Source organism: Pteropus medius, unplaced genomic scaffold (assembly GCF_902729225.1).
Source record: "Pteropus medius unplaced genomic scaffold, Ma_sr-lr_union100, whole genome shotgun sequence".
NCBI classification, from domain to species: Eukaryota; Metazoa; Chordata; class Mammalia; order Chiroptera; family Pteropodidae; genus Pteropus; species Pteropus medius.
The window spans coordinates 4435759-4540646 of NW_024347791.1; the positions used below are offsets into that span (position 1 = coordinate 4435759).

At 40.4% G+C, this 104888-nt stretch overlaps 4 protein-coding genes and 1 pseudogene across 6 annotated transcripts; 3 read left to right on the forward strand and 2 right to left on the reverse strand.

The window, feature by feature from the left end:
* Nucleotides 1-392: 392 nt before the first annotated feature.
* FBXO7 (F-box protein 7) lies at nt 393-20258 on the reverse strand. 3 transcript variants are annotated; one of them, XM_039877856.1, is made up of 9 exons: nt 19931-20258; nt 16011-16305; nt 11717-11944; nt 10271-10412; nt 8061-8144; nt 4864-4959; nt 2920-3096; nt 2004-2041; nt 393-1060 (listed from the first exon to the last, which is right to left on the reverse strand). In XM_039877856.1, exons 1-9 carry the CDS (start codon nt 20050-20052, stop codon nt 671-673), a joined length of 1572 nt encoding a protein of 523 aa, XP_039733790.1. In that variant the 5' UTR covers nt 20053-20258; the 3' UTR covers nt 393-670. The 3 variants fall into 3 exon arrangements, with proteins under 3 accessions (XP_039733790.1, XP_039733792.1, XP_039733791.1); XM_039877858.1 differs by lacking the exon at nt 19931-20258 and adding an exon at nt 19699-19841 and having other exon boundaries at nt 16011-16153; XM_039877857.1 differs by lacking the exon at nt 19931-20258 and adding an exon at nt 19654-19750 and having other exon boundaries at nt 16011-16153.
* Nucleotides 20259-38693: 18435 nt separating this feature from the next.
* BPIFC (BPI fold containing family C) lies at nt 38694-66757 on the forward strand. Its single transcript, XM_039878278.1, has 15 exons — nt 38694-38957; nt 40707-40827; nt 44519-44647; nt 45833-45988; nt 46109-46172; nt 48229-48289; nt 51320-51411; nt 52730-52906; nt 54036-54089; nt 54894-55064; nt 55718-55785; nt 62588-62630; nt 64205-64268; nt 65025-65101; nt 66199-66757. The coding sequence occupies exons 1-15, from the start codon at nt 38834-38836 to the stop codon at nt 66319-66321; spliced, it is 1524 nt and encodes a 507-aa protein (XP_039734212.1). The 5' UTR covers nt 38694-38833; the 3' UTR covers nt 66322-66757.
* On the forward strand, nt 56048-56166 carry LOC120615294 (uncharacterized; annotated as a pseudogene).
* A 1335-nt stretch (nt 66758-68092) lies between the features above and the next one.
* Nucleotides 68093-89925, forward strand: RTCB (RNA 2',3'-cyclic phosphate and 5'-OH ligase). Its single transcript, XM_039877859.1, has 12 exons — nt 68093-68286; nt 71148-71226; nt 72304-72371; nt 73512-73611; nt 75640-75796; nt 76665-76821; nt 77815-77974; nt 79278-79453; nt 79953-80141; nt 80822-80932; nt 83116-83235; nt 86632-89925. Exons 1-12 carry the CDS (start codon nt 68194-68196, stop codon nt 86737-86739), a joined length of 1518 nt encoding a protein of 505 aa, XP_039733793.1. The 5' UTR covers nt 68093-68193; the 3' UTR covers nt 86740-89925.
* An 8860-nt stretch (nt 89926-98785) lies between these two features.
* Nucleotides 98786-101022, reverse strand: ASCL4 (achaete-scute family bHLH transcription factor 4). The gene has a single exon (XM_039877860.1). It carries the CDS (start codon nt 100452-100454, stop codon nt 99960-99962), a length of 495 nt encoding a protein of 164 aa, XP_039733794.1. The 5' UTR covers nt 100455-101022; the 3' UTR covers nt 98786-99959.
* Between the last annotated feature and the right edge of the window lie 3866 nt (nt 101023-104888).

Below are 104888 nucleotides of genomic sequence, written 5' to 3' on the forward strand. Positions count from 1 at the left end.
CAGAACATAAGGGGAAAAAATCCACTCCAGAAGAAGCCAGAAACAACAGTCCATATAACGCAGTGGTCAGTGCTGCTTGAGCCCAGAAGTTTCACCACGGAAGCTGAGAGAACACTACAGGGAGAGGGAGGGGGTGGCCTGAGCTAGTGGGTCCAAAGCACACACCCCACATTCAGTTCGACTGAACTAGCTCTTTTACTCATTTTATAAATCAGGCTTCTGCAAACTATTTCACTTGAAGAATGGGTGCCATTAAAAAATAAAAATAATCCCCTGGAACAATCGGATGAGACTGAATAGGTTCTCTGATCATTCTGAAATGTCCAAGTAATGTAAAGCTGTTCTGAATATTTATTATATAGCTTTCTGTAATAAAAGTCAAGACTGGCATGTAATTTACACTTAATTTTTTTTAATCTGGTGCAGAACATTATCAGTGAACAACCTTCATTCTAGAGAATTCAGAGAGGGGAAGTCAGTAGCCAACCTTATCATGTAGGACCCTTTGGGTCATACCAACCCCTGGAGCTTTAAATCTCTACAGAAAGGCTTCCGTGAGTACATTTTCACCACCACAATCAGAGAACACTGGAGATGAGCACCCCAAGATGATATCTGTAGTTTTAAAACACAAAAGCAAATAAGCTCCAGAAGTGAGATCACAAATCAATCACATGAATGGGAGGCGGCTGTCAGTTGGCCGACCCCTGCTGGGCCTTAAGGGGAATCTGTCATTTGGACCACCACGCCCTGGCAGGATGGGGTTAGGTCCTGGAAGTGGGCCAATTGGATCAAAACGTGGTCTGAGTGGAGGGAACTGGCCGGGTGCCTCCCCAGGCCCAGGAAAGAGTGAACTGATTGGGTCTCCAACATAGGGAAGTGTTAGTCTTTCATCATATTCACCACCGATAATTCCTGGAGGAAGGAGGGAGCTGGGAGGAAAAGGCCTGGGATGCAAGGGGTTGGGATAGAAGGGAATGGGGTGGGGTGACGACGGCAGGAACATCCCATGCCGCCCTTTCTGAGCTTCTTTTCTTTGTTTGTGCCTCTTCCTGTACAGCTATAAAAAAACACAAGAACAGGATCTGATAAGTGACTGAGATGTCACCCCAAAGTTCTGATTCGCTTTCATTGTATAGATCTATACTTTCCTCCCGCCCCCAGCCCCCCAACCCCCCACTATCAAGGCAGACAGACCAGTGCACGGAAGAGAACTTGCACCAGTTTCTTTGTGCATGACTAAGGTCGTTCCTCTGAGCACAATACTGAACGAAGTCTACCCTTTAACTACACTGCGACTGAGCAATCACGCCGACTGGGAGTAACGGCAAACCCAAAGGAGGGATAACTGAGCGACTGCAACCCAGAGCGCTCACGCTGATGTGCGACTTTCCGTTGGCCTTTTTTAAAAGGGGAAAACGGAAACATCCGTTGAAAACATCATGCCACGACATATAAAGTATTGGGGTGGGGGTGTCACTTAAATTCATTTTCTCACTTCAATTATGTCCCAATGGATCTCAATTTAAACAAAAAATAATGCCTATTTTAGAAGATGGAACATGTTTTATACATATTTGAAGACTCATTGAATTTTACTCTCTAGTCCTATTCCCACCAATGTCTTTTATAGTAGGCATCTGCAAGTAAAATACATCATGTATTCTTTTCATAATGTACTATTCTAACTAGCTGAACAGCTGAAGACTCCTCTGGCACAAAAACAACACACTTAAAAATTTTGGCAACAGAAGAAGGAAGAATGTTTCATATGAAGGTGAAAAACAATCATTGTGTTAAGATTTTTTTTCCTGTGTAATTACAAGAAAATAAGGACTGACTCCAAAGTTGAAAACATTTTCATTTACTGAAAATTAGCAATAAATTTAATGAAAACAGACTTCCATCACATCATAATAAAAGGGAAAATATGCCCATAATGTATTAATTCGCTACTTATTTCTGTGCTATGAACATTAGCCTTGATATTTAAAAACACCTACTTCTTTCCAATCTGTGTCTCGAACTCTGACAGAACCATCTATGAAGGAAAAACAAAAAAATAAAGATTTAAAAATGCTTCATTCATCCAGTATTCAACAGCAGGTTTGCTTTTGTCCTAAGAAAACTGAAGCTTCTTCACTGAGTACAAAAGGAACATGAATCATTTGTTTAACATACACTGTTATCATTTGTACTTGCAACTAACTCAGACCCCCCTGGATGGCTGAGGGCAGTCATCAGTGTCTGTGCTACGTGGTTATGCAATGCAGCGACTCTCTCAGGGATACAGAGGGCTACATGGCTGCTCTCTCCTTGTACTAACTGTCCCATGCTCTAGCTTCTCCCCTCAATTTCATCTAGGTGTGTCAGTTGTTTCTAACCCCAAGTCTCATGTCACACTAAGCTGGGTTACAACCTTTGAATGTCATTACTGGAGGTCAAGCTGACTTGACCACTGTCATCACTGCTGCCACGATAACCATGTCACCCTAAACATGGCCATACAAAAAATACAGCTTCCACAGCAACATGCTGCAGGGGAGGACTCTCTCAATGTAACGTGTACACTGATCACAACCATGGAAGTAGTTAGAAAAGTAGCGATTTCTAAGTCAGGCTCTGAGGATGGTCTATAGAGAGAAGAAACCTGCCTCACTTCCATCTTTCTATCCTGGAAGCCTGGAAGTCTACTCTGTCAAGGGGCTGTGTGTTGCAGAGAACTCAAAAATGAACAAGGAGTGCCTTCGGCACATGGCAAAGGTTTATGAAGCTTAGAATCTCTTTACAACAAGGCTACTGATTAGGATTATCTGCAACTCTTTAAAAAAAAGCCTACAATTAAAAGTTTTTGGCAAGCTGAGTAATTAAGACCTCAATAAGAAAGCCCTTTTCTTATTAACATATTAAGAAAATCACCTCGAAAATCCCGCAGATATAAACACCTCCACAGAAGCTGGTCATTTGATGCAATAAAGAGGTCGTGACAAACTGCAGACAAAGACAGGACAGAACGGACATCCAAAAGCCGGAAGATCCGTAGTTTCAGCTCCAGTGGAAGGACTACCAACCCAAACACATCCGGTAGGTTCAGAGCTAAAAGGAAAACGAAAAGAGGTAGCACTGAGTAAAGAACATCGGCTTTCCCCACAGATCAAAAGTTTCCAACTTGTTCCTTTCTAGAGAGGTAACAAATCAGATGATAGTCTCGATTACCCAAGCATACATCATCTACGACAAACTTAACCACAGGTCAACTATATTACCACTACTAGCTCTAAGCCCCTTACTCCCTTTATGTTTTAGTAGAGAGACAAATACTTTTTAATACAAACCAAATAAATAACTGAGAATTTCTTATACTAGCCAATGGCTTCTTTTGTTTCGAGCAATATTCAATGTAATAAAAATTTTTCTACTCAACTACAGAAAATGGATGATTCATAGCTTTTATAACTGACTCATAATACTGCCACTTATTAGCTGTGTCTTTGGACAAGTTATTTAAATTCAACTCAATTTCCTTATCTGAAAAATGAGTTAATAATATTACCTACCTCACTAAGTTGAAAATTAAGTGTGTTAATACATAGAGTGCTGAGAACAATGTTTGACACACAATACTCAGTGTTAGCAATTACTATTAAGCAGGCTAAAGAAAGGGAAGTAGATAAATTCAGAAACAATACCAAGAATAGTAATATATTCCAAAGTCAAGTAAAAATTATTCTTTACTAGCTCCACTGAATACATGATACTATTCTCCACGAGCAAAGATAATCAAAATCTAATAATGAGTTTTAGAATTCATATTGTTCTCTTCCCTCACTACAAACTAAAGAAGACTACAGTAATAACAGCCTGGGCACCATGCAACTTGAGACCTAGAATATTATTCCTCTACACACAGACAGCAAATAAAAGCCACGTATCCATTTGTATGTGTCTGAAATTACTTACCAGCTAAAGGATGGTGGTAGATTATGATTCTCAATCATTTTCTACCCTATAATTAAACTTCACCCCACTACCGTCAGGCTTGGCCCATTTTGACTTGTTTTGTCCAATGAAATTGAGTGAAAACGGCACATCATTTCCGAGCAAAAGCTTTAAGAACCAACACATGGTTGGGCCACTGGCCCTCAGGTCCCCCTGCCACAGAAAAGCATGTCCTGGATAAAAACAACTCCTTCAGCCAAAGCTAACCCACACGCAACATGTACATGAGTGAGAAATAAATGTTCGCTTTAAGTAACTGTGATTTTTAAGTATTTTTACTGCAATACAAAAAAGAGAAAGCTGACTAACACAAAGATCTTGAATGAATTATAAACCTCAATGAATTAGTTTCATCATCTATAAAATGAGAATAAAATCCACTTCAAAGTGATTAGCATTAAATAAGATTGCATGTGGAAACATCCAAAGTACCTAACGTAGAATCCCAATAAATATTGTTTAAAAAAAAAGACCAAATTTACAAGCTATACATCATTTACTTATGTATTTACTGAACACCTACTACGGGCCAGACCTTGTGCTAGGCCAGAGAATACAAAAGTGAATAAAAATATTCCCTGCTTTCAAGGTATTCATAACCTTAACTGGAGAGAAATCACTATCGACAAATATTATGATACACTGAAAAAGGTGTTATAATAAAGATATGTATAAAATGCTGTGGAAATACAAAGAGGAAGTGAATAACATTTAAGGAATTAATATTTAAACTTAGACTTGAAGAGCAGAATTTCACTAAGAGAAAAGAGAGAAGAGTCATATGTCAGTCAGAGTCACAAGCAGAGTACGTAAATTTATAATTCTTTCTAGCCACACGACCTGTGATAATTTATCATCTCTCACCTTGCCGGGTAAAAGCCAGAAGAGGATACACCAGCTGGTCTTTGAAGAGGCGAGAGAGCTTCTGAAGATCTTTGTATATCTTGGCTACATTTTCCGCTAGAATATTTTTTAAAATGCAAAATCAAAACACAAAATCAAGTGGAGAAATTTGAAATGGTGTCCTCTACTTCTGCCAAACCAAATCAAAGTGGTAAATTTTCACAGATAATTCCTACATAGACACGAACCAAAGTCTCTAGTAAAAGAGGTATAGTGTGACTCTGAGAACTATATCTTAGACATAAAGCTAAAAATCCCATAGCAAATTAATAGAGCTGTCCCTAACGTACATAGCTCCTAGGTTACAATTATAGGAGAAAACACTGTGGTGTGAGATTCGCACACACAACCAAGTTTACTGAGCATCTACACATCTGGGCACCAGGGCACAGTGAAGAACTGCTCTTGTGGAGCTTAGATCCTAGTAGAATAGTGTTTATCACACAATGACTACGTAACAGCAACTGTGCCAAGCATTTCTCAAGCTTCCTTCAGAATCGGTTCTCTCTTCAAGATCAATACTATTACTCCTACTTTGCAAACAGAAAAGGTTTAAAGAGCCCATCCAAGGCCTGATAGTGACAGACCTGGGTACAAACCTAAGTCTGACTTCAAAGCACTCATGTTAGCCACTACATTGTTGATCTAAGTGTGTGGTCCATGGATCACCACAACTGACATCACCTGAAAAATGTTTAGAAATACTGAATCTCAGGACTAACCACAGGCCTACTCAGCCAGAATCTGCATTTTAATAAGATTCCCAGGTGATTCACATGTACATTACAGCATAGGAAGCACTGTCAAATTGTACCCGAAGTGGGAAATTCAGTTTTATTATGTATTTACCAAGTACATAACCTTGAACCCTCTGATCGCACCTGTTTGCTCACCTGTTTAAAGGAGACATCACCACTGCACCAAAGAGTGGTTAAAATTTAAAGTGCCCAGCATATATCCATAGACAATCAGTTTATGCTCACTCCCTCCCCACTCTGCCTCTATGCATTTCGCTATAACAAAACTCATTATAACTTGATTAATAATGAATAAGATGTGCAGCTAAAGTCTAAATCTTTGTTGCATGAACTACAATCTTGAGTTGAAATCAGATTTCAAGATATTTAAAAATCAATTTGGTTAATGGCCTTATTTCAAGTGTAAAAATTGATTTAAAAATTTTTTTTCCTTCAGTGACCTATTATAAAATATAAAAGTAAATAGAAACTTACAAATAAATGGATAAATAACAGTACCTAGTACATACTAGGTACTATAATTAAATTAAAATGATCTGTCAAATGAACAGCATATTCCTACCCATCATAAAAAGTGCTATATTAAAAATATTCAATATAGTCCATAAACTTGTACTATAACTGTATTAACTTTCTTCCTCTCATTTTTACTTTCCACAGAAAGCAGATAAAGAATATGAATCTAAGCTACATTCCTATAAAAGTTGTTTTAAAAAATATGCTTAGGAGTCAAGTCTATTCTAATCTTAAATTCTATCATTAACTCTGTGACCTTGAAGTAATTTAATTTCCTCTAGACCTATTTCCTGATCTATAAAATGGACACGACAACCTCTACTGTTACAGAGTGTACACTATTCCTACTCCCACAGCAAGGCCCTCCCTAATGTGCAGATGAATGTAGTGCTGTAGCCAAGGAATCTCAAGATGTTCTGGTCCTAAAGACCATCTTTGCAGATTTATCAGTAGAGGTCAGGCATTCTCAACAGGGGCAATATTACCCCCAACAGGGCAAAATTGGTTCTTGGAGAGCAAAAAAAAAAAATCCTAGTTATTACATTGGTTTGTGCCTCTCTAAAGGGCCAGAGTATACAATTAAGTATACAGTATGTCAATAGTATTAAATTTTCATGTGGAGAACGATTAAGGAGGAAAAATGTGTATGAAGGCTCGTTAAGAGGACTGATAATGAAAAAAAGGTTAAGAAACACTGGTCTAGCATGCCATTAATTGTTCAGAGATCATTATAAAAATGTATAGTTGCCCCTTGAACAACACAAATTTGAACTGCACATGTCCACTTATATGCAGATTTTTGTCAACAAATACACAATTGGCTCTCTGTACCCCTTGAATTCGACCAAAAGCAGATCCAAAATACTGTTTTTGATCCGCAGGTGGGAATCTGTGAATGCGAGAGCAGACTGTACACATTGTTCTACATGATTTTATAAAAGGGACTTGAGCGTCAGTGGATTTTGGTAACCATAGGGGGTCCTGGAACCAATCCCCCGGATACTGAGGGACAACTGTAGTTAAGTTTGGGGAGAGTCAAAAGTATGCATGGTTTTTTGACTGCGTCGGGGGTCCATGCCCCCCAATCCCTCTGTTGTTCAAAGGTCAGCTGTATTCTGATGTCTCCTTTTCCTTTGTTTTATTTCATGTCAGTCTCTCAAGGCTTGATCTCCCCTGGGAACTAACAAGTCTCCAGGTCTTCAAAGCAAAGATCTAGATCTAGGTGGTGCTCCCTTAAAAGACACTGCTTTAAATGCCATCTCCCCACCAGACCACATCATTCTCCATCTGGATTTTAAAACTCTCTGAAGTTTACTATGAAGATGAAATGGAATAACATCTGTAAAAGTACAAAAAAAACTTAAAGATGTCAGTTCCCTCTCCACCTCATCTATTCTCCTTTGACTGCCTCTCGCCCTTTGGGTTTAACTGAAAAAAATAAAAAGGAAAACTTGTCTTCTTTATTTTTACTAATATAAGAAAAACCATGCCTAGAATGTAAGCTTTTGGTATACTTCCAACGTGCATCAAATAGCAATCAAATTAACAAAGGTGTAAGCAAACATATTCAATAATGAAGCCGCACTGTATGCCTTCCGCAAACCACAGATGCTCTCTATATTGCTTAAATACAATGCTAGAGAAATCCACAAAGATTCTGAAATTATGATGCATCAATAGTGTACAATGAATTGCATACTACTGCCATTACATAATGGCAGTATAAATATAATCCAGCATTCTAAGACCCTAAGAAAAAGAGAAAAGAAACAAACTCTGCAACATTTTCTTGAATTTGCTTTAATCTCATTCAGAAATGTGATTCAGTTCTTAAAAAAAGTGAACCTCTTGGAGCTTCATCCCAACTGTTAAATGTGATATTACCTGGTTCCTCTTTGCAAATAAAAGATTCTGGCAGGAGCTGCAATCTTTTCACACTTCTAATCTCATTGTTGATTTTTAGTGTAGCTGTTAAATAAGCAAAGGAAAGATGATGAAATTTTTTGTCACTTCAATTGCCTGCATTTTTCAGTATGAGATTGTATTTCCTTGCCCCTAATACATGAAAGGCACATTATACAAAACAAACTGCTCTATGCTTATTTCCTTCCCTCACAGCAAGTATAAACCTGCCATTGAATGAATTTAAAATCATTTTAAAAACATCAACTTTAAAAACTATACTAAGCACCATGATATAAAATCCACTAAGTATCACCAAGAGCAGTTTCTTAGGAATTGAAAGATATGCAACAAGGAAACACTTAAACACAATAAAATCATTATTTCTAATGATGTCGCGACAAACCCCATTTATTTTTCATTTAACCCTTGGCAATGAGTCTTCCCTTGTTTATTAAACAAATCCTGCTAGTTTTCACAGCATCATTTCTCTGTAGACCCAAAAGACTAATATTCTTGACATCACCAGAGTTCAATTTCAATCATGTACACAAAGGTGCACTTCATCTCATTCCATGAAAGAACCAGTGATGTGTTTACTGCACATGTGCAGTGAGCTGGATGTCTTTGGTGAAGGGAAGATTTAATGACACACTGCTCCTTTTCAAAGAACCAAGCCCGGAATGGCTGTCTGCCACAAAAGTCTGCATGTAGCTGATTTGCTAAGAAGAGTAAAGGAAAAAATATCGGAAACTAAAAAATCACAGGACATTTAGCAGCCATTCTCTTTGTATCCTGAAACTAGTAAACAGAGGTTATTATACACATGTTGTAAAAGAGCTTTTGTAAGAAACTGAGGCAAAAATTACAACTTTGCATTTACTTTTTGATAACATCAACCTAGCGAGTTATGTGACGTAGCAAAATGGTTAGATGAAAGCAGAACCTGTTGATGCTCAGTGTAAAAGAATGCCCAACCAAAGTTTCATTTGCTAATTGTCATGAATTGTTGAAGAGACATTGCTAGGTCCTCGTGCCATCAGATTGTCACATTTTGACAAATGTGGAATACCGCCAAAGGTGTGAAAGCAGAAATTTTGAGACTTTAACATTTCAAAGAATCCAGTGATTGGAAGGAAATAGCATAAATTACATAATAAGGGACCTAAAACTCTCTTTCATTTCAAAGATCAAGACAGTATTTAAGTCAGTGGCTTTCAAAATAAAAATTTTAGCAGAAAAAATATTTTTCAAACAAAATCTTATAAGGAACCTCAATATATGAAACACACAAACATGTTGCTGCTCGAGGTTTAAATGGAGACAGGGCCTCCTTGCTTTCATCTCGGCAGAAACTAGTAGCTGCGGAACATGAGCTAAAGCACAACCAAGTGTGTGCCTTTGCTATGCAAAAGATGAGCTGAATTGAAAAATGAAAAATGAAAAATACCGTCCTATCTGAAGGACAAACCTCAAAAATCAAAATGGAACAAAAATGAAAGATTCTAGTCACTCAAATGGACCTCCAAAATGGGTGATCATGAAACTGTTCCATAGACCACTGGTATGGACCTGTAGGTGGCATCTGAGCTAAAATGAAATACAAAAATGGGATGTATTGCTATCCCGCTGAAATTTCTTAATATGAAAGAGAACTAGGAAAACAAACTATTCAGAGTGACTTTTGCGGGGTGGGAAGATAAAACACACACTAAGGTCTCACTCAGGACCCTTAGCAGTGTCTCTATGCGCTTTTACATTGTTCAGAGGTGCCAAACAATAAAAAGTGACCCAGCTCAATCTCACCCCTCACCATCTCTCAGTTTGAGACCTTGGTTAAAAAAATAAAAAAAGCCATCCACATCATAAAGAAAGAAAAAATATTCTTCAAAGAGTTCATATGTGATAAACTCACCTCACTCCTATTATCATAATTCCTCTGGAACAAAAATATTACAAGGTTAAGGTAGTCAAAGAGTAATGCTGCCCCAAGAGTACAGGCTGCGGCCTCAACATCAACCCCATATTCTAACCTTTCGAACTCATGTTGTCAGTGGTCTAGGGATTAAACAAAGTTGAGAAAGACTCATAACTATTTCATGATAGCCAATCAATAAAGTGGCTATAAAATACTTGGAGAGAAACATGTAAGTGTTCATAAACTAACAGCCATGACTATGCTATCCAATTACCATTTATGACAATTAGGTTTCCCAAAGGCACACAGGTGAGAGCAGCAGAGCCACCCTCGCAGAGTGGATGCGTGTACTGCAGCTTATACACACCACCCGACTTCCAGTTCTCTGGCATAGACATAGCTTTGGCTTCGGTCCCCTGGGGAATGAAAAGGAAACAAATAATAAAGAAAGGTATTATTCTCAAAAAGATTAAAATCCAGGAAGACCCTAACTTGTCTAGAAATAAGCATTCCATACAGACCCCTTAATAAAATCTATTAAGTCATTAATATTACTATTACTAAAATTTTGATAGAAAAAATGTTACATTATGTGACATTACACTTCCTCAGAATTTTGTTTAAATAAATAAAATAAAATATAGGGACCGATTTCTCTCTTCAAATACTCACTTCTCTGCCTAGCAAAACCCTACCATTATTCAAGATCCTAGCTCAACTATCACTTTCTTTGTGAAGTCTTTTTCAAAAAAAATTGTTTGTCATTCCCTTTTATCACCTAACATTCTGTTCATATTGCTATTGTTACATACTTCTAATACATTATTTATCATAATACAGTGTAATTTTTTTACTTCTTTCCCTCCCACACTGATGGACTCCCTGAGGAAGAGGACTGTCTTTATATCCTAATTCCTGGCTCAGTACATGGCATGCTGCAGGTGTTCGATCATCACTGATTACTCTACATTACTCATAATGTGGTCCACAGTGGCATCACTGTTCTGTGGGAGTATGCAGAATCTCAGGCTCTGCCCTAAATTTATTAAATTAGAATCTGCATTTTAATAAGATTCCCATTCTTGTGCACATTAAAGTTTGAGAAATTCAACTATAAATGTTCTCTGTGAATCTCTGGCAACTTATATATGTATAAGTGTCTCCTAGAATTTAACCAATATAGTATAATTGTCTCTCTCCTACTCCTGGGCTATAAGCAACCTGAGAGCAGAGGCAAAGCATTGTACCTGACATTGGTAGTTACTCATCAAATGGATAACGAATGAATGAAGGTAAGCAACTACAGCATAAGAACAATGTCCATCTTCCTAACCGAATCTTATTTACTGGCAATTCATAGAGCCATTAACATAAAAAAATAACCCAGCGACCCATCTGTCTAGTCAAGCGCAATCCACATCCACTGACCATATTTTATCTACATATTTTCATATATAATCTTTTGCCTTCTTTTTAAACCAGAGCTGTCACTACTTCTATAATATTAACTAAAAACTGACAAAACAAATGTAGGAAAAAAAAAAAGGAAAAGAAGGGAGCACTTACTGACTGCCTACTGTATGCCCATCGCTATGTTCAGTACATCACATTTAACAGGGAAGTCTAGAATATACAACACCCTAGTGAAATTTATTGAGACACCTCCTTTCCCAATGGGAAAGTTAAACCCTAACAAGATGTCTTCTGCTTATAGTCTTACCTGAGGTATGTAGCCCGACTCCAACATGAGAAGATGTAGCGATACTATCAAGGCATCGTTGGGATTAGAACAGTCAGCTGACTGATACAGGGTCTCTAACGAATGGGGCACCTGCCCTTCCACCGATTCACTGCAGAGCATTGGTTCTGAGGGACAGAAACCTGTGCCTCCTTCCACATCCACAACATCTTGAATTGACTCAGCTTCAAAATTCTGACTAGGCCCTGACTGAAAAGGATAACAAAATAATGAATTCATTAAATAGACTTTTACTTTTACATAGTATATTTTGTATCTTAAAGTGAACTGAGATCAGTGCTCAAAGCCAAAGCACATTATTGGGTTCAGAAATGAGACACATTAAAGTGAGCCCTCCTACGTAAACGACCTCGCAATCTCCTCCTCCATCCTGAATTCCTTATCTCCGTTCATTCTGACCGATATACCAAAAACCTGAAAATCTTAGACTTCTCCCTCTACCTTACTAAACTCCACCCCTAATCTGATCATATTTCAAAGTTCCACTGACTCTATCTTCTAAATATCTCTAAAATCTTCCCCTTCCTACTTGCATGGCACTTCGGATTCATTTATCTCCTGACTTCTAGCAACAGCCTCCCCAGGTATTCCTGACTCCACTTTCAGGTCTTCTAATACATCCCACACACTGCTGCCAGAGTTTCTGGACCATTAAGAATCCAATTATATCCTATGTCCCAGCTTAAAACTTGCCAGTATTTCCCTGATGCAGACAGCAGAATTTCCCCAAACTTTGCCTTGGAATGCGAGCCTAGATGTTCTTAGGAAAAAAACAGGTCTACGAGGAAATAAATTTGGAAAATTCTACATGCTACAGCCACCTAACCTTACCCTCCATGTTCACGAAATACATTTTGGCATTATAAAGCTCTAAGAAGTCCAATAATAATACTAAGTGTGCATAACATTTAACCAGGAAACACTATCCTCCTTCAACACTCAACATCCCTGCAACACTTACTTACAATCTCATGAAACAAGTTTTTCATAGAGGACACACTAAGAAATGCAGGCCCACAATAAAATCCAAACTCCTTAGCATACAAGGCCTTCATCACCTGACCCGATTCTGTACCACATCCACCTCCTACCGGTTCCCATCTCTTTCACAGAGGTAACACGAGACTACCACTCTGCCTTGCGCAAGTCTTTATTACCGCACTTCATAACATTGTATTGTAATTTCCTAATTAGACGTCTAAATCCTACCATGAGCACAACTTAGGAAGGAACAGACTCCATGTCACCCAGTTATATAACCCTAGTACAGTACCCGGTACATAGTAGGTACTCAATAAATGTTTGTTGAACAAATGCTAAAGGATAATATCTTAAAATTTCATGTTTTGCTTTCAGAGTTTTCTCATTTGTACCATACAAAAATGCTATAAAATAGGCAAGACAGATGATGTCACCTTTTTATACATGCTGTGACTCAGATTAAATAACAATCAAGGTTACCAGCTAATAAAAATTTGAAATGAACCAAAAATCACCGGACTCACAGGTCAGGGCTTTTAGACATAATACACTGCTTCAATAAGACTAAATTACCTATATTAATTTTGCTCAGAAAGCTTATTTCCTAAGCATGTGCTCAACTCTTAATGCAAAGCACGTGTTTCTCTTTTAAGTTCATATTTCCATTAAAGAAAAGGCAAAGGAAATTAAAATTACATCATCTGAGTCAAAGGGTGGAAGACTGTAAGGGTGCATGAGGTTGTTCTGCCAAAATCTCTGAGTACCTAAGCCTGATGGCTTATGGAAAAGATCCAAATTCACTTGTTAAAACCTAGAGGCCATTAACAATTCACACCACCTAAAAAGGAGGGTCCCTCATATTCTGAACAAATAGAAACTACTTATTAAAACCACTTAACACCTAACTAAATTATAAAGTAAACAGGCTCTGTGCTTCTTACCTCTCGATTGTGCCTAACTCTTGGCCTTTTACTACATACTGACAGTTGTGTCGAAGAGAATACACGTGGAAAAAAATTCTGTTATCTTCCTCTTATGTCATTATTGGTTTAGGTTGTCCTAAACCGATAATGACATAAGAGGAAGATATCAGAATCCCCTGGTGAGTTTATCAAACCTACTCCCGGTCCATGAGAACTGACATTCTCTGAGCCATTCTGATATGAATGTTTATCTTATTCTTCACAAGTGTGGAAATGGAAAAAAAAAAAGTTCAGCACCACGTCTCTGAATGGATCCTTTGTCATATGTCATTTACAAACAACTGAAACAAATGACTAAGATGCAGTGTGGAGCTAATGTTAGGGTCTGATGCTGTGTTATTTCTGTTTTGCATTAAAGATCCAACAGACACTAAATGAATTCCCAATACAATGAAATAAAAAATTTACACTTAACTACAACAGTAAAATTTTCCTATTGTTTCAAGTTTTACCCATCTAATTTCCTTTCCTAATGCTCCATTCTACATTTAATTAGAAGATCCTACTTTTTCAAGTACTTAAAGCATTATTTATGAGATTTCAAGTTAAGTTTCTTCACTAAGATTTTACAGTCACCCTATACAAGTCTTAGAATATAAAATAACATGCTTTTAGAACTTAAATTACTAACTTAAGGCAATATTATTGTCTTGAAATATTCCAAAAGGAAACTAGTAAAGTAAATATCACATGTACTATGAAAAGTTCCATTTATTGGACAATTTTAATAGTACACAGAAGAGAACAGGCCCTTCTATCAGAATCTCTGAATCTATCAGCAAAAAGAGATTCAGAAATGTAATTTAATTACATGGCTAAATATTCTTATTCATTCCCTAGATTACTTCTATGAAACAGAAACACAGAAATATATAATAATTTCTAAAAAACAATCATAATACTTTGAGCTTTATAAAAGCTTTTTTTAACTTGCTTAATCTCTCTGGATACTAGTACTAAAAATCTGGACACAGAAGATTTTCATAATTTACCAACCTGTTAAAAAGTATTTTCTTAATATCTATACTTAATAACACATTAGGCAAAATGAATACTTATGTTTCAAGCCTACAAAAGAAAATTGGAAGTGATAAGTATACAACACACAAAACAATTAACAAGATAGCGCATATATTGGTATTAATAAATTAAGTAAGAAAAGCGATCACTTGTGCCATATAAGAAATCAAAAGGCAGAATAATAAATGAGGTGTTTACAAGGCAATCAAGATAATAAAGAGAAATTAAAGAAAATTATTGGGCTATGGTTGGCAAGGCCTTGGAAGATGGGTAGAGATACAGACAGGAGAGGGAAGAAAAGTAGTGGGTTACAGGTTGGGTGGACAACAAAAGCAAAGGTGTAAGCAGTCACTAGGTAGCGTGTGTATGTGCACATGCAAGCATGTGAATATACTGGCTGGTGGAGGGAAAACGATAAGGAGTCTGATCTGACAGAACATAGTTTACCAGAGGGAAGAACAGAAACTAGCCCTGCAAAGGTTGTGGGGCAACTTCTCAGAAAGCCTTAAACACCAGGTATAAAAGGACAGACATTTTCCTCTGTACCATGACAGGGTTGAACTAGAGATATTTGGTCTTTTTTAATTCAAAAATTTGAGCACAAGTATAACTATGACACAGAGTAACTAAAGAGCAAGGGGACAGCATAACCAAAAACATGCAGGAAGATGAACCTCGAAAGGAGACTGAAGAACAGACACTGAAAGCCTGGAATGGAAAGGAAAAACTGTCAGGGCTTGTTGAAGAACTCGGTATAAGGGGTCAAAACTCACTCCAAGGTTTTAAGCTCAGAAAAACAGTAGTACTATTAACAGGCAAAGAGGGTGGCTGATTTGGGAAGAAGAGAACATCAGTGCACATATTTTCAAATTTATGTTGGAAAATACAATCTGAGGTAATAATTTTTCAAATCCAAGTATAAATTTACTGCGAATCATTTAGAAATAAGAGGACTAGACATAGCCTTAACAAGTAGAGTAGACCAGAGGGGTACAGCTGGGAATGTAAGCTTAAAAGCAACAATAGAAGCTGAGGGATAATTTATCTGAAGGAGTGTTTGAACAAAATAATAAATAGTTAAAACTGGGTTATTCAGAATGCCAGCCCAATATTGATCCAGGCATTTTGCAGTTAAAAAAAAAATTCTTTTTTCTACAAGAATATAATCTGCAATCCACTGATGATAATTACCCTGACTGGTACAGAATTCAATCGAGGTGTTCATTGTGAGTTAACCACTACCCATATCTTATCTTGATATTAATACCCACCATACTGTCATCATTCCAGACATCAGATTGGGCTGCCTCTCCTTGGAATGAATCACTCCACTGTTCTTCTTGTATGCTGGGCTGAATGGAGCTGGCGGCCAAAGAGGGTTGGTCATTATTCTGGAGTGAGGAATGATCTGAATCTGTGGATGAAGGTAAGTTAGGTGCTGGAATGGCATCTTCAAGAATCAAACATATCAAGTCCCCAGAAACAATCCCATATGAAGCCAAGGTCTCTTCATCTCCAGTGAGGGCATCCTTGTTGTTCAATGTAATTGCAAACCGGGTATCAGAACTGCCAAGAAAGACGGATAAGGATGGTAAGAGCTACCTATTACCATTATCCTTAACAATACATTTGGAACATATAAGGTGTATGGTATGACCCTAGAAGAACTACTGAAAACAAAACAAAAATATGAAGGAAGCCAAAGTTTTGGAAAAACTATCAAAATTATTTGTTCTTATCATCGAATGCATAAATTATAGATTTCTAATAGCTAAAATCCTAGGGTGGGGATAGGATACAGTAATTCTCTATCATTAGTCCATATTTTTCTCAATCTTAAGACACATACTTTTTTATTTTGACATCTTTGAAACACAGATGCTTATTAAAATCAATGACATATCACAGCTTATTTAACAGCATTGTTTCCTTTAGTGTTACATATAACAACGTGCCTCAAGAGTGACAGCAACTGAAATTCAATGAAATGTAGTCTTTTAAAAATACAAATTACATCACGTCATTTCTCTCCTGGAAAATCCTTCAATAGCTTCTATATGAACTTGGAATAGAATCTTTAACATGGCCTCCAAAGTCCCACATTTGACCCTGACCCACTTCTACCTCATCCATCTTATACCATCCATCCTCTCACTGGCTGTCCTCTCTACTCACATGAGCTTTCTGTCCTCAAAATAGATCAACTTCACTGCAGCCTTTGGGCCTCTGCATTTACTCTTCCAGATCTTCAAGTGACTGACTCTTTCTCATCGTTCAGGGCTCAACTCAAACGTCACCTCTTCAGAGATGCCTTCCACCCAGGCTCCACCACTCTATCCTATTCTCATGTTTTATTTTTGTTTAACACTACTATTTGAAAATATACTATCTCCCTTCCCCACCCCCACGCTAGAACTTAAGTTTCATAAGATCAGGTATCTTGTCTGTCTAGCTCAAAACTGTATCTGCAGCACTTGGCAAATAAAAGTATTAAATGTTAACTCTAAATGAAAAATAAATTTTTTTTAAAGTTTGTTTTAAACCTAAAAAAAAAAAAAAGGAATATATGCATTTTAAAAATCTACTAACTTTCCACTATGAAAAATAAACCAATTATACTACCTCTCAGAAAAAAAAAGTATTTGTGGAATAAATGCAACCAACATTAGTTGGGACGATCAAGATGAGACTGAAATCAGGGGTACCTATTCAATGTCCTTACAGGGCTGTAAGCTTATGTTGGTTCCAAAATACTAGATCCACGTCCTAAATGAATATTCATAATCACAAAAAGTTAGACTAGTGTATATAAATGACTAAGTACAAATCCCTCCTGATAAGTACAAGTTCACTCTTCTATGATGTCTTTTATATGAAAGACAGCACAAAGTCAAAAACTCATCAGTAAACAAGCTAAGAACTCAAATTATCCTGAAGCAATAAATTCCCATCCTTTCTGCATCACAGATTACCCGACCTTGAATGAATAACCATCATTTCACCATAGTGGTGAAGACTAATTAATAAATCATTGTAGAACATTTTATAAGACCTTTACACTCATCAAGGGTAACTTCATTAACTTTTTTTTGAAAAGTTAAAGGATAAAGTCCATTGAAAATCATTCTGTTTATTCTTTCTTACAATGCTGCATTTTTCAAATGAGCCTGAAATAACTTTTTTCTTTCACATGTAAATACATTTTTTTCTTACCAATCTGAGTGTCTTTGGTTGAGAAATTACTGAAGTTTTAGAAACTACTCCTGCATATTAGAAAATAAGTAGCTTGCTTGTTTTCCAATGCTTTGATAAATGCTGGAATCTGTCAGCTGCCCAGTAAACCACTACCCCAACTCTGGCAGGAAAAAAAAAAAACACCTCAAATGAACTATGTGTTTATGGATCATTTGTCACAGCAAAAGGTTGTTTTATTAATACGATGTTCATTCAAATATCTATTTGTAGAAAAGGTAAAAAACTGCTTAATAAAAATGTTATGCTTCCTTCCTCTATAGAAAAAGAAAAAAGCTATTTCTAAGGTAATATACTGTTTTCCAGGAGAGGCTTTAAAAAATAGTTGTTTTCTGAAATTGTGGGGGTGGGGGAGGGACTTTAAAGTTCATCAGGAAACGCCATCCCAGAAACTCCAGGCCTTTTGAAAAAAAAATATTTTATGGCAACCCCAGATACATTTGCTCGGCAAAGACATTTTAAAAATAATGATATCATATAGACACATTTTAAAACAGACCATTTATTATAAAATGAACATACTTTCAGACGAATGCATTTACTTTCACAAGCTGAAGCTTACACATTCCTTCCAGTTAACCAGCCTTCATTGTAAAAACAAACCTGAAAGAGAAACTAACGGGCTCTTGGATAAACAAAGAGTCATACTGGGTTTCCCATCTTTCAAGACTGTCCAGCCTCATTAAAAAATAATAAAATGTAAACACACACAGATGAAAATCCCTTAAAAAGAGAAGTTAATTTTGAAAAACTGGTGGGGTAAGGACGCCAGCATGCAAAACACGAAGTTTAACACAAGAAATAATAAGTATGCCACTTAACATAACATTTAAAAGGAGTTATGTCAATACCTCGTTTTTTTTTCTTAATTTGGAAAAAAATCAGGCTTACTTTTAACGTAATAATGCCTTAACCTGAAATATGAAAGAGTGAGAATTTCATAATATGGCTTCATTTTACTGAATTCCTTAAAAATAAAATGAAAGTTTGTAAAAGTCTTATAAAAGGAGCTACTTAACGAACAGAAAGGCTTTCTTTTTAAGAGTTCACCTAAAAAATCCTAACGAACATCCTTTTTTAAAAATATTTTCTTAACACAAATTCGAAATTCGCTAGCTCAGTATTTGAAAAGGACCACCCCTACTTTTGTCCCTCTACTCCGATTACTGTCCTCGGAAAATAACCCTCTGTGGAAACAAAGCAGCCTCATCTGCAGTCCCATAAAATGAATAACAGAATTTGATCCTTTGCTTCTCAACGTCACTGACCCCAAACTGCAAGCTCTCCAGAGCTGTCATCATAAAGCCAGACGTTTGCCATTGTTTTAGCAAAAAGTAACATCTCGCCCAGGAAAATAACATGATTCGAACCGTGCCAACAGGGTGTATTTTGTAAAACTCTGCAGTGGCACATGGACCGTAAACACTCAAAAAAGTCTTAAGACCACTGCAGCCTCGCAGCTACGGTACAAGTTACGGGCGGCCTCGGACGGAGGGCCGAGAGCTAACTCCTTCTAGTACTTTCGAACTTTCACACGCAAACAGCTGTCGGCTGGAGTCGGTGAATTTCAAATCCCTGAGACCCTGGAGAGGTTTACCCCAAACCAAACCCATAATTTCCGACCTTAACATTTTAACGGACGGGACAACTTTGCGTGCTAACCTATTCCTGGGTTCTTTTGCTGTAAAAACGGAAGCGACGGCTCACCCTGGAGGGGAACGGAGCCTGAGCCACGCTGGGCCATGTCCTCCGCGAGCCGGGACCGCAGCGTCCGCTCACCGCCGGGCCTCGGCGCGTCACAGAACCAGGGGCGCGCGAACCGCGCCGCGCCGCTCACCGCCCGCCTCACGTGACGTCTGGGCCCGCGCCCCCGGCACGCCTCCCCGAGCCCGAGGCGCTCCACGTCCGCTCCGCCCGGCTCCCCGCCGCGGCCGCTCACCTGTACCCCCAGGTGGGCAGCAGGGCCTGGCTCAGGTGGGCACGCAGCTGCCCCAGCGTCGGCTCCGTGTCCGACATCTCCAGCGGCCAGGTCCTCTTCTGAAGCCGCACCCGCAGCTTCATGGCGATGGCGGCGGCGGTGGCAGGGCCCAAGGGCCGGGCCCCGGAGGCGAGACGCTGACGGCGGCCCCGGAGCGACAGCTACCGGAGCTGGAGGGGTGCTGAGATGTAGCGGTGAGAAGGCCCCGCCACGGCGGCTGCGCTGCCGGCCCCTCTCTTGAGGGCGCCCTCTGGAGCCCGCCCCGCGGCTGGCCGCCTGCGCCGAGCCAGGCCGCTCAGGGACTTGCGATCGATGACTCGGCGCGCAACGGCGCCACCTGGGAGCGCGAGGAGCGCACTGCGCAGGCGCCGAGGCGGCCCCGGGGCGCCGGTGTCGCTGCCCTTCCTCCGCTTCCGTTGTGCCCGCTCCTCGCAGGTGTGTGCCTGGGAGACTTTAACGCTAAAATGGATGCTGCAGACGACGCACCTTACCGCTCCGCCAGGCCAAGGTGTGCCTAGTCCTAACTTCATTTCCTCCGTGGCGCTCAGCTCCAGCGGCACGTGCTCTGAGAAGCCTTGGGCTGAGCCCTGGCTTTGGTAGTTTCCTCCTGTTACAGCAAAATGTAAAACATCTCGTAGTCAGTGATCTATGTCAGAGAGTATATTAGTATCCTGTTGTTGCCTAACAATCACCCCAAAGTTTAACAGCTTAAAACAACAAACATTTATTGCCCCATATGGGCCTGCCTTGGCTGGGTGGTTCTATCTTGGTCTCAGATTACAGTCAAGATGTAGGCCAAGGCTGTAGTTATCTGAAGGCTTGTCTTGGGCTGGAGGATCTACCCCCAAATGGTTCACGCATATGACTGCTGAAAGGAGACGTCAGTTTTTCACTGGATGGACCTGTGCATAAGGCCACTGGAGTGTCCCCATGACACAGCATCTGATAAGTGATCCCAGAGAGACCAAGGCAGAAGCCATAATGTTTTGTAATCCAGCCTCAGCAGTCACATACCATCACTTCTGTCCTATTCTGTTGATCACAAAGCAACCCTTCAGTAATGTGTGAATACCAGTCAGTTGCCAGGGATCATTGGGAGCCATCTGGGAGGCTGGCTACAAAAGAGGGTCTGACAATAATAATGATGATAGCTGAGATGAGGGTGAGAGTATCCCAGGTTAGTCCTTGTATGATAACCATTGTCCAAATCATAAGAGTTGAATAAAGTTTCTTCCAATAGGTGGCAGTACTTGTCCACATCTTGACCTTCATTCATTAAAGAAATAAGTATTGATCACCTTCTTTTTGCTAGGTATTATCCTTGGAACTCAAGGATGGAAAAGACGTGTTTCTACCAGTACAGAGTTTACAGCTGAGTGAATCACCCCTTGTGGTAGTGTAAAAAGTGTCTTGTTTATGAAAGCGATAAGAGGAAATCCTGGGGATTGGACACTGAGGATGGTTGCTGAGCCAGTAAGGTTTTTTAGTAGCAAGCAATATGGGATTGAGGAAAGGTGGCAGGACCAGGGTGGCTCACTGTGGCCAGGGTAAAGGATAGAGTGTGTATATCCTCAAATAAAAAATGGCCTTTGACTAAGCAAATAATTTGGGACACATTCTACAATATATGGGAAGCCATTGGAGAGTTTTAAGCAGGGGCATCTTTACCAGGGTTCTTGGTTCTGAGCAATAGAAACTGACTCTGGGTGACTAAGCAAAAAAGGAGTGTATTAAAATGATACTGCATAGCTCAGGGAATTCTGGGGAGGGCTGGAGAAGTGGCTCCAGGCTAAGCTTCCAAGAATGAAGATCAGAACCATGCTGAAGAACTGGCCCGATGAGGAAATTACCATGACTGGAAATGCTACTGCCACCCCACCCCGCACTGGAGGAAACTGCTGTCACTGCTGTCACCACTGGGGAATGGCTGCCACCTTCAAATGCCACACACTTTCGCAGGGTTCTGCACCAACAAAATGCCAGGTTTCAAAAAAAAAAAAAAAAAAAAGGCTTGTTTCCTCACCTTGCTCACTTCTAAATAAAAGGTTCATAGGGATACATCTGATTGAGGAAGACCAAGTCCCATGCCTGATTCTTGGCTGCAAAGGAGACTGGAATTGGGGTCCAAACTCCTTTCTTGGGGAGATGGGGCTTAAAATATTAGAATTGACCAAAATATAGGAAGGCTGTTCAAAAGAGGGTAGAAAGTCATGAGTCAGGTGTACACTACAAAGAGCATGGGTCAGGTCTGAAACCTGAACTCATTACGGGTTGAGTGGGGGATACTTACCGGATCAAGGTTTCTCAGCCTCAGTACTACTATCATTTGAGGTCTCCTACATCTTTGTTATGGAGAACCATCCTGTACCTTATAGGATGTTTAGCAGCATCCTTGGTCTCTATTCACAATAAAATACCTGTAGAACACCCCTCTCCCAGTCGTGAGAACCAAAGATGTCTCCAAATACTGCCAGATATTCCCTAGAAGGCAAAATTGCCTTGAGAACCACTAGATAAGAGACCAGCTCTATTAGGAAGCTCTTTTGGTAACTGAGAGAAGAAAAGAGTAAGTGGAAAGACAGTGGGAATGGAAAGAATGGGATGGATTAGAATGATGTTATAGAAGTAGAAATAACAACTTGAAAAATGACTATATTTGAAGGCCGTATTAGGATATAACTTCAGCTGCTATAACAGATCTGAATAGTGACCTAAACAAATGTAATTTATTTCTCTCTGAAATAACATTCTTGGAGAAAGCAGGGCAAGGCTAACATAGGTGGCCGTCTTTGGAGACCATCTACCACAGTCTACTTCTTAATACTGTGTAAACCTGGATAAGTTACTATCTATAAAAATGAAAAAGTAACAAAAATATATCGACAGGTATGTTGTAAATATTCAAAAGGTGAGATAACACCTTTTGTTTTAAGCCACTAAGTTTGTGGTAATTTGTTACAACAATAGAAAACTAATCCACTTGAGATCAATGTCAATCCTTTACCCAATAGGATGTAAACACCAGGATAGGAGAAGTAATCCAACCACAGGAGTGCACAAGGGCCTAGAAGAGAGCCAGAGCATTCCCAAGACACTGCTAGGATTTAAGGTGCACTGGAGGACTATCTTCCAAAACTTCAGAGGTTCATGAAAATCTTATACACCCCTTCTCTCAACCACCTCCCTCCTTGAGAATTTTTTTTTTTCTTTTTGCAGGATGTCACCTTAATGTCTGCAAGCAACAGGCATGTAACTTTCAAAGAGTTCAGAAATTTAAATTTCTTTTTTTAACAGACCACTTTGTAAACTACTACAAAGGGATGATGTCAGTCTTTTGTGAGACTCCATTCACAAAAACCCTATAGGCTTTTTTAAAAAAAATAAATGTTTTATTTTAGAACAGTTTTAGATTTATAGAATTAATGTGAAGACATATACCGCATACCAACTTTTCCCTATTATTAACAGATTAATATGGTACATTCGTTACAATTAAGGAACAAATATTGATACATTTTTATCAACTGAAGTCCACATGTCATTCAAATTTCCTCAGCGTTTGCCTAATGTCCTTTTTCTGCTCCAGGATCCCATCCAGATCCACATTACATTGAGTTGTCATGTCTCCTTAGGCTCCTCTCGGTTGTGACAGTTTCTTAGACTTTTCTTGTATTTTAGGACCTTGACAATTTTAAGGATTAGTGGTCGGGTATTTTGTAGAACGTCCCTCAGTTGGGACGTGTCTGATGTTTTCTCATGATCTGGGTGAACTAATGTGCTCCTGGGAGGGGGACCCGTTATGGTAAAGCACCACACTCATCACATCCCGTCAACAGCACATACTGTCGATACGACTTCTCACTGTTGGTGTTAGCCCTGACCACTTGGCTGCTCCACTGTAAAGTTACTCCTTTTTTCTCTTTTTCATACTGTACCTGTTAGGAAAAAGTCACAAAGCACAGCCCACACTTAAAAAGAGGGAGTTATGCTCTACTCCCTCAGGGGTGGGGCATCTACATAAATTATTTTACTTTATTCTGCATAAGAGATTTGTCTAGTCTCTATTCAATCATTTGTTTACATCAGTTTGGACTTATATATATTTTATACTTTGGCTAACAATTGAATACTACTTTATTCTATTGCTCAAACTGTTCCAGCCTTGGCCAGTATGAGAGCTTTCAGTAGGCTACTGTATCCATTTGACATCATCGTGGAGTTTTGTTCATTAGTTTTCTTTTGTTCTGTTTTTGAGTACTTTCTTACTTTCTGGCACTATAAGGTGCTCTAGGGTTATGTTGTATATATCCTGCCCCAACCCTAAAATCATCCATTTTTCCAAGGAATCCTAGTTCCTTTAATTGGAAAATGGTATTAGAAACCAAGATCTGAATGCTAAGTGTGCTCATGGCTATCGGGGTGTTGTTGCTTCTAGGCCTTCTCAGCTGACAGAGCAAGGAGATCTATATGATATATACTATTTCTGTACGTAACCATGTATATATTAAGCTAAGCATGAGTTCATTCTGATGTTTTTGACTCTAATCCACTATCGCACAGATCATTCTGGCCTACCGCCTTGCTAATCTGTAACCTCCCAATCCAACCATGACAAACCTGGCTCCCAGCCATTCACCATCCGTTTGCTTAATTGTTCAGTTCCAGTGAATATATGTGTTGTGGTTTCAGAATTGTTAACCCATATCCCCCGTGGGAAACATCATCATCAAATAGAGTGCAGTGCTTAAACAACGGTTCCTACTGCCTTCAGTCTCACAGACTTTACTCACTCCCAGTGCTGCACAGGTCGGCACCTGATTTTGCCATCCCCATCAGCAAAGTCATTTCATGTTTTTAATACATTTGGACCCCTCGGTCTCCCAAGTGATTTTTTAAATTTACATACGTGAAGGTTTACTCTTTGAGCTGTAAAGTTCTCTGGGTTTTGACAAATGCTTAATGTCTTGTTTCACTGTTATAGTATCATACAGAATTATTTCACCAATCTAAAGAATCCCATGTGCTTCAACCTCCTTCACTACCACCCCTTAACCCTGACTGATCTAGTTACCATCTCTCTAGTTTCGCCTTTTCCAGAATGTGATATAATTGGAATTGTAGAGTGTGTAGCATTTTCCGGTTCATAACTGACTTCCTTCACTTAGCAGTATGCATTTAAGGTTAATTCAGTTCTTTTTGTGGCTCTTTCATTTCTTGTTAATGCTGAATAACACTCCACTGTATGGATGTGTCGATCCACAGTTTATCCATTCACCTATTGAAAGACATCTTGGTTGCTTCCAGTTTTCGGCAATTATGAATAAAGCCGCTATAAACATTTGTGTTTGTTTAGGTTTTTATGTGGACCTAAATTTTCATTCAGTTGGATAAACACCTACGAGCACTACTACTGGGTCGTGTGGTAATGTTAAGTAGCTAGTCGGACAGACATGAGAGACAGGAGAACAAAGGAATAGCAGCCCAGGCTAGAGACCTCCCAGAGAACACCCTAGTTAGAGAATCCCTCCTGCATCCCCAGAGACAAAGGACTGGAAGGCCATAGAGCTGGTTTAAGCCGGCCACAGACCCATGCACAGAAGGTACTACCCTAACCTGCCCACAACCTCAGCCTCATTATACCGTCATTATAATACCATGTTTATGCCTGGAAGTTCATGAATCTAATTATAACAGACTGAATTCTGAGTAAGTGCATGCGCACTGGGCAAAGAGTTATCTAGAAGCCAAGGGTCAATCAAAATGACCTCACATGCCAATCACCTAGGAATGCCTTTATAACCACCCATCACCGCCCAAATATAATTCAGACCTTTCCACTTCTGGGTAGTTACAGCTCTCTTCACTGAAACCCCGTTCCTCTCTTAGAGCATGCTCTGTCTTTCTAAAATATTCTTTCAATAAATCTGTTCTAAACCTCACTGACATGTGATTCTCACTGGTTCAGTGAGGCAGAACGGAGCAAAAGTGCTAATTACTCTTCTGTATATCTATCCCCTCCCTCCCCCGCTGCTGGGGAGACACCGAAGTTCAAATCACCACCAAACTGTAACAGTAAGATTAGGTTTAATTTTGTAGGAAACTGCCAAACTGTTTTCCAAAGTGGCTGTACCATTTTACATTCCCATCAGCAACGAATGAGAGTTTCCTGTTGCTCTGCATCCTCACCATCAGTTTGTGTCGTCAGATCTTTTTTAAATTAAATTTTAGCCATGCTAATAAGTGTGTAGTTGTATCTCATTGTTTTAATCTGCAATACCCTAATGACAGATAATGCCGAACTTCTTTTCATACGCTTATTTGCCATTTATATATTCCTCAATTAGGTATCTGTTCAGATCTCATGCCCATTTTTTAATTGAGTTATCTGTTTTCTTAGGTTGAGTTTCCTTTATTTTTCTGGATAAAAGCCATTTTCTGTACATGACAAAACCTTTCATATTCCAGCTATAAACCACTTTCTTCAATGACTTCTACAGATCGCTTACACTGCACCGCTCCAAAATACCTTCTCCCAAGTCGGTTTGCATGCCTCTGTGTTTTTGCACATACCAGCCCTTCTATCTGGAGTACCTTTCCTTCCCTTCTTCCAAACAGAGTGTGTGTCTCCTTCCTTTTGCTCCAAGAGCACTGGGAACGTACTTTTCAAAGTTATCCATCATATCACAGTGCAGTTATTTGTACATCAGGCTTTCTCCAATCCTAGATTATGAGGTTCTCAGGGGGAAAGGGCAGGTCTTACCTATCCACAACACTCAACCCCCACGTCCAGTGTGAGGACTGGGTAAGCAAGATTTCAAATGATAGATTTATACCTGTCCCCGACTTCTGTTTGAAAAAGTAAGATCCTCATTCTGTGTCTGCCAGGAAGAGTCAGGTTGGCCATAGTGTGGGGTGTTCCCTTACAAATCCAATTCATTTTCTTGAATCTTGAGCTTTTATCTACATAACAACAATTCACACACTTTAGTCTCAGAAAAACCTAGAGAGCTTTTTAAAACACAGATTGCCAACTCCCACCTCCAGAGTTTCAATTTAGCAGGTCTGGAAAGGGGACTTGAGAATTTGCATTTCTAGTGATTTCCCAGTGATGGGAACCACTGGTCTTTAACAGGTGGTCTTGCTATAGTTGTTTTAGGCTTTTTTAACACTTATGAAAAGACTGAAGTAGCTGTGCTTGGTAAGAAACTGAAATGGGCCTCCAAAAATGTTGTGAGTTGAAATTAGAACCATGCAAGTTAGAAAAAGACTCTCCAGAAGTTGTTGAACTGATTAAAATCCCATCCGCGAAGATGTCTGGAACCTCTTGGAAGAAATAAATAAAAATATTCTTGGAAAGCAAACTAGAAGGAAGCATACAGGAGACAGGAATGAAGTTGGGGCGGGGAGGGGGACCATTAGGATTTTCACAGTTTGATCTGTAAATAAGTATTGTTTGAATCTTCTACCAAGAGAATGTATTCACATGTTTATTGGGTAATTAAGAAAAATATTATTAAGACTATTAGAATCTCATCTTCAAAGGGAGTGTCATGTTCTACTGCAAGGGCTAGATACAATACTTTAATATATTTCGTTTCCTTACTTCTCAACTGAGGTCTGTCAAGGGACATTTGCCATAGTCTAGAGACATTTTTGTCACACCTCAGGTAGGAAAGAATGGTGCCACTAAATTCAAGGTAGAGGCCAGGGATGCTGCTACACATCCTACAATGCACAGGACAGCCCTACGTCAAAGACTTATGTGGCCCATAATGTCAGTAGCACAAAGGTAGAGAAATTCCTGTCTGTTTGAATTGGACTCACATCAGTGGTTCTTAGACATTTCAGAGTTGTATCACATCATCTTATTTGCTTGGTTCCATAATATCCTTCATGTCTCATAAAAGTTATATGTATATGCATTAAAAATTTGGCATGAATTTAAGTCTGCTTTGAACTGCAAATAATAAAATGGAAGTCCTTTTTAGATAACTGATAATAAATGCAGGTTAATGGGAAGCGGGTGTGTTATTTTTCAAAACCAGGAGGGAGTCATTGCTTTAAATCATTCCAGAGTGTGGCTGGTGGGTGGGAGGAGCCATGGTCTGAGTCAGTAGTCAGTGTCCACCCAGAAACATCATCACACAGACTTCAGGAACATGTGGCCTGGGACAGAACTGCGGAGAGACGGGGAGATGCCGCCAGGTAGTTGGATGATTCTGCCAGACGTCTCCCCGACCTTCTGGAGTGAACTATAGGGTCACTTACCTCTCTCGAGATCCACACAAACTCCAAGCAGCTTCCTATCTATGGTTAGGAACGAACTAGCAATTACTCACACAGATTCAATTAGCAGCTGGAAGAACCAGATGTGCTGCCTGGCGACAGCACCCTTCTCTCTCCTGACCTTCCACAATCCTGTGGGCTGTTGGTTGCCCTTTAGTGACCTTCCTAAAGAGGAGGCTTAGCATAGTGGTTAAGAGCATGGACTCCCAGAAGCAGAAAACCTGGGTCCTGAATCCTGGCTCTAAACCTTACTAGCTGTTATTCCTAAACTTAGGCAAATTACTTAACTTCTTAATTTCCTCATCTATAAAATGGATATAATATTAGTACCTCATGCAATCTTGGTGGAGATTTAATGAGTTCATATATGGATGTTGCCCAGAGCATAACAAACAATAAATGTTACCTCTCATTTTTCTCTACTCTTATATCCCTCTTCAGGGGTTCCCCTTAACCAGATTTGCCAATACAAATTGTTGTGTGTGGGGTGAAGTGAGGAATGGAAGCTCAAAGTGTTTTTTGGCCTTAAAACTGCCCTATCTGGCTCATTGAAGTTGTCTTTCAAGCTCAAAAAATGTCTGATATTCAGATAACTTCCTTCTATATGGGAATAGCCCAAACATTCTGGAAACCAAGAGCTAGGATGCTCAGTTCCTTAATGCTATATATACCTTGACATCTTTCTGTAATGAACAATTTTTCTACCTAGTTAATTATGATTTTTCTTTTGGAGTTTAAATTAAAAGTGTCCTTTGATCTGCGGAGGCTAATGCTCTGTCGGCCATTAGCAAGTGAAATAATTAATCTTGCATTTTAGATTACTATCGTGGGTAGGCTAGATAAGCAGGAGTTCCCAGCAACTTTTCAGTTAAATCTGAAAACCTAAAATAAATAACAAAACCGGATAGAGTGCTGCTGTCTTTTTGTTGTTGTTTTTAATGATGAATTTGGCAAATTTGCCCTAAAATAATTCCTGGAAGGCTAAAGAGCCGATTTCTAAAGCCCTTTCCAAATTAAATAAAACAGACTAACTGCACTCTCTTCTTCAATCTTAGTTTCCTAAACTCCAGTTATTTGAGTCCATTTTTCTAAAATTATCCCACATCCCACATAAGTTGTACTGTTATTGCTTTTTCCCCACTAATCAACCACTTCTTAAACTATATAAATTTGTTTAAAAGGGGAAGCTATATAAATGCAAAACTTTTATTAATTTCCAAATAGAGGGTAAATGTAAGAAAATAAATACCATGAAAACTAAACTTTGTGTATTTCTTTTTAAAAAGTTGTTTAAAATATCTTAAATTATGAATTTAAAATAAAAATAGAGGACACGCAAGTAAAAATGCATCTAACTTATTGACACTATATGAAAAACTTACTATGAACTAGCTCGTTTAGTTTAATTCTCATAATGACTCTTCAAAGTAAGTGTGATCTCCGCTTTCACAGAAGATGTGATGATGGCCCTGAGCCCCAGAGGAGTGAGTAAATTGCCCAAGGTCCCAGAGTTGGGGTGGGCAGAGCAGGTCCACATGAAGCCAGAGCCCTCAAGGACTGCAAGATGAATCCCATGTCTTACATTCTGTCTTTACGTCATTCATCCAGGCCACTCTTCCTGACAACTCTCCCCAAATCCTGTGCCAAAAGTCCCAGGATATACAAGCATCATTCAGATTTTCACCAAGATATAGTTAGACTTTCAGGTCTTTTGTGACAACAAGAAAAATTAGTATTTGTGTTAGGAAAGATACTGTTATTTTACAGTTTTTGGCTTCCTTCTAAGTTTAGCAGATCCTATGCAGCTGGTAAATGGATATGAGGTAGAGATAGGAGGCCAAAAAGATCTAAATCTTTTTGACGGAGAAAAGGAATGGGGGTGGGAGTAAAGTAGGGGAGCAGAGGAGGAAGAGAGGGCCAAGAAGCTGCTCTGGGGAGGAGAGATAAGAGGAAACCTAGGACTATAGAGAGAGAAAGAGAGAGAGACAGGAAACCGCTTCCGCCCAGGAAGTCTGAGGAAGAGGACAGGTACTTTACGATTTTTTCCCATGTAATATGTGATGTCATTTATCTCCTTCATGTCTGGGTCTGAATTTTTTTCTAATATGCTAAAAATAATCACAATACTATTTCAAGTGTTCATCTGTGTAGCACCCTCCTGGGTGGCACATGCATCGTGAGAAACTGCCTCAGGTGATCTCATCCAGTTCTGTGACTTTAATTCCACGTCTAGGACGATGACTTGGAAATTCAAATTTCCAGCCAACCTCCTCCCAGAACTCCAACTTCCCACCCGACGTAGCCATTTAGATGTCTAGTACCATTATTTCTGCCCTTACTACATCTCAGACCCACCGACCCAACTTTGCTGTTCCCTCCGCCTTTCCTTTCAGTGCTTTGTCTGCCTGGCTTTTAATGCTCAGATCTTGATGCAAATATAGCCTCCTCAGAGAAGCCTTCCTGGATCATCCTAACACAGTAAGCACACCTACCCCAGTTACATCGCTCTACCAGTTATAAGACCACCCTACCAACCACTTCCCCTTATTTCCTTCATAGCACATGTTACAATCTATACCTTTAATTTATTTTTTTGTTTTCTTGTTTATTTTATATCTCCGTCTGCTAGAACATAAACTCCATGTGGACAGAAGTTCTGTCTCTTTTGTCAAAGAGGACCTTGCACATGGTAGGTACCCAATAAATATTTGTTGATTTAATGGATGGATTAATCTGTGCTGACTGACAATAAATGATTCTATGAGAAGAGTGTCTGCAGGCTCATATCACCATTGATATGGCCACATATTAATGAATAAAATTTTTCAGCACTTTACAGTTTTATGAGCACATTCTCACATATTATTACTATAGTCTGAATGTTCATGTCCCCCAAAATTTATATGTTGAAATTTGACCCCGCAAAGCCAATGGTATTAGTAGGTGGGCCCTTATGTCATGAGGATGGAACTGGCATAATGAAATTAGTGCCTTATAAAAGAGTCTCCGAGAGCTTCCTGTCTCCTTCGACCACATAAGGACACAGCAGAAGTCAATAGCTATGAACGTGGAAGAAACAAAATGTGACCATGCTGGCACCTTGATCTTGGACTTCCCAGCCTCCAGAACGGTGAGCAATAAATTTCTCATATTTATAAGCTATGTAGTCTTAGCATGTAAGCTTAGTTTAGTTTAGCTTAGACTGGTCTATAGTATTTTGTTACAGCAGCCACAATGAACTAAAAGTTACCAACATTTTTTTTCACCAGAACCTATCAAGGTAGATACTATTTTTATCCTCATTCTACCCCTAAGAAAATTCAGGTTAAATAGATAAATAAAACTGGAGGTACACTAGATAAGGAAACTGATAAACTGTCAGAAGGGCAGACAATGCCAGGTGAACATTCTGTTTTTTTTTACTAGGCTGACCAATCTTCCTAGTTTTCCTAGGACTGTCTTGGTTTTCATACCAAAAATCCTGCATCCTGGGAAAACCAGGGCAATTGGTCACCCTATCTGACCCAGAAAATTGTAAATAAGACATTAGATACTTCATGCAATCAGATCCCTGACCATCTAAAATGCAGTGACTAAAACATGAGGGATGGGAGTGGGGATAGGGTTTAGAATCTAAAGATATCAAGCTGCATAACACATAGTCCATGAACTCAACCAATTTACTTCAAAAGAATGCTGGGACAGGAAGTCACTACCAACGTTCTGAAAAGGAGCAGACGCTTACAGATGCCATCTGTGGCCTTACCCTGGAAGGTGAAGATGGTAACTGGGTCAGCCTTGTTATCAAGCCTCATGCTTTCAGACTGAATCTGCTGCACTAAAGTCCAAAAGGTATTCTGAGCAGCCAGTAGTGGAGCTATCCATTGCAGGCACCCTGCCCTGGAGAAACTGGTTTATTCCAGAAAGGAAAATTCTTCCTCTTCCAATTCAATACAATTTGACATCTTTTTCAATACATTGGCGGTCTTGACTTAATCATTCTGGTAAAGTAGCCATAGCAATTCTCATGCAGTGTGTGTGTGTGTGTGTGTGTGTGTGTGTGTGTGTTGCAGGAGATAATTATTGCATAGGTGGCATTGTCTGCTCATCTAGGTAGAGACTATAGTGTTCATTCATACCATTGGGTAATTGAAGTGAAGCAATGATGTATCATATTTTGAAAGAGGCATTAAAAAAAAGTCCACCACTAGATGAATCAGACTTAATTACCTTGTCTTTGTGGCAGCTGAGTTCAGGGCTCAAGTGGAGAACACATCGACTTCAAAGGCAGAGGGAATCGAAGGTGCTCCCCAGCTTTGGACGCTTCCTCTGCTTGAGGTAAGAAGCATGAACAAACTTTCAGGTCCCTGCCAGCGCACGCTCACCCGACGAGGATTGCCCTCTCTCTGGAGATGTCCCAGATCTGGTAGGACACCCTGCACAGGCAGCTGTCACATGTCCTGAGTTATTATTGTCTGCCTCTGTTTTTCTATTTTGTTTATTTGTTGTTTATGTCACTCATGCCCACCCAGAAGACTTAAACAGCTCAAAGGAAGAAAAGAGAGTTGGTTGGGACTATGTGTTCAGTTTTGCCAAGTTCAATACTGTGAAGAGGGTTGCTCAAGAGTCTGGTCTCATTTTTGCTCCCATTTCAATGGGGGACCCAGCACAGTGGCAGAAAATTCTAACTTGACTCTTAACCAGTATGGTTAAGATCAAAGAGCTGCTGTTACCTCTATTCGTTGGGGCCAGATTTTGAACCTCATCAGTGGCCAGGACCCTACCACAGAGCAAATGACCCTCTCACTTGCCTGAATTGTTTAACTTATGTTAAGTGTGGAGTTTGGGGAGGAAAGACTTAGTGTAAGTTTTCAAGGCCCTTGTCATTAGGGATGGTGATATAAAACCAGATGTGTAGGCTGACTCCCTTGAAATATTCTCCAGTTCTTCCCATATTCCATACCTGTGGATTTCTTATAGTCTAAGCTTTTGAACCAATCGAACTTAATTTTTCAACCTTTTCCTTTGTTTTAAAGTCTATATTCATTCATTCATAACTCCCTTAATCTAGTTTTTCCAGAGCCCGTCAAAGCTCTCCTCCATGAGTGATAATGGCAAATTGATGTCTCTCAGGAATTTTCTCAATTGTATTAGTTTTCTTATTTCTACTCATCAGAATGTCTCGGGTAAGGGCCATCTAATCTAGAAGTGTTCTTTCCATATATTGGTACGGAAATGTAGTGACTTCAGAGGCTTTGAATCTTGGGAAGAAGCAATTCTTCATTAGCAACCAAACAGGTAACTTGCTGGCAGAGTTTTTAAGTCATTTTGGATCACTTCTCTTACCAGGCAGCTCACCTTGCCCTTACTTGTCAGCTAAATTACTTAACCTTTTAGGAGTCTTCTCCTTGCTTGACAAGGTTCCTTTCCTCGCCTGCCTATAAATTATCATCCTAACCAAACAATGCAACCGAAAGTTACATATAATCCATCCATTTATAGCCTAGTAATTTCATTCACCTATAAAATTTTTAGAGGAAAAATATGTTTTTCTATATGTAATTTTGAGTTTCTGGCTCTCCATCAAAGTAGACTACTTTGGAAACTTTCTTTAACCAAGAAGAGAAAACAGGTTTTGGCTGCTGGGAAGGAATTCACAACTTCATTTATACCCAAGAAAATACAAAGGGATTTGCACTTTGGTGCTTGAAAATTTCCAGATGCTTAGTAATTTTTTTCCGCATAGAAGACAACATCGAGCAACTCCTATTTAAAATTCCCAAATGAAAATGAAAATTCTAGCACTTATCAAGTCATTAAATGGGAAAAAAAATTGTAAACACTAGAATTAGGAGCCAGAAGTACGAGGTTTGATTTCCAGATGCCAACTTACTACTATGGGATCTCAAACAGGTCATTCAGAGTCTCTGAGCCTCTGTGTCCACATGTCCAAAATGGAGGTAACGTCTACCTCAGAGAATCGTCGTGCACTTTGTATTATTTTAGTTGTGATTCCAAGAGCAAGTAATATCTCTGCTTTGGTTTATAGTGCTTTGTCACTGTAGAAATGAAGACCTATTTGTATGCTAGTTTGATTTTCTCATTTTTTAACCTCGTTCTAGAACCTTTCTTAGTTAACCAGGATCTTGTAAGCTAGTCTGTTGGTCAGTTAGCAAATATTTATTGAGGTCCTACTATGTGCCGGGCAGAGATCATTTCTACCTTAATTTGCATACACACACTCTAATAGGTATAAATTTTTTGCTCTACCCTTCTTTCCTGTTGCTTTCCACTGCTGTGAAAATGTTTTCCTCTTTTGAAAAATCCTGCCTTGGCATGACACATCCATTTACAATTATTTGCCTTCAGATAGCAGCATGACTACACATTAGTATGGCCTCATCATTTGTTAAAATGTGGTAATACCTTTTTACCAGTTAGTGAATAGCCACTAACCTGTTGCCCTCTCTCCCAGAGTCTCTGCTATCCCCCTGTATAGGACCCCTTGACCACCCCCCAGGTCAATTAAGGAAGGCCTGGCACAGATCGCAACCGGACCTAGTTCCTGCATCCATTCTGAGTATACAGTGTTGTTAATATCACCCTGCCTCGCAGAATGCGGAAGAGTTCACACTGGCTTATCCCACTCCTTAAATTTCCTCCAACCCTCAGATCACCCATTGCTTGGCCGGAGACCCTCCTCTCCTAGCCAAGTCCCTTTGCCTTGGCTCTCACTCCCATTCCTCTGTGCTTCTCCTAGTGTCCTCTGCACCCTGACCATCCTCAAGTCACCCCTCCATAGCCCCACCCCCATCACCGCTGCCCAGGTTCTTTCTAGATATTGCCCTGTGTAACTCAAACCAACTCCATAGGACTCGAACATCACACTGAATGCATAGGGCCATAGAAGTGTTGAAATATGAAAATACCTAAATATTCATAGTGAATAGTCACTACCCTGAGCCCTCGCCCCACTCCCGGTACTCCAGCCACACTGGCCACTCCTCCTAGACTTCTGTCCTCCCCACGATCCAGTACGTAACCTCCCTGACCTTGCTCCAGGACTATGGCCAACATCTGTTCTGAGAGGAGTGTGTGCTCTCCTAGTGTTTAGATGCTTTAAATCACCTCTGCAAATAACCAAAGTGAGGTAAGAGCTATTCCTACATTTGTGATTCATTGATTCATTCTACCAACACTTATCAATGACTCACTGTGTCCAAGACACTGAACCAAACTCTAGGACCGCCAAATTCAATGAGGTCTGTGCCCTCCTAGTGCTTAAATTCTGGGAGGAGGGACAGACAATAAGCAAGAAAATAAATGTATACACATGAATAAATATATATTTTGACTGAGGGTTCAGAAAGAAATGAGATTAGCTTACAGATGTCAGAAATGGCTTCAGAAAGAAGACGGTGTTTAAATGGACCTTAAAGATGCAGTATTTCTGCAGGTCTAGGTGAAGGGGAATGGCGTAAGCACAGGCAGTGGGCAGGAAACATGGCATGTGTCTAGGAGCCAGGAGTCTGGTTTGTCTGGGCAGTGGGGTATGCAGAGAGGGATCCTGGGAGATCAGAGGAGAAATGTAAGCAGGATGACTGAGCCAGCCTCTACTCACACCTGAAGGTGGACTTATGCAGTACAGAGCAGACAGGTCAAGACCCTTGTTCTCAACCTCACGGCCCTCCAGCAAAACATCCACATGAGCATTCACTAATCTGAGCTTAGGTCCACTGTATGAGCTGCGAAGTTTGTGTACTAGACAAAATGCCAGCCCAGGGGTGAATGGGGCAGCCCTTGCTTTTCCCACCGAGCTGGATCCACTGGTGTGGGCTTCTCCTAAAACACTTTCCGCTGGCTTTACTTCATACCGGGGCCACCTTTTCCCATTTCACACAAAAGCCCAAGGGAGGACACAACAGCCCTGCTCGAACACTTCTTTTCCTGGTCAGGCTGCTCTATTCCTTTTATATAAATCCTCTGGGACACCCCTTTGTCTGCGTCACCCCATTCCCACCTCTATGGCCTTACCCGTAAGCCCACGCAACTCCCTTTATTAAATTTGTTGCTTCTTTTAACCAAGCACCCCACAACCTCCCTTACAATGACTTTTTTTCTTCCATCCAGATTGCTCTTGAACACTAGCCCCTATTTGAAGCCTTCCCTCCCCCATCCCTCCTTCTGCTCCCACCATTTCCTCTTCCTTGACCACCTCCACAAATGCTTCTCTGATTTGTTTCACGTTTGTGTGTTAACTCAGTGGGTATCTATCACCTATGGGTCTTTGGCATGTACGAATGCAGCAATGACAGCTTACCTAGACTGTAAACTCCCAGAACTATAAATAAGATCTGTGAATGTATTATTCACTGAGCTGTCATTAAAAGAAACTCGTGTCACTGTTGCCGTTGGTACCTGTGCTTCATTCATCAAGAAAATGGGGTGGCATTAATTCATCGAGTCCATTAATTCAACAAGTATATATTTAACACTTAATATATGCTGAATGCTAGCAATATAACAGTGAAGAAGATGTGGCCCCTCTCCTTGGAAAAGGTTTTGTTTCATTTAATTAAGATTTTTTGTGTATCTACTATGTGCCAGGCATTGTACTAGACTTTAGAAATATAAAAGTAAGACACAGTGCCGTGATGAAGAAACAGATAAGGAAAGACAATCACAATCCAGGAATGTAAACATTTAGATCAAGGACTGCCCTGAGTGCTGTGGGAACTCAAAAGGCAAACCTGGCCTACTTCATAGTCTCAAAGAAGAGATGTTCATTCATTCATTCATTCATTCATTCAATCAATCAATCAGTATTTACCCATTGCCTACTCTGTGCCAGTTGCTATTCAAGGTGCTAAAGTAATGAAATCCTTCCCCGTGAAGCCTAAAAATCCCAGTAGGAGAGACAGACAATAAATAAGTAATGATAGCCTATTAGCATGATAACAAGTATCTTGGAGAAAAATAAAGCAAGGGAAGGCATAGGGAATATCAGGATAATGGGATAAGGGGTCCTTGTTTGGTATAGAATGGTTAGGAAAGGCTTCACTAAGGTGACATTTGAGATCACTGAAGAAAGTGAAAGTCCTAACCATGTGATTATCTGGAGGATGATTGTGTCAGGCAGAGGGAACAACAGGTGCAAAGACCCGGCGATACAGGCTGCTTAATCAAGTCAGCCAGTGAGGCTGGGAACAGGTGAGCTAGGCAGGTGTGTTAAGAAAGGAGATCAATGAGGAGGCAGAGGTCTGGGGCAGGGCAGGGCCTTGCAGCTGGTGGAAGGGCTTTGGCTTTTATGCCGAGTAAGACGGGGAACCACTGGAAGGCTTTACAGGGTGGGGGATGGCAAGATCTGACTTTCGTTTTAAAAGTCTTACACTGGCTTGGTGTGGGGAATAGTTAGAAAGAGGCAAGGGAAGCAGAGAGACGAGTAGGGAGGTGATTGCAAACATCTGCATGAATGATACCGGTTCGGTGTGATGGTTGGAGGCATAGTGGTGGAAGCGGTGAGCCCGCCAGAAAGTTCGACGCGTTTCAAATGCTCAGATGGATGCTTATGTGTTGTACAAAGTGCAGCGGACACACAGAGGAGAGAGATGAGCCCAGTGCAAAATGACATGAGGAGGGATGCTTTCAGTGAACATCGGAGCTGGAGGATGCAGTCACCAGACAGAATGTGGGTATGTGATCTAGAGGCAGAGGGAAGGAATGGGGGAAGAAGGAAGAAAGAGAGAGACAGAGAATGTGTACGTATATGCGTGTTTACGTTGGAGGGTTAAACAAAAAAGCTCTCAATCGTGAGAGAGCTAGCAAATTGAGCTCAGTGCAGCTTCTCAGAACACTTCCACCTGTAAAGGACAGGAGGGCTAGGAGCTTGGAAGTTTGGAGCCAGTTGTGAAAGGCTTTGATTGCCATACTAAGAGCTTAAACCCCGTCCTGTGGGCAGAAGGGAGCCACGGAGCGTCTTTTTGCATGTGGGTGATTACCTTGCATCCACTGAGGCCACCTTTCTAAACTACTACTGACTTATTTGTGCTGAAACTATCAAGAATTTTTCACCCTCATCCCAGTATCCTTCCCAAGGCATATCCCAATCATTACATTTACTGTAAGGGTCTTGTATTATATTGTGTTGCATCACACTGTATTGTGTTATAATCATCTGTGTGTATGTGAATCACCCACTAGTCTGTGGGAAGCAGAGGTCAGGGCCCACACATAGGTTATCACTACATCCTCAGCACCTAGAACATGCTCTGGTGTGTTTAATAAGTAGAAGGAAGGAAGGAAGGAAGAAGGAAGTGTGAAGGAAGGAAGGAAGGGAAGGAAGGAAGGGATGAAGGAAGGAAGGAAGGAAGAAGGAAGGAAAGATGGGTGGAAAGATGGGTGGAAAGAAGGATGGATGGTTGGAAGGATGGATGGTTGGAAGGAAGGAAGGATAGATGAATGGAGTGAGTAAGTTCTAGAAGTCAGCAGTGAAAATGAGAAAGCCTAGAAATGCTGGATAGAATTGACCAATGAGAGAGTCAAGAATAATCTGGGACAATAAATGTTGGTTAATTGCAGATGCATACGAAGATGGTCCAAGTTCTCTGGGGATATTTCCTCCTGTGGAATTTCTACTTCTCATCTGCTCATACCATTTACCCTGGAATCAAAGCGAGGGCTACTCAACGGGCTCTGGACTATGGTGAGTTGGATACTTTTAGAAGTCAGGCTGTAGCCTTTATAGATGGAGTCTGTGGGCCAAACCCAAAGCTCGTACTGAGCTGTGTTATGACTCGTAGACAAGCTCTACTGAGTGGTGATCAAGTCCTTTATGCGGAAGCTGATAAGATGGCTGGGAAAAAGTATTGCCTAAAAACAATCACCTTGATGGTAGGCATATCCAAACACAGCCACAGATTCATATTCTCTCTCTCTCTCTCTCTCTCTCTCTCTCTCTCTCTCTCTCTCTCTCTGTCTCTCTCTCCCCACCCCTGAACCCCACATGCATACATAATAAACATTTCAGAGCTCTAAGGGAGAATGCATTATAAGATAGAAGAATTTGAAGTAAAAATAATACCTTAGAGTTTCAGAAGCGGCTTGATTTCAAAAGGAACTTAAGAGTCCCCTAAAATTGTATGCAAAATTGAATGGGGATGATGATTGTGCATTTTCCTTCAGAGAGGTTTCCTACATTTCTTAGATGCACAAAAGAGTCTGAGATGCCGAAAGGTTAAGAACAACCCCTTTAGAGGTATTATAAATACCTCTAAATATTGGACTGAGATTTTCTTTGGGCTATATTGGGGTGAGGGCAGATTATGTAGAAGAAAGGTGAAAAACCAAAGTATATGGACCCATTTTTCTCCTGTAAATTTTGGCTTAAGAGTAGCTGAATATAGGTTGACATTCACTAATGTCTCATGTTACAGATAAAAAGAGGGACCAAGAGATTTTACAACTTGCAAGGTCACACAAGCTAGTATGTGACAATGTCAGAATTCCAACCTTAGCCCTCGGGTAGTGCCTTCGGTTCCAGCTCTACATCCTTTATGTTCTGTCTTTCTATTCCCATGTTGCAATTTTCCTCATGGTATCGTAAAGGATAAAATCTGTTCTTCTTTATCTCGAACAAGGGTAGAATAAATGGAAATGAGCTTAAGCTGCAAAGTGAGGGGTAAAGGCAAAGGCTCCTCCTTGAGGAGGTTAAAATGAAAAGATCACTCTTCGTTACTATGTAAGTAACTTTTCTCAGGCCCTTTCATGTGGCAAGGGGCTCTTCTTCTCCCTGAACTCAGAGACTAATGTGTTCTGTGCTTCTACCAGATCAAGACAGGTCTATTCCTTAATAAACAGCAGTGGTTTCTAACATTTTTGGAGTCGTAGGATCCTTTGAGAATCTGATGAAAATATAGAGCCTCTCCTCTGAAAAATGAGGTACATATGCACAGGTACAACCCACTCACAATCTTTTATTAGAATTTCAGAGGGTTCAAGAGTTCCCAAAGTTCCGTGGATGCCAGGCCAAAAATTCCTAGGCTTAAAGAATCTAAGGGTGGGGACAGGAAGGTGAATATGGAATTACTTTCTGGAACTGGCTATAATAAGACATGGATTCTACAGCCAAACTGCCCAAATTCTACTATTGAATTCCTCAGTTCTTTGCAAAGTGACTTAGGTGAGGATCCACCTGTTTGAGTCTCAGTTTCCTCATCTGTAAAATGTCAATAATGATAATATTTTGCACTTTTCCTATCACACTGTCCTATGTGATAATATGCTTTGTCCCTGGCCACATAATGAAAATCTCTAATGCTGTTAGCTCTGGGGTACTGAACAATTTCATTAGCCCCTCTAAGGACCAATGTTTTCATCTGTAAAGCAGGGACAAATATTACTCCATTACCATCTTTGTTATTATCAATAAACACTTTCTTTGGTTCCTTCACAGGCGTTCAAGCTGGAATAGAGATGATTGAGCAAATGGCCAAGGAAAGAAACATCCCAGATTTAAAAGGTTCTGAATCTCTTGAATTTCTGAAGATTGATTACGTGAACTACAATTTTTCAAAGTAAGTAAAAGGAAGGACATTGTTAGCCATGAAATTAATCTTTAAACTTTCAAGGTTGTGACTATGTCACTGTCTGTTCTGGTGTAACATCAGGACCTGCAGAGTAGAAGTTAACCAACCTTTGGTGAGAGGCTTATCAGATAAATAGCCAAAGAGGTCATGACGTTGACAATGAGTGTGGCATTTGAGCCAGAACACCTGGGTCCAGGTCGTATCTCTGCTGCACACCAGTTGTGTGCACCTGGCGAATCTGCTCAGAGTCTCAGTGCCCTTGTGCCCTTGCCTCTTTCCTAAAACGAGAATTCTAATTCCACACAGTTGTCCGCTGGGGCCACTCTGTCCCTTGAATTCTAGAGGAAAGTCTTCTTCATTCCAGTGCTACCCTCACCCCTATAAACCTAGATGCAGAATTTGACCACAGTCTCAAAAATGAATCTCCTTTCATCAAGCCTTCTCTTATTTCACTAAAGTTTCGTCACGATTTCCGAGGTCACCGGGCACATGGGCTTCTGCCCTCTTCCTCTCTAGACCTTCCCTCCTCTGGAGTAGCAGAAGTTTCTTTCCCTGGTCTCACGCAAAGCAGTTCCACCCACTCCAGGGTACCAAAGAGTCTTCCTTTACGCTCTAAATGCTTTTCAAAGTAATTTTCCAACCAACAAACGTCTCTTCCTAAGAAGAATTCTGGTGGCAGCTATAATCTTTTCTACCATGTTACAGTCATGAAATCAAAATCAGTAAATAGTAAAAGTCAGGTGATGTAACAAATGCAAAGATACTTTATGAAGCTAAAACTGCTGTACTGATGTTAGCTGGTATCCATAATGATGCCATAAAGACATTATTGTCAAAACAATGGAATTGCCACATTGATTCAGATCTTTGTTTCACCCCGCCCGGAGTTTCTGAGACTATATTAATTAGGAATAATGTTCAGTTGAACATAGCAGAAAATCACAGTGGCTTGTATGTAATAGAGATTCATTTTTATCTCACAAATAAGAAGCTCAACGGAAACAGTGGGGGATTCTATGGAAACCCCTTGATTCCAGCACCCAGTCTTCTATTTTTCTGTTCCACCATCCTTAGCTCTGACAACTATTCTCAAGGTTGTCTCAAGGTCCAATATGGCCACTATAACTCGGCCATCAAATTCACGTTTCAGGCCCCTGGAAGGAAGAAGAAGCAAGGGTAAAAGGGCTCTTATAAGCTGTGTTAGTCTCCTCATCAGTGAGTTTTTTTTATGTTTCTTGAAGTGCTACTCAAATAATATTCTGCCTATAAAGTAATGGGCAGAACTTAGTCATAAGGCCACACTTATTAGCAAAGGATACTGGGAGATTCTTTTCCAACCAGACAACTTTGTCATCTCAAACAATTGCTGAGAAAGAAGGGAAATAGATGGTCAGACAGCAAGTGGCAACCTCTGCCAACAAGAGCCCCAGAGGAAGTGTAAGGAGAGGATATCTATGTCCATCCTGAGCTCAGTCCTAACGACTAGTGGAGAGTCAAGCTTTTATAATGAATTCTCTGTGATTTACAGTTTGTCCCAGTGCTCTATCGATCCAGTGAGAATTCCTTGCTACTCTATCCCTTTGGAGTAACAATTTCCCCATTGTCAAGGATAACATTCTAGAAAACCGAGAGTTTTTTGCGGAGGTTGGGGGGCTAGTGATCTAGAGAAAGTTCTTGGCAGATGCTCTGTTCTGCACAAACAGTAGCTGCTAGCTACATGTGGCTGTTGAGCATTTGAAATATGACTTAATTTTAAATTAAATTTTAATTTGGAAACTGATATTTCAGCTATTGAAAAACTTTTAAGTATGCTTGGAACAATTTGAGTATGTAACTTTACTTTTTCAACTGAAAATTTTATCAAATCTGAATACTGGTCAAGTATTTCTGGTGAAAATTGAGTGATTGAATCATGTGGCAAGCACTTTACATGTATTAGTAATACATGCTAATTAGTAATACTTGCTAATAAATCACGAATGTAAATTACATACCATATTTTGAAGACTTATTTTGGAAAAAGGAAAATAGAATATCTCATTAATAATTTTTATATCGATTATATGTTGAAATGGTAATATTTTAGCTATATTGAATGAAGTTAAAAATAGTAAAATTACTCTCATCTATTTCTTTTCCTTTTTTTAATGTGATTATTAGAAAATTTTAGATTATATAAGTGGCTCACATCATATTTCTATAAGACAGTGCTACATTAGGAAATAATTTACAAGGATCTTTTTTAAATTATGCATGCATGCCCTTTGACCCAACAATTCCACTTCTCAGCATCCTCCCTCGAGAAACATGTCCATAAACTGCATGTATGAAGATATTCACTGTGGCTGTGGCATTGTTTATAATACAGAAACACTAGAAACAATCTTTGTTGGGGAATACCAACAAAGGAATTATTATTTTTTTAAAAGTACATCCACAGCTTGAAATACTCTATGGCAGTTACAAAGAATGGGTTAGACCTATATGTATCATGAAAACATATCCAAGATATCCTCTTCCCTCAGTGGGACTTAGGATGTATGACAGAGAACAAATAGGAAAGGATGCAAGAGGAGATAGCAAATAATTATTTTTTATTAGCTGTCACATTTATGTTTTCCTAATCTTAGTTCGATGCCTTTCTCCTATACAACAATTATATGCAGATGATCCCATTCTGTTTTCCCAACCTACCCATGAGTAACACTTCCTCTGAGTGATAAACTGAAAAAGGTTAAGTGTCTTACCCAAGGCTGTACAGCTAGCACAAAACTTGGCTCCAAGTCGAGTGTCCTTTGCACAATAATGAAGTGGCACAGCCTAATGGTTCAGACCAGTCTGAAGACAGATCTGGTTCTACTACTTAAAAATGACTTCAGCCAAGTTTCTTGCCTTCTCATCTCTGAATTGCAGTGGGCAAAAACAACAACTGCCTCCTAGGATTATCAGGAGAGTTAAAATGAGCTATTATATGTCAAATGCTTACACAGTACCTGACAGCGAGTAATCACTCAGTCAATGTTCACGATAATAACTTGTCATAATGCATGTGGCCATATACCTATGTAGATTACATGTAACCCGCTGACTCCTAGTTACCTATTTGACACCTCAGAGAATTCTAGGGGAAGTTAACGCTCTAAATAAAATAAGTTTCTCAACTAAGGAAGATACTTTCCATATAAAGGACATTTGGGGAGAGGAAGAAGACACCCTTTTTATTTGGGGAGAGGGGCACTACTGGCTTTTTGTTGACACATATGCCAAATATCCTGTAATGTGTGTTAACAGTCCTCTACAAAAAATAGTGTCCCATTCAAAATACTAATACTAATGTCTCCCCATTTAGAAACACTGAAACAGCTGAAGGAAATGATAATGATGGCAAACGTACTTCTTTTGTCTTTAAAGAAACTAAAGAGGTAGATTGATTATTTGCAAATTTGTTTCTAAACTTGCTCATTTCTGCCCCTCAATGACATACGAGGGACCTCCTGCCAAGGAAAGGCGGGGAATTAGAAGGCAGTGCCCAGAGGCAGCCCTGCAGACCTGAGGTGCCTTGCTCCGTAGGAATTCACAATTGCCAGGCTGGCCTTCTAAAACTTCATTTCCGGTTTTGCCTTATTTAGAGGTGTGTTAGAGAGGAGTTGCACTAATCCCCCTATTTCTTGTTTTACAGCATAAAAATCAATGCCTTTTCGTTTCCAAATACTTCATTAGCTTTTGTGCCTGGGGTAGGGATCAAGGCACTGACCAACCACGGCACAGCCAACATCAGCACACACTGGGACGTCAAGTCCCCACTTTTGTAAGTATTCCACTGAAGTCTGCGGCTGTTCGGGGGGCGGAGGGGGGGAGGGGAATGGCCTGCAAATCCAAAGTGTATAAATTCGCTGATGTTTTTGATGTTAGGCTCCTTTCCTTAATCATTAACGATCTTTCTCAAGAGCATTTTCCCAGGAAATATTTAAATCACAATGTCTCTGCCAGTGGCCGGGGGGCACTGAAAACTGATCAAAATGTCCTTTACGATTTCCCAAGAGCTTGAAGTCCCTGACTGTTGGAGAAATGGACATGTGCTCAACATTTGAGACCCCCCAGTGAGTCACTGTATGACCTTGGCCAGTCATTGAACACACTTCTCCATCTGTGGGGGCACCTGGTGGGAAACGAAGCCTTCCTGCCTCCCAAGGAAGTTGAAGGGATAATAGCTTGAACCCAATTCTTCTCTACCAAAAGGCCTTTGCACCCTCCTTTAGAAAGGAGGGGTCAAATTCAAGGCATGATTGCAAACCACCCACTATGTGCAAGTCACTGTCTTGGGTGTAATGTTTAGGTCGGCCTTGATTAGTGCCCCAGAATAACACATTTATTAATCCACTTGGCCAGTCAACAATCATTTATTGAGTGCCTACTGTTTACCATTTATCCCCATCTCAAGAACTCCAAGAACTCTTGTAGACTGGAGAGAAATGACATATTCTCCTATAAGTAGCAGAGATCCATGTATCCACTCATATCTCCACTGACTTGTCAGCCATATATTGAGTGCTTATTTTGTATCAGGCCACAAGCTAAATCATGGGGACATGGACGTGCATAACACACACTCCATTCCCTCAAGGAGTTCATAGGCTACATCTACGTGTGTGGCCGACTTTACCCCCTATGTTCTCATTCCAAATATGCACTGTATATGAATGATGCTCAGTACATGCTCAGCCACTACAGGGGCCAGAGCACTCAGGATGAAGTAACTGCAAGGTCCCCAAAGCTGTCACCATTCACATATTCATTACTTCATTTGTTCAATAAATATTCATTCAGCACCTACCCTGCTCCTACCTGTTGTAGGCTCCTGGAGCCTTCCAGGAGTCCAGAGGTGACAAAGTTTCTGCCTTCCAGGAGCTCAGAGTCTGTGGCTAATCAGAGAACCAACCCCTTTCCACCCCTGCCAAGGCCTGGGTAACTCTGTATGTTTTTTTCTCAACAGCCAAGACACAGGAGGAGCTGATCTGTTTCTCTCCGGGGTCTACTTCACGGGTATCCTTATCCTGGCCCGAAATGACTTTGGTCACCCAATTCTGAAGCTCCAAGACTGCTACGCCCAAGTGAGCCATGCCCACGTCTCTTTTTCTGGAGAACTGAGGTGAGTGGGACCGTTGTACTGGGCCATGGCTAGTTGGGGGCTATGTTCTCTGGCAGTGCCGTCATGAGGTTTATAACTGGCAGGTGTGGTGCCTGAGTGTGTCCTTTTTTTCCCCCCTAGTGTCCTGTATAACTCCTTTGCTGAGCCTATGGAGAAACCCATTTTAAAGAACTTAAATGAAATGGTAAGTCTTTAGAGGTTACACAGCTACAGTAAAACGCCATCAGCAGGAGTTCTCCCATGCTCTAATTAATTCTTAGCCAGGAAGCCTTTATCAAACACCTACTGTGAGCTAGGCATCACCCAAGGAGCTTTCGCACACATCATCCTACAGCTTTCCCTCCCTCAGTTCTTGCCACAGGGTAGACGGTCAACAAGAATTTATTTATTGTGTACCTACAGTGTGTCCAGCACTAGGTTAGGGTCTGTTGGATACATGAATAAGTAATAAATTTACCATCTTTTTAGGAAAATCAAACTCAGGCTTGTGAAACAATAACCGAATGAGTACTTGAATTTAGTATATATTTACATGATCGTTAGATTGAATTGAAGGGGTTCAGAGAAATGGAAAAATTAAATAAACAAAACCTAGAAGTATCCTGGGAGACATTTTTAGAGGATGCGGGACTTGAACTGAGCCTTGAAGTATAGGTAGGATTTGGATAGATACGAAATGGGACAGAAGAAAGGATATTTCTAGCCAATAGAAACAGCATAAATTAAGATGGTTTCCAAAGCTACAAGTAGCTAGATTCCAGAAGTCAATGTTTCAGAAGGGAGAAAGATGGAATTGGCTATGTGCCCTTTTTCCAAACCTGACCATACCTTCCCTGAACCCTTTACCCATATTTTATGTAGAGACAAGGAGAGGGATAAAAGGAACTGGAAAAGAAGGGAGACTCCTTTCTGGAAAAGGGGCAAGGACGGTGTCTGGCCGCCTCCATCTCCCTCGTGCTCAGCTCAGTGCTTGGCAGGCAGTAGGAAATTAACATGCTAAAACACTAAGCAGCTTGACCAGTGAGGCGGCCTGGCTGGTCAAGGGATTCTGAGGCTTCCCGTTCTTTCTCCATCCTTACCTGACAGCTACTGAGTGCCAGTGATGTTCATATTAAAGAGTGACTGGGAAATAGTGCTGCCACCTTTAAGGACCTCACACTTGATCATCCCTTTATTCAAAAAGAGGCGTGGTTCTTCAGCCTCTGACAGGGAACCAACAGTTAAGTTTGCCCAGAGATTATATGTGACTTAGAAATCATAGGCGCTGTGCCTCTAGGATTCCCTCCACACCACTAGAAAATAAAAGGAATGTCCAGACCACAGCTGTCTAGCTGTGTCAGACCAGATTTCAGATCCCGATGGTATAACTCCTGGCAACTCACTTTCCCGTCCGTAAAAAGGGTAGAGCGGTGCCTACCTCCCAGGGCTGTAGTAAAGAAGAAATGGAGTTAAAACAAAAACAGCTAACATATACTGAATGCTTATGATGAGCTGGGCAATTTTACATGAATCACCTCAATGTCTACTCACCACAACCTCGTGAGGTAGATACAATTATCATCCCCATTTTGCAGATGAGAAAACCGAGGACAGAGAGTACAGGTAACTTGTCAACGGAGGCAACCCAGGCAGCCAGGCTCCCGAGCTAGTAACTACCACACTGAGCGCTTAGCACGTGCCTGGCGCACAGTAGGCCCGTTGATGCCGGTGCTCTCCCATCTCCCTAAAGATGTGCTCGAGTCTGGTTCAAGATAGATTTCCCAATTCCAAAAGGGGTTCTGACGTAAATAAATGTCTGATGTAATGGGCTCTCGAACCAGCCCAACGGGAAAGGAAAGGCCCCAGCTCTAACTACTCCTGGCGGCGTGTTGCTGCCGACAGAGAACGGGAAAGGCACAGCCCTCCTGGCAGCAGGTTCTTCAGGTGTGACAGCCCTCGCATGTGCCGGGGCACATGTCCTGTCTCGCCACAGAAAGAAAAGGCAAAGGCTCATTTATGGGGCTCACTGGGTGTAGTCCCAGTTGCTCTGAAGTGTAGTCAGCATTCAATGACATGCCACCCATACGTACATAACTTGAGGCCCATAGGCATCAACTTATTTAAGAGAAAGTCATGATGACCAAAGGGAGAATGTCCCCTAACCAGTAGGCCTTCGTTTGCAGGGCCGAGGCCCGTAGGTAGAGGTTTCCACTGTAATATAATAACTGCTTTTTTTTTCTTCTAATTCCCCTTACGGCCAGCTCTGTCCCATTATCACAGGTGAGGTGGAAGCACTGAATGCCAACCTCAGCATGCTGGAGGGTGAGTCCAGGAACCGTGTCTCTTCGGGGAGGTTCTCTTCCCCCCTGCAAACTCTAGTGCTCCCCAGGTCTGCTTGCTTTTCAGGGCAGTACAGCTCCAGCCCTTCAGTCTGCTTTGTGCTCTGCACACTAGCCCCACGGGAAGGGGTGTGGGAGGACATGGCCTGTGTGTAGGCCCTGATCCTTTCTGCTGCTAACCGACTTCTCTGCAGGAGAGGGTGGTTTCAGGAGACCAGAAGCAAGTCAGAGAATTAAACTCTCCTGAGCTCTAATCCCAGCTCTGGCACTAAATCCATCCTCCTGAGAATGATTAGTGCTCATCTGGACCAGGTTATCCTGGTTCTGACTCCATCAGTGGCTCCTCACGGCCTTCAAGATCAAGTCCAAAGGCCTTGGCCTGGACTATGAGACCCGCCCTCCGTGCTGGGCTCCATCTCACACCTTTCTCTGCTCCATGATCAAACTGCTTCTCCTGCCTTCACACCCCTTGCCATGGCTCATGTTGTTCTCTCTGCCTAGAACTTTCTCTCCCCTTCATCCATTTCTTCATTTAGTAGATATTTATCGAGTGCCTGTTTTTTTTGTCAGCCGTAAGAGATACAGTCCCTTCTGCTCCCTAACCTCAGCCATCCCCTGTCTTGTTCACTCTTCTTTATCTTTTAAGGCTCAGCTCAGGCATGATCTCTGGCAAGAAATCTTACCTGATGCCCGCACCTCGAAGTTCCGCCTCCCCTTTACTCACATGATACTTTGGAAGTATCTCTCCCTTTGCACTCCACCCATTCATTCACCGACAGTGTTCTGAGCACTGTGATAGGCCCAGGGCTGCTCTCGGTGCTGGAATGTGGCAGTAAGCCTAGGAGACAGACATTCCTGCTCTCACGGGACCAGTGGGAGGAGACAGCAAGATAATAAGTAAAAGCTATGATAAGTGATAAAAATAAGAATAAAACAGGAAAGGAACTGGGGCATGGTTTTCGTTTTAGATAGTGTGGCCAGGGGGGTTCCGTTTTAGAAAGTTTTTCGTTTTAGATACTGAGCACAGGGTCAGAACCTGAATGAAGCAGGGAGTAAGCCACTCCTAGATCTGGGCGGAGTACATTCCAGGTCATTGAAACTGCAGACTCTCAGGCCCTGAAGCGGAACGTGCCACACGTGCGGGCGGAGCTGTGAGGAGGCCACATCGGGAGCAGAGGGAGCGAGGGTGGGAAGTAGCAAGAGCTGAGGTCAGAGAGAGGAAAGCAGATGGTCAGATGTTCAAGGCTCTGTAGGTCATCACAAGGGCTTAGCCTCACATCAGAAGCCTTTGGAGAATTCTGAGCAAGGCTTGCACGATCCGACTTATGTTTTAAGAAGATCACTTTGACTTCTGTCTATTACTGATAGAAAGGACGGGGGCAAGGGTGGAAGCAGGGAGACCACTGGAGAGGCTACAGCGGTGACCCATACGAGTAAGAAGGGCAGCTTCTGGCCTGGACGGAGATGGCGAGACATGTTCAGGTTCTGGATGGACCTTGCAGATAGGGACAGTCGTATATGCTGACACACTGGCTGTGTGTGGGTCATGAGAGGAGTCAAGGGTGACCCCAGGCTTTTACCCTGAGCAACTAGAAAATCGAAAGAATAGGAAGACTGTAAGAATAGGTTTGTATTGGACCGTCAGGAGCTCAGTTTTAGATCTGCTCTTACCACACCATATTATAATTTCCCATTCATATGTCTGTCTCTTCTTCCAGACTATGAATTCCACGAGGGCAGGGTTTTGACTCACCTCTTTGTCCCCAGCAGCAGGCACAGGGCCTAACCCACACTAAATGAATAAATATTGGATTGAAAAGGGGATGACAGGAAGTGAGTGGCTGGACAAATGGATTGATGAGTGGATACAGGTAGATGAAAGGAAACGGATGGATTGTGGAAATGAGGAAAAGAAGATGGAGGGAGGAAAGGACTCGGCGCGGATTCTCGTAGCCTTGCTCACCTTGGGCAAGTTTCTTCACTTCTGGGAGCCTCGCTCCCCTCACCTGTCAAATGGTCACCATCCTGTTTCTCTCACAGCATGGCGATGGATCCACTGAGATCGTGAACTCGAGAGCATTTTCTTTTTTAAACTGTAGTGACATAGGGTAGCGTGGTTCCCTCCCCTTGGCAAATCGTGTCCTCTCTTATGGTTTCTCACCTTGCTCTATGGAATACACCAAACGTGACATGTAAGAAGGGAAGATGTGGTGCTCACGCAGCTTCCTCTAGACCGGGGAGGAAGTCGTTCGTTCTATCATAGAGCACATGGTGGTGGTCAGGAAAGCAGCGCCCCCAGGCCACGTCGAAACGCAAGCGCGGCATCACTGCACGTACAGCCATCTCAGACCCTGAAATCTGTGCAAACTGTCCCCATGGTTCCTTGGTCCCCTGGCCTTCTGCTTTGCTCTGAAAATGATAGTACAAAAAATGACATGAATCAGTCACAGCGTGCACGAGAATCTCCTTGGCCTCTCCAACTTAGTGAATTTCATTATTCCTGTCTGTCTCTCTTGATATGTTTTTTAAAATTATTTCTAATTACAACCGTAACACATATTCATTGTAAAAAAAAAAAAGTTCTAACTACACAGGAGGCTTTAACATAGAATTTGAAAGTCTCTCATTATACAGACCTGATATGTATGGCTTAGTATTGATAAGTGACTTTTTATCCAATTTCCTTTTTTAAAAAGAAGTATATATGCAGTGTGTGTACGTGTGTTTACGTGTGTTTATGTTTGTGAATAAAAGGTTATACACCAAAGTTTTGCTTAGGTTTTTCTGAGGGTAATGTGATTAAGAAGAATTTTTACTTTCTTCTTTTTAACTTACCTACTTTTCCTGGGTCGTAAAAAGTGAGCATGTATTACATAGGAAATAGGGTAATCGTTATTTTAAACAACAGAGAATTTAAAATTATTAAGTTATTTAAAATTTGTTTTGGATAGACATTAATCGTACTATGCTTTTAATGAATATAAATTTTCCTTTTGCTTTATTTGTTATTTAGTTTTAACCAAGATTGACAACTATACTCTGCTGGATTTTTCCCTGCTCAGTGCTCCAGAAATTACTGAGAACAACATTGACCTGGACTTGAAGGTAACCTTATCATCATCAGAATCCTCGCCCTGGCTATCAACAGCCAGTGCACTCGTCCCTCTGTATCTGTGGGGAATGGGTTCCTGATCCCCCACGAATACCAAAACCCACAGATGCTCAACCCCTTATATAAAATGGCCTAGTATTTGCATATAACCTATGCACACCCTCTTGTCTACTTTAAATCATCTCTAGATTGCTTATAATACCTCATACGATATAAATGTTATATACATAGTTGTTATACTGTACTGTTTAGGGAATAATGACAAGAAAAAAGTCTGTACATGCTCAGTACAGACAAAACTATCATAGACCTAAGTAATAGTGCGTATCAGCAAAAGCAGAAATTTTTTTCGAATATTTTCGACCCACAATTGGTTAAATCCTCAGACGCGAAACCTGTAAATTAAGAGGACCGACTGTGTTTGGAGAACAAATATTACATGCAGAGAAAATATACCTACATGCTCTTCAAATAATTTAATTTCCTTCCGAGCAACTCCCTCGTGTTTATGCTCTTTCAAAAAGACTCTTGAACGTTTTTGTAATTCGTAAAAGATTGTTTGAGTTGCACAATGTATGTCTGCACTTAATAGAACTTCACATGGTGATTGTACATATTGATACTCATATCTCTAACTCTCAGGTTAGTCAATTTAACTCAGGGCTACTGACCTTGGTTGGAGCTGTCAGTATGTGAAAATGCTGGTTCTGGAAAAGTGATTAACTGCCCTTACCTTTAGTTTTATCCCAAAGTTAATGTCATTGTTTTTAAAAACGCATATTAACGTATTTTGATTACTCGATCATTCAAATTAGTTACATATTAACACAAGACACCGGTTTGGAATAACGACCTATGGCTAATGGGAGCAGCATTGGAAATGCCACAAAAACGCTTTCAACTATTCCAAGTCCTGGGTCCTTCTTAGTTTTTCTCTGACACCCCAAATGCTCAGCTCTCACAGATTTTGAAGGGCAAGGGTTTGACATCTCTACCTGGCACCTCAGGCACTATTCAGAGCTGTCACCTCCAGCTAAATAAACCTGCCTTCCTTTCTCAGAGAAAAGGGCTGTTAAGGAACTTCTCACTGGATTAAAGCCTAGGGTGGACAGCCATGCCCAGATATATACTCGAGAAGCCATCAGAGCTTTGAAACATAGCCACTAGTCAAGGAGTCAGAAGGACTTCCCATTTTTTCTTCCCTACCGAGTTTCTGGAGTTTTCCCTATTCTGACTTGAGAGGGTCCACCTTCTTCGGTCCTGCACATTTGAGTTTTTACCTGATTCACTGGTTTCTCTGTCTTCCCACAGGGCGTATTCTACCCACTGGAAAACCTCACCGACCCCCCCTTCCCCCCAGTGCCCTTCATGCTCCCAGAACGCAGTGACTCTATGCTCTACGTTGGAATCTCCGAGTATTTCTTTAAATCTGCATCCTTTGCTTATTTTACAGCTGGGGCTTTCAATGTCACTCTCTCCACAAAAGAGGTGAGGAGATTTAATGGATGATAACAATTGGCACCAATATTTAATCTTATATAAGTATCCCATTATGGGGTTTTTTTATGTCTTAGTTTCTATTCCTGGGCCTCCGTAGACTATCACTCCGAGGAGGACGGCGAACGGAGTTGTTAAATGAGTGTTATTAGTTGGGGAGTTTCCAGTTCTTCTAATTTCAGTCTTTCGTGATACTGGGTTACTATTCTAGATTGCTCTTAAATAGTGCCATCACTTATTACATGTGACCTTGGGCAATTTCAATTTATTCTCTGTGCCAGACTTTGCGTATTTGAAAAATGAGAATTATAATAATTCTTTATGTATAGGGTTGATACGGCCATTAAAAAGGTTTAAATAATGTAAAGTTTTCAGACCAATGCCAGGCACAGAGTAAGTGCTCTGTAAGTGTTGCTGATTATCGTTATTTTTCCTTGCGTTATGCCAATGTAAAGATCTCCTCTGTTAGTAATTGCAACTGACTTATCTGCAATTACCAGTAATAGTACAGATATTCGTTGATTCTCTTTGCCATGCCCCTCCCTTTTATAATCAGAACACTCTTTCCAGCCAGTCATCCAACAACTTGTATTGAGCATCTTTTTTGAATCCTTTCATACTGTCGGTCTTAATTATATGTGTAGTTATAAACCTTATGTTCAAAATGCTAAGTGTGACAGCACCAGCTTCCATGCAGTGCTAAGAATTCGACACTTCGAGACTTGAAAACCATCCATATGTGCAGATAAATTACTTAAGCATTCTATGTCTCAGTAATCTCTGAAAATAAGGACAAGAACACAAGGCTTGTGGTTAACCACCATAGAATGTTTACACATAGATCATACATATGTGATATACACAGTGTTCCCGAGGATAAAAGGCTCTTACCCCAAATGAACGTAACTTCCTGTGTGACCTTGGGCAAGTCGCTTTACTTCTCTTGATCTCAGATTTCCTATGGTTGGGCTATAAAATGACAGGTCAACTGCAAACACTAAAAGTGTTTTGGTACAAATAGCTTCATGATTTATAAAAATTGTAGGGAATGCTACATTTTTCCTGAAAAGACAACCCAGGTTAAAAACCTTACAGTGACATGATGGTCTTGATTTTCCAGATTTCCAACCACTTGGTTCAAAACTCTCAAGGCATTGGCAACGTGCTCTCCCGGGTAAGACCTCAGGATTTGACTCCTGGATAGTGTATTCGGTTTTGTTGGAATTACTTCTGGGAGACTTGTGGGTTCCATTTTCTATTCCTTTTTGGAGAGAGCCTGAGTCAACCTTTCTATTCTTAGGAAGTTTTTTTTTTTCTTTTAATCAAATATCCACAAATATTTACTGAACAAGGTACTATTAAAGGCATTTTAAGTTCACGAAATAAGTCATCTGTCCTTTCCACAATGTTCGACCACACTTAAAATAATTAGCTTAAATGGGAAATAAAGGAATAGTGCCCACACTCGTGACTTTAGTAAAGCGACTATTAATGTTATGCCTTGACAGCACCTGAGTTTGAATGTAGTGTACTGAAAGGCTCAGGTCTGCCCTTGAGGACAAAGAGATAGATGCTCATGTAGCATCCTTGTTTTAGAGCAAAGATCTTGAGTCAAACAGACCTAGATCTGAATCCTAGTTCTACAACTTACTTACCTGGGACCTTGAGAAAATTACTTAACTTCTCTAAGACTCACTTTCTTCGGTTGTAAAATGGGGAGAACCTGCCTCACAGGGATTTTGTGAAGATTAAATCAGATGGCCTGACGTGGTGCCTGGTGCACAGTATGTGTTTGGTGAACATCAATCGTTATTCTTTGTTTTTTTTGCATGTTATTGTTGCTATTATCAAAGAGGTTTTTTTTTCTATTCTAACTGCATGATGTAAGATTTAATCACCCCAGGCCACCCCAAATTTGTGACATCCCCTCATCGACTCACGTCTCCTCATCTCCGTTTCTTCCCCTGAACATGGGCAGATTGCAGAGATCTACATCCTGTCCCAGCCCTTCATGATCCGCATCATGGCCACGGAGCCTCCTGTGATCAATTTGCTACCGGGTAACTTCACCCTGGACATCCCTGCCTCCATCATGATCCTCACCCAGCCTGAGAACTCCACGATCGAACCTATCGTTTCCATGGACTTTGTAAGTCACAGGGACAGAAGGGCAGCCTGTGGGTACCAATCCTCTTCCTACAGGAGACCACTGGCCCGCAGTGGTCTACCAAGTGTTTCGAGGGCTGGGAAGTAATACATCAGTTAGGGGTGAGCACAGGGTTGGGACTGTAGTGGGGGGAGATATGGGAAGCCAGTGCTCGTACCCCCATACATCGTAAAACAGCTTTTCACCCCTTTCCACTTCCTGTGCGCCCTTCCCTCTGCTTCAGTTTGCATTGATAGCCGAATCTCTTTTTTCTTTGAAATAAGTCAATCAAGATGGAATTCAAGTTTATTTGACCAGATGAAGGCCAAATGCAATCCAATAGAAAGGGACTAATACAATGAACCTAAGTGAAACATCACACACGCACACACGCACACACACACAGAGTATGTGGAGAAGAGAGATTAGAGAAAATAGAAAAATAATTTAAAGGAGGTCCTCAAACAAAAAGTCTTTATAGTTAGTTTTCTTACCTGAAAGACACTGTTTTTAGACTTATTTCTTTTCAATATCTCTTGGAATGAGAGGGAAAGTGGAGCTTATGATGCTTCTACTATAAGGAATAATATCTGTGGCCAGTTCATGACCAAAGAGATTTTACTCCTCTTAGTAACAAATGCTTTTGTTGTCTGCAGGTTGCTAGTACCAGTGTTGGCCTAGTTATTTTGGGACAAAGATTGATCTGCTCCTTGTCTCTGAACAGGTAAGATCAATAGATTTGATTTTCAAAAACCTTTGTCATAAGTGAATCAACAGACCACAGAGACAAAGCGAACATAACAGAATGGGTGAAGTTACCATTGGATAAAAAATGAATCACTTAACCACTTGTCTTGTAATAGTCCAGATAATTTCAAAGTATACACTTAACTAAAAAATGTGTTGAGAAATGTTTCTTTATTTCCTCCATTAAATAACATTAAGATAAAATGGGCCACAAAATAATTATAAATATAACTCAGTAAGTCTATGGCCATGCCACCCTGAACAAACCCGATCCCGTCTGATCTTGGAAGCTAAGCAGGGTCAGGCGTGGTTAGTACTTGGATGGGAGACCACCTAGGAAGACCAGGTGCTGTAGGCATAAAATTTAAAATAAAAAAATAAGGGATTGTAAGCTGACAAGGTCCTTGCAATCTGTGAGATCAACCAAAGATTGCTTCACCTAAATAAATAAATAAATAAATAAATAAATAAATAAATAAATAAATAAAATAATTTAAAAAATTAAAAAATAAATATAACAGTAATATAAATGCACAGTCTAATGCTACAGCAGTATACTCTAAAGTTCCTCTTTAACAAATTCAGAAAGCATGCTACTGAGGAAAGAGCATGAAATTTATAGGGTCAAGGCATGAAGTTTCAAATCCCTGCTCACAGGTTCTATGGCTATGATTATATTTATTAACCTCTGAGTCTCAGTTTCCTTATCTGTAAAGAAGTGAAGTTGGACTAAATCATTCCTTTGGTACCTGCAGGCTCTGACATCCGTATCCCATTTCTAGAAGGTGGAGTTTAACGAGATCGTGCCACGTGGCCTAGCTGGCTCTCAGATGTATGCCACACAGTGTGAAAGGACCTGAGCAAGTCATAGATGCAGGTCATTGAACACTCATTGCCATTTGGAAGAATGGCTCATGTTCCTCAGCCCTGTAAAGTTAGTAGTTGAAGCCATGAATCAGACTACCTAGGGGGACAGCAGGATATTAAACCAAGCACAAGGCCCTTCTGAGCATAAGGCGGTCCCAACTGCACAGGTTGTAGTGCTTTGAGTTTGAGGATGGTTCCTGCAGGGGGCGCTATAACAAACCTCAGGATGTGAGTGGACGGGGCAAGGCAGGTGAGCCAGGCATCACTCAGGCCTCAGGCAGCCAAACCCAGAGGCAAGACTTTGCAAAGGAGCAGAGGCATTGCTGAAAGAGCCGCCTTAGCCTTTGCAGCAAGAGCGGTAGCCCCACATCCTACACCAGCCACCCCAGCCAGTGCCTCCCCTCCTGGGCTTCTCAGGCAAGCGCTGCTTTTCAGGATGAGCTGGTTTGTTCTTAGGTGATATCAGAGAGAGACACAGCAGGAAGAAGCCTAAAGTGGGTGGGGATCAGTGAAACATCCCTGAAAAGAACCAAGAACACAGGGTCTCCAAATCCAGCTCCCCAGAACACCACAGCCTTTCTAACCATCCCTTGCCTGAAGGAATCTCTTTCTGGAGCTGCTTGGGGCAGGCTGTGTAGACACGAGATGCAGAAATCAGAGGCACATCCAGTGCGGTGAGTTTAGAGAGGTGGCGAGATCGTGGGCTTTGGAGTCAGAATAGCTGGTTCAAATCCCAGCCCAGATTTATTAGCTGTGGGAGTCTTGGGCAAGTTACTTAACCTCACTGAGCCTCCATTCCCTCCTCTATAAAATGAGGATGCAACAAAACCCACTTCAGGGGTCGTTGCAAGAAATACATGAGTTAACCCATGTAAAGTGTGTGTTAAGTGTTCAAGAAATGTTGGCTATGGCTATTACTTAAAATTTAGGCTGACCTTAGCCAGGGGAAGGAGGTGCTCAATCATACAAGATCATTTCAAGAATTCCCCTATTCAGAAAACACCTCCTACCTGGTCTCCTGCCCAGCGATGGCTGTTAGAGAAATTGCCTTTTATTCTACTATTTGTTACCACTCGTTGTTATTGAGCCTTTTTTGTCTATTGGTCCTGTGCCAAGCACTGCATGTATACTGTTTCGTTTAAATCTCACAACTCTGTACCTCCAGGACCTGGCACAGTGCTCAGTAAATGTCTGCATATTGAATGAATAATACTGGAGTTCGGTATTATCATACCCATTTTGCAGTTCATGAAGCTTCTATAACTTACGTCACAGAGCTGTTGAATAGTGGAGCTAGGTCTTGAACCTGAGCAAGTCTGTTTTCAAAAACATGAGTGTTTATTTACTACATTGTACTGCCTTTGACATAGTGAAAAGCTAAAATTTAAAAATAAGACTTAGACTTAAGACTTAGAAAATAAATACCCTTGCCTAGAGGCAGAAACCCATGAGCATGGAGTCACATTGAATCGAAACAGGCAACTTATTCTTTCTCAGTGTTAAGGATTGGTAGAAGACACTGGCATTGAACACAGCCCTTTTCTCATTGTATTATGGAATCGAGTAAAGGAAGGATAAAGAAAACAAAAGCTGGGAGTATAAATAGTAAACTTGACCTCTTTGGGTATGTCTAGTTCAGAGCGCAGGCTCTGGAGTCAAGCATATGTGAGTTTGAATTCTACCTCAGTCATTTGAAGCTGTGTGACCATCAGCAAGATAATTAACCTCTCCATGTATCGGTTTCCCCATCAGCAAAACAGAGCACCTCTCCATAGAGTGGTCGTATGGGTAGATGAGATGATGTAAGAAACACACACTTCCCACGTATAATCACTGCTCAGGAAAGATTTGTTACTCCTAATATTTCTCTTTCCTCATTCTAGGATCAAAGTTTGACCAAATAAGACAGGGAAATTGGTCCCAACAGACATGACAAGTCAGGATGGTCTTAAAAGCTGTAGAGTTGTAGAAGTCATAAACCAGATTCTTACTGCTCTATCTACAGTAGAGACTTTTGTTCCAAACGCAATTCCATTTGGTGGTAACTCTAATACAGGTCGGCTCACATCGTAGACATCTGAGATTATTTTGAGATTATTTCATTTTGAGATTACAAGATTATTTCAGAAGCCAAATTAAATAACACTTTTCCTTTTTTGGTCCTCATCCAGATGACTTAATTCTAACCCTCTTTTCTTAATCACAATTAAGCTCAAAACAACTAAATGTACATTCTTGTCGAACCATTTAGAACTTTAGAACATTTTGGACATGCCATGATTGAGGCTTGAGATGTTCCTAAACTGCACCCCACTACCATTCACATACACACACACACACACACACACCCTACAACCCCTCCCATGAAACACCATCAGCAAATGCAAATAAAGCTGACTATAAGCAGATAGAATCACCAGTCAACTCCACTCCTCAAAGCCTGGGTGGATAAACATTTCCCAACGTGAGCCATCTAGAGAGAAACTCAGAAGGGAAAACAGGTCTGGGAAGAATGGATTCGGTTTCTGCTGGGACAGCGCTTTGGATGGGTCACCAGAGCTCAGGCTTGGCACCTGGGCTGCCCTCCATTTCCACCCTTCCTCCTAACTACTGTCGAAGACAGAACAGAGGAATACTACAGTGGGGAGCCCAGTCAGAGGAGGAAACCCCAAATGACTTCTTCCCCTTCTCTCAGACCCTGTGGGGGGAATTTCCAGGCTGCAGAAGGCAATGAAGTTAAAACATTGGGGAGCTTTTCCTCACTGAGAGAGTTCCTTTCATACTGGAATGGGCTCAACACATTCCTGCCCTTGAAACCTTTTGTAGTTGAACTAGATCCACAGCCTGGGGGTTTCAAGCTCTTCAGTTACTGGTTCTCCCTTTCAAGCCAGCCAACCTTATTTCCCATAGCTCCCTAAAATGAACATTCTGCTTTAGATTGGCTCACCCTCAAAGTGACCCCAATTCCAATAAATACTCCCCGCCCATGTTCTGTATCTGCTCATTTATCCATATATCCATCAATGAGAATTTACTAAGCGCCTATTATGTTCTCTGCACTGTCCTTGATACAGAAAGTAGAGAGGACAGGGGTTTCTACCTTCCAGCTTCACAGCCTGGTGAGAGGAACACTCAGATTTCAGGCAATTACAATACTGGGTGCCAAGGGACACGGTAGGTAGGGTACTTACATGGTAGCATACAGAGTGCTTCTCCCAAAGGGCAGCTTCTTTTCCCCTATCTATCCATCCGTCTTCCCCCACATTCATTCATCTCTCTCTCTCTCTCTCACACACACACACACACACACACACACACACACACACATGCACACACACATCTCCAACCCACGCTGGTTTCTTCACATTTTCACACCTCAGAATTCCTGCAACAAGTCAGTGTGGTGCGTAAACCCTCAAAGGAGCACCTGAATACACACTACTTGTTATTGTTCTCTAATTGCTTCCTGTACATACAACTCTCCATTCCTCATAAATAAGGATATAAATAAAATTCTTCACATTGCCTAGCACATTGCTGAGCCTATAACAAGCACCTGTGAAACCTCTTGGCCTGCTAACCTTTTCTCCATACTGCACCCAGGGCGATCTTGACAAAACACAGACATCATCTCCCTTCCTAGAAGCCTTCCGTAGAGTCCTTGCTCTTAAGATAAATATCAGAATCCTAACATGGCCTGAGAAGCCCAACTGGTCAACCTCGTCTGCCTCTCTAGCATCGTCTTGCTGTACTCTCTCCCAAGCTCTCTGTTCCTGCCACAGGGCCTTTGCAACCTCTGCCCAGATCCCTCCCCCTTCCCACGTCTTTCCCCATTTTGTCTTTTTCATCCCGCTCATCCTTCATGTCAGCTCAAAGACATATTTCCCTTTTTTGGAAAACTTCCTATACTCACCAAGTTAGATCAGGTTCCTTTGTTATTTGCCTCAACAAATTTCTTTCTTTTCACCAAAGCATTCTTCTCGGTCTGTAATGAAACCTTCATCAGTGGGGTTATTCGATTAATGCCTTCCTCCCCACTAGGCCTGTAAGCCGCCTCCCCACATGAGAGCAATGGCCGTGTCTGGTTTTGCTCACAATCCTATCTGCAGCACCTGTCCCAGGGCTGACTATGTTAGATGTTCAATAAATATCAGCTACGTGCGTCAGTGAATGAACACTTAGTACCTGCATGTACCATGCTCTTTGCTCAATCCTAGGAATACAAAGATAATTAATACTGACTCTCTACCTTGAAGGAGTTCGTAGTCAGAGGGCCAAGAGATAAACAATCACGGTAAGGTATTGAGGGCAGGACTGATTTTCAATGTCTGCTCTGGTCACGGGGTTGGAGGAATGGCGTTGTGAGTGCTCGTGCTTTGGTCCACCTGACCTTCATTTTGTCATATTTGATATGTTGACCCAGATCATGAAGGGCCTTTTGTCATGCTTGAGAGTTGGTACTTCAGCTTTGGTTTTCAATCAGGACGATAAACTTTCTCCAAAAAAATTTTTAAATGGGCTATATTCTATATCTGCAAGGTAGGGCTATCTGCGTTCCCTTTCCCCCCAAAGACTCTGTGGTCCTCTAATAAAAATTAGTTCCTATAGTCAAGGCTGTAAGCAGCAGGTTAGGGGCCTGCCTGGCAGAGAATGAGAGGTAGAAAGACTGAACTCAGGCGCCACCTAGTGGTCTGAGCTGTGCTTGTGTGTTTTTCAGAACCGGAGCAGGGAGCGTTTGCTCTTTGCTCTCCCTGTTTCTCTGCAGTTAGTGAGATGCCGCCATTAGTAAGCTAACCCAGTGAGTATACCTCGAGAACTAGGACAGAGAAGTGAGATGGTCCCAGGAGGAAAGGATAGTCGGTTCGTAGGACACCCCAGACAAGCTCACTCATAGCAGGTGGTCCTGAGGTGGCCGATTATGGCAGGGTTGTGATTAAAGAAAAAAAAAAGAAAAGTCACAAATTGCGTTCCACCCTTATGTAGGCCAAATCTCTAACCTGGTCTAGATTGTCCATGATAAGAGGTGGTGAGACCAGGGAGAGGCATCCCCCTCTCATTTCCCCAGCAGTGCCTTTAACAATTATACTGCACTGCCTCTCATGTCAGACAGCTATCACAGCTACCATTTCCCCTATGTCTTATGACTGAGCAGCTAAAAAATGATACAGGTGATACAGCCTTCTGAGAGCTGTGGCCTCGACTGAGCATAGAATCCGGAGTCAAGTAGTGTGAGATTTGCCACCTGGATCCATCAGTTGTTAATTCTGTGACTTGATGAATGTAATTCTCCTCTCTAATCATCAGTTTCCTGCAAAAGAGACAATAATAATTGCATCTATCACAGTAGCACTGTGAAGATTAATTTTCAAAATGTTTATAAAGCTCCTAAGAAAGGGCACCACTATCGCCTTCATCTTATCGTCACATTTATTAATAAGGGATCAGCCTGGCTCGGAGAAGTTAAAAGATTGAGTTCAAAGCCAGAAGACCTGGAAAACATTTCTCCCATCCAAGTACTAACCAGGCCCAACCCTGCTTAGCTTCAGGCATCAGACAAGATTGGACACGTGGGGTGGCATGGCTGTAGCCTGAAAGCCATTTATTTCTTAAGACTGTTCTGCATTCCAGGTTGCCAAAAGGAAGTCTCACAGAGCAAAAGCATTTGGGAAACTCATTCTGGTTTCAAAGCCAAGGCTTCGGCTGTTTCTGCTCTGCTTTTTAAGCAGAAAATATAAGGGTAAAGATGTAATAGAACATTATGTCCTTACAAGGTTGTGTGTGTTTTAAATAGCATCTTATTGAGCTAAAAAAAAATTACTCCTTTCATTTTGTTCCTTTCTATTGAAATGATTGTTTTTAAATATTCCTCTAATCTTTTCCTGTTGATTTTTGTTGTTTTGCTTTGTTTTCAGGTTCCGCCTTACTCTGCCAGAATCCAGTCGCAGCAATATCGAGGTAGGAGTCAGAGCTCTCAGAGTTCCCTGTCCAGGGAAGAATGAAAATTCTCCTATATAGTAGCTGGATGATTGTTTTCTATATCTCTGAGTAGGACTTGGTTTTTCCCTGAGTGTTGATTTTAACCGTAAAATTCTTTATATAGCTACTCATCCAAGCCCATTAACTATTAAACAAGAGAGGAACTCTCCAATTCACTTTTATCTATTCAGAAAGACTTTTAAAGGAACTCAAAAAAACTGTTAAGACATTGTGTAATGTTGAGATTTTCAGGGAGACTTCATTTTTTGGATAAAATAATCTTCTAGAGTTAAATTTAAGATCCAGACTCCCAAAGAATGAGGTTCTTTGTCAATTTTTAGGCCATGATTAATTTTACTCTTCGAAGGCTTTCTAGACATATCCTAAAATTAGGTCAAGGTTGTTCGTGTTCTCAGAAGAGTCCCAACAAGCTACAGGAAGTTCCCCCAAGCTATAGGAAGATCAGCCAAATCACTAAGTGACATCTCTATCCTTGAGGCACTTATACTCTAGAGCAGCGGTTCTCAACTAGCTCACTGTGGATTAACACCTCTGTGGCATAGCCATTTGGTAGATGGCAGACTATAGTCAATGAGAATTCATAGCTGACTGTCTTATAAATAATATTCCCTGAGCCCAGAGGAGGCAAAGTGAGTCCAAGTCTTCCAGGAAGACCCAGACAAACTACTCCGTATCAATGACAGAGTGTACTAACCGTTACATTTCTGAAAAAAAAGGACAATGCTATATACAGGGCATTTTTACATAATATTAACTTATTTACTCTTGACAATAACCCTATGAAATTAGTACTATTATTTTCACTTTATAGTTGAGTAAGTTGAGGCACAGAGAAGTTAAGGAACTTTCCCACCATCACACAGTGAAGTGGTAAAAACAAGAGATAAATCTAGAAAGTCTACTGCAGGGATACCCTTAATAAGCTGCAAAGAGATTCTTGTTTTTGCTAAGCCTATAGGATGCTAAAAAAAATATTCATTGAATGAATTGATGTTGATCGTAGTCCATTTATTTTTAATCCCTGAATGTTCCCAGGAACCAACATTTAGCTAGGATTATACAACTACCATAGTTTATTAAAAATCACTTGGATGTTCTGGTGATGCCTTTAACTATAGAGCATAACATAAAGCGAGGGAACTCCCATGGCTGAGGTTCCCAGTAAAGTCGGGAAAGACTACTAAGGTGGGGTGTGTATCAGTTGTTCTGGATTGTCTTACTTGGTGGATACCTAAGCTGCCATGTTTGCTGCCACCATGCGGTCTCTCTACAGTTGTCACCATGATCCAGGGTGGAGGAGAGCAGAAATGTGCATCCTCGAGGAGGAAGAAAGACTGGGAAATTCTGTAATATGGTTTCCCACAAAATAGCTTTTGGTGTCTGGAAAACTAGAATATGTGCATCTCTGTGGGGAGATTCTAATTATAGCCCCCTATCCCCATAAGGTCTGGAAAAGTGCAGTTCCAAACCAGGCACGGTACTTTCAAAATGTCCTGATTTGGCAACTGATTTAGTTTCCCCTTTCATTTTAGGTCTTGAAGTTTGAGAATATTCTGTCCTTCATTATCCACTTTGGCATCCTCCCACTGGCCAACGGTAAGAGATTCTTGAAAAACAACGTGACGCTGACATCAGCTAAATGTTGGGGATTGTTTGGGACTTTCCATCCTGAAGCTTGTGCTTCTAGAGTGTTGTTATGAATCCAGGCCAGTGCCAGAATTTACAAAGCTTATACCATCAACGATAGGTTATAAAATTAGATATCTCATGTCCAAGCCTTGTGAGCAACTCTACTTGAAGACTCAGCAAGAACGGCTACCTCTGGTTGAGTTAAGGAGATTGAAATCACTCTCCTTAGGCAGTGGAGTCTCCTTCAGGTCATCCAAAAATGAAATTATTCTCCCGAAAGGGTATCTCAGTGGTTCTCGTGCAAAGACCACCATCTGGATGGACACAATTTTCATGAATGACAATCCTAGGCCTTCTCCCTGCACTGCAATTGTTCACATGCTGCAGCATCTTGAGTTTGACTTGGTTAAAATACATTTTGCATTGGAGACCAAAAGGTTCTCAGGACCCAATAAGGTATTTTTAAAATGTAAATTGGACAAAGTGCCAGCATTTTTCTACCATCCAAATGCACATAATTGCAGGTGCATTTTTATTAAGCATGAATTATGTAACCATTCTTCTGGGGAAATGATAGGGATATATCACAGAGAATGAAAACACAGAACTAGGATGAATGAAAAACTAAATTGTTAAAAAGCCGCTTGTTAGTCTCTTACCAAAAATTTTGCCAAAACTTCCGTGCCTGTGCCCAATTATTTTACACCTTGTTTTATATTTTAGCAAAATTGCAGCAAGGATTTCCTCTGCCCAACCCACACAAAATCTCATTTGTCAATTCAGATATTGAAGTTCTTGAGGTAAGAATGTGAATATTCTCTCAACTGCCTCATTTCTTTCCATAGTAGAATCAGCCTTTTTCTATTTGCTTACTTTTTGTTTTATTTCGTTCTGCTCTGCTTTTTCTCAGCCCAGGGAATTTTACAAACATTACGTTTAGCTCTTAAAGCTGGCAATTAATAATGAAAAGCATTTAAAGTTGTGTTTTAAAATTAGAGTCCTGTTTCCCTTCGCAGCCAAATTTATTCACACCACAGTACGAGAGGATGCAATGTGGTGTGTTTTATTTTCTTTATTCCACGAAACAACCTGTAAGGCTGGGATTATTGGTCCCATTTTATAGATGAGGAGGGGAAGACTCAGAGAAGTGAGGAGGGGAAGACTCAGAGAAGTGAAGAGGCTTATGTAGCTGGAAAATCCATAGCTGAGACCAGACTGGTTGTTCAGATTCTCTAGTCAGTGAACTTTTGTCTGAACCAAAGACCCTCCTCTGGGCTCAGGGATCCGCTGTGAGCTGTTTCCTGGTTAATTATTATTGAGAAACTTCAGAACACTCCTTTTTTTTCTATTCTGGCTCTTTGTTTAGGAAGGTGGAAATGAGATTCTGATGAAATTATCCAGTCCTATATACTACCCTGAACTCCCTCTTCCTCCTCACCTCCCCCCTCCCATAATTGCTTAAGTCACATAAGGCAACAGTAATCCAAAACGGCCTGTTCCTGGAGTAAAGGGGGTCAAATATGTGGTGACAGAAAGAAATCTAACTACGGGAGGTGAACACGCAGTGTAAATGTATATATGCCTTACTGTTAAAGTGTACAGCTGAAACTTACTGGATTTCGTTAACCAATGTCACCATAAAAAATTATTTAATTATTATTATTTTTTTAAAGGCAAAAACAAAAAACAAAACAAAAAATCCATGGCCTGTTCCTATGTCTGAGGCACTCACCAGGGGAGGGGAGGGTATGACACAGTAGGACCTGTGTAAGAAACCATGTCCTGTGACACAGTAAACCTGGTAAAGAAACCATCTCTCCCTCACCCCTCTGGCAAACCCAGACAGGCTTCAGGTGCCTGAAGTTTAACGTCATCTTCCTTGTTGCATCCTTTTCAGCATTTCCTTTTGATTTCCACGGACCTGAAGTATGAAACCTCCTTAAAGCAGCAACCAAGTTTCCATGGTTGGGAAGGTCTGAACCTGATCAGTGGACAGTGGAGTGAGAAATCAGCCCCTTGACTGCCTGCTTGGGGTTCACTGCAGGAAGTAAATGGCCCTTAATCTCACCTACTGTAAACCCAGAGGGAGAAGACAGCACGCACTGGAATTTTAAAGTTCTCCTGAAGTGTTTAGGCTGGAAGTTTTCTTTCTCCAGCCCTCAGGGACAGAGGGAGACAAACTGGGTTAAAGAGCTAAATCAGGGTGTGTTCGTCTCTGTGCATGGAGGGGTGGATGTTTGAATGTGTGTTCATGTTTGAATGCATGCTATGTGTTCCTGTGTTTATGAAATCCTGGAGCCAAGAGCTAGGCATGTACTTCTGACAAGGTACATGAGAAATTTCTCAAGTACAGATTTGAATCAGTTTGGTCGGTGGAGATCCCCTCAGCCCTCTCAGCTCTCTGGGGTTCTCCCACTCCCTGCATATTGGATTTTATGTTTTATATATACTGCTACTGTCCCCTGTATTTAATTAAAATTGTTTTCTATTAATGTTAACCTTGTCTTTTTATTTGCAAGACTTCCTGCCCCAGCTTTTTTTAAATGAAATAAGACAGAGACAAGAGAATTTAGTGTCTTTAACATTGATGAAAACTGAGATAGTACAGAGTTCAAGGCTTGATTTAAAACGGGAATTCTTTGCCTCTTAGATGTTTGCAGTGAGAAACTGCGTGATCACAGAAAACTCAGGAAGTCATATCACTTTAAGTTTTAGGATGTTTTCCCTGCCAGATTAAATGAAATAGCGGTGCAGGGTACTAAACCTAGAAAATTCACAGTCGATGATGATGTTAATGTTGTCCTAATCAATGGGGTGAAGTTAGGGCAGAAGAGGAGAAGAGGGAAACCAGCATGGACAATGTGAGAAATGAACGGATCACACACTTTGCTTTTACATTGTTTACAATCCAGTGAAGGAGCGGAAGAGAGCAACACATGGAAGGCCAACCATGTGCCAAACCATGTTGGTTACTTCACAAGTGTCGGTTCGTTCAATCCTCACAGCCACTCTATGAAGAATTATGATCCCATTTTATAGATGAGGAAACAAAGGTTAAGAGAGATGAACCACACAAAGCCAGTAAATGGCAGAGATAGAAATTGAATCCAAGCCTTTCAGATTCCAAAGTCAGTTTTTTAAACGAGGTAAGACTAGAAACCGAAATCACGTAAAGCTCACTTATTACTCAGAACAAGAGACAATGCGTATAAAATCATGGTCACAGAGTAGTTAGTCCCCAACGAAGATCAGACTGGGAAGCCTGGGCTATCCATAGGGACAGAGATTTGCTCATTTTGGAGCACACATCTAGTCATAATAGGTGCCCCCATGAGTGTTTGTTGAAATATATGATAAACAGTCATGTGTCATTCTTTGGGATGCTGTTTTATGACAGGCAAGTTATTCAAGGTATATCCACAAACTCATTCTGAAACATTACAAATGTTCAGTTGTGTTATTTATTTAAACACGTTCATCTTTCTCAGCTGCAGACATCTTTCCCTCCTCGCTGCTGGGAATGAAATCCAAGCTGATTTATTCATTAGAGCAGCCGGACCTGACCCAGAGTCATGCGTTTTTCTGTGCTACAAAGCACTTCCATAACTAGATCATACTGAAAACTAGAGACTTTAGCTAGCTCAGCTTTAGCGTAGAAGAAAATGACTAGTAAATGTCCAAAAAGGTGAACACTAGAGGGCAGTCTAACTTAACTGAGAGAAACGCGGTTGCTGCGACGAGTTTCGAGCCTCGACGCTTGCCGTCACCCATCCTGCCACGGGGCCGACCGCGTCTGCGCGTTGAGTTTCCGGAAGGTGGTGCTTCGGCAAACGGGACATCGCGGCCGCTGCTTTTCAAAGCGGATCCGGGAGTTGCTACTGTTGTCGCCGCCATGAGTCGCAACTACAACGATGAGCTGCAGTTCCTGGAAAAGATCAATAAAAACTGCTGGAGAATCAAGAAAGGCTTCGTGCCCAACATGCAGGTGAGGCGAAGGAGCAGGACCCAGTAGTGGGGCTTTCCTGTCTGGGGACCCGCGGCGCCTCCCTGCCAACCCGGCCAGGCCTCCTCGCCCTTCCGACCTAGCAGAGGGCCTCCCACCCACCCTCTGGCCTCAGGGACTGCCTAACGCGCCGGCCCTATCTCCCCTCAGGAGACCGCCCCAAATCACATGGACAAGCAAAGTGGATTATGGCTAGGGAATCCAAGTAAATAGGAAGCTGGCGTTTGTAAACCGTTTTCACACATAAGTCTCATAAGCGCACTGTAAGTTGTGTTGCGTTCCTGAGCTTCAGAGACGTTAGTTGTTTTTTACAAGGTGGCACAGCCAGTCAGGGGTAGAGTTGCCGGGACTGGAACTCAGTTCCTCTGAGTCATGCTGGTCGTTTAAGTGACCTTTACAGACCTGTGTTTGCTGAACTAAGTTTTCAGCATTCACTGTTCCGTGTTGGTTTTTAATAAGACGGTTTTGTTACTCGCAACAGCCTAGAAAGTTCACAGGGCACAAATTGTTTTCAATATTCACTTCTCAAAGATCCTTGAGGAACGGGCTTCCTCTACCCACCTAATAAGAAGCTCAACCAGGACTCGATGTCCAGTTAACTTCTTTCTGTGACAGGATGATGTATTCTCTATGGAGACTTAAGAGTCTAATCAGAGAGTTGGAAAGCCTGGGCTGCCTATATCTCTCAGGCTTCATCGCCATTTGTGACTACTATTCTCCATTAAAGTAAAGAAATAAGGCATTTGTGAAGTTTTGGTGCATATGTTGTTAAATGGCTTTTGAAATCCTTTAATGGGCCGTGTAAGTGCACTGAAGGTTTGTGATCTTGTGTCTTTGCAAAAGTTCTTGATAGCTGCTCCACCCTTTTAATCAATGTCAAAACTTACAGTCTCCCCAATGAGTAAATCACTTAGCTAGACACTGAGGGGAGAAAAAGCCCATAGTCTTAAAACTACTTTTTGCTGTTTTCCACTTGGCAGTTTTCTATGTATGGAATCTCATTACCTGAATGAAGAAGTAGAAAGTGAAAATCACCATGCCCTGATCATTGTAAAGAGATGGTACACTGTCATTGTCTGGCAACAATTTGGGTTTAACTTTTGATGCACACACTGCTGCTCATTCTAAGAGCAAGTCTAATTTTGCTAGGCAGTTCTGATTTAACCATTTATGCAATACTTGACTACCACCTATCCCTTGAGAATGGTGAGTTGACATCTTGATACATTGCTCTTAAAGTTACCGACCGCTATGCCAAGCTTAAATTGTGTTCCAGTCCTCATGAGAATCATGAATTTTATACAAATAATTTTCTGCTTACATAGTCTCCATTCCTCCCCTAAGACCCATTTGCTGCACTAAAAATTCCTGTTCCCTAAAACACTCCCTTCCCATCTTTATGTCATCTTTGCTTTCAGCTCCTAAATGTGCTGCTGTTCCAGTGATGTGCCTTGTCTTTAAAGAGCCAACTCAAAATGTGAACAAAAAGTGAGCAGCAACGTCCCCCAGCTCCCTAACCATGGAGCTACTTCATCAGATTCTTCAGTAGCACTGTGTACTTACTTCTGTTACAGCTCTTGTCTCACTGCATTCTTAATTGGCTTGTCTGGGCCTCATCCTAGACTGTAAGCTCCTCAAGCAGGATCTTGCATATTCTTGCATATCTCCCTAGTGACCAGTATAGTGCCTGACACATAATCATTAAATGTTTGGGGAATTAATAAATGTGACCCTTAGAAATTGTACTGGATATGTTTTCCATCAACTAGCATTGTTATTCATGCAGACGTGAGTTGCAGAAATCATCAAATTAGAGAAGTTTACTTATCCGGATGATTAAGTATTAAATCTTTGGTTTTATATTACTGGGCAGTTCCTTCGTAATATTTGATCTCCGATAAAAATGTTCTGGCCTTTGGAAGTACATAATTGTGTCTTTCATTGCCTTTAGTGTGCCCCTATTGTCAAAATTCTTCATATTCTTAAGATTATATAGATTATAGAACTGAGCACACAGCTAGCTAATAGCTGCATGTTAAATTGTTTTTACTCAGTATTTACGTAAGTAGATTTGTAAATCAGCATAGGACACAATAAAGTGTGATGTGCTATTATCTTAAGCACAGGAAAAGTACACTAAAGTAAGATGACTGCAGTTTTATGTTTAGAATTTGAAATTTTGATTTTTAATCCATTGATGTTTTAGAGGCACTAAGGCACTGAGACCTTTTGGCACTAGTATGAAAGTTTTATTCACATATACAAAAAATATTTTACCTGTTAAAATCTCAAATGTGGCTTTGAGAGTAGGAGAATAAAAACAATTTGCAAACATTTCAAAATACATTTTTAACATAGACAGTTGACCCTTAAACAACACAAGTTTGAACTGCATGGGTCTACTTAATATGTGGATTTTTTTTCAATAAGTACTATAAATTTATGTTCTCATTAATAACATTTTCTTTAGCTTATTCTATAATAACAATACAGTATGTAACATACAGTATATAATACACAAAACGTATCAATTGACTGTTCATGTTATCAGTAAGGTTTCTAGTCAACAGTTAAGCTTTAGGGGAATCAAAAATTATACTCTGATTTTTAACTGGGGCGGGATGTTGGTCGGCACCTTTAACCTGTGTTGTTCAAGGGTCAACTGTATTTAAAGTTGGGAACATCTTGTAGCTTTTGATAGGAATTTTTCTGCTTGTTCAAGGAAATGTGAAATTGTTCTCTAAAGAGTAAAGCAGAATGAGTGTTACATCCGGTATTGTCTTCTACCCAGTGCCTATACATCATGTACATGTGCTCAAATGTACGTTTTCCTTTGGTACCAGGTTGAAGGAGTTTTCTATGTGAATGATGCTCTGGAAAAATTAATGTTTGAGGAATTAAGGAATGCCTGTCGAGGTGGCGGTAAGTACATTAGAATTTTACATGTGGCAGTATAAGTAGTGTCTTCCTATAGCCCCCCTCCCCCAAAAAAAAAAGATCATTCAGATAAAATTTTGTCAAGAAATGACCAGGACTTGAGATGAGACCAAAAAACTGTTACATATTTGTGATTATGTTGTTAGCTACCTGGCCCTGTAGAACCCATTTGGAGCAGGGTGGACCTGGTTGGTTTAAAAGCTAACCTTGGATAATAAGAGCTACCTCGTGTAATTCTTAGAGTAATTCTAAGAGAAAGCTACTATCACCATTTTACAGATGTGTAAGTCAAGGTTCAGGGAGGTTAAGTAATTTTAATTTGTCCATGGTTGCACAACTTCTTGGTTACTCAGAAATGCCCAATTCCAAAATCAGTGTTCTTAACCAGTACACTGATTAGCCTCACTGGACTTCAGTTTTCTCATCTCTAAAAGAGTTTATTACACTTATCTTGCAGGACTGCAGCAAGATTTAGAGATAAATATATAAAACTCTACTCTAAAGCTCTAATGATGACAGTGGAATTGAAATCAGTTTTAACTCTTTTATTTTCTGGATCAACAAAATAAATCCTAATCCACCTCCCTGCCAAGATATGCTGAGTTGTCTGAAATGACCCAGCAACCAAGTGATAGAGCTGGGACTAGAACCCTTAGTTTCCTGACTCAATTCAGTGTTTTCCCAGCTCTTCCACATTGCCCTTCTCTGTCACTAGAATAAAAACTAGTGTTGATTTTTTTTTTTTGATAAGTACATTTTTTTGTATTGCCAACGTAACATATAATCGTTATGTTTTACATCTCCCAGCACATTTGCAGGCAACCCTCACACAGAACATTGATGGCGTGTTTGTAATTCGTCCGGTTGCCCTCACTGCCTTTCTGAGCATGTGCTGCCTTCTTGGGGATGCTCCCTTCATGCTTCCATTTCAAACATCCTTTTATGCTTTGTTTTAACAGTCCTAATCACTCCCCCTTTACGTAATGCATTCTAGAAATATATGAACATACTTACTAAAAATCAAATGTGCCCTCTTTTCTAATAATGAATTTTTAACTTCAGGTGTCGGCGGCTTCCTGCCTGCCATGAAACAAATTGGCAATGTGGCAGCCCTGCCTGGGATTGTTCATGTGAGTCCACGTTCAGAGCTTTAATCAGTTGTATTTCTCTTAGTCTGAAAGTTTGTTGAATGGATGACTGGCCATGCCTAACTGATAGTGGTGTCATTTAGACAGTGACCTTTGAACATCTGGAAATAACTGTGAGACTTAAAGATAATTGGGCCTGAATAACATCCGAGGTTCTGGTTGCCTTTGGCTAGAATCTGTAAGTGTTGGAGAACCTTTGATGTAGTTTTTAATGTGTTCTTGTTTCTTTGTCATTATATATCATTATTCCTGGGTTAGTGTACCACCATTGTCATTTTCACTATGGCCCCACTCCAGAGGATGATTGGAGAAGGAATGGAAAAGTTTAAGGGTTGGGACTGAGGAGAGGGAGACGGTATAGCTACTCTGAACATGACCGAAAAGGGCTAGTGGCGACAACAGGGAGAAAACTAGGTGGTACAAGTGGGTTCCCGCTGTAGCCTAACGTTACAACTCCGCCATTAGAGGTAAACATTAAAATGAATCCCCTCTGCAGACATCTTTTTGAGGTCTTCATGCCAGTTACTATCCTGGGCATTTGGAGGGGGGAAATGAAAAGACATGCCTTATGCATATGAAGAACTCACAAGTGTCTAGGTATCTCCATATAGCCTCACTGTGTTTGATCTGCATTCCTCCTGAGTCAGGATCCTTTCCTAGACCCCAGATGTAGAAAGTGTACAGTGTTCATATCATCAAGTCCATTACATTTGTCTGCGATGGCTTAAACACTGAAGATAGGTATAAATCAGATATTGCTCTGCCTTTAACCTGACATGACCATGATTTTTCAAAGTTTGTCTTTAGATGGCTTTAAAATGTAATAATACACTAAAGTTAGTATGTGGTCCTCCTGTGTCATGTTATGATGAGGCTCTTCTGTTTTAGGATTCCTTAATGGTCAGACTTTATAAGAAAGATTTTTCCTCCACTATTTTAACTTTATGGTTAGGAGTTTTTACACCTAATTTTCACCAGTAGAGACTATTCCATGAGACTAGAATCTTGATTTGGGTAAAGCTTTAGCCCGCAGACTATCAGGTCCATCAGGTATCAGGTCCATCAGGCAACCAGAATGCAAGATTAAGAAAGCTGTATTTTCATTTTCTTATTCTCTTTCAGCGATCTATTGGGCTTCCTGATGTCCATTCAGGTTATGGGTTTGCTATTGGGAATATGGCAGCCTTTGATATGAATGACCCTGAAGCAGTGGTGTCCCCAGGTAAGGTCACTGTGCACATCTGCTCTCAATGTAGCATAGCCTTTGGGAACAACAGCCTGGCTTCTTGTGTGTGCATCTCATGGTCTCATCACATTCTGTCATTTCTTTTCCTCTCATTTACTGAGGAACACTCAGAGGCTGTTTAAACATCAAGTATATTTATTGTGAATTGTTTAGGCTCTTACTGTATACCAGGCATTATTCAGACTATAAAACAAACTGAAACACTTCCCTGGCAAATTATGTGTCTTCTTTATGTCCCAGTTATCTGTTCGGCAAGTTGGAACTAATAGTGCTACACTCTGCATAGCATTATTATGAGGATTAAATGAGTTCAGCTGCGTCAAATACTCAGAACAGCGCTGCGCACATAGGAAGTACTCCGTGTTTGCTTTCATTGTCATCATATTATTTACCTCCAGTGGTGTATGTCTTCTGTGAGGTGCTTTCACTGGAAATATTTCACATCAGAAGTAATATCTTTGCTTTCAGAGTCTGAGAAAAAAATGAAGTTTAAATTACATCTTTAGAGTTCTGCCTCTGGCAATGGTGAACAGGGTTGTTGCAGACTATTCTCCTGCTGAGAATAACAAGAAAGGCTGAATAAATTGTTTCTTTAAATCTGTTTGAAAGCAGCGGAAAGCTTAAGGCAGTAAGAACTTGTGAGGCTGCGATCAGGAGAAAAAGAAAAGTGCGATTACATGAACCCAGCATTTAGCACTGTTTTTCTTGAGGTGATGGCAGATTTCCGTCAGTAAGGCTATAGATGATATGAACAATACAGTTAACACACTTGACACTAGACCCATACATGCATGGTTCCATGTACACACACATTGTAGAGCATCCAAGAACTGTAGATTGTGCACATTCTTTTTGAGTGCACACAGAACATTTACCAGAACTGTAGATTGTACACATTCTTTTTGAGTGCACACAGAACATTTACCAGAATCGACCATGTGCTGAGCCAGAAAGCAGATCTCAGATTTCAAAGCATTGAAAACATAGAGCAGCAGTTCTCAAAATTTTTGCCCTTAAAAAACCTTGACAGTTGATCTCAAAGGCTTTTAGCAATGTTTACCTTACTAGATATTAAAACTGAGACATTTTTAAAGCAATAATACACAAATACATGTTTCATTTTTAATCAGAGCAAACATGTTATCACATGTCATGTAGCCTTTGCAAAACTTCACTGTACACTCGAGAGAATAAGTTTAAAAGGCTGATAAAGTCTTAGCATTATTATACATATAGTCTTATAGACCTGAAAGGATCTCTGGACCACACTTTAAAACCACTGATATAGAGGATATTATCTTTCCACAGTGGAGTTAAGTTAGAAGTCATTAACAACAACAAAAACTATAAAAACCCATCTTATATTTATAAAATAAGAAAGATGTGTTTAACCCAGGGGTCAAAAAAATCATAATGGAGATACAAAATAATATCAAAAAATACATATGTCTAAAAATTGTGGGTTGCTGTTAATGGCTTACTTGGATAGCAGTATTGTAGCTTTAAACATAAATGAGAAAAGAAGGATGAAATAGCAGTGATCTAAGCATCCATCTCAGAAAGTTAAAGAACATCAAATCAAAAACCCAAAAAAAGGCAGAAAGATGGAATTAAGAGCAAAATTAATAAAAAATATATATATATATACAGTAAAAAGGATTAGCAGAGCCAAGAGTTGGTTCTTTGAAATGACTGATAGAATTCATAAACCCCCAACAAAAGTGACCCAGAAAAAAAGAGAAGCACGTAATTCACATTTTAATCTCTGGTCTAGATGTTACTCGTTCATTACTGTCTTCCTAGCCCACAAAGTACCTTTAGTATGTTAAATTGTTTTGGTGCCAACAGATTTTACCCACAGAGAACCACTTTGTTGTATACTATAAAACAATTATCTTTTAAAAGAATGGCTATTAAACCCTGTATCAGTGGTGGGAAACCACAGGTAACAGTGCCCAACTACCTGTTTTGCTAATATTTGAGTAATTTTTCTCTATTTTGTAGGTGGTGTCGGATTTGACATCAACTGCGGGGTCCGTTTGCTGAGAACCAATTTAGATGAAGGTGATGTCCAGCCTGTGAAGGAGCAACTTGCCCAAGCTATGTTTGATCACATCCCTGTTGGGGTGGGATCAAAAGGTGTCATCCCCATGAATGCCAAGTAAGAACCCAAGTTTCCAATAAATGGAGAAATAATAACTACAACACTCTCAGTCATTTCCTTTGTAGGCCTCTTAGAAGATGGGGATTGTTCAGTCACTTTTCAGGAAGTGATAATAAATTGATTTTTTTGAGTATGAGCTCCATCCTGCTTTGAAAAGCATACCTGAAACATATAAATTCTAATCGTCTTTATAGATATTTTAGATAGGAATTTTATCCTAATAAGTAAGTTTGACATGGGCTATAGCAGGGATGGAACATCGAACATTGTAATTTCTCCTGGTAGTGTTTTAGAAGAGGGCCAGACCTTATATGAAGATCGAAGCTTTTTCCTTCTAGGGGTTTAATGTGTGTGCACCTCAGCTTCAAAATGCAGGTGCAACAAAGCTACATAGTACTTCTATGAAGATAGGAATAGAGCTTAAAATTTAACCTGTATCACCTGAGAATATTTAGATAGCTTTATTATTTGACCGAAAGTGGGTAACTGGTAAAGTTAATGGTAGATAGTGGTATCTGATTATGATTATAAATTTTCTTTGGCCGCTTAATCACCACCTTATAGAATTTAGGGTCAGAGAGGCAAATGTAAATAAGATTTGTAAAATACAAGGGGTTGTACACATGTCAAGAGGAACTATAATCATCTCTGAAATGGCATTTACTGTTTTATATTGCAGTTATTTATGTAACTACTTTTCAAAGAACTAGAGTTACTGAGATCATAAACTTTGTATTTAGCTCAATGCCTGGTACACAGGTGATGTCATTACAGGTAGTGTTTCCTCTGCCCTTTGAGATGTAGTCATCCTTAGGTTTTGATCTGCCTTGGCTGCGAAATGACTGGCACCTTATTACTCACTCAGAGACTTGGAAGAGGCCTTGGAGATGGGTGTGGACTGGTCCCTAAGAGAAGGTTACGCCTGGGCTGAAGACAAGGAGCACTGTGAGGAGTATGGAAGGATGCTGCAAGCTGACCCCAATAAGGTCTCTGCGAGGGCTAAAAAGAGAGGCCTTCCTCAGGTAACACTCACTTCGAAGGGGCTCTATGTTCATTCTTTTAATATATTTTGTTTTTGCTGGGGGACAGGGAGAAATCTGTTTTCTGCGTAGCAAATATGTAGCCACAGGTTTTTTCACAGTATATCAGAACAAACACAAATTCGCTTGTTTCTCCTTTATTCTTACTCTTTTAAAAAAACTGTTGGTAGCTTTTTGCTTATGTTCATGAGATAAAACAAGATGCCATGAATTAGAAGTAGATGGGAGAAAAATGGGATATGCTTATAAGGCTTAAATGTATGCCAAAATTGCATACGTACATACTTTGACAATCTAAGATTTGGCTGGAAGTTTTCTGTTGTGTAAGGTGAAAAGAGATACCTTGTCAGTTCCTGGTATCCATGAGATAAGAATATCCCAGATGTTTGAAATTTGCTAATTTCGATGGCTTTGCCATTAAAGCACTGTGACCTTGGGCAAGTCTCTTTTGCCTATCTGGGTCTTGTTTTCTCATCTGAAAATTGAGATAGTTAAAGCTAGGCGAGCTCCAGTTATTAGCTCCAATTAAGGGATATGTTTTTTCAGTGATGGATAATGGTAGGTATCAGTGAACTCATAGATGTTTCAAAAATCATTTGAACTTGGACCTTGTGTAAGAGTCAGCATTCACCAAAGTTTATCCCAAAATTCGACCCTTCTCCCAATGATGAAGAAAATGTCCTATGAGCTGCTTAATGGTCTGAGTTTCAGTTTATGAAGTTTTTAATATGTCTGTACTTCAACCAAATAATGATAACAGTAAACTACAGGAGCTGCTCTACATTATTTTTATTGTGTAAAATATTGCTTTTGTAGCCTTATGAAGCATTTCTTAATCTTAGAAAAATTTTTGTTAAAGTTATTAGTGTGGTTATTTTTTTATTGTTATTGTTGGTTTTTTGCTTTCTTGCCATGTAAATTGATTTTTTTAAATTGGTACAGAAGCTATTTTATCAGAAATTTCCGTATTTGCAGTTGGGGACCCTGGGAGCAGGTAACCACTACGCAGAAATCCAGGTTGTGGATGAGATTTTCAATGAGTATGCTGCCAAGAAAATGGGCATTGATCATAAAGGACAGGTGTGTGTGATGATCCACAGTGGAAGCAGAGGCTTGGGCCACCAAGTAGCCACAGGTATATTTTTTGGCTTGGTGCTAAAATCCACATTTTATGGGGAACCATATAGAGATTTAAGAGAGAAAGCTCTGGAACTATACTGTATAGGTTTTTGCCCTGGTTCTCCTAGAGAGCAGTGTGACCTTGAACAAATTAAGTTTACTAGGCCTTAACTTTCTCGCCTGAAAAAAATGGGAATAATAACTATTTCATATGGCATTGTCATAGATTAAATGAAATAATATGTGTAAAGTGTTTATGTCAGTGCCTGACACTTAGTACGTACTCAGTAAGTACTCAGTAAATATTGGCTCCAGTTATTTTGTTTACTCTTACAGATTACTATTATTACTATCTGACCAAGAAAGCGAGAAAGACCTGAAGTTGTGAGATTATGTTGTAGACATTAATTCAGCAAATATGTCTTAGACACCTATACTGCAAGATTAGTTGTTAGTTGATAGTGGATTCAGTGATAAAAATAGGCAAGGACTCTGCCCTCACAGTCTCCTGAAAGAGATGTGATGTTCATTAAAAAGAAAAGGTAAAGACCAGGTAATGCTTGATAAAATATAGAAGAGACTAAATAAAGTGATTAGGAAAAAGATTTCAAGATTTCAGAAGTGGCTTCATGGACACATAACGTTTGCAGTTTGGACAGTCATACACAAAGGACATTATGACCAAAAGACAGCATGAACAAAAGCAGGGAAATAGTAGGACGATCCATTTGGATGATTTGTAGGATGTGTGAAAGTATTTACAAATACACAAAGCCATAGAGACATATGGAAATTATTATAAACTTTAAATTGCATATAATTCATTTTTTTATATACATTTCATCCTATGGGAATTTAATAGTTTGTGTCAGTTTGACCCATTAGAATATTTCATCTAGCAAATACATGGAGCATGGACTAGTATTTCTGAACTTTCTTCTGAGTACTTTTTTACATTCTGTCTTAGATTTGATTTTCCTACAGAAGGCCTAGCAACTTTTATCTAGCTCTTTTACATTGTCACTGAAAATTATTTTTAAAAACCATGATGATGATAAAATGTATTTTACTACCTCTGTTCTTATTCATTCACGTGCCAGGAAAGGAGTAACTAAGACCATGTTGTTGCTGTTTGTGCAACACATCTCATCCCCTTAAAAGCTCCTGGCGGACAGGTGCTGTCTTTATAGCCTCTATCGCCCCTGTCACACAGCTCTAACAGAAGATTCTCAATGAACATACCTTGACCAAGCAAGTAGATAAGTCTAAATTATAAAGAGAAAGCTTGCTGATTTGGACTTGTTGCCCTCATGTTCCAGATGCCCTAGTTGCTATGGAAAAAGCCATGAAGAGAGACAAGATTATAGTCAATGACCGTCAGTTGGCTTGTGCTCGAATCGCTTCCCCAGAGGGTCAGGACTACCTGAAGGGGATGGCGGCGGCTGGGAACTACGCCTGGGTCAACCGATCTTCCATGACCTTCTTAACCCGTCAGGTACAGTTGCAGCTGCTCTTGGTTCTTCACATGAAGCTAAGCCCTTCGAAGCAGTGTAGTCTAATCAAAGCCTGTAGAATTTGGTCTCGGATCATTGTTTAATAAATCTTCAAAATATTGGCAGAGTGTCCAAGCTTTTGATACCTCCTTGAACTAAATATGCAGACTGTCAGGCGTGGGGAATGAAGGAAGAGAGAAGCCAAAATTATTCCTGGGATTTTCCTTGAGTTGCAGAGAGAATAGACATGCTGTTCACTGAGATTCAGAAGGCTGTGGAAGAAGCCGTTCTGAAGGGTGGGCTCAAGAGTAGCCATGGAATTTATGGAACGGAATTTCTCTGTGGTCTGAAAGATAGATTTTTGTCCTTTATATGAAGAATAATAATACTGCTATTTTTGAACTCTTAAATCCCTCACTCCCTTCAAGAGCAGACTAACTGAAATCAATAAGTTCTGAGGAGCTGGTTCTGGCTGGTTTTAAGTTAAGCTTTTTCTCTCAGGCTTTCGCCAAGGTCTTCAACACAACCCCTGATGACCTGGACCTGCACGTGATCTATGATGTTTCTCACAACATTGCCAAAGTGGAGCAGCATGTGGTGGACGGAAAGGAGCGGACACTGCTGGTGCACAGGAAGGGGTCCACCCGCGCTTTCCCGCCTCACCACCCGCTCATTGCTGTGGACTACCAGGTATGTCCTAAGCCACTGTGGCTTTAAGCAGTGGGGGCATGATTCAGAGAGTTCTAAGTAGGGGTGAATTTTAAACAGGAAAGCTGCAGTCGTGAAAAGAAAGTAATCTGTCATTCATGGGAACGGTGCCTTCTTCTCTGAAGCAGCGACTTCCCCAGCGTCTGTGCTTGCAGCGTGCCGTCTGAAAAGTGCTACATGGAGAATATTTTACTCCATTAAGATGATTTAAGATTATCTTTTTAAGGCCTTTGAATGATTGGAAGATTTAGATTAAATTCAGTCTGTTTCATTCTTCTTATCCTTTTGGTGTCGGCTGTGATAGAATTAGAAAGACCTTTGACCTCCCATTTCATAGGTGAAGAAACAGAAACCTGGAGAGAACAGCTGCCTACACAGGGGCGTTCTTCCTATAACACTTCCCTGCACGTTCGAAATTTGCTCTGCTCTTACATTCAGGCCGCCTTCTGCTGCCTTCCTGGTCCTTATATTTTCATTCCCTTCTTCCCTCCCTTCTCAATTATCAAAGGATCAAAACAATATCTTATTATAGTTATGAGAGTAATACATTTAGAGGCTCAGGTTTTCCCACAGTCCTTCAGTGCAAGAGGAAATATAAACCTGAGGCATAAAAAATTCATGCTTTTCAGAATTTTAACATGTTTGATTTGTGTCATCCTCAGCTCACTGGACAACCAGTGCTCATTGGTGGCACCATGGGAACCTGTAGTTATGTTCTTACTGGCACTGAGCAGGGCATGACTGAGACCTTTGGAACAACCTGTCACGGAGCGGTAAGGAAAACAGACTTACTTCAATTTAGTCATTATTTTGCATTTCAACAGGTAAACATACTTGATTGAGTATTAACAAAGTTGAGCTTTGAGTCTGTCTTCTATCTGAATATATTCCCATAATATGTACTGTCTGTCCAGTGAGGTCATCTGGTATCTACGTTAGCGGGGTTATTGTCAGGCCAGGGACTGTTTCTCATCTCTACAAGTCCACAAAATCCAAACAGGAATAATCACTCTGGCATAACTGATATAACTTTAACTGATGCAGATTTACATTAGAACTTATCTTACTCAGTGGACCTACTCATCTGCATGGTTTGCTCTTTACTGGATGGGCCCACTCAAGATTTGGGGAATGCGCCCTATTTGCAGATCAGAACCCATGTGTAGAATGCATAGCTATTTGAACATACTGCTTTTTTCCTAAGCCAGGAGTTGCTAAACTTTTTCTGTAAAATGCCAGACAGTAAATAATTCAGGCTTTTTTGGGCCATACGGTCTCTGTAGCAGCTATTTCATTGTACTGAAAAAGTAGCCATAAACAATATATAAACAAATGGGCATTGCTGTGTTCCTATGAAACTTTATTTCAACAAACAAGTGTTGGCAAGGATGTGGAGAAAAGGGAACCCTCATGCACTGTTGGTGAGATTGCAAAATGGTGTAGCTGCTGTGGAAAACAATCTGGAGATTCCTCAAAAAATTAAAAATAGAACTACTGTATGATCTAACAACTCCACTTCTGGGTATTTATCCAAAGAAATCCAAAACACTAACTCGAAAAGATACATGCATACCTATGTTTATTGCACTGTTATTTGTAATAGCCAAGATATGGAAGCAACTTAAGTGCCCTTCAATAGATGATTGGTTAAAGAATAAGTACATATATACAATGGAATATTACTTGGCCATAAAAAAAATGAAGGAAATCTTACCACTTGCAACAACACTGGTAGACCTAGAGGGTATTATGCCAAGCGAAATAAGTCAGAGAAAGACAAATACCATATGTTTTTATTTATATTTGGAATCTAAAGAACAAAATTAATGAAGAAACAACAGAAACAGATTCATAGGTACAGAGAACAAACTGATGGCTGCTGGATGGGAGGGGTTTGTGGGGCGGAGTAGAAAACGTGAAGAGATTAAGAAGTGCAAATTGGTAGTTAGAAAACAGTAACAGGGATGTAAAGTACAGCTTGGGGAATATAGTCAGTAACACTGTAGTAACTGTATGGTGCCACATTGCTACTAGACTAGTTACGGGGTCACTTGTCAGGGAGATCATGAATTATATAAATGTCTAACCACTATGCTGTACACCTGAAACCGATATAAAATAATATTGAACATCAATTTTAATTGAAAAAAATTTTTTTTAACTTTATCTACAAAAAAAGGTGTGGGAGATCAGATATGGTCCACAGACCAGTTTGCCAAACCCTGCTCTAAGCCATCAGAGCGCTTAGCTAGTGAGGGAGTGGAAAGTAGAAACTATCCAGAATACCTTCTCATAGGACATACCCTCACAAATATATTTTAATTCTACCTTTTTCTCTGATCCTTTCACATTTCCAACTACCTCCCAACTACTGATTTTAGCCCAGTGATCGAAATTAGTGTAACTTCCCCCCCCCAACACACACACCCATTAACAATGTCGGGGGGCATTTTTGATTGTCACAATGGGGGAGGGGTGTTTTGCCACTGGCATCTAATGGGTAGAGGCCAAAGATGCAGCAAAACATCCTGAAATGTACAGGACAGTCCCCACCATAAAGAATTATCCGGTCCAAAATGTCAGTACTGAGGTTAAGAAACTATTCTAAATCACAAAAAGGACAAGGTTTTTGTGATGGCAGACATACTGTTTACAATTTAAAATTAATGTATGTTGAATTGATAATAGTAATTAGAAACACAACACTAAATCTTTAAGTACTAAATGCTTTGTATAGATTGAAATTTGTTTTCCAAAAGAATATGATAAGGTTCGTAATAAAAGGTACATAATAAGGTTGATAAAATAGAAAAAGATGTCTTTTAACTCCTTTTTTTAGTTTAAAAAGAAGTCAAGGAAATGGCATATAATCCTAAAGCTTTAAATAATTTCTGGGATTGCACATAAATTGTAGCTCAGAATTTATAAAGTGAAGTTCTTTCCTTTCCCAATCTAGGGCCGTGCATTGTCCCGAGCAAAATCTCGACGTAATTTAGATTTCCAGGATGTCTTAGACAAATTGGCAGATATGGGAATTGCAATTCGTGTTGCCTCACCAAAACTGGTTATGGAAGAGGTAAGTGAAATTTTTGTAAGTATTCAGCATAAAACTTTATGATTTATGCCAGTGCACAGAGGTAGTAATTTTTGACACTACAAATAGAGATTACGTTTACTTGTTTGTTTTAATAACCTCAGGTACAGTCGATCATTGTCTTCCATTTCGTTTGGAGATTAATTATAAGCCAAGTCCTTAAGAATGATTTTTACCTTTCATGTATAGTCTCTGTCTACATGTTAAGCTTTAAAAATAGTTTGAGGTCGCTCATTTTTACCTTTCTTTTACACAACTGTACACTTAACCTTTAAATTTGAAAGCAGATTTGAAAAAGCAGGGGGAAAATGTTTGAGGAAACAGTTTTGTTTGATTCAAAAGGGAGCAAAGATTTTGTTTAAATTATATATATGTGTATATATAATATGTATGTATATATATACATTTACATTAAAAGCAGCATAACTTTTTAAAAGTTTAAGAGGAGAGAAAAATAGTCATCCAGAAACTCAGTGTCCTAACACAACTGTTATCTCTTTTTGTAGGATACTTATTGCCATTTTTTCCCCTAAATGCTTTCTTCAAAACTAGTTAAAATCATTGTTTATAAACATCTTATGGTCCGTTTTTGAATCTAGCATATTATATTGTTTGTGTCACTTTTTATGATTGTTGAATAGTCTACCAGCTAAATACCATAAGTTTCTGCCCATATTGGACATTTAAGTAGCTTCCAAATTTTTGATACTATAAGTTATAATGAGTGTCTTTATGCATGAAGCTTTTTCGCAGATGTTTTAATAATTAGAATGAAATCCCAAAAGTAGAATTACTGAGTCAAAGAGAGTATGACAAAGCCTTGTTTGCTAATAACCATTAATTTTACCCTGATTTTAAGAATAATGTGCATTTAATTAAGAGGTTTTAGAAAATACAAAGAAGAAAACAGAAAATATCCAGAATTCCACCAACCAGAGATAACCATTGTTAACATTTGGAATATGTTTTACTTGCATGTTTTCAAATATTTTTTTATTCACTCATTCAGCTAACACATATTATTAAATATCTGCTATAGTTGGGTACTGTTCTAGGTGCTAGGGATACTGCCGTGAACAAAACTAACATAAATCCCTTCTTTGTGAAACTTACCAAATCGTAAGATGTACAGTGTGTTAGATAATAAGTGCTACAAAACAAAAATGGGAAGGGGGATAGGCAGAGACTGGGAGTGGATGCAGTTTTAAACAGGGTGTAGTAAGGTGATATTTGAAGAGCTGAAGGGAATGAGAGAACGGGCTGTGGATATCCAGAGTAAGCTTTCTAGGCAGAGAGAATAGCAAGCACAAAAATCCTCAGGCAAGATTATGCTTGGATATTCAAGAAACCACAAAGAGGCTGTGGCAAGAGCAAGCAAGAGGGAGATTAAGTCAGAGAGCTAGGGGGTGCCAGATTATGTGGGTCCTTGTTTTTACCTTTACAAAAAGTTTTGCTCTTATTCCGAGTGGGATGATGGGAAGACATTGGAGAATTTAGAACTGAAGAATAACAATCTGACTAATGTGTCTGCGTGCTGATAAGAAGAACCTAAAAGAGGAATTAAGGATGCAGACAAGAAGTGAGGAATAACTGAAGCAGTGTCCTTGAGTAGATGAGAGGAGATGGGATCTGGCGTACAAGTAGATGGGGCTGGCCTTTGCTAGGAGCTCAGACAGTTCATCCTTAATAAAAGGAAAGAAGGTATGAATGCAGATAGTCAGGAAAGAAGATATGGTGAGAGAGTTTATGTTCTGGTTGTTTCTGGGGTTTTTTGCCCGCCTTCCTCCTCTCCCCACCCCCACCCCCCCCCAGTGTACTAGGAAGTAGGGCCAGCAAGAGTGAGGGTGCAGGAGAAAGTATGAAATAATCATTTAAGAAAGAAAAGAGTAATTGGCCTAGTGAAATTTAGATAATTGCCAGGACCACACCAAGGGCCCACTTGAGCTAAATTCAGTGGTTGAGTGTTGACAGCTACATTCAGATGTATAGGCGCAGGTATGAAATGGATGTTGAGTTTTTTTTAACCAAAGTTGCAAGTACGACGCACTAAAAGAGAAGCGGGGTTGTTGAGGGTGTTGCAGAGGAATTGTAGGTCTCATGGGATTAAAGCATTTTGGACATAGACCACAAGGGGGAGTGAGCTGGAAACCAGGCTTGAAACTGAGATTATGAAAGAGTTTAATTGTTGGTAGTGACGATTTCTGGAGTATGACCCTGGGAGTGAATGCCTAGGTAAGCATTGAAGGAGCAGAAATCAAGGAACTAAGAGGCCAAGGTACTGGCCTGGACATTGAAATCACTCAGAAGTAAAGAATGACAATGAGTCAGGAGCTAGAAATCGTCATGTAATGATGAGGAGTGATACAGACTCTAGCAGGTAGTTGCAACAAGAAGAGGTCATAGGTGGTATAAATGATGACTGCAAGATTCAAAACTGGGAGGTGTTTAGGGAGGAAGGACAGGGAATGGTCTTGAAAGAACTATGAAGAGCAAGGACACCTGTTCCACTTCTCAGCCTAATGGCTGGACGCAGTTTGAGAGAGAAAACAGCTGTCACTTCAGAAAGTTGGAGGCAGTAGTAACATCCTCAGGGGAGATCCATGCTTCAGCAAGGACAGGAAGGTGAAGGGAATATTTAAAGAAGAGTGAGAGGATATTGCACTTGACTCAGTGGAAGGAGTTTCAGAGTCCACAGTGGAAAAAAGTCTCAGAAATTAGAAGAGAAAGGAGATGGGCCAGAAAGGGGTATGTACAGAGCCATGTGGGAAAAAGTCTGGGAGGCCTAAGCTTCCTGTGTTGACCTGAATGGGAATAAAGGGTATGTGTGATGAGATTCAGTCTATGGTAGCAAGGTGGCGAGAAATTCATGGAAGTAAATTTGTGTGTGTATATATATATACAGATACACATATAGTGTTAGTTATATATATGAGTTTAATAACTTTCCATTATTGTGAAGGTAACACATGTTTATTCCAGGAATTTTGACAATTGTAGAAATCTGTAAGGAAAGAAAATCAAAATTGCCAATAACTCCAACCATCCAAGGATAATTACCACTAACAGGATGGTTTGGTGCATTTCCTTCCAACTGGTGTATATCACGTTTATTGCTTTTCTTAGTTATACAAGTGAAAAATGTTCTTTAGGGAAATTTTGAGAAATACAGAAAAAATATAAAACAAGATAAGGGTGTTTATTTTACTACTCCCTTACCAACACTGAAGTTAATCATCTTTTTAATCTTTGCTTGTTCAATAGGGGGACAAAATCTCAGTGTTGTTTTGATGTGAATATCTTTTATTATAACTGAAGTTTAATGCTTTTAAAGGTCCCATTTTAAGTAGACTTTTACAATGTTGAACTGCACCCCCGCAGGCTCCTGAGTCCTATAAGAATGTGACGGATGTGGTGAACACCTGCCATGATGCTGGAATCAGCAAGAAGGCCATTAAACTGAGACCAATTGCCGTTATCAAAGGATAGGATGCTGACTGTGGCCACCAGACACCACCGACCCTCACTGAGGTAGAAGTGGACTGAAATGCTTTTCGGACATCAGACTCAAGAGACCCGACAGGTTCCAAGGCTTGTGTCTGTGGCTGCCCATTCCAAAATGGCTGACAGAAGGCTGCTGCTTCAGGGGCCAGGGTTGTGCCATTACCTTCAGGGAGGAGTCACGTTGCCCCCATTTGGGAACAGATGTGATCTTCCTCCCTGGTAGTCCCACAGATTTTTAGGGAAATCTAGGCGGGTGGGGATAGGTCAGGAAACTGCCTTACTGAGTCATACAAGTCTTTATCTTAATCATCAGAATGGACTTCTCAACACCTAGCTCTCGCTACATCCTGAGAGGTGTCATGAAGAACATTCTATTAAATAAGAAGGTTTTGGAATATTTTCTTGCTGCTCTCCTTTTGTCACTTTGTTTATTCATCCACCATCTATCCCGTTTTCCTGCACTGAGCAAAACCCTAAATAGCACTCTTAGTACCTACGGGGTCATTTCAGGATATTAGATGAATGCATAATGGGACATATAAAGGAGGGAATATGTGGAAGTGTAGGAATAGGGACCCAAAAGATAAAATAATTTTTCATAGACTTGCTACCTTTCTCTTTCTAAATGTGAGGCAGAGTTTTGACTTACCTGCAAAATGGCATCAGCTAGTATCTGTCATTAATTAGGCCTGGTCTGGAAAACTTTTGTTGAATAACAATTTGCACGGCAGCAGCAGAGAGCCACGCATAACACTGAATATCTTTACATTGGTGATCAAATTATTATGAAAGCAGTAAATGACCACATCTGTTAATGGTTGTTGTGCTGACAGATTGACTGGTCTTGTGTGACCTCATTAGATTTCATGTTATATACTGTGACACCTCAAAGATGTTAAATAATATGGGTTATTAAGGCCTTGGTTGAGTCCAAATAGCCAGTATATAATAGAAAAATAGAAAAATTTAATAAAGTTTCAATATGTTCTTTATATTTGGGGCTTAATAATTTATAGCTTAGGACAGTTAGTATCTATACTTGAATCACTTTGGACAGCGTTGCTATTTTCTGATTTTCTCCCAAGGTGCTTTCAGAGACTCACCCTAAAAAATATTCTTTCCTAAAACTTATCCCTCAACTTAACTCCCCATTGGAGTATCTTCTAGATGCTATTTGGAAGGCTGGAGAAAAGCAGACTTCCTCTGAAAAGTGTATGATACGAAATAACAGCATGTCTTTAATCTGAGCACTCAGTAACTTAAAATACTTTTGATGGTAGAGTTTGAACGTTATCAATAAATAAGTTAGGAATCTTAGCACAATAATTGTAGGTCATTTATACCTTCAGATCAGACCAGTGACTGTTGTACACAAATGACTTAAGGATACAAGTTACCAGTGAACGCTGGAGGGCGTTTAGAGATGAGAAAGAGGCTTCTGGCAGGTGCTAGATTCTGTGGAGATGGGTCAACACTGGCGTGTCTGTGTAGGCACCCTCTCACTGAGCTTGCCTGATGACTAATTCAAAGCAGTGTCCCAAAACTAACTGACGTCAGTGCAAGAAATGCTGCAGATCAACTTTATTAGATGTCTTGAAAGTTACTCTTCAGAGAGGTGAGGAGGAGAAATAAAGAAAATGAATGGTTTATGCAGTGGCATTTCTGCTGTCTAAGCGTTTCTATGTGTAGCATTTCCAGTGAAGTTGGCCCTATTAATGATCATAGAAGTGGTTAATATTTTGAGTTCAAAAAGAAAGGTGCAAACATTATTTTCCTTGTTCTAAAGATATTTTCCAATTTGAGACAAAAAGCCACTTTAAAATAAATGTTCAAATGAAGCTGAAGTAACCAGCTGTTTTTATTGCCTGGAGTAAAAATACATGTGCACAGCTGGGACTGCCCTTTGATAAGGCACCGTCTGCTTCTCTCAGGTATGAAGACGAGTCTTAATACTGTGCACATCTTGATCCCTTTTTCAGGCATCTAAAGTCAGTCGGTTTATAATTAATATTCTCAAAAGCACTGACATTCACACACTGATAATAGGCTGTATCATTCAATTATCAGCATATGGTTAGGAAACCCAATTCATGAGACAAAAAAATATGAACACTCATTTTCCAACTTTGTGAATATTTCATGGAGCAACAAGGAAGTGAAGATTTAAATATTGAATAAAATTTTCCAGATCTTAAGACTTGCCCACGTTGATCTTCATATAACCTTTGAAAACTTGAGCACAAGATAACGTTTTTTAGCTTCTTCTATTTTTTCTGCTTAAGATATCATTTTTTTCTTCATGTTCATCTTGAAGTATTTCTCTTATTTATGAAAATTGCTTGTTAGCATCATCTGTATGACAGAAACATTTACAGCTCTGTGCCTGATACTCCAATGCCCAATCACAGCCCATTCTGTCCTTATTTCTTACTTATGTTCTTATTTTTGCATCTGTTCCAGTGCTAAACTATATGGGAATTTCATGTTGTCCAGAGAGCAAGTTGTGTGCTATTAATTATCAGTCAGGCACCTTGGAGTATGCCAAGTCCTTATGCCAGATTCTGATCTTTAAAAGCTCTTGCTCTAAAACTACCATCTGAAACACCAGAGATCCAAGACGATTATGTTATAAGGGAGTCGTGCTACAGAGAAGTGAATGGTGATTTCGATTGTAACTTGCAGATAGGTAGTAAATGAATGAAGTGCCAAGCATTAGATAATGACATTTAACATGACCAATGGTGGGAGTAGTGTTATCTGGTGTGAGGCAGAGAGGAACACAGCATCATCTCTGAGATGTTCCTGTTGAGAATATACGGCCTGAGTCTGGTCGTGAGCAAACATCAGATGGACCCAAATAAAGGGCCCTTCTACAGAATGAAGGCCTGTGCACTCAAAACGCAAGGAAATGAAAAGCCAAGGAAAGGCTGACAAACTGTTCCAGAGTCTGAACAAACATGACAACTGAAGGAAGGCAATACATATTCTTAGACAGGATCCTGGACCAAAAAGGAAAAACCGACATTGTTGGAACAGTTGGTGAAAATTGAATAGGATCTGTAAATGGGTCAGTAGTGATGTCAAGGTTGATTTCTTGATTTCTTGGTTATGCAGGGTAGTGTCCTTGTGTGATATTGTGATTATATAATAAATCTGTTTGGTCTTCATTTCGTTTCTGGCTCAGAGTTTCTAAAACCCTTGGAATTTCCTAAGTGGTAAGAAAGATAAAGGTGTCTTGTTATTCATAACAAGCCCCTTTCAGCTACACCTGAGTTTATGTTAATGAGGTGACTTTTGGAAAGCCCTTGAGGATGGGGTCTGGTGGCAGGAGAACCAACCATGTGATTAAGGGTTAGAACTTTCAGCTCCACCCTGACCTCCAGAGAGGAGAGAGGGCAGGAGATTGATGTCAATCACCAATTATCAGCGATTTAATCAATCGTTCCTAGGTAGCGAAGCCTCCATAAAAACCAGATGGACAGGGTTCCCAAAGCTTTCAGATTGATGAACCAGAACGCGTTTCTGTCCCCAGAGGGTGGTGTATCGCAAACTTCTAGGACAAAAGCTGCTGTGTTTTCAACCCTTCCAGGCCAACCCCTATGCATCTGATCCATCAGACTGTCGTTCATTCATATCCATTAATATCCTTTGTAATAAACCGGTGATCTAGTAAGTAAACAGTTCTGTGAGCTGCTCTAGCAAATTAATCAAGCCCGAGGAAAGGGTTATGGGAACCTCCAATTTATAGCCAGTCAGTTATAACCACAGGTAATGACTTGAACTTGGATTGGTGTCTGAAGTCTTGTGGGACTGAGCCCTTCACCTGTGGGATCCGAGGCTATCTCCAGGTCCATCGTGTCAGGATTGAGTTAAATTGTAGGACACCTAGTCAGTGTCCATTGAGAACTGAAGAACTGCTTGATGATGTTGCAGAAAACACACATTGGACCTTGTTTGGAAGCAGTGCATCCTGGGGCGCTTAAAGATGCAGAAAACAACTAATGATAATTAGTATTTTATTCAGAGTAGACAAAGGAGCAAATTCGGTAAAATATAAACAGTTGGGAAATGTGAGTAAATGGGGATATGGGAGTTCTCTATACTATTCTGGCAACTTTAAGTTTGAAATAATTTAAAAATAGATTGATAAATAGATAATTTTAAAAAAGAATGACATCTCATATACAAAGTATGGTAGGTCATTTGTCAACACAGCCACAATAATTTCTACTATTCTGGATGCCTCTTTGCAATGTGGTTTTGCAGTCTCTCCCATCAAAAAGTGGACTCTGTTTTCCTTCTCTTGATCTGCACTGGCCTTTTGACTTGCTTTGACCAAAATAATGCACATGCGTGACTCCTGAGCCTTTGGCCTCCAAAGGCCTGGCAGCCTCCAGGAGATTATCAGACCTTGAAGACGAAGGACCACATGGAGAGGGTCCATCATAGGCCATTCGGTAATTCCAATTATTTCTCAATTGTGAGACATAATGTAACTTTTGGAGTGGCTTGTTATGCATCAGAAAACTTAGCATGTTACTGTTTCCACCATTACACTTAAGGATTTAATCAACGTCAACTGACTTTATGTTGAATGGAATTTTTCCTGGGAGTAAACAGTAGTCGTATATCTCTGCAAAGCTATCCCTATCTTCCATTAGAGAATTAATTTACACAGATTAATAGCGATGATAGCACTTTCTAGTTTATAGAGATTTTAGACTGATGTAGCCTCATTTCACCTTTACCATGAGATGGAATAGGTGTCACTATTCTTAATTTTACAGATGAAGAAATAGGTTCAGAGAGGTCATGCCACTTGCCCAAGGAAACACAGCTAAAGTCAGGACCAGAATACAGGTCCTTAATATTTGGTCAGGGTAGAGTTGAAGTTGTGGGCCTTCTGTAGAAAATGCTTTGCTCTCCCTTCAGATGTCAAACCAGAATTATATAAGGAAGTGTTCTAATATTCTGACTCAACCTCGGTTGCTATCAATGCCAATGGGGCTTGAGGGGGGTCCCCTAAACAACCAGGGCCCTAAATGCACTTTATTCTACTTGTTCCTCATTTTTTTTAACATGGATATTGAGCTAGGAGTATGGTGACCATGGGTCTCAAAAAAGAAGAGCTCGCAGGGGAAACTTAATGCTGGTCTTCAAACATGTTTTTATGATTGACAGTTATCTAGTCATTTGAATCTGCACAGGGCTGCTTCAGAACAGTGTAAGAAGAGATGTTGGAAATAAGTGAAAAGTAATTGAATTACAAAAATCTTGGCTTTATTTTTATTCTTAGCATTATCACCACCTGAAACATTATTTATGCTTGTGTATTGACTCTTCCTAATATTACACTCCATGTGGGTAATCAGTAAATATTTACTGATTAATGACTGTTCGAATGGACAGATGGATAAAGACAAAGGAGACACAGTTTGCTATCACTCCTCCGTATAAATTACTTCACTCACCTCTCTAAGCTTCAGTTTCCTCATCTTTAAAACAGAACTGATATATAATAATACGTACTTCATAGGAATGTTACGAAGATCGGATGAGAGTAATACATGTAAGGGCCAGCCTGCTTTGTGGTAGGCCCTCAAGAAATATGGGCTGGTGGAGAATTTCTGTCCCTATTTTAAAAGAGAAGGGATATGCTTCTACCCTGTATGGTTTAATCCTTCATTTCTCTAAAACCCCCAGGGTTGAATCAGGTCATTTCCCAAGGCCCTTTCCAGTCCTAAAACACTGAGATAGGATTTCTTCTTCAGAGATTTTCCCTCTGTCAGGGAAATGAGAACTGTCTTCAGGAGCGGCCCCCTCAAGTCTTGCTCTGCAGGCAGAAACCAGTCTGGAGAGTTGTTGTATGTCCGGACACACCTCCTTCTGCAGCAGCTGGGGTTTCACTTTGGTTAATGACAATGAGTCACCCAACATGAAAAGGCCGCTGACAGATTTTCACCAAAGGACGCAGCTAAATAGCTGCGAAAGGATTAAAAACCAATCTCAACCCCCAGACAGCCTAGAGTCAAACACAACACAACTCAGCAATAATAATCAAAGAGCTGGAAATAGTTTTATGGGTTCCTGGGCCAGTAAAGAAAATACAAAGGAACTTTAGGCCCCCTGCCCTCTCTCAGCAGCCTGTCCGCCTGACAGGATGAAAGGGTTGGCGATGGCTGGTACAGAAGGGTGGAGAGCAGTCGCTGGGGCTTCTTAATCCATTTTTGGAGATGACAATCATGACTTTGGGAGTTTTGAAGGAAACCTTGGTCTAGACAGAAAAAGCTCAGAAAGCTTTTGAAAAGTACCATCTGACACCTTGGTTGGCTTGGTTTGTGGCTGAGTCATGGTGACTCATCCTATGCAATGCTTTCCCAGCCTAATGGGACTTTGCTTTCAAATTTAATTTAAGGCTTAAAGCACCTGGAGTCAGGTGAATGACAATTAAGCTCAATTGTCCAGGGTTGAAGTTATGCTACCGACAGATCAAAAACTGCTGGTCAAAGGAGCAGACCAGATTTAAATGACTGAAGGACATCTCGATTCTACTGTCCTCCAAACCCTGTTCTTTTTTCCCCAGGTTATTTTATTCTCTTTCCCCTATCCCCAGAAATTCCACAAAGGGAAGAAAATAGGTACCGTTTTCTTTCTCTCCAGCCCCCAACCAATACTCCGTATTGGTTGGTCTGTTGACATTTTGCTAACTGAGAAGGGTATTATTTTTTAAACTCAGAAGCCATGGACAAAAGTAAATTAATAAGTTATTGAGCATCTGTTGTTCGCTGCCAGACTCTTGGGCAAGGTGCATATATTATCATTGTCTCATATAACAAACACTGTAGAACTCCCCAGAGTTACCTGTAGTCACAAAACTATGAAATATGGAATAAATACAAATATTTTAAATTTTGTGTCATCACAGAGGAGATTTGTGCCAACTTTTTAACTAAGTCGTTAAAAACTGTTAATGCTTTTGAAAGTAGGCGTTACCTAAGGAACAATACTAAACCTGTATAGTCACACTTTTCACAGTCCCCATTTTCATCGCTGTTACCTGCACATGGCAGACCCTGCTCCATCTCCTTCATGACTTCAACACCTACCTTAGTCTTCACCTGAATCCGTCACCTTCCAACTACCTGACCTCCCAATTCTTTAATCTCTCCAGTTCCTAGGACTTCACCTCCACTTGACTTCAGACTCCTTGAAGCCTTGTCACCTGTGAGTCTTTGAATCAACTAGGACTTTCAGCTGTAAGGCCTCAGGCTCAGAACTATCTTTGATAAACCATCTTTTCCTCCAACTGGTTTCCCTTTGCTCCATCTCAGTTCTCTTTCTCGCTTCCCTGTGAAATATCTTGAAAGGGCAATCTTCGTCTTACCTCTGCTTTCTCATCCCATCCCTTTTATGCTCTTATAAAGGTCTCTAGAGGTTTTTTAATGGCTAAATCTAATGGGTTCCTCTACCACTTCAACTCTCTGACACCTCCGATTCATAGGACCCTTGTCACACTTCCTCCTTATAAAATGATATCCACATTTAATTGCCATGATCTCCTACTAGCCCTGGTTTTCTTTCTAACTTCTTAGTTCTTTCTCTTCAAAGACATTTTTTCTGCCACTCTCCTTCAGGGCAGGCCGGCTCTAGCTTTCTTCTCTTGTTCTCATCAATATTCTCCCTGGGAGCTCTCACCTATTTCTATTACTATCTATATGTATGCGACTCAAGTCTATGGCTTTGACGACCCTCTTGGCCTTGACACCAGCATTTACAACTGCTTATGGACAGGAGTAGCCTATCAGTACTTCAAACCCAGCATCTCCAAAACAAGACTGGGACTTTTAAATCTTCTCTTTCTGTGGTCCCCATTTCAGTTGATGGGAACTTCCCAGAGGTGTCTTTAACTTCTCTCTCTTCCTCATCCCTCATCCCTCTTCTCTGAGTTTCAATGCTACTCCCACGTGGTCTCCCAGTCCATCCCATCCTTCTCATTCCCACTGCCACTGACTAAAGTTCTCACTTCCTCTCTGAATTATTGCAATACCAGATTGGCCGGCTGCTTCCTGCCACTACAGTGAGTGATCCTCAACCACAGCGCTAAACAGTTTACCCTCTTTCCAAACCAAAAAAAAAACAATAGTTCCCCATTGTCTAAAAAATAAAGTTCAGGGTTTTTTTAGCCTGGCTTTCAATGCCTTCTAGAACCTTGTCTCAGCCATCAGTTCTGGTCTCCTGTTAACTCAGCTTCTACTCCCCAAACACAGCTGCTTTTCTAGGCATCTCTGTTCCCCTTGGACCTTCTGCCTGGAATTCACATTCCATTTTCACCTGCCCAATGCTGAGCCCCCAAAGCTTCCCCTCCTAGTTCTCTCCTGACTGGAAGCTGGAACAAATCCCTCTTTTCTCTGCATCCTCATAGCATTTTTCATTTTGGACATCAGTTAAACCACCTACACCTTTTTTTCCTCGTGTTCAGGCAAAATGGGTCATTTTTTCCTCCAGACTGTAAGATTCTTTATAAATTTCATTTAACAAAAGATTATGCCCTTTTTTTTTTTTTTTTTTTTTTTTTTACATCAGACATTATCTAGAACTCAAAAAGAGTAAGCTGCAGCTCTGGATCTTTCTAGTGGGAAAGAGGCTACAGAGAGAGCCACTATGCCACGTGGAGGAAATGGGTACATGGGCATGTTTTACATTTCCCTCAGTCTAGAACTTTTCACATGCCAGACGAATGGCATTTCAAGCTGTAAGGCTTAAAAGATGATGCAATCTAATCTTCATGTGTCCTGGCATAGGGAACTGAGACCAAAGAAGTTAGAGACTCACCCAAGGTCACTAGGTCAATGAGTGGCAAAGCTGGACCAAAACCTAGGCCAGGGCACACTGTCATACCCCGTCACAGCCCCTCCTTCTTTGTTTGCAGCAATTAATTAGGGTTATGAACCACAGGGAACATTCTAAAAGCAATAAATTAGAATCAATGGCTATGTCTGGGCTGAGTGGCCAAAAAAGAAAACAAAAACAAAACGAGGAAGATCTTGAAGGCCCTGTAAATGTTTCTCCTTCAATGAATGCACCATTTTCATAAAACTCCCCTCTATTGCTTCTACATAACTTGGCAATTAATTTTGTTCATGTCCGGTATTTTCAATGTAGGATCTCTGCTGTAGATACCTTTGTCGCAAGCGTTTTTACTGCAAACGGTTTCACTGCATAACTAATAGGCCCTAAGGTAATTTTGCCGTAGAAAGGATAAAGTCATGAAAAATAAAAGAGGGACATTAATTAAGTAAAGGACCTAAGAAAATCAAGAGGAGTTTATTGTGAGATACAAAATATTTGAATACATTTAAAATGTGTATAGATTCATGGGAATACTACGCAAATAATTGATTTTATTTTGTGGATTGTACCTAGACACCTGTTCTGTGGGAAATGTGGGTTCAACTGTGCACTCTCAGAGAGGGTCCTCAGCCTTCCTTTCTCCTCCCAATGTGGTGAGTTTTAAAATAAGATACCAAATCTTGGGGCAAATCATCCTCATTTGAAAGAAATGCTAACTATGTTAAGACCATTGCCACCATCACATCTTCTCGTCACTGTATTGACCACTATGAGGGCTAGATAAGATCTGTATGTCATATGAAAACGGGAGTAACTGAAAACTTGTCAGTGGAGAAATGAAACCAAACTGACAACTAGCTTAAATACATTAAGTCAGATGAACGCAGTTGATTTGTCCATGGAGAAATGAAACCAATCAACCAACCAAACATAACCCAAACTGTCGACCTGTTATTTTATATTTTTTTCTTGCAAAATTGCCTTATGGCCAATTAGTTATGTGGTGAAAATGTTTGCAGCAAAAACGATTGTGGCAAGGATGCTAAGGCGAAAGTACCCGGGATCAGTTTTGTTCTTTTTGAAAGTGAAATGGTTCTGTGGTTAATTAAGCATTCATTCACAGGAAAGCAGAAGACTGAACGTTTTAAAAGGTCTCGTTCCTAGATTGGTGCTGCCCCTGTAAGCCATCAGGAAGGTTCCAGAAAAACTGCCTGATTTTTTTTTCCTCTAAAAAAAGTTGTATGATTGATATGAAATTTTAGTTTATTTTTTTCCAAAAGGTTTCTCAAAACAACAAGTATTGGCAAGGATGTGGAGAAAAGGGACCCCTCATACACTGTTGGTAGGATTGCAAATTTGTATAGCCACCATGGAAAACAGTCTGGAGCTTCCTCAAAAAAAATTAAAAATAGATCTACCTTTTGACTCAGCAATTGCACTTGTGGGTATTTATCCAAAGAAAACCAAAACAATAATTCGTAAAGATCTGTGCATCCCTGTCTTCATGGCAGCACTATTTATAATAACCAAGATATGGAAGCAACCTAAATGCCCATCAACAGACAATTGGATAAAGAAGTTATGGTTCATATATACAATGGAATATTACTCAGCCATAAAAAAATCCTACCATTTGCAATGATATGGATGGACCTAAAGGAGAGTGAAATTAGACAGAAAGATAAATACCATATGATTTTACTTATGTGTGAAATTTAAGGAACAAAAAGAACAAACAAAAGGAAAACAGACCCACAAATACAGAGGACGATGAGGTGATGGCCAGAGGGGAGTTGGGTTGGGGCCTGGGAGAAAGGAGTAGAGGGTTAAAGAAGTACAAATTGGTAGTTGATAGATGGTCACGGGGATGGGGAGCATGGCATAGGGAGTGCAATCAGCAGTAAGGTAACGGCTGTGTGTAGAGCCAGAGGGAAATAATCGGGGGGATCGTTTCATAAACTGTATAAATGTCTAAGCAACGTACTGCATACTTGAAACTAATATTTTCAAAAAAAAGTTTTCTAAAAAATCATTGCCTTATTCTCAAAAGGGCTTCAAACAAAATCACATCAAAAGTCTCTTGAGGAATTTTATCCAGAATAAAGTTTTCTTTTAAAATTCTCTTTATCCTCTTTATAAGCCACTCATCTCAGCAAAGTATATTTGTTCACTGATTTTATACATTATTTAAAGAAGGAAATGAAAAGTCTTTCTTTTTTTTCCTGCATTTATAAAGCAATCACATAGCTTGTGTAGATTAAAGAAAATATACTTTTTTATTGTTATTATTCCTACTTTAGAAAAGTAGCAAGGTAGTAGGCCATAGCTGGGGCAGAATAAAGGAATAGAGAGTGTGATTACTGTCCAACCAAGACCCCTAAAAAAGTCTCTCGAGTTTCTTAGGGACCCGGTTCATTAGCATCTCCTCCAGCTCATCCAAGAAGGTAATATGGGTGCCCCTCCCTGCCTTTTATCCCTAATTAATAAATATATCTCACCAAGGCTTGCTTCATTGAAACTCCCATATGAAATAACAACCTGCCTAGAGACTAAAATGGACATATTGTAGGAGTGTGTGAAGTTGTAATTAAGTGATGGGTAAGAGAAAACACTTCTTACATCTTGTTCATTCAAACCCAAAGGCTCCCCCTGTTCTCAAGAAAAAGGAAAGTTGCATTATGAATCACTGCACAGTATTTATCTGCACAGCTGGGAATAACAGAATGCCATTATAACTCTGTTATAACTAGTAATTTAGAAATACTAGCAATTATACTTTTAACATGGATTCAGCATTCCACTGGTAATGTTTGCTCAGAGCAAGGGAAGGGAAGGGTGACAGCAAGTCTGGGCTATGAGGTCAGACAGACTTTGGAACTGAGTCTCAGCTCAACTAATCATAGCCCCACTTAACTCATTAACCTGGACAAGCAGGTAATGTCTTTGAGCTTCACTTTTTTTAAGAAAACCACAAAATATGGGTCATACCCACCTCACAGATTTATGAGAATTAAATAGGACACAATGTAGAAAGCACACAACATCATTCCTGGCGTGTAAAAGATGTTCACTGAATATTCGCTTCCCTCAGTTGTCACATCTGTAAAAAGAGGGTAATAAATCCTCCTTCATGAGGCCAGTGTGGGGATGGAGTGAAATAATTCCCCAAAAGGGCTCAGTTTTGTCTTTTTGTCCGTTTCCTAGCGTCACACCCCACCCCCACACCAAAGGAGCCTGGTGGAAAGGGCAATTCAGCATATTAGAAAATAACTTGAGAGAGTGGAAGTTTATTTCTTAGGTTAACAAGCTGTTGACTTACCTACTGAATTTATAATTGTTTCTCAGGGGGGGAAAAAAAATGACCAGAATTAAGTATTTTTAAAAGACTAGGAACAAGTCACTAGATAATTTCAATATACCTGGAAGGCCTTGTGCAATGAGTGATAGAACTTTGAGACTGTACCAACCTCAGTGCATCCCATTCAACCACCTAAGCTTTCCTTTTTTTTTTAAGTCACAGTGTCACTTCAATTGAACTGAAATCAGATGGCATGAGAGCAGTGCAAAGAAAAGGAAAATTTAAAAAGCAGTGGACAAAAACTACTGAGAGGAAAAATAAGTTTTCATACCAATCTGAGTTCTCTTCCAAAAAGATCAGCCACACCATCTGTTGTTATTATCTGCTAAATGCTATGAAGTTTCCAAAAAGCCACTTTTTGATAAAACAGGATATAGCAAATGAAGACCGTCCTCCCTAACACTACCGTCCACAAAGTCAGCAGCATGGGCTGGTCTAGCGTCACTCTCTGGCATGGTGTCAGCTTAGAGTCACCTTAGAGTCAGCTTAGAGTCACCTTCACCCAAAGCACGGTGTCGATTCCATTTCTAATACAGTTCCCAAAGGAAGGAATGCAGGAAAACTCTCCTCTCGTCCTAAGAACTGACATTTATTTATTTATCTTTGGAAAGTTCTTCGGTTAAGGTTGGATTGATTTCAATAGTTAGGTACATAGTTTACCCACACAGCTGACTGTGGGAAATCCCCGTTGTTATTGCCCTTTGCGTTTTCAGAACGAGGTGCTCAGAACATGGTACGTTTTTGCATTTGAGAAGTCCAGGAAAAGAGTTTCTTTAATAGGTACCTTTAAGTTACAGGCACAAAAACAATGAGGGGGAAAACCCGACCAGAATGTCAAAATATCTTTTCCCCTAAAGCACTAATTTCTTATGGCTAAGATTTTTTTTTTTTTTTCCTGGAGGAAAAGCCTGATTAAAAGTGCATCCAACGTTGGAGAGAACCTTAGACCAGACTGCAAAGGCGCGCCGTGCAGCGGGCGCCGGGGTCCGGCCGCTCACTAGCTGCCCACCTCCTCGGGCTCGCTGCAGGGCGAAGGCGCCGACGAGGCTTTGGACTCGCCATCGCTGTTGCATTCGGGCCTGTGCGGAGGTCCCGCCGGGCTCTCCAGACCCCGCGCGTGGCGCTCCAGCAGCTCCTGGAGGTGTTTGATGTAGCGGATGGCGGCGCGGAGCGTCTCCACTTTGCTGAGGCGCCTGCCCGCCAGCTCCCGGGGCAGGTGGTCTCGGAGGCGCGCGTACCCCTCGTTCACGCAGCGCACCCGCTGCCGCTCGCGCTCGTTGCGCTTGCGGAGGAAGGCGGGCTCCAAGGCGCCGTCCAGCGGCAAGGGCAGGTAGGGCCGTCTCGGGGCGCCGCGTGCGGCATCCAGATGCAAGGAGACCCTGAACGCGTCCCTAAGTGGGACGCGGGTTAGGGTCCCCGGCAGGCCCAGGGGCACCGGGTGGAGGGGGTAGGGCAAGTTCAGCAGTCCGGCCGGTTTGCGTTTCTCCATCATTCGCCGAAAAGCCAACAGATCACCCAAGAGCTTAATCTCTCAGCAGAAAACGAGGCTGCAAATCTTCAGGTCCATTCACACTGCCTGGCACAGATGGTCTGTTTTGGAGAAGTTTCTGGGTCCGGAAGCTAGGTTCCGGAACAGGCTTCAAGGAAAGTTTGCATGATTCCGTGAATTCATTGCACTCCTCAATCTTTTTATAAAGATCCAGACGAAGGTGCTAGGCAAAGATTTGAGATCCCTAATCCACACTTCAAACCCCGTCTTCCTCTCTGATCGTCTTCTTTCAAAAGAAGAAAAAGAGGGGAGAAGGGTTTCTCTGCTCTGTCCCTTAGCCTGGAAATGTGAGCGCACACCAAACAGAATAATCTTCCAAGCCACCTAAGCTTTTCAATTACTGTAATCCACTGATCTGAGTCTTCAAGAGCAGAGGAATCTTAAAGGATTCAGCAGAGGCCCTCCCAGGAACCAACGCATCTCCGTGGCGGCTGAGCGAAAGATCACCAGAGGCTTTCTCGTTGACAATCAAAACTTGACTGCCTTCTGTGGTTTCCGGCGTCCAGGGCATTATAATGGAAAGGGCTTTTAGACTGTTTGCAAACCTACACTTGCTCTTTCATTTCTGGGGAGGTGGAAGGAAGACCTCATCAAAGGAAAGGCTGCTCCCTTGTGGTTACAAGATGTGTCAAGTCAAGGAGGACCCTAGGGAAGGCTTGAGGGTTTTCTTCTCTGAGGCCAAATCTTTTAAAAACTCAATTAGGCTATTTTTTCTTTTTTTGAAGGGAACAGAAAAGAAATATACTTTAGCGATGAATGTAAGGGTCTGCCTATTATACTTCAACTTAACATTTAATGCAGGGCGCTTTATGTATTTGTGCTACTTTTCAGAAGCACATAAGAAGACAGCAGTAACAAACACTTTCAGCCAAAGTTATTTCTCACAGTGCTTACTGTAAACACAGTTTAAACACTGCTTTCCGACCTCTTCTAATCCCACTCAGGATATAAGGACATCATCTGTTCCTACTGTAAAGAGTATATTTCTATTGTATTCTTTTTATCATAAAAAAAAATAGATGCAATTTCTTTTCTCCCTTGGGGGCAAAAAAGCAACGTTTGAAAGGTGGAGAACCCCAATTCCAGGGAGAAAGGATGGTGGCTTTGAAGACTTTTCTTTTTAACACACAACCAAAAATGAATAATTAATCCACCCATGTTGGTGAAGGGCTTTGAAGATGAAAGTGTCATTAAAAATCCAACTGTACTGGTTAATGTCAAAGAATGTGTTATCACACTGAAAAATCAGATTTCCTGTTCTGTAAACCAGCACATTAAAGGCAGCTTCTACTTTAAAATTCCGACTTAAAAACAAGAGAAGCAAAAACCCCCTACATTTACCATCAGACTTTCTGCCTATTCCTCAGGAGCCAAGGTGTCGCCCTAACATGTTTTTTTGACAAGTCCTATGCTTCCCTGTTTATTCTAAATGATCTGCCAGAAGCAACTGGAAAAACACTTCCATCAAGGCAAATAATTATTCCTTTCAGGCATAAGTTAGTCACATTTTGAAAGCTCTAGCTCCCTGTGAGGCTTGTACCTGCAAACAAGCTAATATATCATCTCAATTTCTCAGTAGAGTTAGAACAATCAGGAGAAAGCTCTTTCTATTGGGAGAAATGCACATCAGAGGGGCAGATAGATTAGATCACAGGGTGCTTTGCGACCATGTCCAAGATGCTCACCTTTATTCTAAGAGTAACAGGAAATGAATGAGGTATTTTGAGCAGGGAGGTCATGTAGTGATCAAAACAATTACTACTGCAGTGGAGAATAGATTGGGAGCAAAAGGAAAACAGTTAAAAGAGATCGTTTTTCATCCTCAGATTGGCAAAAATTAAAAAGATTGCTAACATCCAGGGCAGGCAAAGATTTGGGGAAGCTGCGGAAGCATAAATTGCTACAAGCTTTTGGGAGAGTAACTGTTAAAATTAATAGTGTATATCACATCTCCTTTGACCCAGAGAACCCTATAATTCTGTCCTACCAAAAAGAAATGCACCAGTATGGATCTATATTTACAATAATATTTATTGCAACATTGTCTGTAGTGATTTTTTAAAAATGAAACAGCCTGAATGTCCATCAATAGGAAAAGAACTAATCTTTTAAAATAGCATGCTATTATTAAAAATAACGCATTAGAGCTATATGTAAGAACTTGCAGAAATGTCTATAATGTAAGTGAAAAAGAAGAAATTGCAGAGTAACGTATGCAACTTGAAGTTACACTATTCTTCATAACCTACATGTCTTGCTATGTGTTTGTGCAAGCACAGAGAATGAGGTGGAAAAGCAAATACTAAACTTTTGTCATCGGTTACCTAAAAAAGGTGGCATTGGGGATGAAAGAGGATGTTCATTGTTCTTTATGGATCCCTCTACTGTTTAACTTATTACAAAAAGCACACATTACTTTTATATTTTTTAATACAATGAAGTTTAAAATAATAAAAGACTATATAGAAAATTTAAAGGACACCCCTGATCTGACCCAAACCAACAGCTTTATCATGATTAAAAAGCTCTTGGACCAGTTTTACTGGCTGTTTGTAAATTCTGACTCTGAAAAAATAAATACCTATAGGACTTTGTTCTCCCCCACACTAATACCACAATCTAAAATTGTCAGATCATGATCCTATAGGGGTCTTTTAATGGGGTCCAAGTATGTTATAATGTATCTACATGGCCACAAAAAATGCTGATAATCTTTCTTTTGTTTTTTGAAGGTATAAATGCATTGTAAATACGTGGCTTTTCCAGTAAGAACCATTCTTTTACCCACATATAAAGGGGAGTAAAAAATATATATATGAGATCAAAAGAGGAAGTTCTGACTCCCAATCACTCTCCGGTTAGTTTTGACCCAAACAAATGTTCTCTCAACCTTTAAAAAGGTCTCTCATAAGACTGGCTAGATCGAGTTTCAAGTAGCTAAACCTCCAAGGATACTTGGGACTAGGTGTGTATAGTCAGTCCCAAGTAGATCTAGGGAATGCAAAGTCACCAAAAATCAGGTTCAGTAGATTTAAAGGTATCTCTAAGGCCAAAGAAAACATCCATCTCTAAAACTCAAGTCCTTCATCACCTGCTTTGAAATATGTGAGATGAAGAGAATTTGATCAGCTCTTCCTGTGAAATATTTGATATCACATTATCGATTTGGGTTTCCTAGGCTCATGGCACTGAGGTGTTCACACTCGCCTGGCCCCGTATCTGCGATTTGCATCAGCTGTCACAAGTGGGGACAGGGAAACATAAACAGTATTATGACCTCGTGATAGAAATCAGATTTCTCACAGGTGTAGTTCACTAAATCTCAAACTGATTATCTAACAAGATTCTATTCTCTTAGTCCTTTTCTATATAGGTCAGGCATAAACTATCTATGTTACCAGGTGCAACATCCACCAAGGTCTTCTAAGGTACCACTAAACTTTGAGACTCGCTAAGACTGCTATGCCCACATGTAGCATCAGTTTGGAAGGATCTGGGCCTAGAAGGACAATTTGGAGCAGGGCAGAATTAGGCGTTCCACCTCCTTGAGAGTCTATGCAGCAATCATATAGCTGCTCCCCCCTAACCTGTCTGCAGCCAAATGGCAGCTCAGGTGCCAGGAAAGAAGACTTACACCAGGCTTCAGTGGCAGCTGCTCTGACTTAGAAGTCTCATATCCCTTGGGAGTCAATATTTCTTATAACAATCTCACAGGTGTAGCTTCCAGAGACCCACCAGGGTCCAATTAAAGAGTCTTCACACTCTGGGAAGCCCAAAGCTAAGATCTCCCATCAGGTAATTATAGTTTTGCCAGTCCAAATGCAATTTACCAATCAGGTAATTGCTCTAATATAAGCAATTTTGCCTAACGACATAGCTGACAATTCTATCTTTATCAGGTTTCAGAAGAACAGATAACAGAAGGTTAACTGAAGGCCAAATTACCATGCAGAAGGGTAAAAGTTTTATTAATTCTTTACCCACACCATTACATTTTATTGTAAATATAATATAATTTATAGCAAGATTTAAATAACTGCAAATATTTAGGTGCAATTTATCACTGGTTTTTTTTTTTCTGTTCTTCTCAAACACTATGTGCATTTTAACCTTGTCTCTTCAGTCTTTTGTCATATAGAAATGTAAAGTTTTGATGTAGTCAAATACATTAATTCTTTCTCTATAGTTTTTTTCATATTTAAGGCTACCTTCTCCAACCATACATTTTATAAGGCCTTTACTCATCTACGTGGCACCTTGGCGTGAATTAGCAAAAAGCACAAAACTCAAGGCTTGGAGAATGGATAGGTGACTCTACTACAATTCATCTGGAAGAACCATTGAGTAAGGATGCCCAAATTTGGAAAAGAAAAGCAA

Excerpts from the sequence above, each read along its gene's own strand:
- BPIFC (XM_039878278.1), top strand. The coding sequence starts at position 38,834 with ATGCATACGAAGATGGTCCAAGTTCTCTGGGGATATTTCCTCCTGTGG. Across the intron at positions 40,828-44,518 it reads GTGAACTACAATTTTTCAAA|CATAAAAATCAATGCCTTTT; the intron begins GTAAGTAAAAGG and ends CTTGTTTTACAG. Across the intron at positions 48,290-51,319 it reads CAACCTCAGCATGCTGGAGG|TTTTAACCAAGATTGACAAC; the intron begins GTGAGTCCAGGA and ends TTTGTTATTTAG.
- ASCL4 (XM_039877860.1), bottom strand. The coding sequence starts at position 100,454 with ATGATGGAGAAACGCAAACCGGCCGGACTGCTGAACTTGCCCTACCCC.
- FBXO7 (XM_039877856.1), bottom strand. The coding sequence starts at position 20,052 with ATGAAGCTGCGGGTGCGGCTTCAGAAGAGGACCTGGCCGCTGGAGATG. Across the intron at positions 11,945-16,010 it reads TCTGGAATGATGACAGTATG|TCAGGGCCTAGTCAGAATTT; the intron begins GTGGGTATTAAT and ends TATCCTTTTCAG. Across the intron at positions 8,145-10,270 it reads AAACCTAATTGTCATAAATG|CTACACTAAAAATCAACAAT; the intron begins GTAATTGGATAG and ends CTTATTTAACAG.
- RTCB (XM_039877859.1), top strand. The coding sequence starts at position 68,194 with ATGAGTCGCAACTACAACGATGAGCTGCAGTTCCTGGAAAAGATCAAT. Across the intron at positions 76,822-77,814 it reads AAAAGAGAGGCCTTCCTCAG|TTGGGGACCCTGGGAGCAGG; the intron begins GTAACACTCACT and ends CCGTATTTGCAG. Across the intron at positions 80,142-80,821 it reads TCATTGCTGTGGACTACCAG|CTCACTGGACAACCAGTGCT; the intron begins GTATGTCCTAAG and ends TGTCATCCTCAG.